The sequence below is a fragment of the Alligator mississippiensis genome, chromosome 2, assembly GCF_030867095.1.
Source record: "Alligator mississippiensis isolate rAllMis1 chromosome 2, rAllMis1, whole genome shotgun sequence".
Lineage (NCBI taxonomy): Eukaryota > Metazoa > Chordata > Crocodylia > Alligatoridae > Alligator > Alligator mississippiensis.
In genome coordinates, this window is record NC_081825.1 from 110,953,361 (window position 1) to 111,097,539 (window position 144,179).

The 144,179-nt window shown below is 41.8% G+C and overlaps 1 long non-coding RNA gene across 1 annotated transcript; it reads left to right on the forward strand.

Moving 5' to 3' along the window:
• The first annotated feature begins 46,249 nt into the window (after nucleotides 1–46,249).
• LOC132248347 (uncharacterized) lies at nucleotides 46,250–112,480 on the forward strand. The gene is made up of 2 exons (XR_009459523.1): nucleotides 46,250–46,303; nucleotides 108,991–112,480. It is a non-coding gene; the product is annotated as an uncharacterized LOC132248347 (long non-coding RNA).
• The last annotated feature ends 31,699 nt before the right edge of the window (nucleotides 112,481–144,179 follow it).

Sequence of the window (144,179 nt, forward strand, 5' to 3'; positions counted from 1 at the left end):
ATCCTTTTAGATCCTTAAAAATTAAATGGCTTAGGTACAAAACATATTAATCAATTATTTCTGTGCCATTGCAGGAACAAGGTGTTGACAGTTCCCTTGTCTTCCCTTCTGCCACTTGAACATTGTAGGTTATTCCTAAATTTTCCAGTTTTGTGCCTTCTGGGGTTTTGATGTGGTACTTTCAAGAAAGAGTTAAGCACCTCATTATTTATGAATTCAGGGGACTGGACTCAATGAGCCAGGAGACCCTTCCCAATTTTATTTTCCTATGTTCTGAGGCATGGGGTCTAGTATTAGGCTGAACTGGGTCTTCAAAATAGTAGCAGTACCTCAAATAGTGACATACAGGTGACTAACTGCTCACCTGAAGTGTCTGCAGCTAAATATAATGAATGCTATTAAAATGAAAGCTCTGGAAACAAAAATAAACATTTTAACAAATATACACAATATTTTTGTTCTATGGTTACTAATTCTAAAGGTACAGAGAAAAGAAATGTTAACAAGTAAGAAGACAACAAAAAAGACTAAGAACATATCTGACAATGTTCATAATATGCACTCAATACCTGATAGCTCAAATGTCTCACCGTATTCTTTAATCAAGAGAGCTTGATTTTACTATGGGAGATAAAATCACTGAAGGCAGTCAATATAATCTCTTTAGGATACTTAGCTAAAATAAAAGGATAAAAGATTCCTGAAAGTGGCATGTTAGACTAAATAATTAGTATATAAGGATAATAATTATTTTAATCATTCTTTCAAAGTAGTTATTTTGTGACAAGAAGTGGTAAAAATAAGTTTGGGTCCCCCTCCCACCCAGATATATTTAAATGTGTCATTTATTTTGTTTAACTCTGCGGTGTTTGACAAAGAGATTTAAAAAAATAAGTTTTAAAAGATAAATCGATAGGTTCTCTATCAGGAATTTAGGATATTTTGGGGCTCCTAAGTCACAAACAGTGCATTTACTCATTGCTTCACAGCAACCTAGTGACATGCTATTTCTCCATACAGTGTGTTATGGTGACATAGCGATCACACAGGTCTACACATGATCACCAGCTTTGTTGCCGTAGTGACATGCTCCCCTAGTATAGTATGCTACTATGATGATGAAGCAGCAAAATCCAACTGTGCGCTGTATGCACAGCATAGTAACCACACATACTTGCCTTGCTTTAGTACTACTAATGCTGTAGCAACGTTGCCATAAAGCAACATGTAGATGCACCCAAAGACTCATATAAAATGGGCCTCTCAGTGTCTGGAAAATAGCCTAAGTACCTAGGCCCAAATATCATACCTCCCTGGATAGTATCCTGACATTGGTGATATACTAGGCAGGGCAGGAGAAGTGGACTGCAACCATTCTATTATAGCTGGCCTACTGAGAAGCAAAAATTATGGAGTAAGCAAGAAAGATAGAATTTGACATTGTAACTTTTTGGTTTTGGTGCTGTCTTAGGGCATGTGTAGATGAAACAGGGGCCCTAATTTGAGGCAGTGGGTTTTTAAAAACATGGCTTCAATTTAGGGCCCTTTAAACCCCCATGTCATGCACACACCCGGACTTACCTGCCTCTCCGGTGGAGAGAGGATGGTGAGCTGCCGGTGAGCGGAGCTGTCCCTGCACTGCAGGCAGGACTGGTGCTTCCCTCTGCAGCAGTGGTGCCCCCCGCTAGGTAGCACCCACCCACAGGCACAAGGCTTAGGCAGCCCCATGGGGCACTGCAGCCAAGAAGGGAAGCACTGGGCCCCCACACAGCTCAGGCAGGCAGGCAGGCAGGCAGGCAGGCTCATGCTGGGGGAGGGGGGGGGCGGGGTGGGAATCAGGCTCACTGGTTTTTTTTTTCTTGAGTGGAGCCTGCCTTCCTGGGCTGCTGCCAGGCTGCCTGCAGGGTTTCCTACAGAGCCCCTGAGCTTCCTGGAACTGGTGCTTCACTCCGCGGTTGTAGAGCTGCAAAATAAAACTAAAAGCACCACTGAAAGGGTTAGTCCAGTTACAGTATAGATTTGTGGAACCCTTTTTTACCATTTTGCTGACGTTAGGAAGTATACAGTAGTGCCTAGTTAGAAGCATATCAATCAGGTACTGATTTCAAATGATATTGTATCAGTCTCCACTTCAAAAGATTCTGGAGCTCTTCATGGCTGAGCCACTGTCAAATGATCAAACTGAGATTGTCTCAGCATTTAATTTCTCATAGCAGATGCTACATTAATTTCCTTCAGAAATTGTCTTAAGGAGATTACTACTGACACTGTTTGTATAAGCAGTACATAAATCACTGTACATATGTGTAATGGATTCATATTCTTGGTACATGAGATCCTTTGGCTTATACCTTGTCAACTGAAGTAATCTGTCAGTCTCAGTTAACAATATATAGAGGAAAACAGTACCAGGTTAACTTTTCTGTTTACAATAAAGCTGTTTATAGCTTATTTATTAAAGTAAATGAACGTATTTCTAAACTTCATTTTCATTTAAAAATATTTTTATTCTCTTATCGCTGTATTTAAAATAAAAAGAATAGTAAAATAAGATGGAAATAAATATTGCTTTTACTGTCAAATCTGAAGTGTAACTTTTATCAACGTGTACAAAACTGATACAATCATTTAAAAATAAAGGTTTGATACAATAATTTATGGATTTTAATGGTTTGGCTGTATAACCTCTATTAACGTTAATGAAAACTACATATGCATATCAAAAGAAGAACTCTGTATATCCCTAATTATTTGACAATGTTTACCTCCAGAGATGGGTTGGGAATTGAAATAACTTTAGATAAGTGATGAAAATGTTACTATCTTTGTTTCCAAACGGAAGGTGACAGACATCAAAGAATCAGAAAGATGAAATGAAAAACATGAATAGAGTGAGAAGTTTACCAGTGTTTTTGTAGTGGATATTTATACTAGAAAAATGCATGTTTAAATTATGAAACAAACCTATAAAACATTTAAATAAAATGTAAGGCTTCAGAATCCTTGGAAAGGAAAGCAAGAAGAAAATTGTGCAGTAGGGAGATTCACAAGAATGGATAACACAGTACATGAACCCTGGACTGCTGCTTCTGTTCAATGTCAATTATTGGTATTCATCTTTACACTGGAGACTTCAACACCCTAGTGGATTAGATCCTCTTTGTGTGCTTGCCACTGACTCCTGTGGGCTATTCTGCAAGGCCAGTACTAAATCAGTTCATCAGTATAATTTTAGGAAGCATTCCAGTACAGGAAATATCTCTTAAAATGGGCTATAAATTGATGTTCTGACACTTCAGAGTTATTTAAGAATTACTGAATGGGACTTTAAACAAGAGTAGGAGTAATAAAAATGACAAAATAGAGTCCTAAACTGAGTAATAACTTTTTGCTATTCTGCATTCCTCTCTTCTCCTCAGCTGTGGTGTTTTATTCCTTTCTCTGTTTTAGCAGGTTTTCACTTGAACAGACAACAGGAAGAACTGAACATCAGTTTTCATGTTGAATTTTCAAACTTGCCTACCAGATTCCTAATTTTAAGGCCACACCTAGCTTTTTTGCCACACTGGGCCAAATAAATGTCATCACCTTTTTCTCCCTTCCCTTGATGCCCCCCAACACGGTCACCTAGCTAACTGTACCTATCAGTCATAAGCTGCTGATCAGCAGCCACCTCTAAAAAAATTACTGTTCTTTCAATTTCGCAAACCTATTACTATTCTTTCAATTCCTAGAAAACTTCCTAGTTTGTCTACCTCCCCCGCCCCCCCCACCCCCAAAAATGTGTACAGGCAGTTCTTGGATGTACAACACAATTGGTTCCTGAAAACCGTGTCTTAAGTTCAAATGTTGTAACTTGGAACTGATTTTCCCATAGGAAACAATGTTACAAATGGGGAGTTGGTTCCTGAACCACGGCCCAATACTTTATTTTCACCAAAAATAACCAGAATTTTGTCCTCAATCACTTATAGATGAATAATATAGGTACATTAATGTATTTATATTAATTATATTATATAATTAATTATATAATTAATTATATTATATTTATCTTGTAAATAGCAATCATATTCATTTGAAAGGACTTCTTTGAGGTGACTTTGCTGGACTTTTTGAAGGGTTCTTGGCTGGAGTCTTCTCAGGAGTCTTGGCTGCAGGTTTTTCTGGAGTCTTGTCTGCTTTCTTAAAGAAAGTGTCCAAGGATGTTTGGACAGATGTTCTCCTGGTAGATGGGCAATGCAGCAAACTTGTTCGATGGCCTGGCGTCATGTCAGATCATGCATTGTAAAGTTGAAACTGATGTCAGAAAGTTGAAACAGGCTGTCAATTTATAAATGTTGTAAGTGTAAAAAATTGTAACTCAAAACGTTGAGGACTGCCTGTATGTGTATGTGTATGTGTCTACTAGCCAATTGCCTGTCATGAATGATGGAGTGTTTAAGGGAGTGTTTACATTCCCCACCCCCCCATTGCTCACCCTTCAGGGCCGGCCATGTAAGCCATCCCTCCACCGCTGCCACCTCCTCCTCCAGCCTCCAGTGTGATGACTCCCTCCCCCTGCCCACCTGCCTCCACCTCCTGCCATGGAGCAGCAGGCTTCCCTCTGTCTGAGGAGGTGGTGGTGGCGGTTCCTTCCTCCCCCCACTTGCATGCCTTTGCCTCCTCCCATGGAGCAGACTGAGGCAGAGGCAGCTCCCTCCACCCCCTGCCCACCCACCTCTGCCTCCTCCCATCAAGCAGCTGGGCTTCCCTCTGCCTGAGGCGGTGGCAGCTCCCTCCCCCGCTGCCTGCCCCACACCTCCATCTCCTCCCGCAAAGCAGTGAGGCTTCCTTTCACCTGAGAATGTGGCAGCAGCAGTGGCAGCTGCTGCTTCCTCCTCCTGCCTCTGCCTCTGCCTCTTCTTTCTTCCACAGAGCAGCAGGGCTCATGTCTCCCTGCCTGAGGTGGCAGTGGCTTCCTCCCTGCCTGAGGAGGCAGAGTATCCACAGCCTATCACCACCAGCCCTCTCAGCAGCACATGCACAGTTGCCCAAAAGTGTTATAGGCAGACACACACACAGACAGATGCACTAAGCCCTTTTATATAAGAATGTGTGTGTGTGTATATATATATATTTATATATATGTATATATATGTATAATGTGTATATGGATATGTGTGTGTATGCATGTATGTATGTATGTATGATAAAATAGAAAATAAAAAGATGATACACATGTGTATATAAAAAATAAAAAACCACACAATTTTTTAAATTAAGGCTGTGCAAAATTTCAGCAACTGTTTCATTTTGGAGGTGATTGGGCCCTTTCGGCGCCTGAAACAACATATCTGAAATGAAATGGAAGGTTCTGAAACATCTCCAAAATAAAGCAAAATGTTTTGGATTGTTTTGGAGGTGCCTCCCAGGAATAATCTGGCACAGGCCCTCAGCTCTTCTTTGAAAGCCCCACTGCCTCCTAGCGCTTTAAATAAAGTCGCCAATGTGATGCTGTGGCTGGCAAAGCAATCCAAACTCTGGCATGCATCTACTGATGCATCTCTAGGAAAGCCAGGGACATCATCCTTCCACTTTATTTGGTCTTCATGAGGCCACAGCTGGAGTACTGCATCCAGTTTTGGGCCTCCTACTTCAGGAGGGTTGTGGAAAAGCTTGGGAAAGTCCAGAGGAGAGTCACTTATATGATTCAAAGCTTGGAGGGCAGGCTGTATGAGGAGAGGCTGAGGGATTTGGGACTCTTCAGTCTGCAAAAGAGAAGGCTCAGGCGTGTCTTGGTAGCAGTCTACAATTACATAAGTGGGGTACACCAGGACCTGGGAGAACAGCTGTTCACCAGAGCTCCCCAAGGGATAACAAGGTTTAATGGCCATAAACTCCAGGAAGGCCAATTTAGACTAAACATAAGAAACATTTCTTTATGGCATGAGTGTCCAGGGTCTGGAACAGACTCTCCCCAGAGGTGGTGCAAGCACCTACTCTGAAGTCTTTCAAAAAACATCTGGATATTTTTTTGCCTGGGATCTCTTGATCCCAGCTGACTTCCTGCCTATGGTGGTGGTGGGGTGGGGGGACTTGATGATCTCACAAGGTTCCTTCCAGCCCCTAATGTCTATGAAATTCATAATTATGTCTAATAATTAGGGAATAAAAGTAAACATCTATATTTCCCCCAGTCTTTCTTTATTAATCACATGAAACTAGGTCCTTTATAGGATATATTTACTCAGAATTCCTCAAAATTCTCGTGCACCCCAAGGGCGTGTTTACATCTGCATTTAAGCATGACTAAATTTAATGTGCATTAAGCTAATGCACATTAAGCAATTTTATTTTTGGCACATGTCTACACATGCAAGACTTGGCACTAAAGTTAGTGCAGTTTAGTGCCAAGTCCCTGCAGCCCTGCCTTGTGTCTCTAATGACTGGGCAGCCCCAGTACTAAAGGTAGTGCCAGGTCATGTTTACAAGTCCACTAATGCGCTTTAAATAATCACACCTAAATTTGATTATCAAATTATCCTAATTTCACCATTTTAATGTGCATTAAGGGTGTGCACATATAGACATGTGCCCATAATATGCATTAAATTAAGCTAATGTGCACTAATGCATCTCATGTAGCTGCACCCTGAGTCTCATACACTGAACACTGGACCAATGAATCTGTCAAGCAGCAAATCAGTCAAGAAATTGGAACCCTTACAAACTGTTGCTGGAGGCTGTATGATGAAGGAAGCTGCAATGATTTGAACATATCATGGGAAGGCTGGACCCCCTTGCCAATACCATAATGTAGGACACAGTAGAGGAAAAGAGCAAAATAGGCAGACCCAACAAGAGCTGGGGAGCCAATATTAAGGACTGGATGGGGCTTCAATTGGCAGAGTGCAAAAGGTAGCCAAACAAAGAGCAGAGAAGAGGAGGCTTATTACAGTATCTAAGGTGCCCCTGTGGTCACAGAAGCCTCAGGACTGACTTGACTTGACCTAAAAAAAAAAAAAAAAAAAAATCAAAGGGCTCACTTTTTTCCCTTTGTAGTCATCTCAGATATGCCTAATCCTGGTCCCTATGTAGTCCACAACAGTCTCAGCTTGAACAAAGCTTAGAAGAACAACCTCAGAAGAACAAAGCTATGGAATATTACCTTGGCTGCTGAAGGCAAAGTTTTCAAAATACAGACATCAGCTACTGGAAACCTTCAAGTCCTATGCAACAAAAGAGAAGGATTCAATATGATAAAATCTGAAGATGGAAGAGTAGTGCTGATTGACTTGCCTACAGAGGGAAAGTCCACATTCTTGACTTAGTGTCTGTGACAGCCAGCACAGCTGCCTCTTATGGGTGCCTGCAGATAAGCCTGCATGTGCCTCTTACAGCATCTTGAAGGGGTTTGAGATGCTGCAAGAGGCATGTGCAAGAATGAGAAAATGTTCCCCTCACTGCAAATTTGCAGTGCGGGGGCAAAATTAGACCCCAAAAGTCCAAAAAAACCCGCAGAAAAGAAAAGCAGGGCAGGCACAGTCTCAGACCATGCCCTGAACCATGCCTGAGGCTAGGTTCTCCACAGAGAGGCTCTGGCTGCCAGAGCATCTCTATGGTTAGCCCTCACCCTGGGGCTGAAGCACACTGCCTGTCCATGAAGGCAGGCAGCATGCCATCAGCAGACAGCTAGACCCAGGCTCCACTGAAAGTAAGGGGTCAGGGGGCTGGAGGAGGGGGGAGGGGGCCATGGGGGGGAACCCTGCCAATCTTACCCACTCCCCTAGCCCCCCGATCCCTTCCCCACCTAGACCCCTGCCCCCAACCCCCTGAGCCCCCCCATGCCTGCCCTCCACCCCAGCATCTGGGGAAAAATAAGGAACAAACAACCCACCCCCAGCACTTACTGGCAGTTTTAGCTGCCGTCAGGGTCACTGGACCCCACCCCCCACATAGCGCGGAGCAGCATGATGGCTCCAGCTCAGGCCCTGCTGGTAAGGATGGGGTTAGGTGAGGCAGCAATCCAGGGGGTTGAGGGAGCAAGCAGAGGTGGGTCACGTGGGCCCTGCAGGTTGGGGGCTGTGGCCCCTGTTGAGGGGGCTGTGGCCCCGGAGAGGGGGGGTTATAGCCCCTGTGGGGGGCAGCAAAACATCTATTCATGGTTTCATGAATTCATGAAACATGTCTTAGAATTCACTTTATTCTTATGATAGAGACACTGGTAGTCTTCCAAATTGCTTTAACACTCTAGATATATCAATAAAACATTGCCCAATTGATCACTGTCTCTCCCTCTCCCTCTCCCTTTAGTGGACTTTTGTTTTACTTGTAGAGGAACATAGATTTTGGGGTATTTTAGAGAGTGATTTGGGGATTTTTTTTACCAGGGATTATTCAGTTTTCCAATAGGGGACACCAGAATTCCTGCTAGCGAGGCCAGTGGCAGGACCCTGCCTGCTCAGAACTGGCACCTTGGACCCAGCTGGCTGTAGCTGACTTCCTGACCAGTTGGGGCCAAGAGAACATGATTGGACAGTTCAAAGCAGGCCACCACATCCAGAACATCTTCTGGGTGATAGCTTCCCAGATGGCTGGCCACAGCCCACTGGCAGCTAGCCCAGAGGGGCAGATGACTCTACTGGCTGTGCAGTCCCCATCCAGGTCTGGCAGGTTGTCACAGCCAGGCAGCAGCCCTGACTGCCAGACTGCTGCAGTGAGTAAAGGGTTCAGGGAACTTTCAGGGCTGTTTCAGCAGTCAGCTGGCACAAGAGGTAATGTCCCCAGGTACCAATTGGCTGGGCCTCAGAAGCTCCTGAGAGCAAGTAGCCCTGAGTTACTTGCCAGGGCAGCTTTTCATACTGGTAGGGCCAGGACAGGTGCTGGCCTCAGGCTCTAGCTCCCCCCGGCTACAGATCTAGGAGGAGCCAGGCAGGGTTATTTTGCTCCAAGTGGCACAATTTTCTCTACAACAAAGTGCATGTCTGAGCATGTGCACTGAAGCAAAAAGCCCTGGCTCAAATTTGCACCGCTTCTATTTGAGCTGCTGCAAGCGCACATGCTTGCATGTGTAGACACGCCCTATGAGTTCACAATGGTGGTGTGTATTCCAAGTGTTATAGAATATAAATGTGATAACATTCAGGTGCTGGATCTGCATGAAATTGTAAGGGTTATGAACCATTCCCAATATTTGGATAGATATGGAGAAGGAGATTTAAAGTTATGATGTCAGTGCTATGTCCCATGCTGATTTATCATAGTCAGGGAAACTCTCAGATAGAAGTTACCATTGTCTGAGAATCTTGTGTGATACTTTAAAAAATAATGGAATTTCTGAGCAAAGTAAAGAAATAAGGTATTTTTTATTATTTTGTCTTCAATAAGTTTGATATTTATATGTTAACACAGCATATGGAAAGGTAGGATGAAATCTTAACTCTTTTGAAGTCAGTAAGAATAGTGCTTGTTTCAAAAAGATAAATGTATGGATGATCATGCACTATTAAATACAGCAGTTAGCAGTTAGTATTCTCAAGCTCACAATATTCCTAAACTTATGAGTGTTAGTGAGTAGGGAGTATGACCAGGAGTGGACCCTTGACACATGCCCTGTTTATTATGCTCTTTCTTTCAGTCATCCACTATTTGTCACTTGTTGGAGACAAAATATTGGCCTAGGTGGACCTTTGGTCTGACTCAGTGTATCAGTTCTTCTGTTTTTATAATACTTTTTTAAATGGGCCAAAATTTTACCTGTTATGACTTGTCTTTGTAGAATTAGTTGATACAATTGGGCATATGTTATGGCATCTTGGATCTCTCCCCTTATTTACTGAAATTAAAAGTAGAAAACTGGTCTACAAAAATATGAATCTCTTCTAGTATATTTATCATGACAGGACAGTAGAATCAAGGTAAAGAAGCATCAAATGAATCCAAATAAATCTTTTCAATCCTGTCCAGATTTCCAGTTTGGGTTACAGGGATATAGATGATCAAGTTGGTGCTTGTGCTTTATTTCAGGAGAACAGATACTTTTATCAAACTCTGGTTTTCAAACACCTCTAATACTAATGTGAAGCAAGAAAGAGGAAGGAGAGTGTAACAGGAAATCTACAGCTCCTTTTACTGAGAGAGAATATGGAGGCAAATTGCACCCAGGCAATCAAGAGTGGAGCTAGCTCTAAAACAGAGGTGGGCAAAGTCAAGCCTCCAGGCTAGGTTGGGCCAATGACAGACTCCATTTCCCACCAGCCCCTGTCCACATTGCTGTGGCTAGTTTCCATGGAGACCCCAGCAGTGGCAGGGCTGTGATAGTGTGGGGCAAAAGTTTCCAGGGAGACCAGCCCCAGCAGCACTGGCAGGGTGTGTGGTTTGGCAGGAAGCTACTCCAGGGCTGGGGTATTGTGACAGTGTGGTCTAGAACCAGGGCAGAACTGAGATCCACTTCCCACCTGCCCCAGGCTGGGGTGTGCAGGCAGAAGATTCTGGTTCTGTCCTGGCTCTGGACCATGCTGTCACCACCACTAGATCCCATACCCAGCCCTGGAGCAGATCCCCACCCAGCTGGATGTCTTGGCAGTGCTGCTAGGGCTAGTCTCTATTGAAACCCTGGCCCCATGCTGTCACAGCCCTGATGCTACTGGGGTGTCCATGGAAACTGTCCACAGCCATGTGGGCAGGGGCTTCTGATTAATGGAGTCTGGCCACTGGCCAGATCCACCATTTTGCCCACCACTCCTCTAAAGGGATATGCAGCCAGAGCCCCTTAAATAAGAGGTGCCTATTGTTGTGCTGACACCATAGCAGTAGTACAATAGGAGAGTAACCAGAGGAAGCAACAAGAGACCTACTACAGTGCTAGCTCTGCTGTTGCAGGCCATACTGAAGGCTGATAAGCCAAGCAGGTGAGGGAGCATCTGCAGACTGCCCAGGAAGTCATATGACTAGAAGCAGGAAATAATCTCGTGGCATATAAACCCAGGCTAAAGCCAGACCAAACGGTCTGGCCCTGGAGTCTGAAGGGAAAGGAGCTCTGCAGGCAGAAGTCCATCATCAGCAAGCTGAGTGAGATCCTGATGAGCCTATTGAGCTACAAGTAAAGAGCTGAAGGTTGGAAGAGGATTAGAACTAATCTGGCTGCTGATAGCATCAGACAGCTAGCAGGCTTAGGGAATTAAGTTGCAGCTGGTACATTTATGTTTTGAGTTTGAGTTTAACCAGTGGTTTAGGTGGGACTAGAAAGGGGTGAGAAGAGATCCCAGTGATGCCCAAGGGACACATGGCTGTCTTAAGCCCTATCAGAGGGAAGGGGCTTGATTGTAGTGAGAGAGAGAGAAAGAGAGAGAGAAATTCCTGAGAGAGGCCAAGCAAGGTCTGGGGGCCCATAGCTCAGGAAGGGAGGATAACTGGCATCAGGGACCTATGGAGGAAGAAGGACAGAAACAGAGCTAGAAAGCCCAAATCCTAGAGAGGGGTAGAGATTGGGTCCTGGGGGCCCACAGCCAAGGAAGAGCAGAGAGGAAGAACCCAATAGGGTTGGAGCCCAAGAATCCAGGCCTGGTGCAGTGGGTCTAGGCCAAAAGGACCAGATAGAGCAGCAGTCAGAAGCCATAAAGCCTGAGGGTCCAACAAGGGAGTGGAGGCCAGAGGGTCATGGCATGCTCTAAGACACTTGGGCAGCCCCCCTTTCTAAATTTTCTTAAGAAGAAGAAGAAGGTGTGGTAGGTGATAAGAAAGGGAGGAAACCTTAGTATGGTACAGGAGTCAGGTTGCCACTGTGGGGCATGACATCCACCCCTGGGCCCCTGGCCCTATTACACAGAGGAGAAGTGAATATTATTAACATTTATTCATTAAATGATGTTAAGCAAATGGGCCACTGTTTTTGTAACCAAATTTTGCTTTTTCAATGTGTGGTTATATTACTTGTTATAATAATTTGCAATTTAATATGCTTTAAAATTGTGTATTATTAAAACATTTTTTCTTTTCAAATTTTCAGAGCATTAGGATTTCTTGCTTTTTTTTTCTTTTTTCACATTTGAATGCTCCTTCCTATCCCATTTGTAAATGACAGAAATGGAAAAAGACAAAAGGCCAGCAGACAGGAAAAAACAAAACAAACAAATGAAGTCCAGAAAAAAAACAGGGATAGGGAACAAAACTCAATACCCTGAATAATTAGTTTTTTTATATTTTATAACCCAAATATTTCTGACATTTTCATTTTGGAAAAAAGGAAAATTCTGAAGATTTATTTTAAATAAAAAGATTGGAATTTTAATTTTTTTTCAAAACATTATTTTAAAAAAATAAGTCCATTTTAACCAGAAAGAAAAACAAAACTATGTGATAAGATTTAGTTGCAACAATAAAGATGGAACATTGGGCATTTATACATGTACCTTTTTCTCTCATGATGCCACACTGGAGACCTGAGTCTGCTCTGCACACAAGCTGATGTGCACTACTCTGTGTCATCTGCAGTTGTATAAGTGGCAAAATGCATGTTAGCACAGAGAAAATGGCAACAGTGTGATTTTGAACTAAAGCAACTCTAAGGTGTTTTAGTTCAAAAGCTCAGCACAGTCATTTTCTTCATGCTGACACACATTTCACTGCTTATACAACTGTATGCGTCAAAGCACCGGGCACTTTTCAATGTGCCCGGTGCTGTGGTACTTGCAACATGTAAAAAAAACCCTTTGAAAGTATGGATTTGTTCTGTCAGTTGCAGAGAGAAGAGATTGTTCTTTTGCTATCAGGGCTATTTAAGAATCTAGTATCAAATCTTTCTTTAGGTACTTAGCTAAGATCTGAAAAAAGTTTGAGATATGACACCACTTAACATTGATGTAAAGAAAATTTACTGTTAATTGTTTTCTATGTACTGCTAGCACTTCAGTTCATATTCTTTCTCTGACATATTCATACAGGTAGTGAATAATGCTTGGAGACACTACTGAGCATTGTGAGTTTTTAGGAGTTTGGAGATGAAAAAGCAGTTGTTCATTATAACTCTCTTGTTTGAGAGAGAGAAACTAAGCCCATATTAAGACATTTTTGTTCACCTCGTGATTAAAAGTAGTAATTTATTTATAGCTTATGCTGTAATAGAATTAACAATAGAACTATATATTATCTAATAATAAAATTACATGGTTTGTGGTTCTTGATAAAAGCATACAATAAAATTGCACATTCTACTAAATATGGGACTATAGTATATTTTTTTTCAATTGAATTCTAAAAGTCTGTATGGTAAGGGGAAGAGCTCTTGCCCTATATAAATTTAAACATTGAAGATTAAGTTGACATTTTCCCAGCTGCCTCTCTGCTTACTCAGCTGACTCTGGATCATCTCTATATAGTCTTGTAAGGCTTCTTTGGCAGCCTACATGCTAGGAAAAACCTTTCACTATGGGTCTTAAACCTTAGTTGATCAGGCAAGTTTGTTTAGTATACAAGTACCATGTAAATAGTATATGATAGTGAATGATGTCAAATGGTAGAGAGAGACCTAGCAGGAAGTTGTGTTGATGCACTTCCTTTGTCTTGTCAGGAGTAGCACCGCCATTTTGAAGCACAGGGTGCTGAATACACTGACGCTGTGGACGCTTTAATTAAAATGACTCTCAGAGCTGCTCTAATTAAAGTGCCCCCCCCCCCCCCACACACCACCCTGGAGCTCTTATATAGACAGTGTCACTGCTTTCCCAGAAAAAAACACAAGTGTACAGATGGTCAAGTTTTTTTCTCTCAGAGTAAAAATGGCTGCTTCATGAGAAAAATCATTTGGAAACAATCAAGGTTAAATCACTCCTAGGAAAGTTTTTTTTTTTTTTTTTTTTTCTCCTAGCATATTGAATGTCTGTAATACCATGACTTCTCTCAGATGAGAACAGAGTCTTTCCATATCCCCTCCCTCACTCCTGCCTTACCTCCCCCAGGCAGTCTGTCATTGGAACAGCAGAGTCCAGGAAGCAGGAAAAAATTCCCTCTTCCCAATCCCTATATGCTTCAGGGAAATGCAGGCTCACCATGAGCGGTATGGGAATCGGGGATGTCCTAGACACTGCTGCCATCTGTCATCAGGCAGACTAAGGCAGTCCACAGAGTATGCTAAGATGTGTGCTGGTACCCTTCTCCCCACCCCAGCTTCACAGCATCAGTACTACAAACTCTCCATTTTTCAGGGCCTCATCATTCAAATGTCTGTACACATGACTCTGTGTATGTTTCTCTGCAAAGAGAATCAGCCTGGGAGAATTCTCACAGATTATTTGAATGTGTGTATACAACAACTGCCTATAAGTTTATTGCCTTCAGATATTGTGGGAGCCTCATTAGGTTTCCAGATTTAACAAATCTGCTACCATAATGTATTATATTACATATTTATAATTGTATGTTTTCAAGGAGTAGTCACAAGTAAAACAAAGGCATCCTTTCTAATATTTCATGATGAAAAAATGAAATTAATCACATTTTTATGTAAGTTAATGGATTTTTTGAACTGGCTACACTTTCTAGTTTTACAAGACAAATAATCTAGCTTGATTTTTCAGGGGTTATTAATTTTGAAGAAAATATTACTCATTCTTGTTTTTAGATGCAATTTAAATATAGAGTATATATTAATGCAATCCATTCATTTTAATGACACACAAAGCAGGCTTATCTTCTCTTAACATTAAAATTGTAAAGCATTATGTTCAAACTTTTTCAACCTTTTCTTCAATGTAGTGGTGTTGCAGAAATAGTGTATCAGTTTTCTCTCTGTAATCAAATATGTTTTGACATTTTTTTTTCTGATTCATTGTGCTATGTTAAACTATTTGAATTGACATTTTTTCCCAAACAGTTCATATCTTCTTCCTATTTAAGGATGCATACAGTAAGATTTCAGACAATTTGTGATTCATGTTTTGTATGTAGAACGGGGATTCATTTTCAAAATATATGACTTTGAGATTGCCAAAAATTCTAACAAGGCCTTTGCTGTGAATTTGAGCATGCCTCAAGACCAATTTAATACAAAAGGTCATTAAGTCTCACAAGTCACAATCTTCTACTGGAAAATGAACACCAATTCAAAATTTTGGCAAGAATGTGTATGGTAGGCAAGGACATTGAGATAATGCTGTACACAGAAGTACTAAGAAGCTACATGATGAGATTTTATATTTTGTGACATTTATTTAAAAATTCTCATTTTATCATTGATTAAATTGATTGAAATGGAGTAGCTCAAGATTCTAAGTAATTCTTAAAAATCTTGCTAGGTAAGTACATTTACTGTGTATTTCTTCTGTAACAGAAATGATATATTCTATGTGATCAGTAGTCATCAGAGTAATAAACTTCATAGATTTTCTTATTCACACAGAAAATATATCCTATTTGATGTTCAGATCTGTTGGGCAAGTTTAATTGCACTCATTAATTCATGCCTTTTAATTAAAAAGGTTTTCATAGAAATTCATTTTTATTTGTTATCAAAATGGAAGGACTACTGAATTAATGGAACTTAATAAAAATTCCCTGATACTTTAGTCAAACTTCCCTGGTCTTGAAGATGAAGAATTAATTTAAGTTGTGCTTGCTATAGATGCAGATAAACTTCAGAAAGAGCATATTTTGATATTCCTACCTATGAATAAATTATTTTAAAGATAACAAGTGATTTAGACTGTTATCTCAGTTGAGCATCTGGGATCATGTGCGGCATAATGAGATCCTTCAAATGTAAACTGTATACCAAGGCATTAAAATGACAGGACACAGCAAGAATTAGACTTCAATTTTTATAAGCTGGAGTCTTGAAACCACTATTCTGAATACCAGGTATGGTTCCTACATTGCAATATTTATTATTCAATATTACAGTCAATGTAGCAACACTATTATACAATTTCCTATGAAATGTGTTTAATCTGTTATTGTTACATTCTGTCAAATCTTTGAATGATAGTTTAGATGTTAATGAATCATCTTTGAAACAGGTTTATCTAATAATTGGTATTGCAAGATTAACCTCATCAAAACATACTCAAACTTTATTATATTTTAAAAACAGTTATGGGTTTTTGCTGTTTACACAGATCTCTATAAACAGCAGAAATAAGATTTTTCAGCGGTGTTTTTTGTAATTAAATTTTTACATCTGTTGTTTACCACATATATATCAAACCACACGTTTGTTGTATAGCGCTTATTTACAGATAAGTACAGTTTATTCAAGTGTGTGTGTGCATGTGCTTATGTATGTGCTTTTATATATAATTTATATCTATTATGCAAATAAATATATATAATAGATATAAATTTATTATAGACCAAAAGTAACTAAGAAATTGGGAACTAAAATTCTAAATTTATAGAAAGATAATTGTCTACAAAGAATCAATAAATAGGTGTACTACTTTAGTTGTGTTAATGCCTGTCTCGGACGGCCAGAGCTGACTCGAGGTGATTTAGAAACTACTCGGTCACTGGGCGGGCTGGTGAATGGAGAGGCAGACAACGCGTATTGATTGCAAAGAGCTTTACTTACGCTGCTTGTAGCCACGATGCAGGTGGTTCAGTCGCTTAAACAACTCCGAGAGTTGCTCCAGCTGGCAAGGCTCAGGCCAGCGAATCCATCCACAAATTAAGCTGGCAGGGAAAGGGTACGTCGAAGGATTGCACTCGATTTCAATTTGGGGAGAAGAATCAATAGTTGATCAGTCTATTGATTAGCTTAGCCGCAAGTCAAATCTCTTTGGAGGCACTCTGCAGCGTGCTCAAAATTCTCCGACTTGGGCGGAAGTCGCACGAAATTTTAAATGGCTAGCAAGCCAATTACTAGCCGCCATGTAGGAATAATTTAGAACTGGCCAATAGCGGGACACAAATTTGCATTCAAATGGTGGGAACTCTCTTGCACCGGGGTTTTCTGTTGCAGCAGAAAAACCTTTGCTGTGTAAAAGGCTCTCATGTGGCGGGAAAATTCCATCGTGCCGAGGCACCAAAATCATTGGGTTGTGACATGCCCCCTTGCCGACGGCACAACTGGAATTTTAGACACATGAGCATGTTATAAGGAATTTTTGTTTCAGGATTCACTGACCTGGCGAAGCTTAAGCAACCAACATTATATATATATATATATATATATATATATATATATATATATATACACACAAACAAACAATTTTACAGACCGGTCTTTTTAACAAACTATAAAATACAATAACTTAAACATATAACAGCAACTATTAAACATCGTTTGATTGGAGAACATCTGCTTGGGACTCCCCTCGTTTATTAGTTACCATGGGACGTCCATCTTCTCCTATAATAGACAGTGCCAATTAAAATACTTAGTAAAAATGAGAGAGAAGCAGCGCCATGGCAAGTCCTGAGCCGACGGACATTCGCTGCCTCGGTGTCTCCTTTATAGCCGTCACTCCGTTGACTCAAAGGAACCGCAGTTTGGTGCTCGATGGATCTCACAATCGAGCGGCTGTAGATTACTGCTTTCCTGAAATTAGGCCTGTAAAGAAAGGAAACAGCAACAAAACAAAACAAAAGAGACTCATAATTGAATTCACTGTAAGGATACTGGGTGAACGTCGGAACGGCAAGTCATCCAGTTGTGATGAATGATAATAGGGGGACAATTGGGCTTTCCCTCTAATTGGACAGAATAAGTATTACGATATTGTCCCGACCGTTGAACTGTTCCTTTGTGAATCTGCGGATGAGACTGATGGGGGTGCGGTATTGGGATCCACACTAACTCATCTGGCTGGAACTTAGGTTCCCGAGGTAAGGGTTTTTGGACATTAGATTCGTCCCATAACGGTTTAGCGGTGTTCAGTGAGATGAGAACATTATGATTGAATTTGGTCCAGTTTTTAAATGTCCCTTCTTCTCTGAGGCAAAGTTGTTCTTTGTATAGGCCTATGTGTCTTTCTACAAAGCCATTGGACTGCGGGTGGTACGGCAGATGGAGATGCCATGCTACATTGTGAAGATGAGCAAATTTGTCTAGGGCGTTAGAGTTAAATGGGGGTCCCCCATCAGACTGAATCTCATGAGGAGGTTGCCAGGTGGCAAATACAGCAGTTAAAGCAGAAATAACAGCAGTGGCATTGCTTTTTCGTAAAGGAAAGACTTGTAACTGCCTTGTTCCCAAGTCGACAACAACTAATCCTTTATTTGGTGGCTTAAACCCTGGGAGGGGTCCTAGCAGATCTACTTGCCAGACTTTTCCTGCTTGGAACTGTGAAGAGTTGAAAGCTCCGAGCTGATGCTTGGTTCTATGACACTTCTCTTTAGCACATATCTCACAGGCCTGAGCTACCTTTTCCCAGTTGCGCTGAACTCTGTATGAGGCCGGCTCCGTAATCGTTCAGCACCAACGTTGATGGCAAGCTCGTGGTCCTGGGTGACCCCAATTTTCGTGAAGCCACGCGAGGAACGGATTTACTTCAGGACCGAAGATAGATGTGACAGGCAAAACTACGTCGGTCCGGAGTGGGTCTTCTAAGAGCTTATCAATGACCTCATGTACTGGATCAGTATCCAGACGGTGGGACTTAGTGTGCCTAACTAACGGGAGTCGTGCAAATTTGGTTAATGTTTTCCAGATGTCTTGCCAATCATTCAAATTTTTGGTGGGAAAGGCTGTACCAGTAAGAATTTTATAAATGTACTGCGAATCGATTGTGATGATTGGAATGGGGAGCGTATTGTCATGATGTGTCAGACAATGTTCTAGCACCTTGAGAAATCCTAACAACTCACATTTTTGGGCTGAATTGTCATCTGGGTTGGCTTAAAATATTTCCCTATCATGACAAGCCTTGCAATAGTACTCATAGCCTCCGCCATGTCGGGAGCCATCCATGCCGGGGCAGAAGTTCCATACAGTGTAGAGACCTTTTCTTCGTCTTCTGGGCTGGGATTAGGCGTCGTATCTTCTAACTTCCAGCAGTGCTAGTTGTAATGGTGGGTAAGCACCAGCGTATTCCACGTTTTAGGCTCCCCCTGAAAATACAGGTCGACTTTTTCCGCATCCAGCAAGGGTAACAATGTGGCACTGGGAGCACGTAATGTCCCATGCCCCCTTGCTAATGGCTCCACCAGTTGTTCAGCTAGGAGGATTTTTCCTACAGCTCCATATCGATGTTGTGCCACTTGAAGAGTCTTATGGGCGGTGTATACTAGCTCATTGCGAGGGTTGTTTACAACAGCCCACACGTGGCTTGTGGTTGACCCAAGGGTTACGGTTAGCGACTCACCCAGATCGATGGCATGGAGCTGTGTGTTTTTAACCATGGCTAGAAGGAAAAGCAGGTTCCGCTGATGTCCTTTCGTTCAGGGCATGGATTTTCAGGATATGTCATGGATCTGTCACTGCAACTTAGTGAGGAGCGCCAAATCACTGGGTTCAACATAATGCCGGTACCAATTTAAATGACCCAAAAGCTGTTGAAAATGTCTCTTAGTAACAGGGAGGAATGTTTTTAATGGATCGATGTTAGGACCATCATGCGAGATTCCGTGGCAGATGGAACCGATGTATCGGGTGCCAAGGAACGTGATGTCATCTACAGGATGTAGGCATGACTTTTCCTCATTGATCGTCCATCCCTCACTTGAAGGTGAGCAACTAGTTGGTTGACTTATACTAGTAACTACGGAACTATCACGACCCATGATGGCAATATCATCGACATAACTCCAGATTCTTAATTCCTCCTATGGGGGAAGAGAGTGTGAGGCTTGAAAGTTCTTTAGGGTATTATTCATGGCACCAGTAGCCAGTGATGGAGCGTTGCGATATCCCTGCGGACAAACCGTCCACCTGTATGTAGTACCATCAATGCACATATTTAGTATTCCTTCTGGTTCAGTTATCGGGATGGAAAAGAACATGTTTTTTAAATCCAGTGTGACTCCAACCCACTTATTTTGTTGGAATTGTGCCATTTCGAACATGCATTGTGGCAGAGTAGAAGGATTAGGTTGTTGAAGTACTTGACATCTTTTGTTAACCTCTCTATAGTCTACAACTAGCTGGGCTTTGGTAGGCTTTCCAGGTTTTGCGACTCCCCATCCTGATGACAGGTAGGTGCTGGCAGTTACGGTTTTAATACAGCCTCGTTGCTCGAGTCACTGCAGGAGGTTAGTAAGGGACTTTTTTAGGGGACCCTTGGTTGGGATTGGTCGATATCGCCAGGTGGAGGTGTTACGAAGTGTTGGTCGGTGCCAATCCTGCTCTGGGATAATAATGGGTAAGGCTTGTAGCACTTGTTCTTTAAGGTCAAGTGCTCATCCCCGGAATTCCTAGAATGTTGATGCCCCCTAGGACAGCCTCTAGGGGGTATCGGTGGCCTTGAACCAAAAATTTAACCTTTGTTGTGACGGCGATAGCGTTAAGCCCTTGTACCTTGATAGTTTTGGTAGTCTTCTGGTGAGGTATCGTTGAGGTAATCACATTGACTTGAGCTCCAGTATCGAGAAGGAAAAATACTTGTTGTTGGTCATCTGGATCGGTAGGGTTGTAAACAGTGAGTTCGGCATAAGGACGAGGGTCAGTGGGGTCAGGTTTGAGTTGGAGAAGGCCGCCGGCAGAGCCGACGGCCATTATTCATTTTTTGGCGGGTCCTCGAATTTAAATCCCAATGCGTCGGCTAGACGATGTTGGCCCCTTTCTCCCAAAACGCGCAACTGGTACTTTGTAAGTCCAGAACGGGAGAGAAGAAAACCAAACATATTTCTTTCCTTTGGGGTTCTTGGAGGTGACCACCATGACTCTCGCCGGGGAGTAAACTCTTGATGTCTTGGTCTTGGTGTTTCAACTGGGTATGCTGAAGATCAGTCTCTTATATCATCAGAAGTTCCTTCACTTTGTTTCATGAGCGCCTGCAGTCGTGGGAGATGGCCTAAGAGATTTCCCACTGTGTGACCCGCCATTGGGTTCAAAAAGAGTCGGAGCGTGACAGCATTTGCTCCTCCGTATACCTCTACACAGGCGTCTATAGCTTTCAGGGGCGTTGGAATTGCCCCGGGGTCCGATAGGTGGCGATGAGCCCATCTCTCTTTGTGTTGGGCTGCTGTTAGCCCCATTGGATTTGTCCTCGGGCTACATGAAAGGTATGATACTCCGATTATGGCTAGGAGGAGCTGCTCCGCAGTGGCCTTCTGCAGGTGGCCCGCATGCCAGGTGTGAAATTTGTGGGTTACCTGTCCCACTACAAGCGCCGGGAGTGGGATGGGCCAGTGGGCACTGTCCATGACCACGTTCAAATCAGTAGCACGCACTCCGCTCCACGTCGCTTGTCGGGTCAGGGCACTTGCTTCTTCCCTGTCTAAAATGTCAGATCCAAACTCCACTATTAATCGTCCCAACCACATGGCCAGAGTTTCTTCTGGTTTTATTTTAGATTCTTTGCAAAGTTCCTGAATTTCTGGTTGAGTGCGTGTGCGAGAGGTAACAGTGGTATGCGTAGTAGCTTCTTCATCTGCAACACGCTTCATCACAGCTATCGGGTGAGCTGCAGCAGAGAGAGAGTTAAATTCTTCATCTGGGAGTATTGGGTATATCCCTCCTCCCATTGCCTCCTCCCTGTGGCAAGGAGGTGGGGCCATTGGGAATGACATCACCTCAAGGGGCGGGGTCGCTAGGCAGGTCCCCGCCAATTCTCCCGAAACTCCGCCCCTTTTTTCCGGGTTCTCCGGATGGCTCGCGCTTCTCTCGGCGCCATTTTCTATCAGCGGCATCATGTGGCTGGCACTATTAATAAACGCCGCTCTGGAGTTTTCTGCTGTCCGCTCCAGCGATTCCTTGCCTGCTGTATGCATTTGAACCTCTAAATTTGTGTATTCCCTTAGTAGACCCGCTACTGTATGGAACAACACATTCATCATCTTTCCCTTCTTCCATTTAGTTAAACCCCAATTTCGGCACGTGACGGCCCTTGGTCTCCAGGTCCTCCTGGAGCTGAATGAGGAGCTCATGGCCCCGCGACCCAGGCACCAAATCCAGACAGTTGAACCAGTCCGTGGGGGTGGGTTCCCCTCCTTCCCTTAAGTATCGGGTGCATTTAGCGAACTCCTGAGTGGGGGTCAGCTTTTCTGCCTTCCACGCCTTCACCCCGGCTAGGGATATGGTTGATGTTTCCTCCGGGGGTCGATAATAGACCAGGTTGCTCCCCATTATGCATCCGAACTCTCCAAGGGATAGCTTAGTTCTACACTCTTTTATGACTGCTTCTTCTTTTTTTACGGAGAAGTAGCCATCAATATTTCTTTCATCCCCTTCTACCGCCTGATGGTAAGCGATATGCGCCCATAGATCGTTTGCATTCTCTACGCGGTGAATCCCGGTTCGCCAAGGGCAGCACCCAATTAGGTTCATCTCCATCACCGTGCCCTTAGATCCCATCCTCGTCGCCATGTCTTGGATGGCCAGAGCCAACTCGAGGTGATTTAGAAACTACTCGGTCACTGGGCGGGCTGGTGAATGGAGAGGCAGACAACGCGTATTGGTTGCAAAGAGCTTTACTTACACCGCTTGTAGCCACGACGCAGGTGGTTGCTTAAACAACTCCGAGAGTTGCTCCAGCTCGCAAGGCTCAGGCCAGCGAATCCGTCCACAAATTAAGCCGGCAGGGAAAGGGTACGTCGAAGGATTGCGCTGGGCGACGGGGAGAAGAATCGATAGTTGATCAGTCTATCGATTAGCTTAGCCGCAAGTCAAATCTCTTTAGAGGCACTCTGCAGCGTGCTCAAAATTCTCCGACTTGGGCGGAAGTCGCACGAAATTTAAATGGCTAGCAAGCCAATTACTAGCCGCCATGTAGGAATAATTTAGAACTGGCCAATAACGGAACACAAATTTGTATTCAAATGGTGGGAACTCTCTTGCACCGGGGTTTTCTGTTGCAGCAGAAAAACCTTTGCTCTGCAAAAGGCTCTCATGTGGCAGGAAATTTCCATCGTGCCGAAGCACCAAAATCATTGGGTTGTGACAGTGTCCATGATAAAGACAATATTCTTGGAATCTTAGATAGTAGAAAGGTCACTTTAATTAAGGGTTTGCATGGGGATAATCTTACCCTGGCTTGAAAATGGAGAAGAAATAATTATTTGACCTCTGATCTATCATGATTCTCATGTTGATAATGTGGTAACTTATATGCCCTTGACATGTCAGGAAATTAAGTCTCTGGTTTTCTTATTTGACTGTCTCTCTCCCTTCTTCTGTCAAAACTGCATGGAAATCATTGTGAAGCCAGTGACACTGCCCTTGGGCATAGCTTTTGCACAATGCATTTCATGGAATCAGATTATAGAATGTGACAGCGTGTTGCCCTGCCTGTAGCTGCCAATTCTCAAACTGAGCACAACTTCCTACACAAAACAGATTCACATCCAGAGGTCTGGGAGGTATTTCAGAAGCATTGCCCAGCTCAGAAGTACCAGTCAGATCCACAATAAGATGCATGTGCTTTCCAAACACTGTTATCTCTTAGCAAGATTGCTGAATTTAGGATGTACAGAACAAAGGGCACATCTACACACGATGCTACATTGCCGTAGCAATGCAGTACGGTGACATAGTGCTCATGGGTGTCTACATGTGACCAACAGCTACTTCACTGTAGTGGCGTGCTCCCCCATTATAGCGCACTACTATGGCAAATTAGCTACTAAAAATAACTGTGAGCCTCACATACGGTGCAGTATGGGCGGTTACCACGCTGTGCTTTTGTACTTCCAAAAGGAAGTGTTAAAGTATAAAGCAGTAACAACATCACCATAGACACACCAAAAGACACACCAAGATGCATGTAGACACACCAAAAGATTAGCAAGATAAAGGAAGGTAAGCGTGATATGTGGATTTCTGTTTGCCTGTCTTTAGAACAAGTCACATAATGATTGTTTAATTCATTATGTCCAAAGAAAACAGAGAATATTGGGGTGTCCTTCTATTTACATTCCTATTTTATTTCTGCAGTATCCTATGATACTGAACAATAGGAAACCAATGCTTGGTTCAACTATCAGGAATTGTTTCTTCTGCTATTATTACAATTTACCGGTTGTTTTCAGATAGAAAAAGGATATGGCCATATAACTGCCAATTTTTTTTTAATGATAGCCATTGGTTGCTTTGCTGGGATCAAGTTTTTTAACTATCTTGTTATTTTGTTTACTCCTACATGAAAAAGCAGATAGGAATCTTTAAATTACATTTTTGTTATCTATTTTCATGGTACATTATTATTTACTGATCCTTCGAAAGTAGGATTATCAATTTAGAATTACTCATTTCTTTTTCTTCTTTGTTCTCTAATTTTCTGATCTCACTTTCTTCTTTTTCTATAACTCCTACCCTTAGACATTGTCATTAACCTCAGCTATGGAACTTTGCCAAAAACACTTTCCAGAGTACAACTTTGTCATTTCACTAGAAACTGTACAATTGTGTTCTGAAGCATTTTTAAGTTTAATCATCAAGATTGTCATATCTTTCATCTTTGATTGTGTAACATGTAACCATTTGATTTCTGGTTGGAATTTTCAATAATTCCCCCTTGCCACAAAGAATAAATCCTCTGACTCAGTTTTCAGTTCAGGCACTAAACACATACACCTCACTTACCCAAACTTTGTACAGTATACAGTCCATCAGAAGGGGGACTTTAAAAAAAATAAAGACAACAACAAAGAATTTATATTATGCCATTGTAATTCTCATCCTATCCATCCTAGAATTACAAGAATCATTACTATGATTACATGACAAGTAAATTAAATCACTGAAAGCTTAGATATATAAAAATCTATAAAATTAGATACATAAAATTCAAAATCCAGTGTGTTGACTTAAGAAAGGTAGCCAAAAGTATTTTTAAAGCTGGGTGAATTTGAATAATACATATACTGCTTGTCAAAATTTCTTATCTCTGCAAGTTTGTAGGCTGCAGACATTCAATGGTTCATAACATGTCTTTCTGCCACATTGGTAATCAATTGATTACTAAACTATATACAGGATCATAACATTATTTTATACCTCAAAAGTTCAGACAGCACCCATGTAGCCAGTGCAAGAAAATTTGTAAACATATTTTTTTTCATTATGACTAATGTAAATTGAGGCATTAGATATGATCTGAAGTATTAGCTAAGCTCTAGTAAATTCCTGAGCAGTTTAACAAACTCTGAAATGCCTTCCTTTTAAAAGCATATTGGGGGAAAGTAAGTGTGGGTGGGTGTGAGTTTTCTTTTCTATTATAAATGCTATCAACTCAGTTGGAATGAGGATTTCAGGTTCTACAGATTAATCCAGAATAAGAGAAAGTTGTTGCTCCATCTTCAATCATTGAATCCCAAATTGATAAAATTTGTTTCCTTCAGTAGACAAATTCTTCAGCTTCTGATAATTCTATAACATATATACACTAGCAAATTGCCCATCAAGAATAACCAGGGGATGGGGGAAACAGACAGGGAAGGAGTCCTGTGTCTGTGCCCATGCCCTATCCCCTGCTCTGAGTTCAGCCCTGCTCCACCCTCCCCTGCTACTCCAGGTCTGTCCCCACTCCATGCCCCATCCCACTCTGGGTCTGGCCCCACTCAACCTCCCTAGGGCTCCCAACCTCCCTAGTCTAGCCCTGTTCTACCCCCACTCTCTGCCACTCCATGTCTGGCCACGCTCACCCCCCGACCACTACAGGTCCAGCCCCACTCTACCCCTCTCCCCCCCAGCCACTCTGGGTGTGGCCCCACTCTACCCCCTCTGCTGCTGATCCATGTCTGGCTCTACTCTACACCCTGCCCCACTGCTCCACATCTGCCTGGCCTGAATCCTCCTCCCTCCTGACCTTCCTGCCACCTTCCCCTCCCTTCTGGCTGTTCTGGGGAGGTGTCAGGGCCAGGCGTTGGTGGGAGACACCACCACCATTATATCCCCCTTCGCCTTCAGGTCAGGAAGCATGGGGAAGCACTGCTGCTCACACAGCCAGGATGTGTTCCCCACTACCACATACTTCCCTGGCAATAGCTCAAACTTGGGCCCATGAAGCCTGGGTCATGCAGCCAATTGCCGCCCACCCTGTTGGAAGCACATGCACAATTGCCCAAAGCTGTTATGGACAGACAGACAAACAGATTAAACCTTTTATTAGAACTCAATTATCTATTATAGAATTATCAGAAGCTGAAGAATTACCTGTAATATTAGGTATGTTATGCATATCCTGGAAGATATATCACCATTAACAAAAATAACATTTTATAGGCATAGTAGTTAAAGTTATGCTGTTATCTTATAATATTATTTTTAAACTAGGTTGAGAGTTTATGAAGTTTCAAACAACCAAAATGGAGTTATATATATATACTCTTCACATTCTACACCTTCTGATAATTCTAATATCTATCTATCTATCTATCTATCTATCTATCTATCTATCTATCTATCTATCTATCTATCTATCTTGTCACAGAACACTAAAGTTCCTGCTCCTTTAAGAACAGAAACTGCCTAGGGAGAGGGCCCTAGGAGCCAGGCAGAACCCCCACAGGTGTAGGTTATTATGGCAGCAGGCTAACAAGGGAATTAGCCCGCACCTGCACCCAGTCAGCTGACCGAAAGAAGGCAGGGCCCTGGGAACATATAAACCCGAGGGCTGAAGCCAGCCAGAGTTGGTTCTCTAGCAGCAGCCATGGGAAGGAGCCTCAAGGGAAGAATTGCCCAGAGATGCTGGTGACCACCTGATATGTTGCCTATAGGCCTAATGAGGCTCCAGAAGCTCACCAGGTACCCTGAGTTACAAGGCACTTAAGGCTTGGGTGGAAGTTTGACTCTTTTGAAGGGACAGAGTGTACCCTGAACTTGTTGTATTATGGTATAACCCAGGGACTCATATTTTGCTTGTTGTTTATAAACTGGTGGACTGGACTGAGGCTCTTGGGGGAGGAGGAGGCCTCATTGGGTCTCACTATAGTGTGGAGACCCCAGCACCAGGGGGTGCAGTGGCAAAGGGGGTGAGCAGACCCCAGTTACTGGGGGCACAGTGACAAAGGGGATGAGCAGAGCCCAGTACCAGAGGGCACAGAGATAGGGCTGCAGAGAGTCTGGCGATGACAGGACACCAAGCTAGATTTCAGCCTTAGAAAGACAATGTTTGAATGCCATCTGCAAAGCTTGGGGTGTGGCAAAGGGGCAGTTTTAGAGCCACGCATCTAGCCTATCATGCTGAGGGTGTCCCATGAGGCATGCATTTTGAACAGGATGCAAAAGGGGTCCAAGAACCCACAGGATTCAGCGGGGTCCATCAGGACCGTGTCCAAATGTAAACTCAAGGGCAACCTCCCTATTTATTATAACTACCAGCAAGATGTGGCAGGAGAGGAAGAGGGTGCACACTGGGCAAGACTGGCACAGTCACAGAGCCCTAGGGGCATCACAGCCTTCCCTGGGGACCCCACGCTGTGACATACATACACACACACATCTCCCTCCTTGGAGGAGATCAGAGCACCTCCATAACAGAGGGGAACGGAGCAGGGGGGCAAGGCCAGCAGTGCTGGCCTCACTCCCCTGGGTCTGCTGCTTAGAGCCAGGGCATGGCTCCCCCCACAACAACAGCTGGCAGGGAGGGGAGGCGGTGGGGAACAAGGGAGGGAAGGGAGTGGGAAGGGGAAGGGAGATTATCAGTGGCTGTGTCCCACTGCAGCCATGACTGCCAACACTGCTGCACCTGCTGGTGCTGTGGGTGGAGATGGGGAATGGCTCAGGCCCCAGCTCCAGCCCTGGCCCTAAGTGGCAGAGCGGGGAGGGGAATGGCCCATGCCCTGGCCCAAAGCAGCAGGGTGGAGGTGGGGAGTGGCCCTGGCCTGAAGCGGTGAGGGGAGTCAGGGAGTGGCCCCGGCCCCGGCCTGAAGCCACAGAGGGAGGTGGGAAATGGCCCAGACCCCAGCCCTAGCCCAAAGTGGTGGGGGGAGATGGGGAACCGTCCATGCCCCAGTCCCACCCCAAAGTGGCAGGGGGGCAGGAGGGGAATGGCCTCGGCTCTGGACCCGGCCTGAAGTGGAGGGGGGAAGGTGGGGAGAAGCCCTGGCCCCAGCCCTAGCCCCAGCCTGACAGGGGGGCAAAGGATGGGATGCAGGCCTCCGTCCCCATCCACCCTTCCCCATTATTATTGATGGGCAGTTTGTTAGTGTAATGTATATACACATGCATACATACACACAAGGTCATATAACCTATATATGTTACATAACATTGTGTGTGTGTATAACATTATATAGATATGGATATATAATAGAATTATCAGAAACTGAAGAATTTAAAGCATGTATGTGTATATAAAAATAAATAACATTTTCAGCTAATTCCATTTTGGTTGTCTGAAACTTCATAAACTCTCAACCCAGTTTTAAAATAATATTATAACAGCATAACTTCAGCATAATTTTAACTGTTATGGATGCACTTCAGCTTCAGTTTTGCCTATAAAATGTTATTTTCATAAATTGTTATATATCTTTCAGGATATGTATAATAGAGTCTCCAAATGTTACAGGTAATTAAATGTTGCTAGTTCCATGGGATGTGTTCAAGGTGGAGTGTCATGAGAGAGAGATTAAACAGAAATTCTCCGGTGTTTTATGAACTATAATACTGATTATATCCCACAGATGTTTGTTCCTATATAGATAAATTCATTACCAGGAACAATTCATCGGTCTTAATAGTTTTTTATCATGAGTCCAAGGAATTGATGCTTTGAATTGTTGTGTTTCTTTAAAAGGTGATCTCATTGTAATATGCTGCATTAGTAAATTGTATTAAAAAGTTTAGCTGGTTTACTCATTTATGTTTCTCCTGTTTTCCTTGTCTTCACAGCGACTAATGATCTCTAAAGAAAACTAAGTCTGAAAGTAAATTTTGAAGGGGATCTTATACAGAAAACAGGAGACTATTTAATTTATCACAAGCACCTAATTATGATGAATAGTATAATACTATTACACAGAAAGAAACATGTACATTCTCAGTGTGAGTTTGTTTCTTTGATTTTAGACAGTGAATGATCATCTGGTATTTTAATTGTTAAAATGTAATCTACAAGCAGACACATTTCACTTAAATTCATACTTAGAAAAGGATGTTATGATTCAGGATACAATTAGGCAGATGATTCAGTATAAATATACACTGTCATATTCATGGTAACCTAGGAGAATATGGCCTCAGGTTTATTCTTTGCAATGTAAAAAATGCATAGCTGTTTCAGACCATCTTAAAAACAAACAAGTAAGACAGGATTAATAAATAGTAGGTTTCAAACTGAAACTTGAAACTGAACTTTAAATGAGAGTGGCAGAAAACAATAGGATAGGAGGATAATATATAGGACCGGATCCAGATCATTCTCATGGGTGCCCCAAACTAAGAGATTAAGCACCTTCCTTCACAGAAGGATCATCAAGATCAATGTGTTTGGGTGCCTAGGACCTCTACATATAGTGAGTGTTATATAAAAAACAGTTAGTCATCCCCAGAGAGTGACCCAGATCACTTATGCATTAAGCAGGGAAGAAACTAATGAGAACCAATAGGAAATTCTAGGCAGGGGAACTTAACACATTTGACTCACTGCTGCACGTTAGGTTTTTCTGCAATATCAGGATCCAAAGCACCAGGGGGTGATGCTTTCCTAATCAGGACTCCTAAATGAGAACACTGAAGGTAATTTATCTAATATGGATTTATCAAGAGAAAATGATGCCTAACCAACCTAATCTTTTTCCATAGACTGTACGCAAAGAGGGTCAGTGAATGTGATGTATTTGACTGTTGTAAGGCTTTTGTCACTATTTCCAATAATAGTCTAATGAATGAGCTAGTATGGCATCAGTGCATAACTAGATAGACTACTAGGTCCAGGTCTGGGCATTATATTTTAACAAAAATATGGACAAATTAAGGAGAGTGAAAAAAATAGGAACAAAAATGATTAGCAGTCTAGAAATCATGGCATATTAGAAAAGGTTAGAAAAAATGAGATTTTGTTTTTTATTCTAGAGAAGAGGAAAATGAAGGGGGATTTGATAGCAATAGTCAAATAGGGATTTGGCACATGTTCATTTTGTGCCATTCCAAATTTGTAGGATTTTGTTCTGTAGCATAGCTGGGATATAACAAAAGCAGGAAAACATTCATGTTCCCATACAGGTCATATGCAGATATTCAGTCTACTGGAAGAGTCAATTTTCTACGAGTAGAAAACATGAGTATACAGATGTTCAGAATTTTTCTCCCAGAACAAAAAGTTTCTCAGTCAAAGAAGAGAACAAATCTTCAAGTCTAGAAGAATGTTGAATGCAAATGAGGATGGAAGGAAAAAGTTTTAAAGGAATCAAAGCATTTTCCCTTCAGTGAGCCCGAACAAAGTTTGACTACTTTTGAGCCTTACATTTATAGCTTATTTGAACAGAAGAATACTTTGATTGCTATGTCAAATTATTTATTTCAATGAAATATATTTTTAATTCATACTCATCTTTATAGCCATTATTCTAGTAAATCATAATGAAAATTAACCCATGAGAGTAACTTGTATTAAAAACAGTGGGCACACCTAGGTGTGCAAATAATCCAGAAGCAGTTTACTTTAGAGCAAACTACTCTAAAGTAAACTTTCCTGGCCTCACAAATACACATGCAGGGACACAGGAGCAGATCTGTGCTCCTAGCAGCAGATGGCTCCTGCTCCCTGCATCAGGTCCCTGCAGCATTCACAGGGACATTGCTCCCTGCTCCTCAGGAACTGCCTGCTGCCAGGGCAGGCTCTACAACCAGAGCCTAGGCAGGGCCAAGGTCCCCTACCCCGGCAGCAGGGAGCAACTAGCCCCTGCTCCATGATTGCAGGGCCAGAAGATCTTTATCTCCAGCCCGAAGCCCTGTGGTCAGGGCAACCTAGGTTGGGGGATCCTTATCTGTCAGCCTGACCCTCGTAGTTCCAGGGCCAGTGGTGGGAGAGAAGAATCTCCCTGCTCTGGCCCTACAACCACAGAGCTGATGTTGGAAGATAAGGATCATAGAATAGGGGTTTGGAACTCCCTGCTGCTGTGGCAGGGGAACATTGACAGAGCTTGCCTCAGCAGCAGGCAGGTCTCAGGGGCAGGGAGCAATTTCCCACACCTTACTACCTAGCTGATATTTGCTCCCAGTCAGACATCTACACATGCACTACTGCACAGTAACTAATCTTGAGTAAATTTGCTACTTGCATTTTCAGGTAGCAAATTTATTGACTATTAGAGGAAATTACTTTGTAGTAAGTGTTTTCACATCTTGATAGTGATTCTTACTGTGATGACACTGCATATGTCTGAGGTCTCATTTTAGCCCTTATTTCTCAGACTGCCCAATCTTGGGACTCCTGCGGTATATTCCAGCTCTTGCCTTCCATGTCTTGATTAATTTGGATATTATTAGACGGGAGGTGTTACTTAAATTTCTTTTCTGCAGTCAGACACTGGCAATCTATATAGAGATTTATCTGGGTTATCAACTCTTTTGTATCTCTTTCAGATGACACCCCAAAATCACATCATTATTTGAATCAGAATCTTATTTGGGTTATACAGTTTTCTTTATTTTTTTTTCACCTGTAACCAGTTCACAGTCAGCAAAATCATGGTTATTTCTCACTGTTGTATGGAATTCTTAATTTTTATTTTAGGAATATCTAGCTGGATCTAGACTCAAATAACATACCATTTAGGGTAAAGGTAACTAAATAGTTCAAACGTGACCAGGATTTTTTTTTTTTTTTTTTTTGTATCTCATAGATTTCATAGACATTAGGGCTGGAAGGGACCTCAGAAGATCATCGAGTCCAGCCCCCTGCCCAAAGGGCAGGAAGTCAGCTGGGGTCATAGGATCCCAGCAAGATAAGCATCCAGTTTGCTCTTGAAGGTGTTCAATGTAGGCGCTTGAACCACCTCTGGTGGCAGGCTGTTCCAGACCTTGGGGGCTCGGACAGTAAAGAAATTCTTCCTTATGTCCAGCCTGAAATGCTCTTGTCGTAGTTTATGACCATTCGACCTAGTCATCATCCCTTGGGGCGCTCTGGTGAACAAAAGTTCCCCTAGATACTGGTGGTCACCCCTGATAAACTTATAGGTGGCCATCAGATCACTGCTGAGCCTGCGCTTTTTCAGGCTAAAGAGCCCCAGGGCTCTCAGCCTGGCATCGTAGGGTCTGCTTCCCTGACCTCTGATCATGCACGTGGCTCTTCTCTGGACTCTCTCAAGCTTCTCCACATCCTTTTTGAATTGTGGAGCCCAAAACTGGACGCAGTACTCCAGCTGCGGCCTCACTAAGGCCGAGTACAAGGGGAGAATAACGTCCCGGGATTTGCTTGACAAGCATCTATGGATGCAAGCCAGCATTTTGGTCGCTTTACTAGCTGCAGCATCACACTGAAGGCTCATGTTCATCTTGTGGTCAATGATGACCCCCAAGTCTCTTTCTTCCATAGTGCTAGCCAGCATAGCACTGCCGAGCCTATAAGGATGCTGTGGATTTTTCTTCCCAAGGTGGAGAACCTTGCATTTATCGGCGTTGAACACCATCAGATTCTCATCCGCCCACTTGCTGAGCCTGTCCAGGTCAGCCTGGATCACCCGCCTGTCTTCTGGTGTGGATGCTTTGCCCCAAAGTTTGGTGTCATCAGTGACCTTGGCCAGTCCGCTTCTGACTCCAGTGTCCACATCATTAATGAAGATGTTGAACAGTATGGGTCCAAGGACAGAGCCTTGGGGGACCCCACTGGTCACAGGACACCACGATGAGTGACTTCCATCAATTACTACCCTCTGTGTCTGACCCCGGAACCAATTTTCCAGCGAGTGGATCGTGGAGGACCCAAGGTGACAATTGTCCAGTTTCTCCAAGAGGCGATCATGGGAAACCGGATGGAAGGCTTTTTTGAAGTCAAGATATATGACATCAATCTCTTCTCCCTTGTCCAGGTGATAGGTCACCTGGTCATAGAAGGAAATGATATTGGTCAAGCAAGACCTACCCGCAACAAACCCGTGCTGGCTATCCCTTAAGATGTTGGCATCGGCCAGTCCATTAAGGATGGCCTCTTTATAAACTTTTCTAAGATCTTCCCTGGGATAGAAGTCAGGCTAATGGGCCTATAGTTAGCCGGATCCACTTTCCTCCCTTTCTTGAAGATAGGCACCACATTGGCCTTCTTCCAGTCTTCGGGCACTACACCAGAGCACCAAGAGTTTTCAAAGGTCCGTGCTAGAGGCTGGGCTATGATGCTCGCCAGCTCCTTGAGTACCCTGGGGTGAAGATTGTCAGGGCTGGCTGACTTGACTTGAAGGTATCCAGCTTCTCAAGATGTTCCTTCACGAAGTCAGCATCAATGGAGGGCAGGGGATCACCCTCACCCAGACTTCCCTGTCCCGTAGAGGGCATGGGCGTCCCATGGGACTGATGAAAGACTGACGCAAAGTACTTATTTAATAGGTTTGCTTTTTCCTGGGCGTCAGTTGTCAGTTGCCCCATCTGGTTCAACAGGGGTCCAACGTTGCCCCTGCTTTTCCTTTGACTCCCCACATATCTGAAAAAGGTCTTTTTATTGTCCTTGATGCTCAAAGCTAGTTGGAGTTCAGTTGCAGCCTTGGCTTTCCTGGTCTGCTCCCTACAGGACCGGACCAGTGCAGAATAATCCTCCTTGGGAGGTGACTCCCATCCTCTATCCTTTGTAGGCCTTTCTTTTTAGCCTCAGGAGGTCTGCTAGGTCCCTGGAGAGCCAGGGGGGCTGCTGTGCCCTCTTGCTGCCTTTCCTCTGAGATGGAATAGACTTAGTTTGTGCTTTGAGGATCGCTCCCTTGAGGAGCAACCACTCTTCTTGAACTTCCCTCTCCCCGTGGTCATGGTCCCTTAGGGCCTCACTGACAAGCTTCCTCAGCTTGTCAAATTCAGCTTTCCTGAAGTCAAGGACTTCCGTGTTGCTGACTGACTTGCCAGCTTTTCGGCGGATGGTGAAGGTGATCAGCTCGTGGTCGCTGTCACCCAGCTTCCCATCGATCACTAGGTCGCCGACTAGGTCATCCCCAGTAGCCAGTACCAGGTCGAGCAGCGCTTTGCCTCTCATTGGCCCATAGACTTCTTTAGTCAGGTAGAGGTTATCCACGCATGAGAGGAAGCTTTGCGACCGCTCAGATTTTGCTGAGCGATCCTCCCACAAGATGTCCAGTTGAAGTCACCCATGACAACCATGGTCCTGGAGCAAGCTGTCTCAGCCAGTTCCTGGGCAAACTCCTGGTCAAGCTCAGGACTTTGGGTGGGAGGTCTGTAGTAGACTCCCATCATTTTGTCCCCTGTGCCATGCTCCCCACGGATTTTAACCCAGAGGGTCTCCAGCCATCCACCCTGGTCGCCAATATCGGCTTGCAAGGACGTGTAGCTTTCCTTAACATAGAGAGCTACACCCCCGCCCCTTTTCTTTACACGATCCCTCCTGTACAGGGTATAGCCATCTATACCCATGGTCCAGTCATGGGTAGAGTCCCACCAGGTCTCCGTTATCCCTATGACATCATAATTATTTGCATTGAGCAGGAGGATGAGCTCCTCCTGCTTATTCCCCAAGCTCCTGGCATTTGTGTACAGGCAAGCAAATGCCCCCTGGGGGGCTCCTTCCTTGCCCACAGATTTTCCTACTGCTGAGGCAGGGGTGGGCTCCCTTAACTGCCTTGAACTGCTGGCTTTGCAAGGATTGCTCTGTCTTTTCCATATAATTCCCTTTATCACCAAGTGAGATCTGGTCTCACTAAATTCCTTGGGACACTGGGCTTTTTGTTTGTTTGTCTGTTTTTGGGACTTTTTTAAGGGTGAGGGAGTTACCGTCACTCAAGCTCTTCTCTCCCTAGAGCCCGATTGGCTCAGCTCAATGTCCAAACATACACACAAAAAGAAACAAAAAGCTCAAGTTTTGCTAGGACCTGAAGAATAGCCGCTGTTCCCTCCTTCTCGCAGCTTTGGCTGATGCTCCTTTTTTTGCTGTGGAACACTTTTTTTTTTTTTTTTTAAAGACAAATTTACTTCATCGGTGCTTTCCTAATGGTATACAGTTGAGTCCTCCCTTCCATCTGGGTCCAGCTCCAGGCATTCCTCACTCTCAGCAGTCCTTTCCAGTTTTTTACCTTCCCAGTTGTCTCACCGTGCACTATGCTGCCCCTCCTGGGGTTTCTCTATCTTAAAAAAGCAGCTGCTCCGGAAGCGTCCTTCTCCTGTTCTCTTCACATCTTCACTCCATTTGGTCTCTTTCCCTGTGGTAAGTATTTTATTCATGACCAGGCCCTCATCACACTTACTGTGCAGTAATTAGCTCTAATCTTGAGTAAAGCATCTCGTGTAGATGCACTCAATAGGAGCTTTGCCAGGATAGAAATATAAATCCTACAGTTAGTGAAGATGTATTTAAGATCACCATTCTTGAAATATCTGTCCAGCCTAGTCTTATACTCCCTTTCTCTTAACAGGGGAGAAATACTGTCCTGACTCCTGTCCATGCCTCTGGTCACCAGCTCTCTAGTAGCAAGTCACAGTCATAAAGATCTGAAACAACATGAAGTCTTCAGTGGAGACTGCTAAAAATGGCATAATGTTATGACATCACAACATTGCACAGATGTTATATAGGTAACCTGTATCATAGCCTTTAGTAACTACTAGGGCTGTGCGAAGCTTCGGGTGGTGATTTGATTTGGAAGAGATTTGGCCTGATTCAGTGGCTGAATCTCTGAATCCAAATAGAAACAGGGGACCAATTAAAAGGTCTGAATCAATTCAAAGTTCTCTGAATCTTTGGAAAAGATTTGGAGAGCTTTGATTCAGGCAGTCCTTGGTGACTGCAGCAGGGAGCTGCAGCTGACTCTGAGCTGGTAAGTAGGGGCTGGGGGAGGGAGGAAGGGACCATGGGGGGACCCCTGCCAGCTCCCAGACCTCCCTGCTCCCCCAGCACCCCGACTCCTGCCCACTCCCCCAGTCCTCCCATGGGTGCCCCACCTGCCCCAGCTCTTTAAAGAAAAGCCCCAGTGCTCACCGGGTGCTGCTGGGTGGAGGAAGTGATTCTCTACTGCCTCACAGTCTGTGGGAGGCTCTGCATGACCCCCTGACCCCCCCCCGACTCCCCCAGAATCCCCATGGCTGCCCCACCTGATGTAGCTCCAGCCCTTTAAGAAAAAAAACAGACAAAAGCCCTGGGACTAAGTGTTCCTGCAGCAGCCTCAGTGTTTTGGGGGCTCATGGAAAAGCCCCCCCACATGGCATGGGGCAGTGGGGATTGCTCCCCCGCTAGTAGAAATGGTGAGTCTGGCATTTTTTTGGCTTGGTTTTTGTTCTTAAAGGGCCAGAGCTGCGGTGGGCAGGGCAGTCATGGGGGAACACTGGGGCAGCAGTGGGGGGCAGTGGGGATCGCTCCTCCACCTGGCAGCACCTGCTAAGTGAGGGCTTTTTTTTTTTTAACAAATGCCAGGAGCTGGGGTGGGCGGGGCAACCATTGCCAGGTTGGGGGAGATGGGCCTGGTTGATTTGGAGATTCAGAGATTTGGCAGCAGCAAATTGAATTACTGTCCCCTGAATCAGCTGAATCCAAAGCGAATACTAGCCACTTCACACAGGCCTAGTAAGTATGACTAATAAAACTCCAGGAAACAAATACTCATGACCCTTTGGGCAAAAGAGGGGATTAGAGGTACAACAGCATAACAGGTGAGGCATGTGGGGTACCAACCTCAGGCTCTGATTTAGGAAAGGCACCAGGAATAACCCACAATGCACAAGGCACACCCTCAGTCTGCTACACTTGGGTGTCCATCTCCCCTCCCCCCCCGTCATCCCCCCACACACATACTACATAACTTAAGAGCATTTCTGCCCAGGGTGCTGAAGTTGTTATTTGCACCTCCCATTAGCTGTGTAATGACAGGATAAGTGCGTGGCTACAAAGGAGCTGTAGCAAAGTTTATTAAATAGAGGTGGCAGGGGGGTGAGAGGAATATTGTTTCCTTTTTAACAGAAAAACACAATGTCTTTTCTTCTTTTCTGATTTTCCTTTGTCCAGCACAACAGGTTTCTTCTGGAGCAGAGTGAAAAGGTGAGTAAGTTCCAGAGAGATACATTATCTGCTTCCTTTGATTATTGCCCTAGGTAAATAGTCTCTCCCTTTCCATTCCTCTGAATCACTGAGTCCATATGTTACACAATGCCTGAGGTTCCTGATGCCGAGGAGAAAAATGTGTCTTCTTGATAGTACCAGAATTTTATCAGGTCTATCAGATTGCACTGGCCCCAGCCTACTCTGATAAGAGGCATAATTTTTAAACTGCCCTTGGGTGGAGCTGAGGCCTACTTACTAACTGAACAGCATGACAATGGTTTTGTATCAAATTAAACTCCAAACATTCTGCCTTATGTGAAGCATGTGATGATTCAGTAGTTCTTCTGGCAGAGCTCCCTTATTAATACCTTGCAATATAATCCTAGGGAATTTTGGTGGTGCATTCTTTAAACCAACACTGTCACAGAGATGGTTTTCACTATAGCTTTTATTGGATTTTATTTCATTCTTATCTGAATACATAGGTCCTAATTTTGGCCTCCTTTATTGCAAAGAAAAAGATAGTGACAAGGAGAAAAAGATTAAAGGGAAGAAAAAGATGGTAGTAAATAAAAGGGAAAAAAAAAGTCAGTAAAAAGCTGACAGAAAGAAATAGAGAAGTTAGAGGAAAGCAGATGGAAAGAGACAGAGGAAATGATAGGTAAGGTGTTTTTGTACTTTGGGAACAATCTCTCCTCAATTACACCCTTAATATCAGTTGAGGAGGATAGATAGAAATAGAGCCTGGAAAAAAAATCCACCTCAAACTCCCAGCTTTTTTGGAAAGCCAATGATGCCACTTACAATAATGAACGTTTATATAGAGTGTTTTTCATACGTTACTCTGATAGCACTTAAAAGGGTAGCAAGTTTCATTATCCCCTTTTTACTGGTGGGGAAACTGAGGCCCTTGAGGTGAAGAGACTCTATGAATACATAGAGTTTCACTGACATAATAAAGAATAAAGCGGATGGTTCTTTATTCCCTGACCTATCTGCTAAGAAACAGTTCTCTAACAGAAATCAGTGAGAAAGTAATACTGAAGTGCTGCAAAAAATGTTGGTCTTAGACTTGAAATGTAACAGTTGTAACAGAAAGAAGGAAGTGTGACCGATCGAGGTCTCAGACAAGGACCATCTTCTTGCTCTGAGTTAATACAGCATCTAAGAAAATGGGTCCTGTGCCATGAAGAGGTGTCTCAGGTGCTGTGATAATGATCGTATGTTCTGAGGCCTCTTCCGGCTATGCATCTTTAGGTCCAAAATGTAATACTTCTAAGGGTTTAAGTCAGAGTTTTAAAGGTATTTGAAAGTAGTTGTATATTTAATAGATTTCTTTAAAAACCAGTGGCTATTGTAAGAGAGTAAGTAGGTTGTTTAGAGATTCCTGGTCCTCTGCCAAAGTATTCAGCATCCATTAGAATTTTAAGTGATATTTTTTATATGTCTTTGGCAAATGATAGGCTATAGTAATGGTTGCTTCTGGTCCAATAGGGCTTTAAAATGAAAGTAATTGATTTGTTTTAATAATAATAAAAAGTGACTGATTTCTTTAACTTCTTAAGTACACTGGCTGTACAACAGAGTCATTCATGTTGCCTAGTGGATGCATATTGCATGACCTAATGAGTCAGTGAGGAATAAGTATACAGAAGGGCAGACATACTGTCTGCAGCTTTATACCAGGAAAAGGAGGATTGCCAAGAATTAAGGGACATCGTCTGAGAACTTATCACTCTGGTGTCATGTAATGCATCTATGCCATGCCAAAAAGCAGGCAAATTATGTCATAAAGATTTGTACAGATTGCTATTGCTTTTCCCCTTTGGGCTGCCATTGATTCTTGAAACTAAAAATAAACTAAAAAGTTAAGAAGGCATTCATTTAGAGAACAATATGCATCTTGATTTATTTTAAATTGCAGTTAGAAACTGAAGTATAATAAAATCAGATTGCCTACTAATTTCTGACAGGACATTTATAGAGCTCATAATCATTGCCAATGAAGAATTCAGGTGGTGCTTGGGTGCTAACCTGTAACAAGTTCTATAGCATGTTTAGAAAGAAAAAAAAAAAACCAAGGAAGTAGAGGCCTAGGAGACCTGTTCTGTTTGTGAACTCTAGTGAGTTTTGGGGCAGGCTCTGTGTGTTTGATGTCAATGTATGTCTTTCCATTGATTTCAGTGTATTTTATTATGATGTGTTAGGCTGCAACTTCACTAATTTAGCCACAGGGAAAAGACACTATTCATGCCTCTCATATACCAAGTGTGTCCTGTGGGATTGCAAGGCTTCCAACATACAATCAGTTATTCTCTCAGTAGACCCTCTGCAACCTAATTCTTGAACTCTGTCCTTCTTATTCCCTTGGCAACCCTTGTGGAGAATACAAATTACCAAGGGAGAATATTAGTCTGCAAAGACTTCTGATTCCTTCTTTGACTTGTACTCCATCCCCCAATGGAAACTCTCTAATTTAATGAATTTCTTATTGTTTCTCTTTTAAAAAATAAAACTATGTTTTCATAATGCTGAGAGGAAGGCAAATAATAATCCTCAGCCACCAGTCATTTAGCCCAAAATTGGGGGGCCGGGGGGGGGGGGGGGATCTATATTAAAACCCTAAATGGAGATCCATATGATCCACAACATTCTGATAACTTGAGTTTATATAAATATGCTACGAAGCAGAGCAGAAATTCCAATAAAAATTCTTCCCTCCACTTGTGCCTGGCCAATAAGAGGCAAGAAACTGCTTTTTCTCCCTAAGGAAAATCTGTGTACACTTTGAAGCACAAGAATTGGCCACCGCATGTGCAGGTTAGAACAATCTAAGTGCTTTGGTGTGCAAGCATTCATAGGGTTTGGGTTAACCTGACAATGCCATGCCCAAACAAAAGTTAGTTTTCATCTGGCATGAATACTAACTTTAGATCAACAAGAGGTAACACAGCATAGTGAATGTTTGCATGCATTCACAGAACAGCCCCATGGCTGGGAAATCCCTGCTGCTCTCCACAGCCCTGGGGCTGTGATATTTTTACCACCCTAACTGGACATCCTTAACTTTACTTTGTGGCTGGCCATTACAAAGCCCACCTTTGTAATGGTCAGCCATCCCAGCAGACCTTCCAACCCCACACCCGTAAACACGCTGCTCCCCTCAAACTTACCAACCCTGCCCCAGACCTGTTAGATTCCCCCCACAGACTTTTCAACCTTATCCTGGACTTGCCACGTCCTCATCTCCAAATTACTTGCCTCCACCTGCCTGCACCTCCTCACATCAGGTGGCAAGCACTTGCACATCCCACTCCCAACTCAAGTTTATTCAGCTTAAATTAAGCTGCTCAAACCTGAGCTGGATCTCTCAAATGCTAGTTCATGTCCATAAGTTTCCCCTCCCCATTCCAGAAATTGCACTTTATATTGTCCCATTCACTTTCGACCTTCCTCTTGGTCCAACCAACTTGCCCCTTGCTGAGAAAAGTGTTTGGATCAAGCCCATCATGAGTTTCTTTTAGAATCTACCTTGGGTTTCTTTTGCAAGTCGAACATCTTGAAGACTAACAAATTATATCCAAGTTTTGGAAGAATATTTTTATTTTGTATTGTCACCCATTTTGGCATAAGTTTATTTAAAAAGATAATCTTCCCATGTAATGACCTTTTCAGTCCCCAGTCTATTCTTCCACATTTTCTTCAGCACATTATATTTAACCTTGGGGCCAATAGAAGCATCTTTTTAATGCTCACTCATTTCCAGTAAATTTGAAACTCGCTCTAAACTAGAACCAACCACTAACAAAGAAGCATACATAATACATGAAGTGCCACTGAAGTCAGTGGAAAAGCTCCCAAAGGATTTTGGAACAGGCTTTCTGCTTGCTTTTTCTTTCTTCTGTCTGAAAATACTGAAATCACATTACTGAACGTAAGCAAATGGAAAAAAAAAAAGTTAAAGGTCTGCCTAAGCCTAGATGACTATCAGGCTTGCATGGCTAAGGCACATGAGTTTTCTGGCTAAAAGCACAAAGGAGTGATATAGCTAGTATTGTACCTGGCTGCTTTTGACTCCCCAGTTGAATAATCATGCACTTATTTACAAATAGTTTGTCAGATAGCAGTCTTTAACATGAGTCTGGAGCAAGCCTCATTTTTTTTTTTTTTCATCAGTTTTATAGCAACACACCTGAGTTACTCTTCTACCACCACTGCCTTCTGTAGTGTCACTGTAGCTAGTATATATTCTTATACTTTATAGCTGTTTTTAAAATACAAATATTTTAAGTCAGAAGAGACTGTTTTGATAATCTATACATATAAGCTATAAAACATCACCAACTAATTCTTGTACAAAATCAAACTGTATTTGGGATATAATATATCTTTTACAGTGATACTTCAATTTAAAATTTAAAAAGCCTTATGAGTAATGAAGAATTTACCACACTTTAAAAAAAATTTACATCTGTCCTCAAAGTTAAAAACCCATGCTTTATTCTCAATTACAAAAATGCGAAGTTCATCTTCAAGCCACTGGATCTCTGCTAGATCAAAGAGCCCTCTAGCTTCTTTAAGTCTGAATGTGTATTTTATAAAAATAAAAATAAAAACCATTGATGTTTGTTTGTATAAAATAATTGAGTGTATGTTTTGGACAGTTAACAATTATTCTCCATGGATTATTAAGAGAGCTTGAGATTTACACATTTTTAATCTCTGTTACTGTTGAAATGAATGGAAGTAAAGCCATTCAGTTTTCAGTTTGGGATCATGCATGGTTGGTTAGTACATCATGTGTTTGGTCACCAAACACCTGAATGCTGCCACTTTCAAGCCCAAGAATTCTATTTAAACAGTAAACAATATAAAGAGTAAAAATCTGCAAGGTACAAGGTAAAATACTCTTTCACTTCATGCAACAGCATTAGATCAGCTGTTAGATCTTTCTAGAAATCCAGCCTAAACCAATCCCTGAAACTGTTAGGTAATTGCAACACAATGATTCATCCTTCATTAAAACTTTATTTACTATTAATCTATCCTTTTAGGGGATGTTGGTATATAGCAATGGTGCTCAACTTTGTGGCCCCATTGACTGGATGAGTGGCATGGGGCTAGTTTGGGCACTAGATCTGGCTGTGGAGTGTCCCTACCTGCTGGCCCAACCCTGAACACTGGATATGGCAGTGGAGTGCCCCTGTGTAATCTGATGCATGGGGCCATGTCATTTGGCCCATGGGATTCCCCATGGGTCTGGAAATTTAGTGGTAGCTGAGTGATGCAACATTAACTACTGCATCTCTGGAAGCCATGGTCTGATGAGATGACCCTAGGGGCCAGGTTTGGGACGTAGACTGAAGGGTGAGCATCACTGATACATGGGGATGTGATATCCATGGTAGTTAACATGAAGTTTTCTGGGAAATGTCAATGGAGACCTCATCGCAAGGGCAACTCTGGCTGCTGCAGCAGTCTCTGCCATGTACAGTCAGTGGCTCACTCTGCCCACCAGTTTCCACCTAAGTTATTAAAGGAGAGCCCAGCCAGCTAGCACCCTGCAGGGCCCAAAATGGGGAGGTGGGGGTGGGATCAGACACACACATAGAGCCCAGCCCACCCCCCACCTCCAGCTGCTGGTCAGCACAAGTCCACCTGGCACTGTGGCAGAAGCCTATTTTTACTTCCACTTTATAAAAAAAAAAAAAAATAATAATAATAATTAACAATGGAAATATTTTTTGTCAGTCAGTAAGTGTGAGGTAAAATAGTTTATTGATTAAAAACTGGAATCCAGCCAAACCTACATATAGTAATAGGTGACTGAATGTAGCTAGAAACCCTCGGTAATGGAGGGAGATGCCAGAACCAATGGGGTTGCCAGGTTAATGGATGTTGGATAATAAGCAAAAGGTACTTGGCCTGGTTTCTCAAGGATTTGAATCATAAATCCTCTCCTGGGCTTTGGAGGTAGTGTTTTTTAAGACATTTCCTAGTTCTCTGTGGTCTTTGGTTAGGGGTATGTAAAACTCCATAATGGAAAGTTGTCTCTTTGCTTCCTGTATCTATGTTGTTCTGTACATGATTTCAGTGATATCCTCCTTATCAGCTGGTCATATCAAGAGTGTTTTTAAGGCAAGTATGTTCCACAGGACTGAGTTTGTAATGTAAGCTTTGTTGGATTTTGGCAATCTCAGTGGGTGCATCGACATGTGCATTAATGCGCTGTAGTTACAACGCATTAAATTTAGTACCTGTAATAAGTGTGGCAGAAAACCTTTGGTGCCTGCCACTGTAAGGGGTGCAAGCCAGCCCTGATGAGGTGGTCATGTTACTGCAGGAGGGCCTTGTGATTGAAGGAGGAGGCTGAGCAGCCTCCATTTTAACTCAGGCCCTCAGGGCTGAGCCAGCAGTCTGCTACTGACAGCCACAAGATCACCACCTGGCTGAGCTGCTGCTCAGAACATCCCTGAAGGTAAGGGCAGGAGCTATGGATGGGGATGACAGGAGGCTCCTGGTCCTGGGGAATGACTGAAAACTACACCCTGCTGGGGTAGGATGGTCTGGTGGGCCCACCCATGGCAGGGTGGTCCCTTGGAAATGCCAAGCCAATTGCTTCCCCAGTGAAAGGTAAGGGAAGCCTTAAAGCCCCAGCACCCACATTTTGGTGGGATACCCAGATGTAGGGACAGGCACAGAGGCCAGGTACGTCTGTGGACACCTGAACCCCACTTTGATTTATGACTCTGGAGGCCCCAGTGAGGGGCAGAAGTATGGATAGAGGCCCACACAGAGTAGGGTGCATGGTGGCAGCCTGAAGGGCTGTGTGTGAAAGGGTGTACAGTCAGGTCTGTCAAGATGGGCCTGAAAGGCTGCACCAGGGGTGTGCTGAGTAGGGTTGCAGGGGTGACTTGAAGGGCTGAATATGGGCCAACCCCCACAAGAGCGTGAACATAAGATAGTGGCTCAGAGAGGGGCTAGTGGCTGAGTTCATCTCAGTGTGAGGCATAAGGTCAGTGGCTGCATACAGTAGGGTCTACATGAGAGCAGCCTGAAGGGCTATGTGCAGGCTGTCTGGAGTGTGAGTTGGAAAGCCTAAAGGGCCATGGAGAGTGGGGCCCATGGGGGACCCAAAACGTGTGCACAGTAGGGTGGGTTGAGAATGGTCCAGTGAGGGGCAGTATGAATGAGGTCCAGAAGTGGGAAGTGTGTTTGAGGCCCTGGGAAGGACAAAGTGTCAGGGTAGAGTGCCAGAGGCCCAGCAAGGGGCAGAGTTTGGCCTGGCCTTGGGCAGGAGCAGTTACCAACTTTGGATGCCATTTGAGGGTATAGGTGTAATTGGAGCTGTGTATAATGCCCCAGGCATCAGGGCACATAATGTTAACGCACAGTGCCCCAGCATTCCAGGATGCTCTGCACCTCCCCCGCCCCCACAAGCTCCCCTCGCAGAGTGAGTAGGCTAGCTTTGGCCCAAGCTGGCTGCTCCAGTCAAGCAGGGAGGTGTGATCTAGCACTACCCAGATTCTAGCCTGGGCCACTGCAGGCATGTGGCTGCATTTCCAGAATCAAAGGTGAATGTCTCTTCACTTGCTTATTGATCCAATCTACACATCTTTGACTAACCTGTGAAGACTGAATTGATTCAGCCTCAAGCTTAGACTGTCATTAACATCCCACTCACTCCAATTCTAGCACATTTTAATAAAATAAAATAAAATAAAATAAAATAAAATGATAAGGAAGGTTCCTGAGAAGCTCAGAGCAACCCTGGGTGCATGTCCACATCTGCACTCAGACTTTCTGCCTCAGAAATTTCTAAACCTAGAGTTGGGAAGGGCAAGGAAACAGAGGGTTACCCAGTCTACTATTAGTTATTTATATCTGCTTTTCGACCAAATATCAGACCATCTCCACATGTAAATGTACAGGACTTACTCTGTAGAGCAGGGGTGGGCAATTATTTTGGGTGAGGGCCACTTACTTAGTTTTGGCAAGCTATCAAGGGCCTCATGATAGGCAGTCAGGGGCAGATAAATATTAATTTTCTAAATTTTTTTATGGCCCCGTGGGCTGTATAAAATGGCCTGGCAGGCTCCATCTGGCCCCTGGGCTGCATTTTGTCCACCCCTGCTGTAGAGTAGTCCAGGAATTTGGAGGGGGGCACCCAATTGTATTCAGTATGCTGAACCCATTAGTAATAGAAATTATACTGAAGTAGCCAAGATAGAGCCAAGCAAACAGTTAAATATTTTTTAAGTTAAATTAAATTAAAGATATCTATATATATATCTATATATATATATATATAGATATATATATATATTTTTTTTTTTACTTTTTCACATAAAAGTATGGAAATCCAGTCACAGTGTTCTGTGTTTTGACCTGTTTCAGTGCTTTCCTTCCCTTATTTTTAAATCAAATGTATAAGCTGAAAAATATCATAAACTAAAAATATGCTAGTACATGTTTTAGTACATACTCTATCTTTCCGCAGGGGTTTTCACATAATCAAGGTAGAAGTATAACTGCTGACCCAACTATTTAGCTCAAGAGTGTATGTGGGGGGCGGGGGGGAGGGGGTTGCAGTAGAAACAGGGGTTTCATAATTTGAATAAGGTATTTTATGAAAACAATGTAAAATAAACTCTGTGCCTCAAGGGAATAGAAAATCAGTCTTACTGTATAACATATTTTATTTGGTCTGCCATGGTTTTCCTTGCAGAACAAAACATCACTGTCTTCTGGCTAAATGGAAAACAGCTGGATCATAAAAAAAATCAAATGAATCTATTTGGCAACCACTAATAATCTACACATATTTATGAAACTTTTATTTTTTCCTGATATATACTGTCTGGAAGAACAGCCTGAGGCTTCCTCTGATCTCTCAGAAAGAATTAGATTTCAGTGCCTCTCTGTAAAGTTATATTACTTAGGTATAACAGGTAAATTTTTATTCAGTTCTTTGAATGTTTTTTATTGAGATGTTTAAATGATTTTGCATTAGAAGAGCTCCACTTACCAGTATCTAATGCTGTTATTTGCATTTCAGGAATGCTCCAACCCCCACAGCCCCCAGACCAACAAAGATTAGTAAATAGGTAAGTAAATGAGGAACATTCTATGGCATAATATAAAAACTGCATCTAGTTTGAATAGGTTAATTATAATTTTAAATTGTGATATGTAGGTATGGAGGGGGAGAAAGTATCAACGTCCATATAATAGAATTTATGATTATTTGGAATTCCTAAATTAATAACAGAATTTAATCTTGATCATTTGAATTTTCCTATGCCTTTGGGACGAAGCTTGCTTGTCAGTAGAGCTGGTAAAATTGTGTGTTACTAATGATATGAATTACCAACTGAATGGTTCTGGGGTCCACAGCAATAGACAGGAATTCTGGAAGCCAGTTTTATTGGATGGAAAATTGTCCGCATCTCTCTTGTACTTGTGCCTGGGAGAAACTATAAGTCTTTAATCTGCAATCTGTCCCTAAACTCCCCAAGGAGCTTTGTGACTAACACACACTCAATTAGCGAATGCCTTGAAAAATATGATTTCTTTGTCTAATAGTGATATTTTTGTACTATACAGTACCCATTAAAGGCTCAAATTTTCAAGGTTCTATCTGCTATTCAGACAACTGATTCTTTAAGGTGCTCAGCAGTCATATTTACAATGAAGGACAACAAGAGTTGTTGAATTTTCAGCTTTTTGAAAATTTGGCCTTTTACAAACACTGCCTATTCCTTTTTACTACTGTCAACTTCATATCCATATCTTCATATTTCTTCCATCTAAGCTGATCATTGCAAGCTCCCACTTTTCCATTTTAGTTTATGACAGCTTTAAGTCATCTGTAATTTATCCAAGATTTGGGATAAGGTTTGGTATTTTCTAATACCAAATGTAAATTAATACATCCAGTGTATTCCTTGCATCTATTATGATTACAGCTATTCTCTCCAGACTTTAAATATGTTAGGTATATCTACCACGCAGCATGTTCAACTCTTCTCTTATACCTTCCCATTAGTTTGTAAAATATAATATCAGATTTTAAAGCTATTAATAATGATGATTTCCATGGCTTTTCACTTCTGTGTTTCCCTTCCTATTTAATTTATCTTTGGATTTTATTCTGGTCTCCATTGCCATAGTAGCTGAGCAGCTTCTAAATAATTAATAGCAATAGTCTCTAGTAGATTTCATGAAGTCTTTGTAATATCTCCCTTTCGAGGTCAAGACTTTGTTTGTGGTAAGGGATAGGAATTTCTTGAGGATTGAAACTAAACGGTATTCTAAATATGACTGTCATGAACCTTACTATGTTTTGGGGATTCATGGCGTGTCATGTTTTTGTACTGATATGGCATGTGTGGTCTTGTTGGTAAGTCCATGTTATGTTGCATCCATTTATGTCACTTTTATTGCTGTGTAGATTGTTATGCAGTCTATGTATACATTTATAGTTTTTATTGGTTTCAGTCAAGGGACTGGGGTGGGTATGCATACGTAAAGGTAGTTGCCACTCGCAGGCACAGGCAGAAGGAAACATTATGGGTGGGCACCCCCAAGTATTGTCTGCCTGCAAGGGAGAAAGGATTGTTAGTTGTAGGAGGAATGTCCTTGTTGCATTAAAGCTCTTTTGAGATTTGTGAGATGACGATCACGGGTATTCTCCTCAGTGCAAATTTGGTGGTACTGCAGAACTTGGCTGTAAATTACATCTTTTTTTGGTGTGTTTAGGTTGATTTCTGGTTCTGTATAGTTATGTATGTTGGCCCATGGGTTTCTTGTATATGGTGGTTTGTATTTTACCATTTTGGATATTGATCACGGTGTTGAAAAAAGGGAGAAAATAACTCCATAACAGAGAAGCAACTGAGATAAATGACCCTTTAACTGGAGGGGCTCCAGGGTACTCAGAGACAAGACCTTTGTAAAGGACTCTGGTGACTCATGAACAATTAGAATAATGTTGGGGAGGGGGAAAGAGTGGCTTTGGAGGCTTTTTAGAGTGTAGCTAGAATCCTGATCTTTGAATCACAGGCTTTGTAGGTTTAAGGTCTGCAGTGGTCAGGGTAGGCAAAATCAGCAGGACAGCTGCATTCTGGAAACACTGGCAGGACTCTTGGGAGGGCCAGGATGTAGCCAGATGAGAGGATAAGCATCTGTACTTTTTTTGAAGGGGTTTTTTTTTTTTTTTTGTCTATGATCTACTATGCTTAGTTTATTCCTTTTTGCTACATAATATATACTTTTGTTGTTTTGTCTCTCTACTTATTTCCAGTTGAAAGAATGATTTCTAGGTGAGTTATATTCCAAGTTATCCTTTTCTACAAAAAGGGAGACCTAAATTTCTTTCACAACATAACAGGGAGCCCTCCTGGGGTCAGCAGCTGGAAGGTGCAGCAGCTGTAAGGGCAATGAAACAGGCTTCTTAAGGCAAGAAATTATCCCAAGGCAACCTTATCTGTTCCTTGGGCTACGTGACATACCAGGGGGGAGAAACTCAGGGTTCTGGGGGTCCCCCACAAATGGGGACAGTAACCATCACTTATGGTGGGAGGTTTTCTTTAAAATGGCAAACTTACATTAGTTTGTAAAGGTGGTCAGACTCTGGATTTACCTCATCACTTTTGGGAGACTGCTGCATGAAGAATACTCTGCTCCCATTTCTCAAATGCTTCCTTTTATGATCTACATTCCCCCCAAATCACATAGATCTTGTTCAGGGATTGAAATTCAGTCTTTGATGTAGCTGGGCCTTAATCCATTAACTGCTCTGAATATTAGGATTGAAGCTGATATTGAAGGTTACTGAAAGCCATGGAAAAAATTGAGCACAGGTGTGAACAAGTATTTGTAACTGACTGCCAGGGAGAAGGTATGTAGCCACACTATGCACTGGCCAAAGCCTATGCAGAGTCTTGACATTCATCTTTATATACAGTAAATCTCAGTGATTGAGTCTGAGTGCGACAAGTGATCATTGCAGCCAGATCCTCATCAGGGCAGAAAGGAAGAGTTTTCTAGCAAGATGGAGGTGAAAGAAGGCTGTCTACCCCCAGTGAAAGTGCAAGCAATGACTCTGGAAAACTTTTTGAAGCATTTCTGTTTTCTAATAAGTGTAATTTTGGTCTCACTTAAATTCAGCTTGAACCAGTTGCTCTTCATTCAAGAGTTAACTTTCTAGAAGTGTTTTAGAAGTGACTGTAGTTGCATTAATTGAGAATTGAGGTATAAATGTGAAGTGTCATCAAAGCTATATATAGCGACGCATCATTGGAACGTAAGGGAGTGTTGGCAGCTATGCCAATGACATATCAGCACCTCTCCCACTGATATCAAGAAAAGAAATTGAGATAATATGATCACTTCAGGGATAGTGTTTTGGATAGAAGAAACAGTTACCTATTGACCACACTTTGTGGTCTTATGCAGAGGCAAGATCTGAGTCACAAAGTGCTGATCTGCGTACTATATACTATTACCTGTGTTAAAAGTACATTGTTCTCTATTGTACCAAAGGCTGCAGACAGGTCCAGCATTATGAAAATGGAATAATTCCCTGTTTCTGTGGTCTTCAAGGGGACATTTTTAGTGTACTAGAGCCATCTCTGTACTGTCCTAGTGCAAACCCTGATTGTGAAGTATCTAAGTAGTCTACTAAAACAATATTTTGTTGGAATTTATTGGTTCCTACGTCCTCTGTTATTTTTCCTGGGAATGTGAAGCTGGAAATGAGATCAGTTCCTAATACCTTTATTTGTAAAGGTTATATTTTGCCATTCATAGAAATTTATAATTCTACAAATCTTCTTTACAGTTAACTGAAGTTTTTTATGTGGCTACATTTTGGCATGTAGGCTTTAATAGATTTTTTTTTAACAAAACCTGTGTTTTTCCAGGAAAAAAAATGAATTTTTCAGATGGAAACTCAAATTTGATCTCCAACACTATTATTTATTATACCACTTTTTTCAGTGTACAGACATGACCACTCCTACTAATGCACTTACATTGATGCAGTTCGGCTGAATTTTTCATTAATTTTTCTGTATGCCATGGCTTAAACTGGAAGGGGAAAAATGGGGAAATTGCTGCTTTGTGTATGCATCAAATAGCTGATTCCATATTTACAGCCTTATTAACCTGACAGGGAGGAGTGGAATAGCCAGCATATCAAGTACAGAATTGAAAATGTCAAAATCGTAGAGCATAGTACCATAATTACCAAAGTACATCAGGTATTATTAGAATTTTGATAGTTCCCTCTTATGACAAGTATGGTAATGAGGACAGAAAATGTACAAAATTAATTTATTTTCATGACAAAAATAGTAATGAGGTGAGATGGTTGCATACAGTTCACAATCTCCAAGTTGTCATTTCCTTTTGAATTGGACCAGTAATCTTTGTGGCTTAATTAAATAAGTTATTAGAACTCCTCCTTTTCCAGAGAGGAACAGATATTATGGAGATGCCACAGAAGTTCCACAGTGAAATTCACTTTGAGATTTTGTACTTAAGGGAGCTTAAATGTTTTGCTATTAAGCCTTCATATTACTAGTATCTTACTATTAAATATTTACATTCCAGAAGCTCATGAATTTCCCTTTAGCAGATCTCTCAACAACAATCACTCTTGCCCCGCCCCAGCCCACAATGTATTTTTTTACTTGGGTTCCATGCCTCACCCTCTTCTCTATGAGTTTTCTGCTTTTTTTCCTTCTCTATTTCAATAAAAGAATGATTCTCATACTTTATTTAGCCTACCCTAATTTTCATAAATTGAGTAGCAGGGCAAATAATTTACATTTTATTTTGATATTAATAAAATTTTCATATTAATTGTGTTTATATCACTTGCATCTTAGTTTAATATGGACTGGGAAGATGGTAAGCGTCTGACTTAAGTACCTTATTACATTCTGATAAAACATTTGATGTTTTCTAAAATCAATATATTCCAAAATAATTTAATTAAAACTGGTTATTAACACTTATTTTTTACCTGTTATCACACCCTTTCAGTTATGCGGGGACTTGTGGTGAACTTGCCTCAAATTTAAATTCTCCAGATGCTCTTCTCCTGATGGTGGCTTGTTTGCAACCTTAGAACTCTAATGGTCTTAAGGTAGAAATCAGTAGTCTTTTTGATCTTTAGCAAATGTTCTACTAGGTTGGAGGATTCCAGTCTGATTTCAACTCAGGAATCCTCTATAAATCAGCTAACATTGCTTTTTTGTGTTTTCTGGAAGTTTTCCCATGTCATGTTCTCACTTTCTTTTCTCTGGCTTCTCCCATCTATTTCCTGTCCTCCTTTTCTTCAGGTGCAAGAGTAACCCTCTCAAAGCCTGTGCACATAGGAGAATCCTCTGTCTCTCTAAGCTGAAGTTTTGGACCCAACTTCTCTGTAGCTGGATCCTAGCTGCAGCATCCTTTTTCTGAAGTTTCATCATCGTTCTTGGGCTTTAGCTAACTTCACCAACTCTAATCAGACCAACCTTTCCCCCAGGGGCCTTTGACAGGCCAAACTATTCTTAATCTGCCAGGTTTCTTATTTCTTCTAGGAGTAGCCTACACATTCCCCTTTCAAGCCATCTTTCTACTGTTTTTGTTTGTTTGTTTTTAATTCAACATCTAAAGCTAATAAAATAGAACCTTAAAGGGATGAGTTGCCATTTTACACTGATAAATGGAGATTAGACAAGAATGCCAGGATTAGAGTAGCCAATTGAAAATAAAGGAGAGGTTTAGGGAAAAAAAAAAAAAAAAAAAAAAAAGATGTTGCCAGTTCACTAGACTATAAGCAATACTTTAAAAAAACCCAACAAATTAACAAATGCAATGAGTAACTAAGGCCCCCTCTACACATGGGTATCATGCAACCAAGTGGTTAATTGCATAATTACCTTGAGACTAGCTACATATGCAAAATAGCTATCACATAATAAAAAGCTCCAACCAGCTATTTAGTTAGACCTCAAAATGTGTACTAACTTTATCACTTGTTGCTATCAAGCTTTAATTTGCACACATAGAAGGGTCTCCCTGATGGGGCTCCAAGTCACAGAAGTGCACCATGCCCAGCATGACCCCTGGGACCCTTGGGAACCAAGGGCCCCGTCAGATGTGGGACTCTTGGTCTTGGTTGTGCATGGCCTCCACAACTGGGAACTTCCTCAGAAAAGGGGGCTCCCATGTATGGGAGCCTGCTTCTTGCTGATGCAAGGGGAACCCAGGATCAGGCTCTCCATACACCAGCTATAAGGCACAATTGGATTTAATGCATGATCCCACAATTGCACCTTCTGCCATGCATGTGTGGCATGGCAGGAAGTGCCATTATGTGAATCATGCATTAGATCCAAGCGATCCTTTATCTGCATGTATAGAAGGGGCCTAATGGAGGTTTTTAGAAGGGCAATATTTTATATTAGGGATTTTAAGTTATACCTTGCCCTCTGCAGAACACATAACCTTGAATAATTCAGGTTATTGAACAAGAAAAGATAGAGAAATAATGATAATGTAAAAAAGATAAGTGTTTGTTAAAAGCTGTCTACATTTGTGATTTTTTGCTTTCATGTAGCTAAACTGATGTTGACTACAGTGATTTAGATGCATTCCAGTGATGTAAAAATGTGGGGTGTTTCATAGTCCCAAACAAGAGTCTCTGACATTAAAAAAAGATCTGCATGAACAGAAGAGAATAATCCTGTCTTTTGACCCAGGTAACTGGATGCTATTACTCTATCAAATATTGCACCAAATGTGGACTTTAATTCTCACATACCACTTAATATCTGCTATAGCTCTACAGTAATTTGTAAAAACATAAACATTAGATATGGGATGTGGCCCTCTTTTAACTCTTGAGTTTTGGGGCTTCAGCTTTTGTTTTTTAATTTCCCACACTTTACAATGATTATATACATGATTATATACATGAATACAAGCCAAAGTGTGAGAATAAATCAGAATTAATGAAAAAATATAGAGATTCAATTTAGCTATTAATTTTCTGTTTTCCCTGCAGAAATTGTTTCTGCCAATATTTTATTATGACAGAGATGAATGGGAGAAAGAGTTGAGGTCTAATCTAAGCAGATGGTTGTCAAAAACTACAAGCAGTCAAAAACTGCAATTGAGAATACAGAAGAAAAGCAGAAGTAGGAAGAGTTTGTCTCCTTGTTTCATTTTTATCTTAAATAGTAAATAAACAATATAAGACGAACTAATGTAAATGGTTAAAATAAAATACAAATAGAAAAAAATGAAGAAATTATTTTAAATACTTTGCTGACATTCACTTCTCAGATGCTTACCATTAGACTGTTAATGGTCAATGAATGCTTATATGGCTGAAAACAATAGAAATTGACATCTGTATTATATTTATGAATTGATCATCTCATTCATGAGATATTACAAAGGTGATTCATTTTGGCAGGAGTAAAAAAAATGTACTTCATTACTGATAGATCAAATATCAGACTGTTTTGTGCCAATGCTCTGGATGAAAATATTCAACTCTTGCTAAGTGGCAGTTTAGTAAACTCAAAAGGCAGAAATAATTGTTATAAATTTTGGGCAGGGAGGGGGTTGTTAATATATCTTAAATTTTAGTCAAAGTTTTATCTTTATCCATTGTTATGGTAGTGTTAGAATAAGGCAAGGGCTTATTTGGGATGATGAAGAATGTCTTGCATTCAAAAGCTTGTCTAACTTTATTCCACCTATTAAGTTCATCCCACTAAAGATATCATCCCAAATAAATCCTTGCCTCTTACATCTTTATCCATTGACCTTTTTCTTAGTTTACAGTCACTTTACAATGATGTATATAGAAAAATCATATCTCAGAATGTGGCTTTTCCCTTTAAAAAAAAAGTTTCTACATACAAAAACATCTAGGTAATTACTGACTTCTTAAAAGTTACAAACCAAATATATAACCATGCCTGTTTCATAGTGTCTGAGGACTATATCCTAGGTAACCTCTAAGGCACTTCCAGTTAGATTTCATTATGCCAAAAATTGAGACATCTTGCCCCAGGAGGGCAAACCTAATTGATAGTAAAGCCCCTGAGCCTCCTATGATTGGGGAAACCTAGGTGCAGCGCAAGGTGACCAGAATCATCTTTCTCAAAAGACCAATAACCAGTAGGAATGTTTGACCTAGAGGTGGATCCAAATTCCTGCTCATCTTATGATGCTAGGCATTTGATATAAGACTTCAAGGGAGGCTTATGCATTATGTCAGGATCTAGGTTTCTCAGATAGGAGACGCCTACCTGAACCATTGTGAAGGTATAAACAGTTTTGTGTCCAATAACTTACCAGTAAGAGCAGCAGGAACCCAGGACTTTGACGACCTGAATTCTAAGCTGTACTCAGCCTGAAAATACTAACACCCACATCTCTCATCTCTATGGGATGGGCTGAAGTGGGAGCATCCATCCATCCTACTGAGGGTGACATAATAGGTAGCCAGTAGTGCAAGGTTCATAGGTTCAGATGTAGAGCAGACAAGACTCTGCACCTTAGTGAGAGATACTTCCTTGAGAAAGTAAGAAGGAATCCTGGCCCCTATTGTGAGGAATATTTCTGCTTTTTAAGCAGTCAGTTTCTAGTGTAAAGGGTATACAAATGTGCACATAAAGATGAAGGAGAGGGGTGGGATCATTTTGTTCCTGCCTTCTTTCTTACATTCTTTCCCTACAGCATCCTCTACATGCCACTGTAGAGATTAAATACTGAATTAGATGGACTTTTAGTGTAACCAGCATGGCCATTCCTAAATTCTAGTCCTGGCAGTATCCACAGGATCCATAATTTATAGTCTGTGACATCATGCTCTGTCTAAGAAATCAGAGACTTAAGCAGAACTTAGTCACTTCCTAGCACTGACTGGCACAAAGCAGGCTTAGATAGTAGTTAGTTGTCTAGGTGACTAGTCCAGACTGTTTTTGAGCCTGAGTCTAGTTATCTTTTCAGGCCAAAATGGAAATGCCTAATTAGTCCAGAAGACTAAATGGTTTAGTGACCACTGAGCTTGTCAATTAGGTTTGTTCTGATCAATTTAGGCACTAAATTCAATCTAAAACCCAGGTCAGTTAGGATCTGGACCTGAATGTCTCTCAGTCTTTACATATTTGCTTTCATTGGCAGACAACACTTCAATAAGCACAGATAGAATCTTATTATATAATGGAGGAAAAATACAATTGGGCCTACTTTCAGTGACACAAGGTGGCAAGTTGGAGCTCTCACTTAATGGACATAGGGTTTCTCAACTTCCAGAATTCACAGATTTAAGTTTTTTTACTAAGTGATCTTAAACATAAGCAGATTCTTTTGTGCTTTTGTCAAGCACGTTTTAAGTATTTCATTACATATATGAGTGTATAGTACATTTTAATTAATGTAGCTATATTAATCACATTATAACATTAAATGATATATTCAGTCTGGATTTATTTAATGATAGAAAAAAATCATTTAGAATAGTTAAGCTACACACGCATAGAAAACACTATGTTCTTATACTTAGAATGTAGTAACGAATTATGTGATTTTGATTTGAAAACAGTGTGTGAAAATGCTGCGTCTAACCTAATGAAGTATTCTAGCCTCTCTTTTCTCAGATTGCTCTATCTAGAATAATTACGGAATTTTCTGACTCTTACCTGCCACGTCTTGATTAGTATATGATGTTATTAGTTGGTAGGTGTTATTTGTTATCTACCACAGTAAAAATCTGGCTATGTATAGGGGGAAGAGGATCTTCTTGAGTTATTCCTTTTTTGGTAATTCTTGTGTAGGATAACTAATGCTGACCATCAAGTTGAAATCACAGTCTTACTTTGTTTAGATTTAACAATTTTCTTTATTTATCCATACTCAAGCTTATATCCATAGTCAACTTGCTGTTTGCAAGACTGTTATTACTTCTTTACATCAATTAAGTATTAATATGAACTTAAACAGAATCCAGCTCAGATATGATTTTAATTTAACAGCTCCACTGCTTATATAACACTCTTATTCAGTCTGGTTCATATCATACAGGGCTTTATTTATTTATTTAGTCTCTGGGCGTGGTCCCTTTTCCCGAGAACTTGCAGCATATTCTACCAGTCTCATTTGTCTATCCCTTTTATCTAGAGCCTAATTGGCTGACAACAAAGTCCAACAATAAACAACAACAAAACTCCCTGGTCCCAGTATCATCAATGAGAGCAGGGTTCTTCCACCCCTTTCTTTCTCCTGCGGACTATTACCTTTCCAGGATTTCTTGCCAGCAATTCTCAGTTTAATTAACTCCACTTGACTTTTTCACTCTCCTCGAGCCTGGTCCTCCAGGAGTTTTTTTCTCCACACCTTTTTCCCAAGCTTTTTCTTCCTTGCCCTCTTCTGGCATCTGTTTTTCCTGGGCTCCATCCCTCTCTGCTCCAGGTCGCTGAATCCTCATGGAACAGGTGCTCCTGTTCTCCCTTCCCTGTCTTCTTCGGACCCTTTTTCTGTGGTAAGTGTTTTATTTATTACCCCTGTTTCTTCATATACTGATTAAAACATATTTATGCATTTAATGTCAGGACAACTTGTATCTGAATTTTGAAAGTACAACACTGTTTTATCTCATGTGTTTTGCTGCTTTTCAATTTAGCTTCTAGTTTAAATTACTAGCAGGAATTTGGATATTTCTATATTTAAATGAAACTTCAAAACATCATGAATCAGGAGTGAAAATTGGGGTGTGTATAGAAGTGCTCTGTGCATGTTTTACAGCGCTGTAATTTAGAACACTTCTTATAGCACTATAAACTTACAGCAGTCTTAAATATGACAGAAGTGCAGTGTTTGGGCATTGGGGTGGTGAGCCTTCTTGCACTTTTCAGGTTAGGAGGCAAGGGCCACTCCTTAGCCTCCTGGGGTTTCTCCACTGGTCAGAAATATGACCACCATACAAAAGTTATTTAACATGCTGTAGGTTGCTAAAGTACTATAAAATACAGGACTTCAAATTTAATATATCATTTAACAGGGGTTAATTTAATGTGCCGTAAAGCCATGCCCTTCTGTTAAGTCATAGCAATAAAGTGCTTTAAATGATAAAAGTAAGCTCTGATTCTGTGATGTAACTGTCATGAGGGAGACAGACAAGTATGTATCAGTTCTACAGCTCAATTTTAATACGGTAATTCATATGTCCTTATACTGTTCTTTTTCCCTCTGGAAACCTTTTAAAAAAATGAAGTTGAAGGAATCTCAGAATAACCTCTTCTCAAGATGGTTTGTTAGTTCCCTAATGTAACCTACATTATGTTTCCTTTCCTGCTTTATTTTCATTCCTAACAATGCTCACTTGGCCTAATTTGGTTGAATTCTCTCCCTGATAAGCTACATGAAGCATACTGTCTTGGTTTTTTTAAAATTCAGATGAAAAAACTTCTAAAAAAAGTCTGTTGTAATATAGTGTGCTTTCTATTACTTTTTCATTTGCTGTATTTTTTTTATAAAAAAAAAACCAAGAGAAACAAAATGTAATACCCCCATTTTTAGTCAAAGCTGAAGGAATGTTCCCTTCACTTGCAGCTTTTACTAGTTACGTCTCCTGTTTGCCCATCAAGAAACTATACATGCCATTCAGCAATTCTTGGTAAAGTATCCTGAAATATCAAAAAGACATGAAGTAACCAAAAAGAGCAGCAACAGCAACCCCCATCCCTCTCAAACAAATATGTTGTATCCAAATAGGAACAGTTTCCCACATCTCATTTTTTATTTTCATGGGGCAAAGTATAGAAACATGGTCTCAGCACTAATGAAAAAAAAAAAATCCTGCTTCTCCAAACTATACTATTTCCTTGTACTTTGTAAAAGAAAATGAAACATGCTGTGGGATGGAGGTAGAAGGAGTTATTTTGGAAATGAGATTAGAGAGACTTATGGGGCTGAAGGAGAAAAGGTGAATGTTATAAACTGTCTCCCATCTTATAAAAAGTACTGAATAATAAGCTACAAGTTAGCTTTTAGGCATTTCTGTTATTTTCTAGTGTAAAAGCTAAATTGGAAGACACACACACACACACACACACATATTGAAGAAATGGCTCTTGGGTGAAGAAGTCTTGCTGAAAAGGCACTTATGTTTGAAGTACGAGGTCAAAAAGGAATAACAAACAAACAAAAAAGCAAAAATATTCAAAGTAACAGAGAAAAGTACTTAGGAGCTTGCATTTATTATTTTTTCCCCAATTGCAAGGATTTCTTTTTCATAGGGGAAAGCTATAACATAAATATTCTGCATGTTTTGCATGGTTGCACTAGCCAAGATATGGAAATAAGTTTAGAAGTATCTTTTCTTTTAAGATCTGTTTCTTAGGAGTCATTTAATTGTCCATCAGACACTCACAAATACAAAGTGAATCTGAACTGAACAGTGTTAGCCGAGAAGGGAAAGCATGACCACGTGTTTTAACTGACCTTCCCTTTCCTGTTATATTCCACCTATGGGGCATGCCCCACATGCAAAGACTTGCATTTCTAGAGGCACAAAATAGCACACATTTGTGCCACTGCTTTGTGCCTCAGGATATGCCCCTGCGTGCATAGGCAGATTATTGCATGGGCCAGCTGAGCCTGGCCTTGGCGCAGGCAAAACTGGCAGTCGACGAGGCAAAGTCAGGTGTGCACGATGCAGTGGACCATGGCTGCCAGGTGCATTTGCCATGCACCACTGCAGCTGGACTGAGTCATGGAGGGACAAGGGCTTGGTCTGTGCCACATGTACTTGGCAGGCAGCAGCTTTGCACCCCTGGTACCATCTCCAGTGTGGACCTGATGGCAGGAGTGGCTGCAGCTCCTGCCCTGGTCCTGGGGGGCAGCACATCCTGATCTGGCTGCTGCTCATGCTGCACCCGCCAGGAATGGAACCCGTGGCTGTGGGGCAGGGCGTGGGTCAGGGGGGTGGGCTGCAGGGAGCGGAGCCCAAGGCTCAGGGTCCCAATGAATCTTAATCTGCCCCTGCTTGCATTGGCACACACCAAATTGTCCTGGGTGGGGTAGGAGGGTCTGGGGCCAGCACTATGCTGGCCCCAGAAGTATTGCCTGGGATCCTGGGGGCTTCTTGGCAGCAGCAGCACTGATTGGACTGCTTGGAGGATGGTTGGCAGCCATAGCATAGCTCTGGATGGCTAGGCTCTGTTTTTTGTAAGTACATGCTGCTGCTGTGTGTGCCACTTTTTGTGGTGTTTTTTTTATTTTATTTTTTTTTGTTTTGTTTTTGTTTTTGATACTGGGACAATCGCTGCAAATTTGCCTTAAAGCGCACAGTTGCATGTTTGCCACATGCAGTTTGCAGCACCACAAACAGGTGTGAGGCACTGCAAACTGCACATGCACGCTTATCTGGACATGCCCATGAGCACCCATGGCTAAGAGCCATTCACCCTTTTCAGATCTTGCCTTGTCACATATATGTAAAATAGTTCTAATTTATTTTAAATGAAATGCGAAATTATTCTAATTGGAATATGCCATGGCTATTGATATATATCTCAGATGGCTGAAGGTACTAGTGTTCAGAAATGGGCCTCACAATGAACCTGAGGTATTTATCAGTAGGCTATCAGTACAAATCTTGTCATGATTTAATGCTATAATCATACTTCTTGCATCTTTTTATGGATTGCTGTCACCCCCTGTTTTCTAAGTGCGTTCAAGAGGGCATCCCTTTTAGAGAAAGACCATTATATATTAATATAATAGTACCCTCACCCCATGAAACCTTAATATGCTTCCTGGTTGGTTGTCATAAATTTTATAGACACTAAGATATATCTGTAATTGGTGTAGATTGATGTGGCTTCACTGATTTCAGTAGAGCGGTGTTTTCGATGTAGACATCAGCTTAAAATTCCACGATATTAAACTCTTTACAATTTATATTTCAAATATAAATGAGAAACAGCTAGGGATCATAATAGTACTTGCAAAATGATCTTATATAAATAAATAATAAAAAGGATCCCAAGAAGCTCTCCGTTTAGTGGTCTATCCTTCTTAAGAGGCTCAATTAATTAACATTTCAATAAGATTAGCTACTGAAAGAATTAAGGAGAAAAAAAAAAGTTAAGGGATAATGTTTATGGTATGTCTGCTTCAGGCAAAGCCATTTGTAAATTAAAGACTCTTTAGCAGTCAAAAAATGGTTATTTTTTCAACATTTCATTTCAGCTTTGAAAAAATATTATGGCCTCATCTCCATTTATGACCTATATGTCCGTCAGGATGCTCATGCTGCATCATTTTGGAGACTTAGGATATAAATGGAGTTAAATCACTCAGTTGTGTTTTTTCCTTTTTTTTTTTAAATCGTTAAGGGCATGTACAAGTTTAGTGCATTAGACCAATGTACAGAAGGAACATATGTATTTACAGAAACATCTGACAGATGGGAAGTGCCTGAGGGACCTGAGGTCAGAGGATAGCTTATTCTTCATACACTACCAATGAAGAGAAATAAATAACTAAAACTTTAGTCTCTAGAAATCAGCAGTTTGTATTATACTTGCTGTTGAGTGTGTATACCGTGCAAGCAACTGTGCAATAATTAAGATCAAACCAAATAATAGATACATGTAATGACTTTAAAGGGAAATTCGGATCAATTTAGCAGGATTTTTTAGATTTAATAGTCCACTGATTTTTATAGAAAACCAAATAGGTAATTGTACCTAGAATATACAATTGGAAGAATAAACATATGAGTGGAAAATTAAAAAATAAATAAATAAACACAACTTACAAGAAGAGAGTAATAAGATTTTTTTTAGAAGTGGTGGGATTCTCTTTGGATGATTTTCTTAGGTGATTTTCTGTCTCTTATAGATGTCTATGTGATATATGAAATAGGAAAGTAAAAAAAATGTTCTGTGGAGAATGATTTTAGTTAAGTGGATTTAAAAAAAGAGGGATCATCTGTGTGAGAAATAGGAATTCAGATCAGAGCCCAAAATGATCCTGAAAGTTTATTTCCCTTATCACATTAAAAGTCACATAGTTGTAAAATTATTTAAATTAGAAAATGTAGAGGCAATCAAAGAAAAAAGTAAAAATACTGTGTGCCATAATGCTTGTTTCTTTAGGATTCAGTGGAGGAGCATTGAAGACAATTGCTAGATAACTGCTACTTCTCAGGTAGAAGTAGCTGGCATATTTTAAGGAATTGTGAGATTTTCTCATTTCCCTACCTTTGTGTAGGATGCTCCTGTTTTTTTTTTCCCCTCCATCCCTCTCTTTTTGCCATATATTATGTGTAGACAGAAGGGGTTTGTAACAGCATGGTCTGTTCTTTTAAGAAACAGGGCTTACTATCTCTCTTCTGGCTAGCAGGTGATTGGGATGAGTTCCAGCTGGAAGATTTTAAGAGAGTGTCCAAGACGTTGACAAATAATGAAGGGATGAAATTGTGCTGTGAATAACCGGTGACAGAGGTACCAAGCATGTTTCTTCCCTCCCCTGGCAGGCACAAGGAGTGTGGCATATTTATGCCTAAAAAACACTGCCTTCAGAGGAAGTGAAGAAAACCAATATTTTTTACCCTGGGTGATGAATTGAAAATAAGCCTACATCTACATTTGGATCCATGCTCTTGGGTTTGTCCTACCTTTTACTGCTGATATTGCATGGTAGACACGATGCAAGGTCTGGGTGACTCCTTCCTATTTGGTGGAATACTATTGGTACAGTTTGGTGCCCTGGCAAGTTCCCATTAGGAGTTTTCTGTTTTGGTCTTGCCCTTTCCATCTTCAGACTAGTGGATGGATCTCTGATGATGCTGGAGGCTTATCTAATTGCCAGTTTTATCTTCAGAAAGAGATTTCTCCGGCAAGGAAAGTTTGGAAAAATTGATGTGTAGATTTTTTTCATGTTTTATCTACTAGCCAGGAAATCTGATGCATGTTGGTGGGGAAGGGGAGATTAAAAAGTTGCAACTTTAAGAGGTTCCAATGTAACTGCTAGGTTAGAGAGGTTCCTATAGTTTAGAGGGCTGATTGAATATTTTTTGGTGAAGGAGAGTGCCTCTATGGGTAGAACTACTTGTACATCCTGTACAACTCTGGACTGACTCCAATGCTATTTCCTGCCCAGGGCAGGGGTTTGAAATCTAAGATCTACTGAGGTCCTTTCCAACCCCAAAATCTATGAATTTATGAAACTCTTCCTGTCTCTCTTCATTGTGGTGTATTGGGGTCAGTCCAGACTTGTAAAGGGTGTGCAAGTTGTTCTACCCAAAGACTTTGGCTTCAAGTCAAGGTCCCTTGTCAGTCTTCTATGCACACAGGTAGGCCTGTAGTCTGCTCAGGTACCTGATGTCAGCAGAGGCTCACACTGGAATGAACCTACCAAGTACTTTGGTGTGGCTTACCTAAATTGGTATTATTTTAGTGAAGTTGTGGCCTCTGCGTTTAAAATATTTGTTCTTCATTATTTCTATGTCTTCACTCTAGGCATGAAGGAAGGAGCTTTGCAACACAGAGTATGCTAGTTCACATTCTCTGTGTTCTAAGAGTATCTGTATAGGTAGCTAGTGCTAAATGCACGTGTTCTGTATATTCATACTCTAGTTTACTTCATGATAACATTCCTGAGAATACAGAGCAGGCTTACTGTCAGTACTGAATGCTGCAGAGGAAATGGGACTATAACCCAATCGTTATCACTTTGGTCTGTGAAGCTGAGGCTCTGCAAATATGTGGTTTGTTCTTAACCTGGTTTAAAGTTTTGATATATTAGGCTCTGGTCCCTTTCTGGGTCTCAAGACTTCATGCCTCTGGCATCTCTTAATAATATGCATCTCCCTTTCAGCAGGCTTTCACGTGAGAACAATTTAGTCTTGATAGCCATATATTTAAAACACGGGCCTTCTTATTTACACCTGCAGTGTATAAACAAATAATTGCTGGTTCAATTTAAATAATTTAAAATGTGTAAATATAGGATTGACTTAAAAATGAGGTACCTGTCTCTCTGATATGAGGTACACTCAAGAATAATGAAAGCCATAAATCATCCATGACTCATGTAAATCTCATGATTGCACATGTGATTTAGGTGGCTATGAGCACACTTTCAGTGAATTTTACATAGGTAATTGCAGCAATTATGCATGCATTGCACTTAAAGTTGATACATAAATTTTAATGTTTATTTGAACATACAACTCTTTGTGCATGCTTATATACTCCACACACAATTTTCTAAAATTAACACAAGAAAAGGGACAGATTCCTTCCTGCGACTGGCACATCTCTATCTTCAATACACACACCAATACAAAATGAAAATCTGGCCTAAAGTTTACAGGATGTAATGAGTTTTAAAGTGGTCAGGAAAAAAAGAGATATACTAATGCTTTTTAAATGTCTCTTTCCCCCCCCTACCCCGCCCCTTCCCCCCCCCCCCAACAGCTCTGGGTTGGTCTTACCCTACCAGTAACCAGTTACCTTAGCAATAACCCCCATCTACTATATGTAGTCAAGCATACTACTGCACAATTCAATGAAAAAAATCCCTACTGACCTCAGACTGTAGGATTAAGCCTATGAATAATATTTATCAGCATACATATTATTCATAGCTTAATTCTACAGTCTGAGGCCAGTAGGGATTTCATTGAATTGTGCAGTAGGCTTAGTGGTATGCTAGGTTGGAAATGCCTGGGCCTTTGAACTATTCCTTTATTCTACCTAAGACCTGGATATATACATGAAATGTTTGCTTTGATAAAAGGTGTGAGGTTTTTTTGTTTAGTTCTTGTTTTTTAGGATTGGAACTCCAATAGGTTCAAGGCATATTTATGTAAGATCTTCATTCTTGTTTAAATAAAAAAAAAAAAAAAAAGTGGAGTGCGTGGAAAGAGGGCAGATTCAAGTGTAGGGATTATAAATGGGTGCAATCTTGCTGACCTAGACAATCCATTACTAGTTTGATTTATAATAGGATGAGATAGATACTTAACAAACTATTTAATAAAAAAGGCAGCTTCAAGCTAAATCTCCAACTACTACAGTGAAATGTAAGCACTATAAAACTGCACACAGGCCCTATTTTTACATCAAAGTCAAAATCCTTCTGCTTTGTTGCAAGTCTTGTAATAAGATGATGGCTTATCTTTATTTGAAGAAAGTATTTACTATAAATTGTCTTTTAATTGTTGGGTATTACATTTTTTGATAAAGTAACCTCTAGGTTTTTAAACTTTTTTTTTTTTTGGAATTTAAAGTATGCTTTTAATGGCAAACAGTTACATGGTAACAGAAGCTGTAGATAATATATTGCTTATTTCAAGTGAAAACCACCCTGGAGGTACTTTTTGTCTTTGAAAGGGAGGAGAGAAGGGGGGAACCCAACAATTAAATGATGCATTCACTTTCCTAGACTGATTAGAAGCAATTCAAGTGCCTCAAGTGATGTAAGGTTTTAAATCTACTGATTAAATTTGCATCTCTTAATTTAGAAATGATCTTCCATGTGGAGTACAACGAAAATAGCAGAATCTTTCACCACTTAAGTATTGATTTTTAATATGTCAAATGCACTAATTAAAATTGATATTTTTATAGTTTGCATTTTAAATATTAATATATGCTTGATTTTTTTATTTCATTTTTTTTAACCACCTACTTCTACATTACCTTACATGATTATGCAGGTCATCACATGCATCATCAGTAGAACTGGAAAAAAGTGAATATAAACTATTTGATCTTTTAATACAGAAGGCTGGAGTATATTAAAAATAGAATTGGTCCTGTACAATTACTTTTAGTTTATACTGCATGGAATTATTCCTAAAGGCTAGTCTCCAAACTTAGGCTCACTGGAGGTCAATGGGTGCATCTACATGTTCAATTAATGCAATTGAGTAAACTCTAGCACAATTTGAGCTAGAGTAAATTAATTCAGACATCACCTTCTACATGTGCGTTTCAGTGCAGTAATTTACTCCACTATTGGATATTGTTTGTGTCTGATGGGACTATCTGACAGTGCAGTAAATTAGCCTAATTGCCATGCATGTGTAGCATGGGGTGCATCCATGTCCTATGCAGCTCAGAGATGGCCTGTGGAGATATGACTCTGGCTGCTAAGAAGTTAACAGTCCTGCCCTACATCATGGGAGATTCATGAGCAGATTGATTAGAGCTAGCTGTGTTAGTTTTCTGTGTCTAAGGGGGTTCTAGTATAATGGGGATATCTCGAGGTACTTATAAGTGGGATCAGGAGGAAAACATCTAAGCTTTGATGTCTACTCGGTCTGTATCAATGTGTCAGCAATGTCTTATGCTGCCTCACATATTTCTCCCATGTGAGGTGGATAGTGACTGTCCGGAGTTCTTGTCAAAGGTTTGGTGATTGTAATAATTCTTAAAAATGTTAAATTCAGTATCCCTTGTCATTTAAACTTAAACTCTTCCATATGAATCACTCGGTATACAGTAGCACTGTTTTTCTCTCTCTATTCACACCATCATCATCTATATTAGGGAGAGAGAGATTTAAACTGTCCTGGGTTTTGCAGAAAGTTAACAAAACCTCTGTGTTCAGAGTGGCAAAAAGCCATGAATTCTAAACTCACTTCTTCAGCTAAGTGCTGTTTATATAGTAGTACATTTCAGTGTCTTTATTGTTGAGCAATGCCTCATTGCTTCTTACCCTAAGTAGTATTGGTGAAAGACTGATAAAAGAGTATAAGTCGGTGCTATGACAGACCCCTATTCTCATCCCTTCAGGCATACTGCCTCACAGAAAAAAATATGCCAAATGTATGTACTTGGATACGGCACATGCAACTTCTTTTATAATCATTAATCTTCACTTCTTATGCAGTAATAGAATGCAACGACACAGGGCAAATAATATAATGTGTACTAGACATACTGTATTAGAGGAAGTGGAGCAAAATGATGATAAACCAATGTTTAAAAAAAAAATTCCAATCTGATTTTTATAAGGGGGTATAATATTTTTTTTATGAAGAACAGATTTCTAAAAGTGAAGAAGGATAGTTGGTTTATTCACTACTGAATAAATATAAAATAAAAGAGTGGATGGTGACTATTCATTTATTGCAAACATCCTCTTAAAGTCATTGCTAGTCACAGGTTCTGACTCTCAGCAGAGGACTGACATCTAACTATATAATGGGTTAGTGAGCAAAAAATAACTTCGGGAAAAATACTATTTATTTATAAAAGACATAAATGGAGATTACTAGAAAATTAAATATATGCTTTGCCACATTGTTCATTGAGTAAATTGTGGTGCTGGTGGCAGAAATGGACATGTTTCTCAGTGAAAAAAGGAGAACTCTTGTCAAAATAAATAAGGAAGTAAAATGCTTAAAAGGTGAGAAATGTATAGGAAATGGATGCGATGGTAGAATTTGAAAGAAATGGTAGAATTTGAGAGGTGGGGAAGACAGAGAGAGAGCAATTGGTTCTCTGAGATAAGATTGCCTAAGTTAGTTTTAGTTGTTTTTAATTCAAAGGTTAACTGCATGTAAAAGAACATAATGAAACAGATTTTTCTTCTTTGAATTGAAAATGGTCACAGTTTATCCCAAAATGTACTTTTTTTTTTTTCCTCTGGTCTTCATATCTGTCAGCATTATTATTTATTATTTTTTAACTGGAACAAACAAATGTGATTAAGAGTGGTGTTGAGAATTCTAACTCCCTTTCCCTCATTGAAGGAAACTACTTCATAGTAATTTTAAGGGTGTGGAGTTTTGGGTTTTTTTTATTATTTGTGGGGGGTATTTTTTTCGTGAGTCCCATTGTCTATGAAATTTGTGTTTGCATACACCTAGTCTTGTATGAGTACAAAAGTAAAGACATTTTTTTTGTGGATGGTAATGTTATCTGTAATCAACGTGTATTTTAGCAGCTAAGTACAGTCTGCTAAGCTTAATTTTAGAATAGCATGTGGTACAAAAAGCAAAAAAGAATGAATCAGTGGGTGAGTCTAAACGTGTGCATTTACTACGCAGTAACAAAAGTAACCACGTGTAGATGCAGAACCTCTACAGGTGCATGCCTGCACTGAGCAGTAAATATGAGAATTTATGCTGACTTGAGCATAAATTTGATATGTGCATCAAGCAGATATCAAATTTACGCCCAATTACTTACTGCACAGTAATGCACATGTAGATGCCATACTGTGCAGTAACACTGTGCGTGTGTGTGTGCGCGCGCGTGTGTGTGTGTGTAAACTGATTTGAGATAAACTTTAATCCCAAGTCAGTCCACAAAGAGCATTACTGTGCTTTAATGCCTGAATGTATAGATATCGGCCTATTCCCACTTAGAGCAGTGATTTACTGTGCAGTAAATTTAAGATGGCATAAAAGCACTTGTAGACACAACCAGTAAGTTTTAAATGGTATGAAGAGGGAACACTGACAACTTTTTTTTATTTTTATTCCTGAGACCTTGTTACTATTTCATGAAAATATATTCATTGAAATGCCTGATATTTTGATGACGTTCCCATCAGAATCTGCACAGTTGTCACAGTTTAAGACCCAAATTCTTCATTTGGATCTATTATTATGGATCCTTCAGCCTGAATGGAGTTGTACTGATGTTAGCTGAACTGTATTTAATGCACTTGAACATAAGTTTTCATACTATTAGATTCTGTTTTGAAGCTAGGAACTAAGAAAGAATGAAAATCTTAACTTTTAACTAGACTGCTATGCCCTCACACAATCAATACATGAGTTTCATTGATGTAAGTAAGGACAAAATTCAACTACTTGGAGACTCCAGCGATAAATGGTATACACTGCATGTAATAGCCATAGATTTCATAGATTTCATAGATATAGGGCTGGAAGGGACCTCGGAAGATCATCGAGTCCAGCCCCCTGCCCAAAGGGCAGGAAGTCAGCTGGGGTCACAAGATCCCAGCAAGATAAGCATCCAGTTTGCTCTTGAAGGTGTTCAATGTAGGCGCTTGAACCACCTCTGGTGGCAAGCTGTTCCAGACCTTGGGGGGCTCGGACAGTAAAGAAATTCTTCCTTATACTTAAGAAAAGGAATAAAGGGCTTGATTGCCACTTTCTTTTTCCATGATCCAGTAGATTCACCCTAACTATGACCTTTATAGTTTCAACTGATCAAATATGGTATGCATAAGGTCCTCCCATCTTTTTGATATTAAGAACTTCAGTATCCAGGGATATCAGTGAGCTTCAATATACATGAAATTGTATACAGGTTCCTGTTAGTAAAACAGATTCACTTCACATGATGCATCTACCATATTTATTTGAATATAAGACAACCCATGAATAAACCTGCTGACACTTCCAGGAGTGCTGCTGGACCCCCCCCCCCCCCCCACCCCCCAACCCGGTCACTGACTGGCTGCTGGGGGCGGGGGGCAAGTGTCCTCCCTGACCCGGAGGTACCTGTTGCCCATACTACAGCCTCTTCCACACCTTCCTTGCTGTCAGGCCCTGCTGTCCCTGAGAACATGGAAGTGAAGGGGGAAAATTTGAAAACACTGCCCTTGAAATAAACATGTATGTAGCAGTTCACATTTAGGCAAATTAATAGAGGTACCTACCCATACACTTTGTTCATCCAGAATAGATGCATTTTTACCTTTAAAAAAAAAAAAAACTACTACAAGTTTTAGCACAGGTACTCCATAACTAACTTTTAAGCAGAACTTTTGTACCTAGTTGTATACAATACAAATGACCACCTCTACACAAGACACTGACTGCACAGCTGTTACTGCACAGTACACAAATACTAAATGACTGTGCAGAAAATGGAGTAACTAAGCGGCATGAGATCCTGGATTTCTCTGTTTAAAAATAGCACATTTTCTGATTTAACCCCCCCCCAAATCTGTGTTTTTCTGTGATTAAAATGAAATGCCACTAATATATGTATGGGGATGTGTATATGTGTATATATTTATGTGTGTGTGTGTGTATATATGGGCTGTGTGAAATTTCACCGGGTGTTTAATTTCAAAGCTGTTTCAAAGCATTTCTAGCTTGAAACAGTGAATTCAAAACAAAAGCCTTCAAAACTAAACAAGGGCACTCAAACGGTTTTCAAAGTTTCAGAATGTTTTGAGTTTTGACAGCAGCCTCTTGTCATCCTGTACAGATCCAGGGGCCTGGGACAGGTGGCAGCACCAATCTTCCTGATGCTGGGTGTGTGCCCAGTGCCGTCCAAGGCTGCAGGAGAAGCCTCCTGTTATTTGGCAGGCAGATCAGGGGCCCATACCCCTGGGAGGGATGCAGGGCTCTGCTAGACTCCTCGTGGGAGTGTGGGGGGCCTGATTTGCCTGCTGGATTACAGGAAGTTGCTCCTGCTGCCTGGGACCGGCGCTGGGGACTGGGACTGGGGCTGGGGCAAGAGCTGCCCAGATGGGGCCGAACAGGCACAGGAGCGGGGAGGGCAGTGGCTCCCACTGCTGTGCATTACTTGTCTGGTGGCTCAATTGGCAGTTCCTGCTGCTGCTCCCACTGTTGGTCCAGGAGGGCATGGCAGGGTGTGCGTCCTTGGATCTGTGCAGGATTGGGTGGCTGGGTGTTGGAAGTCACTGGATATAGGTGTGTGACCTTGTATCCAGTTGACATTCACCGGTCTTCTCCAGGGTGCTGTGACCCTCAGTTGTTCTGGATGGGGCTCTTACTCTCTCTCTCTATTCCTGCCTGCCATGACTTTGATGTTTTTGAAGTTGTTAATGAAAGGGAGGGGTGGTGACTTCCCCACCCCAACCATGACTGACCACTGGTTCATGCCCCTGACATCCACATCGGTGAAAAATGGAGAGAACAACAGAAGGACCAAAAAAAAAGATTTTTTTTATTGGGCATGTCGAAGTCCCTCTCCTGTAGCTGGGACCTGGATGACCCCTTTGCTTTGCCTGTTGCCTCACAGGAGTTTGACTCTCAGTGCCTACTGGAAAAAGGGGAGGGTTTTTTCTTCTTCACTGATTGCTGCCATGCCTGGTTTAATTGGCTATCCATGGCAGCTAATCAGTGCATACAAAAAAAAAAGTAAGCTGAGGGAGAGTGTCAGTTTCCCTCTCCCTCTCCCTCTCCCTCGCCCTCTCTCTTCCCCCCCCACCGCCCCGGACTTTAACTGCCTTCTCTCTGGTGCCTGACTCATGACGACACCAGTGAATGGAGTTTTCTTTTCCACTCTTCTCTCTTTTTTCTTTAATCGCTGCCACGCCCGGCTTAATTGGTGGTCTGCAGTGGTTAATCAGCATGTACAACGAAGAACAGAGCAAGCTGCAAGTGAGCATCCATTCCTTCTCCCTCTCTCCTTTTTTTTTTTTTTTTTTTCTTGTCTTTAGTGAAGGTTCCTCTGAGCCTCCAAGACCTGATCTGTCTCTTACCCTGCTCCTGGGGATGTCTATTGGGCTGGGTATCCCAATGATCCTACCTACCCACCATCTTCCATCTTCACCTCCCTGTTCATCCCTTGTTCTGTGCTCAGCCCCGGATATTGCCCTGGCCATGGATTCCCACCAATCTGCCTCACCTGACGAGGTGATAAGGCAGATCTGGGGTGAACCAGGAGCTCCTGCAGTAGTGTGGAGGTGTTATTCTGGCCAGAACTATGCCCGTGGCTGAAGGAACACCCCAGGTGAGTATCCTCCTGTCCTTCACAGTGGGGTCAGGGCAGCACCAGGCTGTACTCCGGGTGGGCAGCAGGGGCTACGGCAAATTTTCAGGTGGCTGAAGCCCCACCATAGCTCCCACTTTCCTGCCTGCCCTGCTCTGATCCAGGGGCACACCCCCCCATGCCCTCAAAGCTGCGGGTCATCTGGGGGGCAGCTCCTGCCACTGCGTGCTTGTCTGGAGGCAGTGCAGTGGCTCCACCCAATGCCTGTCCTACCCCGGCTGGGCAAGCAACAGGATGGCATACGGGGGTGGGGAATGTATCGGCCATTGTAAAGGAACCAATCCCCCATTTGTAACACTGTTCCTATGGGAAAATTGGTTCTGACTTACAACATGTCGACTGAAGACAGTTTTCAGGAACCGATTGCGTTGTAAGTCTAAGGATTACCTGTGTGTGTGTGTGTATGTCACTATTTTATTGACACATTTGCAATTTTAATGCTACTTGGAAGCCTACCAGTGCCTCAATTGCTATAATAAAATGAATTCTGAATACCTATAAATTTTAGCATCTGGTTTTGGGCTTTTTTATCATGGAAAATCAGAGTTCCCCATGCCCCCTTCACTCACCAGGATGCAGGTTCAGCTACAGTTGTCCCTTCCACACTGCTTTGTGGCATTCAGCAGCCCTGATATGCCCGTGACCTTCCCATGCCATTGCCCCTCACCCCTGACCCACAGCCCCCTAGTCCTGTTGTGCCCCTTACTCCCCACCCACAGCCCCCACAGCCTGTAGGTGCTCCTCACTCCCCACCCACAGCCCCCTGGGCCTCACTCCCTACCCACGGCCTTCCACCCCCTCTCGAGCTGCCAGGGCAAGAGGCCAGGTACCTGGATTCACAGCCCCCTGCCCCCCACAACAGAACCCAAACCCTAGCTGCCACCTGTGTAAGGGGGAGGCTGCTGTGGTGGAGCAGAGTCTGGTTCCCCCTCCCTCACTGGTGGCATGGCCAGAGTGAAGCTTGTTGGGGGACAGGTGCAGGCTGCCCTCTGTGGGCTTGGGGCTCCCCACCCTGCTGCCCTCCCCCCACCACCTCTGTGGCATAGCAGGTGGGACCCAGTGCAGCAAGGCAGAATGGGGCTGGATGGGGAGGCTTGTGCCACTGCTGGCAGCTCCATGGCGAGGTATCCCCTACCTGCCCAGCAACAGTGAGGGGCATAACTCTGTGCCACCACCCCTGATGCTATTAGGCAGGCAGGAGGCACCATGCCATGGTAACATGGAGCTTCCAGCAGTGGCATGAGCCTTTCTGCCTCATCCCACTCTTCCCTGCTGTGCTGGGTCCTATATTGTAGGCCGTGGAGGCCCAAGGGGGGAGGACATCAGGGCAGGGAGCCCAAGCCTACAGCGGGCAGCCCACCCCCACCCCGCACAAATCTGGGGGGCACGAGGCCTGCATACCCATCCAGGAATGTTCCTCTGGCAGTGGCAGGGAACCAGTCCCTGCCCCCCGCCCCCCTGACCCCAGATGAACTGCCCATGGCCCCATCCCAGATGAACTGTGGCCCTGCATTCTGGCCCCAGGCCCCAAACCCTCCATACTGCCTGGGCTGGGCAGCAGCCCCAACCCCAGCCCTGCCCAGCTCTTTCGCTCATTCCCCCCTCCCTCACTATGGGGGTTTCAATTCCCTTCCCCACCCTGTCAGACTTACTTTCAGGAGCTGCTCTCCAGGCTGCCTGGGAGCCATGTGTATGTGTACATGCACACATGTACATGGTGTCCTCTACTGACTGCCCTCTTCCCACTCCTCCAACCCTTTGCAGACTGGAACTCTGCCAGCCTGCCAGGGAAAACACACCTTTTCCTGATTTTTTCTTCTTTAAAGGAGAGAATTCAGGTTTTTCTCCTTAAAGTGAGAACATCCAGGTTTAACCACGTTTTTCCATAGCAAATGGAAATCCTGGATCTCTGCTGAGCAGTAGCAGTGCTGAAAGGTTTTAAGGTGACACTGACTATGCAGTAGCTTATTACTACTGCACAGTAGCACCACGTCACACTTCATGCCACGTGATGCTGCTGCACAGGAGTAACGAGCTACTGCACAGTCAGCATCTCGTATAGATGCAGGCACTATGCATAATATTAGTCCAAAGCCCAAAGGTTCATGTTTTACCAAGTAGTTCATTAGTCTGGGCTGCAGCAGACCAACAGTATTTCAAACTACAAGTAATGTCTCTACTTCAGATACCCTCACAAAGGATGCATGGGCTAATTAGCTCTCTACTTGTGACTGGAACCAAGTGTTCTTGTCATGAGTCCTGGGGTCCTCCAAATATGTATATGCAGATGAAGGGCAGAGCAACCTGATGGAGGGCAGGGACACACTAAACATGTTACAGGCTGAGAGAGGGGGTGAGAGAGATTCTGGGTGAAATATTTGGGGCTTCATTTGGTGATGTTTTCTAGACATTTAAGACTGATGAAGAAACACAAATAATTGGAAATGGGAAAGCAAGGTTCAGCACTCAATGGGCACAATATGGGCCATGTGTTTCACAGCCATGCTCAGTGTTGGCTGCATTTAATCAACTTCAAAATTAGTTTCTATTACTGAGCACATGCTGCTTCTGGCAACAGTTTAATGATACATAAAGTATTTAATGAGGTTTCCTCATGTGTGAATATAAGATAAGGGGCTTTTTTTCCTCATGCTGCTTGGACGGGGGTGGGGGGGGACCTCGTCTTGTGTTTGAGTAAATATGGTGCTTAATTTTAAAGAAAAATGAATTGGCTTAGTGCAATAGGATTTTGAAACAAGCCTCAAATTCCTGTATTTAACACTTACTAAATAAGGCATCTAACATTCATAAAAACATGAATAGAACAAAAAGGTATTAATTTATAATATCATACTGAGAGTTGCACTGAGAGTAAGTATCGTTAAGTGGAACAGGAATGTCTTTACAAGTGATCCTGACTTGAAAATAGCAGTTTGTTATGCGGATGCTTTTGTGATTGTGTGATTAAAGAAACATGTTTTAAAACGCTAATGGCTATATTTGCATTCTTTTCTAGTACATCAAAAACAAACTAAAAAAAATGCCACTTTTTTTCTAATGTTTAGGAAAACAAAGCCAAACACATTTCTGCTAAGGTGGCTAAACCTGAGCATTTTTCCTAGAGTTCAATTACATATTTTGATCAGACAGAAGTCTGTAAGACAATCGGAGATATAGTGTGTGTGTATGTCTGCAAGATGCACAATATTTATCCAAGATATATAATGGTCAAAGCAGAGACCTGGAAGTCAGGACTTACTAATTGTATTCCCATATCCATCATTATTAACCTGTGTGACTTTAGGCAAGTCTATTTCTCCATTTGCAAAATTTACTTGTAATTAACTAATGCAAAATGCATAGAGATTCTCCAGGGAAAGGCGCTAAGCCCAATGAAAAAGCTAAGTCCAATACCTTAGAAGAGCTGTAGGGAAGGTCAACAAGGATGATCAGGGATATGGAGCAGCTACTGTACTAGGAGAGTTGAAAATGTGAGGAGCCTTCATTTTGGAAAGAACAGGATTAGTGGGGTGTAACAGAGTGGCCTCCTCATCAGGTTTTCACCAACCATCCTGCTCCTGGAGTAATCGCCCACTTCATTCTCCTGCCATGTCTTGATGGAAAAATATGAAAGTTGTTACTAAAGCGGGAGGCTACCCATTACCCTGCTGACAAGGGCCTAATACCCACTCTGGCCTCCCCTCCATGGGTCCCATCCCTTGCAGATGTTGCTCTGGCATTACTTCTCCGGCCTATGGCTGGAGAAAACTGGGTGCACAGTTGTAGCTCTTTTCTACATACCCAAAGAGCCACTCACATACCACCCTTCTATCACTGGAGTCCCATTTATTCTACGGGCTCTCACCCAGCCTCTTTCATACTGCTCTTTCTCAGGGTCACACTCATCCTGCCTGGCCTCACCCAGCTTCAAGCTTAGCTCTACTTGCCTCAGTCAGCCCTGACACAGTCTGTTGGGTGTCTCCCACCACCCTCCCCTAAGCAGTGACTGAGCAATTCTATGACTGTAGGCCTATTTTGCTCCCGGCCCCTCACCAGGCCACTATGCCCCCATTGGGCCTCCTCACTCACCCCCACTGATGGGGCCACTCTAATCATTGCCCCTACCACTCAGGGCCTTTCTCGTGCCCCCAGGCTTCCCCTGCCACCTGGGCTCTGCCTCAAGTCTCTCCTCTGGCCTGAACTCTGCCTCAGGGATTCTTAGGAAGCCCTCGGCTCCCCCTGCTCATTAGAACACCACCGGGGATGTGGGTCTGGGATTATAAAGCACCCCAACCCACCTTTCACCAGGGTGGTAACTGGCCTGGCACCCCTTAGCCCCTGCCCTTACCTCCTGACTGTGGCTGGAGCAGCCTCTCAGCCTGATGTTCTCTCCTTCCTCCTGTAGCAAACTGTAGTCTAGCTAGTCTGGGTCCAAAATAGCTGCCTTCATCAGGCTGCTGCCTGTTTTCTGCCCTTAAAGTGGCAGGCACCAAAGGTACACTGCCACAGGGAGGATATGATAGATGTCTATAAAGACATCAAGAATGTGGCTAAAGGAAATAGGTAATTGTTGTTTACCAAGTCCCAGAATACTAGAACTGTGGGTACCCACTAAAATTAGAGACAGGTGTAAAATTAAAAAAAAAAAAGACATACTTTTTTATGCAGCATATCATTAACTTGTGGAACTTGCTGCCACAAGGGGTTGTAGAGATAGATAACCAGCTTCAAAAAAGGATTGGAAAAATTCATGGAGGATCAATTCATTAACAGCTATTAATAGTCAGAAATGTATCCTCTGAAGTCCCTAAACCAATGATGTCAGATGCCAGGTGGGGTATGTCAGGGGATGCATCACACAAGATAAACCTTGTTCATATCCTGTCCTTCTAAAGCCTACCACCACTGTCAGAGACAAGATACTGTGCTAGATGGACCACTGGTCTGACCCAGTACGGTATCTCTTAATGTATTATTATGTCAATATTTATTATATTACTGAAATATTTTCTTCTTATTTTAAGAGTCCTTAGTAAATACATTAGCAGAACAATATGAATCTTGCTTTGTTTTCTAGGTGGGAAGATGTCCAGTTCATTTTCCTGTGTTAGGATATTATGTTTCCATAGCAAATTGCTCTGGAGTCCATCTTTCTACTGACTTGCTTATTTATTACACAAAGGATAACAGTGAGGCAAGATGGCTGAACTGCTTCAGATAAAATAGGATATTAACTAAGACAGCTGCAAGCCTATTCCAGAAAAGCAGCCTACTATAGCTTTGTTTTGGTGAAGAGTGAAAACTCTTCAAAAACATGGTGGGTGCAGCTGCCTGAGTTGTTTACTACAGAGTTGCCTAATTAGCTCTGTAGTAAAATGTCAGTGTCTGAACGTGCAGTGCTATTAGGATGGAGTAAACTAATTAATTCCACAGTAGGATAGTACTGCCAGACACAACTACTATCCTACAGCAGGATTATTTACTCTGTCACAATGTGCAAGCAGACACTGAGGGGTCTGGCTAGGGAATGAGGGTGCTACAGGGCAGGGGATGTTTGCTGGCTGGCCCTGCACTGAATTATCTTCATGCCCTAGGCAGCCCCTCCACAGCACGCTGAGCCAGGGTGGAGCAGGCCCAGGCTGGCGGGCTGACCCCTGGAGCCCCCTACCAGATAAGGCTGCTTTGTGCTGGCTGAACGCACTGTAGTCACAGGCACTTGTGCAAATGGTTCACCCAGGAGCAATAAATTCCAGTGTGAATTGTGTTGGAGTTTATTCAGGCATGTTAATTACACATGTAGACATGCCCAGTTTCTACAAATAAAATCTTTTTTCATATGGAGCAAGTGTAGTGCCCATCAAAGGAAATATCAGCAATACGGACATATCCATGGGCATAACTGGGCCACTAGTATATATTCAAGAGAACTTAGTTCCCATTTAGGCACCAACTGAAGTGATCAGATTTTCATTTGTTCTAAGTACATACTACCTCCCATAAATCTCAGTGGGAGCTGCTGAGTGCTAAGCTTTTGTATTCTTTACCTCTGCCACTGATTGATAATTGCAATAGTCTGATTATGAGGCTGATTATATGCATGCTCTTTAAGAAATGGAAATGCTCAGTTAATGTTTTCTTTTTAGAAACATTCTTAGTCCCAGCTACAACTGGAAGCTGCAGAGTTGGAGTATTGCAAAACAACAAGGATTTTCATGATGATTTTGTTGGGATGGGAAAAAGATAATACTGAAATCTTGTAAGGAAGCTTGTTATCCATATACTTCCTTCCAAACTGGGGCAAAAATATATTTCAGATAAGCATCCAAATCTTTACTTGCTTATCCAAATTAAACTTTAAAAAAATTAATTATTTATAAGAAATACTTATTTCCCTTAATGGCTATTTCTAATCTTTAATTATAGGATATCACAGCTATTTTCTTTCACTTTTTAATATTTTGATTTTTATTTCAAGATCAAATGTACTTTAACTTGTTAGTAACAGTATCTTCAGGATGCTATCCATGAACAGCAAGAACAAAAAGTACAAGGAAAATATCTGTGTTGTGTTAGTGTGTTAGACAGAAGGCAGGGTAGGTTTGCACCTTATAGACTAACTAAATCAGGGATATATAGCATGAGCTCTTATAAGCAGATCAATTATGCTTTCTGCCTGATTTCAGACTAATATGACTAAGTACTCTGTCTGCTCAAAGGTAGTGTGTTGACATTGTTAGGCATTGTGCCTGAAAGTTAGGTGAGAGAGTTTGGACTCTCTCAACACATTACATTTCAGACATGTTAACTGTACTTAGAAGGCTATCAATTGTTGAAGCAGTAAAATACGTGCTAAATTCCATCACTGTGTAACAAAATTAGGACATTTCTGACAAAGAGTACCTGCAGATTAGGTCATCTAAAATGTATTGAGCTAACATTTAACTGTTCCACAGTGGTAATACTCAGGAGACTCCAGTGCAGTGCCAAGGCTGGGACCAATAAACAGGGTAGATTAATCTACTGCACAGTAAAGTGTTACTATCTATACAAGCACACCTTTTACTGCACAGTAAAATAGTCTACTCTGTAGTTAACTACTACCTGTAAATATCTTGATTCCAAGCTCCTGCCCTGTCCCCAGAGCAGTCAACTCAGCAGCTTGAAATTAGAAATAACTTGAAATTTAGAAAATAATTAAATCATTTTGTCTAGATGTTGGCAACATTTTTGGGCAGAGTGCCCCCAAAAACAATGTCTACTTGTAAGATGTTGTCATGCCAGGTGCAGATGGCAGGGGAGCTCCATTCCCTTCCCTTCCCCAATTATTTCTGGCTTTTCTTTCTCTCCCTCCCTATTCCCTATAGACGAGCATAAGTGAGCTCAGACTTAGGATAAGCTTTAACATTTTTATTTTGGTAGCAAGTTTTGGTTTTGGAGATCCACTGTTTTATATTGTATTATTATTAGGTTTGTACTGATTCTTACTGTTGTATATTGTATTATTATCATTTTCATATTGATTTTTATTGTTTCATATGGATATTGTATGGTTTAGGTCTGTGTTTGTAAGTTAACCAAAGTCATGTCAAGTTTCCATTTTATATGTCAAGCCTCCATCTTGTGTCCTCTGCCTGGGCATCCCATATTGCAACTGTATGAGTCACGTACTCCTCCCATGTAAATTGGTTCCCAGATGAATAAGAATGATTGGGAATGATTGAAATTCAATGGTAGCAGGCCTCTACTGAATGGTCTGTAATGATTGGGCCATCACCTCACATTGATTCATCCAAGAACCACGGAACTCATCCAGGAACAGAGACAAGACCAGAATTTGAAAGACAAAAGACCCTACAGAACCAGCAACTCTACCATTGTACCCCACCATTAAAGACATCCGAAACTGCACATCCCTGCATAGAGCACACATGCTCAGTACGCCAGGGTCTGACCCTTGCCTGGGAATGCCTCCTGTTACTAGGGTCACACAAGGTCTGCCCCTATAAAAAGGGGCAATGAAGACAGACCCAGTGGGACGTCCTCTCCATCTGGACCAGCACCATGCCACACCACCTATCCACCCAGAGGCCATGCCGGCAACCCCCCTCTGGACAACACCTATTGGACAAGGACCTTTTTCCAGCCTGGATTGGTAGCTATCACCCCCTCTTCAACCAAGGACTTGGACTCTGCTTCTCTTCCCCACCTGGATTCCAACCCTTCCACTGAGTTTCTTTCTCTTGCTGCCATTGTGTGTGTGTGTGTGTGTGTGTGTGTGTGTGTGTGTGTGAACCAATAACTTCATGGGGCTTTGTAGTGTGTTGTCTGTGTAATAAAACTGTTATTTGGACCCCTTGGTTGGGTTTTGCTTTACTATGGATTGGCCCTGATGCAATCTCTGCTCCTCGCCCCTCTAACTTCTGTCTCATTTCTCCCTCTCCTGCTTCTGTCTCACTGCCATCTTTCAGTCTCTCCTGCCACTTTTCCTGTGATTTTTCTGCTCTCCCCCTGCTCCTACTGCCTTTTCCCTGTGACTTTCTGCTGCCTCTTTCTGCTTTCCTGCTGTTCTGACACCTTTTAGTGTCTCCTGCTGCTTTTCCTGTGATTTTCTGCTGTCCGTCTCTCTGTTTTCAAGCTTCCCCCACATCTTCTGTTGTCCTCCCCCACACCAGCTTCCCAGCTCCTCATGGCTGTCCTGCAGTTTTCTCCAGCAGCTGGAGCCTTTCTCCAGCTCCTAGCACCTACTGCTGCTCCCTGCAGCTCCTCTAGCTGCCTCAGAGCCACCCTCTGGCTCCCCACACCCAGAGCCCCTCTTTAACACCCACACTTTCCCTTAGTCCCATTTTCCCTCTCCCCACCTACCTTTCAGCTCCCCTGTAGCTCTGGCTCCAGTCCCAGCCTCTGTGCTGGCATCGCTTCCCTGTTCTGTAGGCTTTAGGTGTTGTCTTTTAATCAATTAAGATCAATGAACCTAAAATTACCCTCAAGCCTCAGTTCTTCAGCCCAGGCCCCTCTAGTCTACCGGTTCTAATCCTGGTCCCAGTGACTTTCACTCCCAGCAACTTTCACTCCCTACACTGCTACTTTCTTACCTTAACCTTACTCCAGGTACCCCAAGCACACACATACACACTGTACCATCCAAGTTAGGAACTTACCTGTGTGTAGGTGTAGGTGGGTTGTATGTGTGTGAACTGGGGTGTGTGTGTGTGTGTGTGTGTGTGTGTATGTAATGGCATTGTGTGCATGATATACAAATTAGTGATCTGTGTCTAACTTTTGGGGTGTATAGTGTATGGGCTTGAATTGGTGATAGGTATGCATGTGCCTAGGCTGGTTTGGATGTGTATGTGCCTGAGCTTGTAGTGTGTATGTGTATGCACCTAATTGATTTGTGTGTTTGTATATGTGCAATTGTGTCACAGCACAATATTGTCTAACAGCACAATATTGAGATCCTGAGAGTTGGCCTGACCCCACAAGGCAACAGGTTCATTGCCAGTGGTGGGTGTACATGTACCTCTGGGCATACAGCTGGGAAGGGGCCAGGGCTGTGCTGCTACAAGAAGGATCGGGCCCCTCATTGTTCCCCTGCCATTTGCCCTGAGGACTGTCATGCCAAGCAAAATGTCTTCAGGTGCCATGCCCCATGGGCAGGATCCAGAATACAGAGCTTTATTACCTGGCATTCAGGGCTGCCCTGACACCATAAATTTGTTGGCAGGAAGAGTGGTGGCTGCCATGGCTCCAAGGGCTACAGCTATTGGTCCTGTCACTAACAAATTCCAGCCTCAAAAGATGCACCAATTGGCCCTGCACTCTGGATAAAGCCCATGGATCAGTACTCCCACTCCAGTTCTGGCCCAAGGGATTGGATGAGTTGGTCATCACTGATGTAGATCCAATCCTGGATCATTGCTTTATGCCTTGATCCTATATTGTTTAATGAAGCCAGGATAAAACTATGGTTGATTGGTGAGCGAGACTAGAAGTATTTAGGAATGTTAAGAGTGAGAGTCACGTGCATCCTTGAAATACTTGTTGTGGTTACTAAGAAGCCACTCACTTTTTTTAAAATTGCATGGTAGTAGTTTTAACTGAGACTCTTAGCAGATCAGCATTATGGACTTATTGCCAATAACAGACTAGAAATGTTATTTGAACAGGAATCATTGTGTAAACTAAAGTAATATCTTCCTTATCATGGAAGCAAGTAAAAAGGACAAACAGGAACATAAGAAATAAAGAACAGTACAACAACACTATAGAAGGATAAAGGTGGGATGCCAAAAAGAGAGAGTATATAACTGAATGTCCCACAGAATTAGAAAAGCAAAGTAAGTAACATAAAAGATTATAGCTTTGAGACCTACTTTAGCAAATATTTGTATAGAACAATTTTAAACATAATAGGTGTTGGCAAAGTGGAGCCTTGGTGAGGTTGGCAAGGTGATGGAAATGCATTAGGTTTTTAAAATAAGAACAGAAATGAAGGTGAGCTTTAGTAGGGAAAAAAAGAGAGAAAACTTCTCTGTTCTCTTCTGTTCAGATCTGTAGATCTTAAGAAGGGCCAACCATGAATGCCATCCAAAGGTACAGCTTGACTATGTTCAAGCTATCATGGAGGTATCCCAAGGCAAAGTTACTTTGAATATTCACCATGTGTCATACATGGATATTCTCCCAAATTAGGTTTGTTGTTGGTGTATCTGGGCTCAAAGGCCAGGTGCAGACATAAGGAATCAGAATTCTTGGTAGAGGTGATATCTTTTATTAGACCAGCTATATATTTGCAAAAAAATATTCTTTATTTGCAAGCTTTTGGGCACATGTGCCCTTCTTCAGGCATAGGAGAGTGCAAAGATTGTAACATTTCTCCTAGGTGGAAATGAAAATTCATATTTCACAGGAGAACTGAAAGATGTTGTAAGAGCCCCTGGTTGGAAAAGTTCATTTTGTGCAAATTATGCACAGACATTACACTTTTACTGGTATAAGTGATTAGAAACTGGCCTGTACCCATATCAGAAAAGAAGTTTAGCACACACAGACAGGTTTAAAAATGGCAGAACCCAGTCTAAGATTTGCCCCTGCCCACAAAGGGCAAATGTGTGTTTTGTTCTCTACCAATCTAAGCTATATTACTTACAGAAAACCACGTATCTTAGATCAGTTCTGCCTTGGGCTTTCTGAATGTCTGTACCTAGCCTAATTACAGCTACTGCAAAGCTGTGTTCAATTGTATTGTCCTCATAACTATACATGCTACAGTATTTGATATAAATGTAATTTTAGTGTATATTTGTATTTCAGCTAAGGTTGTTGGTAGTGCTGTGATTAAGTTGAAATTCCCACAGCTGTTCACACTTGGAAGAGTCAGTAGCTCTGAGAATTAGCATTTTACTTGGTTTGTGTTTTGATCCTCTATGTGGATATGTCTCTGGCCTTGGTCTGGCCAAATTATATCTTTACATTTTAAAAGAAACCTAAAGCTTAGCTAGTCAGACTGTCACACAGGAGAGTCAGCATATCAGAATCACAAATTTGTAAGTAAAAAAAAAAAAAAAAAAAAAGGGATGCAATAATGTAGTCTGGTAAATATGCACCTGTGTCAGAAGCAGGGACAAGAAGTGACAGACATAGTGTGAGTTCACTAGGAATGACATATGTTAACAGGACTGGCAAAAATACTTAAGCCTGCCTAAAGGGCATTTTTTTTTTGTCTTTAGTCTTCCCCAGTACAAGGGGGTGGCTGAGTCCCCCAACTAAAAAGGCTGGGTAAACAAAGCTGAGAGGGGAATAAAGGAGGTCCTGATGAGCTGGGTCAGAACCTGAAACAGCATTCAGCCCCTGGAGCTGACTAGAGGCTGAATCTTTGGCTTTAAGGCAGGAATGTGCAACATACAGGATGCAGGCTATATACAGCCTGCCAGTTGATTGTATATAGCCTGTAGCTGCCCTTGCAGTGCTCTGCATGGGGCCAAGCCCTGCCCGCTCCTACCTGGGACAGCCTGCACTGCATTCCCATCCACACCTGCCCCACACCTGCCAATAACATGTCTCTGGATCTGCCCAGCATGCGCGGTTTCCTGGTGGATCTCTCTTCCATTCACTTGACTGCCCACAGGTAGGTGCTCATTGCACCAGATAGGCAGAGTGAGTGGAAAGAGGCTGGAAGTTGGAGCTGGAGCCACAGCTTCCATGCCTTACCTGCTGCCTGGAGCAGTATAGCAGGGGCATGAGGACACAATGGAGGATGGGGGAGCCAAGCAATTCCTGGGTGGCTGCAGCAGCAGGATCTGTCATGCTGGGAAGCTGTACAAGCTGGCCAAGGCCAGAGCAGTGCCATAGATGGGCACAGAGTGGGTGCGCGTGCAAATGTGATGTGGGCTGCCACAGGCAGTAGTAGGTGGGGCTCAGCCCCATGTGAAGTGCTGTGAGAGCAGCTGTGGGTTGGGTTGGGGGTGGGAACAGACCACACCTGTACCTACACCTGTACTGCAACACCCAGGCAAGCTCTGATGCATGTACTACCCCTCCTACCCCTTGGCTGGCTCCCAGAATCTAGCACATGGACAGAGCCCCCCCACCCCCCAACACCTCCCCTTCCACAGCCCTCCCCACACACTGACTCCATATCCCTCACCCCCACCATACATACCTACCAATCCCCTACACACACAATATACGGGAGAAATACTTTTTTTTGAGCTATTATGCAAATACCTCTATACAGACTACTCAAAACACATAAACCAGAACAAAATTCTTTTTTGAAACAGAATTAAAAGTAGATGTTTGATTTTTAGTATAGGATTTGTTTTTCATCTATAATCTGTTAAAATTATATCTTCTGAAAGATGTTATATGTGCAGCCCTCAAATGGCTCACCAAAACTCATAAAATGGCCCCGCCAGCCAAATTAATTGCCCATCCCTGATCTGAGGGGTAGGGTAAGAACAGGTCAATGCTCTGCTATTTTCTTTTCCTTGTTAATCTCTCTCTTTATCTCAACATATGGTCACTGGTTTCTTATGCTTGTTCTGTCTTTATAATAAATCATGTTGTTGTTTGTCTCCTTACTGGCTACCTATAGAACGAGTGACTTCTAAGCAGTTGATATTCCAGACTGACCCTCTCCCTGGAGGTGGGGACTTATAATTTCTTCTTTCATAACTCAGAAATGGAGGGTAATTGAGGCCAGCAGAGATCTCTTACTGCAGCTGTAGAGACCAACTACAAGAGCAGAGGATTTGAAGTGCTGAGGTTAGGGAAGTATGTTGAGGCAATCTTGATTGGCTCCTTGGGGTGAGTGGAAGAGTAGTGGGGAGTACCTTAGGACTCTGCAGTTCCCCCATGGACAGATTTGTGACACAGGCATTCTAATGAGATAAGAACTAGATTTTCTTTTTTTCCTTTTTTTTTTTATTATTCAGGTTTGTTTCCCACTACGACAAACCAACTGATTTCTCTTGATAATTTCTTAAACAGATTATATTCTTAGGCTAGAAGTTAGATTTAAATGATGAAAGTTTTCACTAAAAGGATTTCAAAGCCAATATAATTTATTTTTACAAACCACACTAATGCCTCCATGATATATATGCAGCAGTGTCCACAAGGAGACGCTGGTAAGACCATGCCTGAGATCCTCAAAGATAAGTGCTTAAATATCCTTGGGGATTTGGGCCCATATGCTTCAGCATGATGTGTGGTCTGACTCCACACTTAGAATAACAGGACCACATTTAAACAGTATGGTTTTAGGCATGTGTGAAAGCCCCAGGCAAATCTCCAGGTGCTCAGATACTACAGTGATGGAAGCTATATAATCACTTGCACAGACAGACAGATGAAAGACTTTTTAGAACAAGGTATCTATGTGTCCTCTATGATACATTATTGCTTTCTAACAGCTTACTGTTATTGTATTTTTAAACCTGAAGCATATGAATAATGCAAATAAGAAAATGTTGCACAGCTATGTTGATTCTGTAACACTTTATATGCTCATTAGCTAATGCACATTATAATTGAACTCTTACATGTGACAACCACATGAATGCCAAATGAATACATTATGATTAATGCTATTACAATGAATACTAAATGATTTTTTAATGACTGAACACTTAACATTTTACTGTTGATTCAATGGCATGCAGAGTTTTAAATTCTTTTAGAATCTGATTTAAAACAATGATAAGAACAGATGCTTGTGTTTCCACGCAGAATATGTTCTGTTGATAAAAGATCACTGGCCCACCAGATGCTAGGAGAAATTTGTTTTATAACAGGGTAGGACAAGGGAAAAGAAGCTTAGGAGCTTCCAGTGTCCAACAAAGAATGAAAAGTTGTAATATATTCATGACTTTAACTTGATATTTCCTCTCCCTATTCCCAGTGAAGAAAGGTTGTGCTTGCTACATGAGGATCAGAGAGGTGCCTACAAAGAAAGGTGCCTGACATTTACTTAGAGGTGCACTGAAATAATCAGTCCATATTGTATCAGAACCGATCAAAGGAAAATTGACATTATCAGCAATCAGGTTTTTTTGGCCTGTGTAGCTGACAATATCACTGATAAATGCCATGTGCATGTGCACAGCCACCACGTGCACATAGCTAGGAATGCAGCCTGGCATCTTGGAAGCAGCATGAGGATGGTAAGTCTGTGGAAGGGGCTGGGGGAGGAAACAGGCATGGTGGGACAGTTTGAGGTGAGGGAGGGAGTGGGGCTGAGGCATGGGTAGGCACTTCCCAGCCAAGGTGGGGCTGGGTATGGGACTGAGCCACAGGCAGCTCATCCAGAGGGATAAGGGCTCCCCACCTCTGCACTCAACCCTGGGGGTGGGTGTGGGGGGCATGTGCCCCCCCATATTTGTGTGCAGGGCAAGGGCAGGCTGCCCACTGGGGGCCCAGGGCTGGGGGCTGCTCCGGCTTTTTCCCAGCACAGGGGCTGGGCCACGGCTGCACGTGGGGTGGGCAGTGGTGGTGCTGGGAGTGGGGAGCACTGGCCAGGGAGTGGGGCCACCAGCAAAAGTGGCCACGCCACTTCCAGAAATGGCTGCAGGAGTTTTGGAAGCAGTGCAGATGCTTTTATGGTGAGTGAGATCGACCACACCCACAGCGGCCCCCTCGGCCAGAAGGATTGGCCGCCAGGGAATCTCCCCCCTCAGCCAGTGGGATTGGCTGCCAGAGGGACCCCCCGGTCACTGACTGGTGTCCCCTCTGACTCAAGAGCCACCAGACACCCATGAAGGAACATGAATAAGAAAAAAGGAAAGATGGAAGAAGCAAGGCATAAAGGTTGCCATTACGTTCAGTAGAGCATCCGATTCACGCTATGTCCTATATTTTATTCAGTCTCCCTAAAATTCTGGAATCATTGTTAATGAATATTTACTTAGAACCATAAACTTAAGAAAAACAATAGGATTAGTCATACAAATAACAACCAGCATGTTGACTTCATAATACTCCTGTATCTTGCCAGAGGAATTTGTATTGTTACGAAGAAAAAAATAGTCAAACTTAAGGAACAATGGTAATTGCAATATCTGTGTAAGGGAAGGTAATGTTTAACCAGAACAGCATAGAAAGACAGCTCTACGAGTACTGTGTTTTGAGAAGAAGGAAAAGGAAGGCTTTGCTTTTTTGGGGTCCATCACCCTTATCCTAAACACACTGGGTGCATCTACACGAGACACTAACTGTACAGTAGCTGAATAATACTGTGCATTATTGCATCACAGCACAGACAGTGCTAATACATTACTGAGCAATATTATTAAGCTACTGCACAGTAGTGTCACTAAAAAGGCATTCACCGGTGCTACTGCTGCATTAACTCTGGTTACTGTGCATTTATTTTATATTATTATACAAGTACTAAATATATGTGCAGTAAAGCAGTAGTGTTTTATGTAGATGTGCCCACCATTGGCAGCATGACTAGCTGGGAAGTGACTTAACACATCCTGCTACCATTGGCAGGGCTGTGTAAAGGACTGGGGAAAAGAAGCCTTGATTGATTTGGGTTTGGGGTTTTTTTGTTTGTTTCATTTTGAAGATTCTGTGGGTATGACTAACTGCCTGTTTTTTGGGGATCAAACAGGAGTATTTTTTTCTTGGAGCAAGATAAATAAGGTTTCTGGTACATTATTTGTACATGTTCATTGCATCACATTGGGGTTACTAAAGAGTTAATTCAGAATTTTAAAGTGCAGTTTTATAAATGAGCTTGTAACATTGTCATAACTTGGTTCCCAGTGAGCAAGATGGACGGGAAAATCAAAGGGGTTGTTGCCCAGAGATAAGAGACATGGGAAAGAAGTGATAGGTGCTATTAGTTTGCAGCCATAAAGGAAGACCTTACATTTTGACAGATTCCCCCATGAAGGGAAAGAGAAGACTGACTGAATCCTATGGTTGAAGGGGACCAACCCTAAATAATGATTATGCTGCTTGCAAATCATTAGTGTTCCATGGGACCCAAATACATTTATTAGGTAGGAGGGAAGGAGCAGGTTATCACTTCTTTAAAGTTAAAAATCGATAAAGGTGTAGCTTTCTGTTTTAACATCTATTTCTGTGCTTGCATTTCTTTTTCTTGCATGTCCTGACTATTTGCATCATTCTTTACCATTCTAATAACTGATTTTATAAAATACAGAATGCCTTCAGCTCTATGCAGAGGCTATGAGAATTGGAAGTTCTCAATATCTTATATGATAGGGGTAATAAAGATTTCACATTAAAGTAGCACCCTTGTTGTGTTATCAAATGACAGTTGTGATTTTCAGAATACTTGGAATAGTCAGAGGAGATATTAAAATGATCTCTTGAATAACAGAAAATCTGTCTAATTTCCATCAAATTATATATTACTTGCCCTTCTTCTCAGCAATGGTTCCATGCTACAGGGAGAAGACAATATAGCTTTTGTAAATTTTTAGAATAATGATATTTTAATTGATTATGTTAATTAATTCATTTTGCTCCAAGAAAATTTATCTTGCTCAACATTTCTGATGAAATAGTAGTTTAACCTTACTTTTAGAACATGCATCAAGAAAATTCTGTAATTTCCCTCTGTAATAAACTGTTTGACATAATCACAAACATAGGTGCTAATTTGTTAATTTGCAGGGCTATCACAGATCAGATCATTTCTCACAGTTTACAAAACAAGTTTAGGAGAATAAGGCAACTTTTGAGTGATGTCATATATTGGCTCTACAATCTGAAAAACTAGAAGTGCTCTTGGTAGACCTGCTCAAGCTGAAAACAACTATTTTAGGGAGGCTAGCAGTCTAAGCATGAGTTTAGACAATGTGGATAGGTAAAAGGAATGCTACCATGACACATAGCAAGGAACATGTAGCAAGTAGCAGCAAGTAGATGCCAGTTGAGATTGGGTGTCTTGTTACATTTTACCCCTAGGCTGGGTAGGTGTGCAGAGCCACCAGAAGTGGGAAAACCAAGCTCCATGCTCCTGCTGTCCCAATTGCCCCACTAATGGCTCCATACCCTGGCTTCCCCTACCAGCGCAGAACTGAAGACACCAGGTTTGACGTGGCACAAGCATGGAGCTGCAGGGTGAGAGAGCTGGTGGGAGTGCTGGGATTGCCACAGAAGAGCGAGGGAGCCATGGTGTCCCCTTGTCTGAGGCAAGAAGGTTGCACTGTGCAGACACTCCCATGGGCTTTCCCCTCTGCCTCTGGAATACTGGAGCTGGGTCCTTCCTCATCAGGGCAGACATGGAAGTGGAGCACTGGGGAAGCCATCACCCTGCACTGGGGTCAGGACCCTAGGCTCCCTGCCACAATAGATAAGGCTGGCAGTACCAGGATCTTAGGGTTTCCTACTGGGCACACTGCTCACTGTGGCAACGCACTGGCAGTGTGTGAGTGAATCCATTTTTAGGGGGCTTTCCCTTACCATGTCTCTGCAGCACTTGTGCAGGGGAGTCACCCTTGGCTGGGGGACAGCAATCCCAAGCAGGCAGATGGTGGCCCCACTTACTCTAACCCCCACGTCCCTCACAGAGGTGTCCTGGCTCCTAGCTATGCTCCTTCTCACCAGCCCACTATTTGCAAACGAAAGCTGTGCAGGTATTAACCCTTAACATGCAGTTGCTCAGAGCACATTCTAATCTTAATACTGCATATCAGTATTCTGGGAGATCATTTTGATGTGGACAGTCCTGGATTATATGAAATTCCCAAGGATGAGTGCAGAACCCTTGGTTTATCCATTGGCAATTTATAGTTATTCACCTATTGAGATATTTCTTGGCATAATATTTGTGCATATTTATATATCGTTACAGTCAAGTGCAGATTTTAATTACTTAGCCACTTTTAGTTTATATTACTGTCTATTTTCCCCCTTTAAATTAATTGATACTTCACCTGGATGTTTAAACCTATTTTCAAAGGCTTGAGTATCTTCTACCTGGTCTACTGGGTAATCTTTCTTATAGTTCCATTTCCTTCCTGTAAAGATGGGGTCAAACCCAATTTCACTTATTAGGTGCCTAATTTAAAAAATGTTAACCTGACTACTTTGTAAGATACCTCAGCCTTAAGACTAACTCACAATAAACAACAAGTAGAAAAAAGACTCATCCACCATTTGCATGAATTGTTTTTCTGGGATACATGTAGGATGGGATAAGATTTCATACAGGTGTATCTAATTCAGGGGTATACAATTATTTGGGCCTACAGGACATGTAGGGAGTTTTGCTGAGCTGTCACGGGCCAAGTCAGCACCCTTTGCTGGCATAACTCACCAAAAATCCCTATGTGGGATGGGGCTGCAGGTGAGTGGGAAGCAGTGTTTGGGAACAGGATGTGTAGGTGAGGCCAGGCTCATGGGACAGTCTCAGTGCAGTGGCAGGGCCTGGGGCAGAACTATGATCTGCTGCCTGCACACCTCTGCAATGAGTGCCGGTTTCATGGGCAGGGGTATGTGGGGAGCAGATGGAAGCTCTGCCCCAGCCCTGTGCTGTCACCACCCCAAGATCCTGGTCTCAGCCCCAGACAGAGCTCCCCACCTGCCTGCAGCCCTGTTCTGTCCATCTGTTTGCGTGGGTCCCAGTCGGTCTCTGTGGAGATCCTGGGGTCATGGGATGGGAACAGTGTAGGGCTAGGAAAGAGATGTGATGCAGTTCATGCATGCCCACAGAACCAGGACTTTGCCTTGGCCCCACTCTGCCACTGCCCCACGATCCCCAGGTCTCCATGAAAACCAACTGAGACCTGCATGAGCAGGGAGCTCAGCCAGGTGGTTATGATGGGGCTGTGGGTGGGCTGGGAGCTGCATTTAGGGCCAGGGCTGGTATTTTGGGGTGATGATAGTATGGAGATAGGGCTGAGGCAGAGCTGCAATCTGGTCCCTGCACACCCCTGCCCATGGAATCTGTGCCCATTACCAGGGGCATGCAGGCAGTAGATCACAGCTCTGTCCCATCACCACCCCAATATCCCAGGGTCTCCCTAGCTACACTTGCCTGTCTCATCACTGGACATCACTTCCTGCTGGCCTGTGACCCCATCCCAGCCACCCAGCTGAGTGCCCTGACCATGCAGATCCTACACCCAGCATTGGATGCGGGGTGGATGGGCCAGGGTGCCCATGCAGTGAGGCCGGATCCAGCAGCAGCAGCCAGAAGGAGCTACCACTGCTGCCACTGGGGCTGTCAGGAAATGGAGTCTGGCCACCACTCTGCCTGATCCTTGCTGCATGCTTGGGGTGGTGGGACTGGCCACACATGCCATGGCCCAGACTGTCCCTGCCCAGGCTGCCCCATGATCAGGCAGGACTGAGGGACACAATACAGGCTGGACAAAGTCCTTCGGCAGGTCAGATCTTGTATTTTGCCCACCCCGATCTAATCGGTGAAATAGGATCTGATGTTACCTCCTATACCTTTGAGCTAGTTTTTTTTTATGGTACACTTTTAATTGCTTCCCATTGCTTCCCTAGTATAAGCAGCAAACTGATGAGCTAACAAACACCCAAAACGTTAGATTTTTTTCCTTCTGACTCATTTTTATGGTTTTATATTTTAGGAAAGCACCCAATACACCGTGATAAAAGCATAGATATAGAATCTGTCAACTCTGATTTCCAGGAAAGTTCTAAACAGTTTCTCAATGAAACATCGTTTTTTGGATTTTATTCTAATAGCATTTATTAAAAGACTGTACATGTTAATATTCAGTAATGTTAAGGTCCTCATTTATTTATCAAACACACACACACAGATTTACCTAATAGCAGAAGTGCTAATGAATGTTATAGTTAAGGATGCACAAGAGTTTTTATTTTAATGTACTGTGATCATAAGTTTCTGAAATGCTCACCTCTGGACTGAACTTTTACATGTTTAGTCTAGCTTGGAGGTGACCTTTTTTCTGTTAATTATTATGTGGGGAAGGGGAGAATGTGTATTATGAGTATGGAAAAAGTAGAAAAATCACACTCTTTTCATTTTAAAAAATGATTACTACTCTTCTGAAGAGTGATGATGTGACTGAATGAGGTCAGAGGAAGAAAGCTACATGTTGGCCTAAAATGTATTTTTCTATGTTTATATATATATATATATATATATATATATATATATATATATATATATATATGTGTGTGTGTGTGTGTGTGTGTGTGTGTGTGTAATACTGAAACTTAAAGAAACCCTCTATACATTATAACACATAATTTATATCACCATGACAAAGTTTTTAACCTTTAAAAGCTGTACTCCAGAATGAGCAGACCTTACCTTTTTTGTATCCCAGATAAAGGAGTAGATGGGTTATAATTTATGCCCACACCCCCACTTTCTTTGTGCTGCTTCCACAAATGCACCATCCACTAGTGCAAGCACTTTCCACAAATCCACCATATTCCCATTTTTTTTTTTAATGGAGGTGGTAAGAAATGCGAGAGGATGAAGAGTGAGGAGAGATCTAGCTCTGCTCTCCAACGTACTTAGTGGTGGGATTATACTGCATATCCTGCAGGTACAGACATGCTGTAGTTTATTCTCTTCCCAGAACAATGGAAAAACTAGAAAGGATATTATAACTTTCCAAGTTGCAATCTACCTCCCAGGCTGCTGCAGAGGCATGCGATTATGTGATCTCCTTACGAAGGGCTAGATAGCAAATTGACAAATCTAGCCCTAAGCTTCTAATGACTGGCCAAAGATAACCTCACTGCATATGAAGTAATGGTTAAACTAGTTAAATTTTTGTTCTGTCATTTGGTCTTGCAACAAGCTCACCGCTTTTCACCTTGGGAAGCTTCCTAATATCTTTAAATATTACCTAAGTCAAGCAGGAATACTACAATCACTATATGGTTTTATATAAAAGCATAGCTATATGCTTCTCAGGGTCTAAAGCTGATAAACATTTAAAAAAATATTTTTGGTATTTTTTTCTTTTTCCCTCTCATATTACAAATATATAAGACTCTTTTATTTCTTCTTAATGTGCTACACAAAAATCTAGCTGAGCAAACAGACACAATGTCCTTGGACAAGTGAAAGGAATATAGGCTAAATTTCAGATAGCGTAACAGTAACTTAACTGCTCTCTATCGGCCTGATCTTTTATTCCTTATTCAAGTGAATATTCCTTTTTCATTTAATAGGACTATGTGCAATTGTGCCTAAGGACTGTTCACATGAATAAGAGTTACAGGATCAAGCCTGTATCTTTTATGACATGATGTTATGTTGCCAGTAGGCCCCATCAACATACATAAGAAATGGAAAATCCTCATGCATACCAAACATTGAATTTTCACAGTAAATCAACAGTACCCGATAAATTCTGCTCTCAATTAACCCTAAGCCTATGAAGTCTCATGGATATTATTCAGCACATGCATTTCTATCATTTTCAAAAAATGGGAATGAATTCAGTTTTCAATAGCTTTAGAATTTCACCAGTATTTTATAATGGCTTAGTGCAATAATACGAAACAAAGTTATAATAATGTAATATTGAACATCATATGCTATTATTTAAGCTTAGAACAAAACAGAATAAAACATAAAAAAAAAATCTCTGGATTCTTAGTTCACCTCTGTACTTTATTTGATTTCTTAGAAAAGCACCATCTGAAAACTGAGAGTAATGCAATGACAACAAGACTAACTTTTGGACCTTATACAGTCTGATGAAACATAGGGCCAGAAAGCCACCAATATGCACCACACAGGTATTCTATGAAGAAGAAGAAGTTCTGTATCCATAATACATCCTCCCCATTGCCCTCATACACCCAGGGTACATCTCCACGTTGCTGGAAGTCGTAAAGCATGGTGCAGTGAGTGCGGTTACTGTGCCGTGTATGCAGCACATGGGTAAATTTGCCAGTATGTTTCTGTAGCAGTGCACTATACCCAGGGAGCATGCCACTACAGCGATGTAGGCTTACGTGGTCGCTAGGTCACTGTAGCGCACCATATGGCAGTGTAGCACATCACTATGTCACTGTAGGGCAATGTGTAAATGCACCCACAGTTAGTTACTTGGACATTTGTTGTTACTAGTAATTTTAATATTTTTTAAAACAGATTCTGTTTGTAAACAGTAATAAAGATGCATATAAATTCTCCATATTCAGAGGTACAGTCAGTTTAAGCAAATTCATAATGTCTAATCAAATAATGACAGAAGAATTTTGTTTCTACAGCTCCATAAATTATATAAAACTAACTGAAACCCTCAAAACATTTGTGATTAATTTTTTATAGCAAAAGTATTTCTTTAAATATAGAATTTTTAGTTATCCTTTGACTGAATACTTTAATGAAATCAAAACTTGTCACCCTCGAAAAGGCTACATAAATCTGTCCATTTGTAAACACAGGCTTAGGAATATAGAGAGATATTTTGCCAAAAGTCTGACCATGTGACTTGTTTATAGTTATAGAATAAGATGGCCCTTGTACATGTGAGGAAATTGCCCCTTTTAGTGATTTAAATGTCCTTTTTAATGATTTAATTGCATAACAGTATATACATTTGGCAGCATGTTACAATGAAATTTCATAACAGTGTACATGTTTGGTGGCATATTTCTGTTAAAATGACTTTTTTGTAGAAAACTAAATTACATCCTATGCATTGTAGTTTGCTATGTAACAAATTACAGCAATATTCTTCATGTATACAAGGGTCATATTCAGAGAAGAAGGTAGAGATGGTGCACAGGGCGCTGAAAGCCCAGGTGTGCTTGGGGAAGCTTGGGCTTGTTGGGCTTCAGGTGTACCATGTGCTGTCCCTAGTGCCTTCTTTGGCTACCAGCACATCCAGCTTCCCTTCTGCCAACTTCCCAGGGAAGCCAGCCTATTCCCAGGTGGTCCCAGGCAGCAGGAAGGTAGTGAGGGTAGTGAACAGGGCACTAGAAGCCCACCAAACCTGAGCTTCACTGAGCACACCCAGGCTTCCAGTGCCCCATGCACCATTGGATCTGGTGGGTCCTGTCTGCGAGCTGGGGCTGCACCTGCCAGGGTGACCCCATGGGGCATCCCCTCCACAGAGGGAAGCACCAACCCTCCCTCCCAGCAACTCAAGGGCTGTGTAAACCATTGGCAGCTTGTGCAGGCAGGATCCATGGAGGAGGGAAGCACTGGGGCCCCCTGCAGCTTAAGGCCTGCCTGCAGCTTGCTTCCTGGCCACGGGAGAGGTTGGGCCAGCTCCGGGGGGAAAAAAGGATCAGACCCCTCACCATTTATTTTTTTTCTTTGGTGGAGCCTTGCTTGCTCCACAGAGGGGGGGCCCTGCTGCTCCTTTCTGGCTCTGACTTGTCGGCATATCTGTTTGAAATGCCTCAGGAGCTATAATAATAACACACTTATTCTGTCTGTCCAGAGCACTCTGATTGGTTGTTTCAGTAAGCATTGTGATTGGCTTCTGAGGCAACCAATCAGAGTGCTCTGGACAGACAGAATAAGCCTATTATTATTATAGATATCATTTTGCATCCAAACAGATGATCAGCTTCACTCAAAAGTCTATGAATTTGAAAAAATTAAGCTTTTTTTAATCAATTTGGCATGATTTTTAAGTTGTTTGATTTGTTTTTTATTGTTTTAATTTCAAATTGCTATACTATACAAGAGTAGAAGCATCAGAAGGGCATACACTGTGATGGCAAAGAGACCTGATGTTTTAGTTCCGCTGATTTTGCACGTCTTTTCATAGTATTAGGGAGGCTACTATCTTTACCACTTAGCCACTGAAACACACAACAGGGATGTCAAGCTTCACTGCTCCAGTGAGGGAACTAGAAGGTTGTACTCCTTTATGCTTGTGTCTGGAAGAAGGACCATGGCATTATTTCCTCTCTGGCATTGCCTGGGTCATTAGTTAGATTTATTATAAAGAACACAAATCCCTGTACCCCCTGCTGTGAGGCTGGTCTCCAGTTCACAATGTCAGTCTTTGCTAACTGTTTAATGGTGTGACAGAATTCTTAGAAACAGTTTTCCTGAGCTGATGCACTACTTTGAGAAATGGTGTAAAAGCATATGGCAGCCTCATCAAATTAGAATGACTGCAGTTATAGGAGGAAAAGCATTTGGGAAGAGAATGACACAAAAAGGACCATGCATTATAAAATATCTTTACTTTGAACCCTCTTGATACTTCCTCAGTAGAAAATGGTAAGAACACTTGATGAGTTCACGTGCAAACAACATAATGTGGTAATTCTTGATATCTGTCTTATTAATGTGTTCCGGTGCTAATCATATTTAGGAGACCTGGATATTTTACATGTAGAAGAGAAATATAGATTAACACACACTACTGTCTAAAACGCATATTGATTTTTTTTCATAACAATGACAATGGAACTCTGGCAGTTATGTACTGAGGAATCAAAGAAGGCAAAACATAGTGAACTTGTGAAAAATATACAAAAGTGGCTCCTTGTAGTTATTTTTCTCACTTGGAATTTTTAGATAAATTATATCTAAAGTATGATTGCCAATAAGTTTGACAAGGATAATTGCAGCACTGTTTCCAAATACATTGTTCATGAAATCTGTATGCAGTCTACAACATAGATACAATTGAAGAGTAAAATTGGAAACCAACTTCTTCTAGGTAGACTCTTAAAATAAAATTCACAGACATCGATTTTTATCAAGACAGAAAAAATTATTCTTTTTTTATGATTTATGGTTTTCCTTGCATACATTGTAGGCCGTGAAGTATAGGACAAGTTAAAAACAAAAAACAAAACCTATCCCATCTTAAGAATTCCTGAAACATCAGAAATATTGTCAAGGAAAATAAAGCCCTATCTAGTTTAAAACGTTCATCTGCTAACTTTTTTGTAACCTGTTTTCTCAGCCATTTTACAAGGCACACTGCGCTTATACATCTGAGTTTAAAAAAAAAAAATCAATAGCTACTGTAAACAAAAGCAACAGGAAGTCTGTCTGCTGTGGAACTGGTAATAAGCACCTAAGATTTACTAACTGAGAGCCACCACAGATAATGAGTTTCTCCAATAAGCCACATATTACATCCTCATGGAATAGAAGTATCAGTAGGAAGGGGATACTAACACACTAACTAATTTAAGGAGTCCAGTTTTGCACCTGCCTCCTTGTTCCCTTGAACCTAAACCCTAGATTGACTCAGTAGGCTGCTCTCTAGAATGGTTGCTTCAAACGTATCGCCAGCTTGGCCTGATTTCCTCCCCATGCTGTGACTGTTGAGCAGTGTCACAGACTGTAAAGCATGTGGGAGAAGACTACCCGGTACACTGTTTGGTGTGTGATTGCAAACATCCTACATCCCTTGCTGCACATCTGGATATAGACCTCTGACTTGTATGTATGATAGGGAGGGAGAATGCAAATAAGAGGAATGTGGCATTTTTCATTACATTCATTAATACATGTTTTCATTAATCAGCCACCTCTACCAATAGCCTTTGTTTCCATATGATATATAGATTCAGCCTAAAATACTAATGTAGTGATGAATTACATCATTAAAAAGATAATACTGCAGTTTTATTTACAATAGCATTATTTTGTTATTTGCTTAATATTACTTTATGCAGGTATTTGATTCTCTTTCCTCTCTTTTCACAGATTACTGGTACAGTAACACATGCATTAGGTATACAGCCTTATATGCAGTTACCAAGTAGGCTGTAGGATATATAACCTTTAATCAGAGCAACAGCAAAACAGGGGGTGAGATTGCAAATGAACTCACAATACCAACAGGCACAGCAGAACAAGTTCAGGAAAAAGCAATGTCTGATCAAGTACAATTTCATTCTTTGCTCAATTTTCTTGCCACTGTTTAAAGTCAGGTACTGAGCATTTTTTTTTTTTTTTAACACAAAACTTTTTTTTTCCTGTTTGTGTTTTCCCCTCATTGTTCTTATCTTTTAAGATACCACAGATATCAAATTATATTTATTGATAATACCTATGACTATCTCTGAATTTCTGGGTTTTAATCAATGCTTTGTAATTTAATGTGCTTTTAAATATGTACATGGGGCAGATCCTGACAACAGTAAAGCTGATTTGTGCTGTTGAAGAGTAGGGAAAAAGGACAACTATATCCTATAAAATATTACTGATATAAGTATAATATCAGTTTTGGCCTCTGCAAAGACATCAAAGATAAGATGACCTCTACCTGACTCAAGAAGTCTATGGGCCAACGAGAGGCAAAGCACTGCTCGACCTGGTGCTGGCTACTGGGGAGGACCTAGTCAGCGACCTAGTGATCGATGGGAAGCTGGGTGACAGCAACCATGAGCTGATCACCTTCACCATCCGCCGAAAAGCTGGCAAGTCAGTCAGCAACACGCAAGTCCTTGACTTCAGGAAAGCCGACTTTGACAAGCTCAGGAGGCTTGTCAGTGAGGCCCTAAGGGACTGTGACCACAGGGAGAGGGGAGTTCAAGAAGAGTGGTTGCTCCTCAAGGGAGCGATCCTCAATGCACAAACTAAGTCTATTCCATCTCGGAGGAAAGGCAGCAAGAGGGCACAGCAGCCTCCCTGGCTCTCCAGGGACCTAGCAGACCTCCTGAGGCTAAAAAGAAAGGCCTACAAAGGATGGAGGATGGGAGTCACCTCCAAGGAGGATTATTCTGCACTGGTCCGGTCCTGTAGGGAGCAGACCAGGAAAGCCAAGGCTGCAACTGAACTCCAGCTAGCTTTGAGCATCAAGGACAATAAAAAGTCCTTTTTCAGATATGTGGGGAGCCGGAGGAAAAGCAGGGGCAACGTTGGACCCCTGCTGAACCAGATGGGGCAACTGACAAATGACACCCAGGAAAAAGCCAACCTATTAAATAGGTACTTTGCGTTGGTCTTTCATCAGCCCCATGGGACGCCCGTGCCTGCTACAGGGCCGGGAAGTCCGGGTGAGGGTGATCCCCTGCCCTCCATTAATGCTGACTTTGTGAAAGAACATCTTGAGAAGCTGGATACCTTCAAGTCAGCCGGCCTTGACAATCTTCACCCCAGGGTACTCAAGGAGCTGGCGAGCATCATAGCCCAGCCTCTAGCGCGGATCTTTGAAAACTCTTGGCGCTCTGGTGTAGTGCCCGAAGACTGGAAGAAGGCCAACGTGGTGCCTATCTTCAAGAAAGGGAGGAAAGTGGATCCGGCTAACTATAGGCCCATCAGCCTGACTTCTATCCCGGGGAAGATCTTAGAAAAGTTTATTAAGGAGGCCATCCTTAATGGACTGGCCGACGCCAACATCTTAAGGGATAGCCAGCACGGGTTTGTTGCGGGTAGGTCTTGCTTGACCAATCTCATTTCCTTCTACGACCAGGTGACCTATCACCTGGACAAGGGAGAAGAGATTGATGTCATATATCTTGACTTCAAAAAAGCCTTCGATCTGGTGTCCCATGATCGTCTCTTGGAGAAACTGGCCAATTGTCGCCTTGGGTCCCCCACGATCCACTGGCTGGAAAATTGGCTCCGGGGTCGGACCCAGAGGGTAGTAATTGATGGAAGTCACTCATCGTGGTGTCCTGTGACCAGTGGGGTCCCCCAAGGCTCTGTCCTTGGACCCATACTGTTCAACATCTTCATTAATGATGATCACTGGAGTCAGAAGCGGACTGGCCAAGTTTGCTGATGACACCAAACTTTGGGGCAAAGCAGCCACACCACAAGACAGGCGGATGATCCAGGCTGACCTGGACAGGCTCAGCAAGTGGGCGGATGAGAATCTGATGGTGTTCAACGCTGATAAATGCAAGGTTCTCCACCTTGGGGAAAAAAAACCCGCAGCATCGTTATAGGCTCGGCAGTGCTATGTTGGTTAGCACTATGGAAGAAAGAGACTTGGGGGTCATCATTGACCACAAGATGAACATGAGCCTGCAATGCGATGCTGCGGCTAGTAAAGCGACCAAAACGCTGGCTTGCATCCATAGATGCTTCTCAAGCAAATCCCGGGACGTCATTCTCCCCCTGTACTCGGCCTTAGTGAGGCAACAGCTGGAGTACTGCGTCCAGTTTTGGGCTCCACAATTCAAAAAGGATGTGGAGAAGCTTGAGAGAGTCCAGAGGAGAGCCACGCGCATGATCAGAGGTCAGGGAAGCAGACCCTACGATGACAGGCTGAGAGCCCTGGGGCTCTCTAGCCTGGAAAAGCGCAGGCTCAGGGGTGATCTGATGGCCACCTACAAGTTTATCAGGGGTGACCACCAGTATCTGGGGGAACGTTTGTTCACCAGAGCGCCCCAAGGGATGACGAGGACGAATGGTCACAAACTACTACAAGATCGTTTCAGGCTGGACATAAGGAAGAATTTCTTTACTGTCTGAGCCCCCAAGGTCTGGAACAGCCTGCCACCGGAGGTTGTTCAAGCGCCTTCATTGAACACCTTCAAGATGAAACTGGATGCTTATCTTGCTGGGATCCAATGACCCCAGCTGACGTCCTGCCCTTTGGGCGGGGGGCTGGACTCGATGATCTTCCGAGGTCCCTTCCAGCCCTAATGTCTATGAATTCTATGAAATCTATGAAGAGTGAGAGGGAGAGAATTAGATCCAGTCTGAGACAGAGATATTTTCCTTGGCAGGAATTATTAGGACTTTTGTTTCTACAAATAATGTCACCCAATCTGGGAGTAGTATGCCAGCTGACTATTCACCCAAAATAAATATCCAATTTCAGATATCAAGTGCATTAATTTAAAAAGTCCATGGAAATGTATGGAGCCAAATATTTAAAATTAATAAACATGGCAATCATACATAACAAACATAGTGCCCAAATTCACAATCCCTTCATAAGCAGAAAAAGAGTGCACATGTCTTAGAAAAAAATGATATTCAAATATTTGTGCAGGCATTTATAGTATTTACAGTACTATATTTCTTTTTGGGAATCAGAATGTTGGGTTTTGTTTCTGGCCTAAGAAAACTTAAAAAAATTGTCTGTTTCCTTATATGAAATGGCTATATTTTTGTGGATAAAGAAAATACATGTTTTATGTGTGTGTGCACATGCACATGCGTGTTTTTAAAACCTATCATTATTTAAGGTATATTTTATGTTCAATTGGTAAATTTTTGTGCCAGTTTTGATATGACAAGTTGGGGCTTCTAAAGTTAAACTTGTGTGTACAGAGCCAAAAGGCAGCAGCGTGTATTGTATTCATCTTCCAAATGGCAGTAGCTTGTATTATATTTACTCAAAGGGTCTGAGGGGTGGAAAGAGAAGTTAACCTTTATGAAATGCAGAAGAATTAGCATAGATACTGTGATATCAGTTCCAGTAGAAAAAAAATACAGCTGCTCAAATAGCAGTGTGAAATATCACTTTGTATTAAGTGTGTGAGCACTCTAGCAGTAGAGACAGTAGGGTAAAGGACACGAGTTATTCATGGGAAGACTGGACAGTAGAGAGAAAAGAATAATATGCCTCATGACAACATGAGGAAGGCAAGAAAAAGCAATCAAGTTGTGGTGATGGGTAATTTCAGTTTCCCAATATAAGCTGGAAAACTTTTGAAAAGCATGACACAATGGAAAAAAAAAATAAAATTATGGATGAAATAAAGAATTATTGACCTGCTGTGTCAGAAATCCTAATAGGACTTATCCTATCCAATCTCAGAGAAAACGTACAGTTAGTAGATTAGAAACCGCAGAGCTAGTGGTTCAAGTGACCCTATGATTAAATTCAATATAACTTAGAACACTACAGCAAATGCCATATCAAATCACAATATGAATTCTCAGAGGTCTACTTTAATGGTATATGGAAAAGAACTGTGAAAAAATGGTCTAGGAAATAATAAGAAAAAATGCCTTTGTTTGGGAAGAAATTTGTTAGCACTTTAAGGTAAGGATATAGCATGTGGGCATGGAAGAGGAATATGTAAACTTCAAATATGACTATGCAGACTATACTTCTCCCTTTGGTATTTGGTTCAAAAGTCTAAGGAAGATCAGTTCTGGTTTATTATTTTCCCATATAAATGAGTACAGTATAAACCTCGTCAGTTTCTGATACCTTAAATATTTTTGTACAAAGAGTTATATCAGAAAAAAATTAAGATGAGGGATAGGTAGAGCTTCCAAAGACGTATGAAAAGGAATTTGTGATTCTTGCATGAGTGTGAAGGCAAGAGGTGTCTGCTACAATCATCACCAGGGGAATAGTTAATAGTAGTGATGTTTAAATTGTTTTCCATCTGAAGTGAATGGAACAATACAAACCCTACTTAAGCTATCTAATTAAGCTATTACATCAAACAGTCTTCAGAATCTAGGTGCAAAATTATTTAATTGATTTACATTCATTTGTATTTTCATAGTTCTCATCACTACCATACTCGTAACATATTTCTGTTAAGGAATTAATTCATGTCCTTGTGGTGGTAGTGATATTTTCATCAGCCTGGTTTTTCGTGCAGCAAGTTAAAGGGTGTTTTTGATGGCTCAAGTGTTATGGTTGGTAGCCATGCATAGGGGTTGTTTCCAGAGTTTTTAAGAATAGGTTAGACCAAGGGCTGGCAACCTATAGCCTGTGGGCTATATCCAGCTTGCAGAGCCATTGGACCCAGGTTATGGATGGGAGAATTTGGCAGCATTAAGTGCTGTTTGGTGGGGGTGGGATGGGGAAGGAGAGGGACTTTGGTGATTGGTGCTGTCCAGTGGAATGAGCTGGTTCATTCCAACCCACAAACTGAAAAGATTGTCAACTTCTAGGTTGTTTTAGATTGGGAAGATCCTTCCTGGAGTAATGGTTAAGACTAGATGACCTTCTGGGGCACATCCACACATGCAAGCACCTGCACTTGCAGCAGCTCAAATAAAAGGGGTGCAAGTTTGAGACAAGGCTTTTTGCTTCATCACACGTGGTCAGACATGAACTTTGTTGTGGAGCAAATTGTGACACTTGGGGCAAAATAACTCTGCCTGGCTCCTTCTGGATCTGCAGCCAGGGGGAGCTAGAGCCCTGGGCCAGCACCTGTGCTGTCTCCAGCACTATAAAAAGCTGCCCTGTTCTGGCCCCAGCAGTACAAAAAGCTGCCCTGGCAAGTAGCTCAGGGCTACTCGCTCTCAGGAGCTTCTGGGGCCTGGCCAATTAGTACCAGGGGATAGTACCCCTAGTGCTGGACTGCTGAAGTGGCTCTGAGACCTCCCCGTACCCTTTACCCACTGCAGCAGTCTGGCAGTGGGGGCTGCTGCCTGGCTTTTGTGCACCTGCCAGACCTGCATGGGGACTACACAGCCAGTAGAGAAGGGGTGGGAAAAATACGGCCCACGGACCAGATCCAGCCCATGAGGCCATTCTATCTGGCCCACGGGGCCCCTAAAAAATTTAGAAAATTAATATTTCTCTGCCCTGGGTTCAGAAATGACAGGAACCAAGGGCAGTAGGACCCAAGGGAAGCCTGGCAGGCTCCCACAACAGCAAGGCCTGTCCTGCCCTGTCACGCCTCCCCAGCCGGGGCTTCTGGCCTGGGACCACGCAGCTGCCCTGTCCCAGAACCGCAGATAAGGAAGAAAGTGGAGGTGGGGGGTAGGACAGGGAAGGAGCCTAGGAAGTGAAAGAGTCCAGGGAAAAGCTGAGCAGGGTGGTGGTGGTGGGGGAAAGCAGCCCCTCCCCCACCCTGTGCCTGGTGCCCAGCCACAGGGCAGGTGAGGGGCCAATTTTTCACCCCCTGTGCTCAGCTTTTCCCCAGGCTCCTTCCCTACTCTTTCCTGGCATGGAGGAAGGCGGCTCTTCCCCATCCCGTGGCTGGCACTCCCTGCTGCAGCCATTCACAGCCCATGCAGGGCTTTCTGGAGCAGGCATAGGCAGCCCCAGGCAGGCTGCGAGTGGCTGCAACATGGGGCATCAGCCATGGGGGGGCAAGGGGCCGCTTCCCCCCAACATTCAGCACCACCTTGTAACCCAGCCCCACTACCAGTCTGGGCCCCGCGCAGCTCTGGGCTTGCCCGCCAGGGCTGCACATGGCAAGAGCAGCTGCAGCGCCCCCCCCCCCTTGCCAGACCAGACAGTGTTTGCCACTGCTGCCCATGGACCACCCAGTGCACAAGCTCCGGGTGAGCAGCAGCAGCCAACACTGCCCGGTGTGGCATGTGGGGGGGCCACAGCTGCTGCCACCACACACAGCCCCAGTGGGTGAGCCCAAAGCCAGCTTTGAGCCCACACTGGCAGCAGGGGTGGGTTACAAGCTGGTGCTGAGCTTGGACAAAAGCAGCCCCTCACTCACCCCGTGGCTGGCACCCTGTGCTGTAGCTGCTTGTAGTCCATGTGGGGCTGCCTGTTCCTGCTCAGGACAGCCCCTCATGAGCTGCAAGTGAATGCAGCAGGGAGTGCTGGCCATGGGGCGGGCAAAGGGCCGCTTTTCCCCGTGCAGAGCACCAGCTTCTTCCCTGCCAGTGAGCAGGGGGTCAGGGCTGTGTGTTGCCCCTCACCTGTACCGCAAGGCTGGGGGGCACTGGGAGTGAGTGGGAGGGGAGCCAGTGGGAGCACAGGGCCCGCACAAGTGTCCCAGGGCCAGTGCCAGTGGGGCCCAGAGCAGGGTGGCAGGAACATGGGGTCCCAGCTGGCAGGAGCTCTATGGAGCTGGGCCAATACTCCCCTCTCCCTGCTGGTGCAGCCCAGTCCTGCTCCACAGACCCCTGCCAGCCTGTGCCTTGCTTTGGGCCCCACCAGTGCTGGCCCGGGGACATGGGAGCAATGTCTCAATGTCTTGGGTCCAAAGACATTGGGACATTGGTCCCAAGATGGTGACCAGGGGGCGAGGCACCTGTCAAGGGGTGGGGCACCTGTCAAGGGGTGGGCTACCCATGAGGCCCTTTACAGCCTGACAAACTGCGTAAGTGGCCCTCCACCCAAAATAATTGCCTGCTGTGGTGGCGAGAAGCCCCCACAGGCACCAAGGGGGCTGGGGGGAACCCCAAGAGCCCCCATGGGGAACAAATAGGGCCCCCACACCCCAGGAAACTTACCTCCTGGAGCACAGCCAGAGCCAGAGCTGCACAAGCTGGCATTATGCCGGCTCTTTAAAAAGCTGCTCCCGAGGCTGGGGAGTGACGGGCTAATTGCGGTGGCTGGGGACGCCACTGCGGGAAGTTTAAAAACCCCTCTGGAAGCCAGCAGGGGAGAAGAGGGATGGAGCAAGCCAGCAGGGAGACTGCCTGGCAGGTGCTGAATCCAAAGGCTGGCAGGAGCATTGCAGCGGGGGCTGCACCCACTCCCGGAGCAGGGGGGAGCAGCGTCCTGCACTGGGCTGGGGAAGATCACTCCCCAGATGCCTGAAATTAAAAGATTAGAGGGGCGTCTCTCTCTCACTTGAAAAGAGGAGGACACCAGACAATGGGAGTCCAGCCCTCTGGCACCAGGGACTGAGGATCCAGCTGACTTAACGTCCAGGCAGTTGACTGGTGTTGAAGCTAATGCCTGACCCCTTAGAAAAGGGGCTTACAGGGAATGGCAGAACAATGAAACCAACACCCAAGCAGTTGGCAAGTTGACAGGGTGTAGGAGAGGTGGAGCACCAACGAACATTGCAGCACAAACGTGAGTACCCCTGTCACCAGGTCACCCGAGAAGAGGAATACCAATGAACCCATTAACCTCCTTTTACCCATTAATCCTTTTACCCATTAACAACAAGTCATGGCAGGCGAGTTGAGGGGGCACTCCAGTAAAGGGGGATGGTGCGGTACTCACCACGTGCACTGGAGATGTCATACCTGCCCCTGCAGTAGAGGCATCTGCCCCACTAGGCCAGCTGCCAGTGGGCTGTGGCTGCAGGGCTGGCCTTTGTGTGTCACTACTGTCATGTGTGCCCCTGCCCAGCCATCTGGGCAGCTATCACCCAGAAGATATTCCCAGTGTGGTTCTAGGGTCCTGCCACTGACCGCTCTAGCAGGAATTCTGGTGTTCCCTATTGGAAAACTGAAAAATCCCTGATAAAAAAAATCCCAAAGTCACTCTGTAAAATACTCCAAAATTCATGTTCCTCTACAATTAAAACAAAAGACCTCTATACATATAAAGAGAGAGTGAAAGACAGATAGACAGCGATCAGTTGGGTGGGTTTTATTGATATATCTACAGTGTTAAAACAATTTGGAAGACTACTGCTGTCTCTATCATAACAATAAAGTGAATTCTAAATACATGTTTCATGAATTCCTTAATATATATTTTGCTGGCTCCCACAGGGGCTACCACTCCCACCCCACAGGGGCCATGCCCCCCCCACAGGGGTTACAGCCCCCCACAGGGGCTATGACCCCCCCCAACAGGGCCCACACACCCCCCTGCAGGGATCACATGCCCCACCCCTGGTTGTTCCCCCTGCCTGGTCAATTCCTGCCCTGCCCGGCCCCTGCTGGCTCCTGCAGCCCTCCCCACCCCGATGGCTGCCCCACCCAGCGCCACCCCTCTCACTCCCCCAGACCCCCCCCAATGGCTTCCCCACCCAGACCCATCCTCTACTTGCACCCCCAGGTCCCCATGACTGCCCCCACCCATACCCAGTCTCCAGCACTTAAAAAAAAAGAAAAAAAGAAAAAAAAAAAAGCCTCTACTTACCCTAGGAGCAGGGGCTGGGGGAGCTGGGGGAGGTCTGGAGCCTCCTGGCAGAGACTCCCCCCCCTCCCCCCCAAGGCAACACAGGGCAGCGAGGGGTAGCAGGGCCCCGGCTGGGATGGCTGGGGCTGTCACCCTGCCCCACACTCTGTGGGTCCCAGTGACCCAGATGGAAGGTAGAACTGCTGGTAAGTGCCAGGGTTTGTTTGTTTGGGTTTTTTGAGGGAGGGGTTCTCCTGTGATGCTGGGGTTGGGGAGCAGGGCTCAGGGGACTCAGGGCACTGGGAGGGGTGGGGCTGGGCAGGAAAGGGATTGGGGAGGCTTGGGGGGCTCATGGGGGTGGTGCTGGGCAGGGAATGGATCAGGGGAGGCTTGGGGGGCTTACAGGGGATGTGGCCTGGCAGGGAAGGAATTGGGGGCGGGGGGGCTCAGGGGGCAGCACAGGGAACATTTGCAGCATGGGGAAAATTTTCTCATTCCTGCACTTGCCTCTTGCAGTGTCTCAAAGAGATGCTGCAAGAAGCACATGCTGGCTCATCTGGACACGACCCGAGGTTCTTTCCAGCCCTACTTTCCTCAGATTCTAAGATTCTGGAATAAACGTTGTGACTAGTGGTGGATTTGGTGGCAAATTGTATAGCTAATTGGCAGCAATTCACAACAAATTCACAGCATATTGTTAGCAGAATATGTGGGGGCTGATTATAGCACTAATTAGTGAAGCAAATTTATTGCATCATGGTCTGATATTAGTATATAACTGTGTGAAAAAAAATATTTCATAAGTGTTTGAGCATTTGTGCTCATTGTGAAATAGTGAAGTGATTTACGTAGAGTTAGGTAAATCATTTAGGAAAGTATTTGCCACCCATCAAATAAAAATTATGATGTAAATATAGTATTTGCAACCTTTTAAATATCACATATATTTGAGTAATGTTTTGTTCATAAAATATCTGGAGCAAGAATATGTGTCATGGATACTCATGCAAAAATGCATATTTACATTAAAAATATTTGCACTGCTATCCTGATATCACTTTAAGTTGGAGAACTACAAGTTAGGGACCAGAGTCAATATTATGTGATTTACATGATCAATCACACAACATGATGAGCAAATTATGAATGGCAAATTTACTGAGGATTAGTCATGGAGTCAGATCTTCAGCTAATATAAACGTAGGACAGATTCCATTCCACTCAATGGAATGTTGATTTACATAGGCTGAGGATCTGACCTCTATCTAAAAGCTAAAAAGAAATCCAAGAACTGAAATATTTTTTTGACAAAACATTACTAAGCTAATTTTCAATAATGATGAAAAGTATAAAAATAATATCTGCATATAACATAAGCAACATTATTTTTAAAAATGCATATTGTGTGTCGATCACCTAATTCTAGATGTGTCTAAATGGTAAGAAGCATGCTTAGAGCAATTAATTTGGACTTTCATACAAATATGAATTAAATGTAGATTTGGGAGAAAAATAATTCAAAAGGACTTTGGTGTGTTATGTTATTTTGATTTGACAAATGAAAGATTAAACACAGAATGTGAGTATAAAATAACTCACTTTGACTATAAAGAACAAAAAGTACTACAAATCAGATCTAAAAATAACAGAAATCTCTTGAAAAGGACTTGGCAGTAATAGCAGGCCTTGAAATTACAATGAAACAAAAGCTAATAAAAATGTCAAGATATATACACTGAAAAAAACAGTAGGTTGAAAAGATATTCAACACTTTAGACCTCACATATGTTTGTTCATATTATTTTTCCCCATTTTCTATGATTAAATGAGAGATGCAATGAAGAACCTGAATCTGAACTCTAGAGAAAAATTAGTGGGAGAAAAAGGGAGTGCTTAAAATCTATAAAATGCAGGCAAAATCTTCTTAACCTGTTGCCACTTCAATATATTATTAAGTGAAAAAGAAAAGGCAAAACTAGCAATTACTTATTCTGAAGTGGGAACAAGCAAGCTGCAAAATAACTAAGTGCAAAAAATATCATTGGCCTAGAGCAAAGCCATTTTTTTTTACATAATTAGCTGGTGATAATGCCTGTAATTTAAACAAATTCAGCATTTTTCCAGGTGCCAATTTTAACTGAAAAATAACATATTCTGTCACGCAGAGCTGATAGGATAATACATTCATTAATGTTTGTGGAGCATTCAGATTCCATACTGGTGAGAGCTGCTTACATGCCAAGATGCTGCAGAGCCTCATTCAGCTTATTTCTCAGTGGTGTGTAAACAAAGACACACAGGTTAGCAGCAGCGGCTGACTTTTAGTCCCTGGGAGCTGACCTCCACCAATTTCGAGTCCTACTGTGCTAGGTACTGTACAAGCATAGAGCACAAGATAGTTCCTTATTCAATTAATTTATAATATTAGGACAAGCAAACATATTACAGTGAGTTGAAAGGAAGCAAGGATTAATAATACTTCAAACCTTCTGCGGTAGCTTCTCATTTGCACGTGAAAGCCAAAAAGGAGTAGCTTAGGTGTCTTTCACTGCAAGCTAGTCTACCATGAATCAGCTTTCATTTCCCCAGCTATATAATCCTGATGAACACCAGTGATTTTAGCCTGCTGCCTGCAAAACAGTCATCATGTTGATGTGCCTCATAGGTATTATAGTAGAAATTAATCTTAAGAAGGTATATCTGTGTTGAACTCCTCAAGTGAGGTTTTCTTTTTCCGTTCTTTTCCTTTCATATCTAATATCATCAACATCAAATGTCCTTCATGATCTTATCTTAAAAGCATCTGCTTGCTCAATAATTCACTTGATAACCTTTTCTGGCACGTTGAATGTCATAGTAGAAGAACAAATGTCAAAGTAGAAATGGTCAGTCATTGCCTAAATTGCATTACTGCATATTATTTATATGACCGTTACCCTTTATTTATTTTAGGTTTTGATCTCTCCAGAGCAAGGAAAGCATCTTCTGATCATACCTGTTTTTAAACTACAGAGATTGTGGGGTGGAGAAGGGGTGGGGGAAACGGGATTTAGTTCTACTGCATGAAGTGTTTTAAGATTTCCAACACAAGCCTGTTTTGCATCATGAAGAAATCAAGAATTGTTAGTTTTTCATGAAAGAGAAGCACCAGAAGTAGAGCCAGAACACCTTGGAAGTTCGAGCACAAACTTGGAATGTCAGAGATTCGGATTGAAGTCCATGTCCTATCCAATTCATAGTTTCATAGTTGTTAGGGGCTGGAGGGGACCTTACAGATCATTGGGTTTAGCCCCCCTGCATTTGGGCAGGAAAGACTGCTGGGCTCAGATGACCACAGCAAGGTAGGCATCAAGATGCTTTTTGAAGATTGCCAGGGGGGTGATTGTACCACCTCTGGGGGGAAACAGGATTCAAATGAGACCCCAAGTGCAACAGTTTCTCAGCTGCTGTTTCACATAGTTTATGTTCATATTTAGCATCTGTCCTACACGTAAGACTACGTTAAAAAAAAAATAACAACAACAGTGTATTTTCCAAATAAGGCATGATGTTATTTAAAAATAAGGACCACAAACTGGAATCTAATGAAGTTAGCCAAGCAACCTGTCCTCTACTGATGCAAGATGTTTCTCATTCAGACTGTATTCAAAATCTGTACCTATATTCTCTATCTCATGAGTGCCCTAATCATTGGGATATGGACTATTCAGGGGTAGGGTTTTTTGCCATTTGATCAAAAATTGCATCCTAGATGTCAGACACCTTTTCTGATAAAAGCTAACTTTGGATTCATATGTTTCCTCAATGTTTGAGTACTGCAGAAAAATCATTATTCAACATTTTTTTTCCAAATGAAAAATCCTTCTTCAAATATACTGTTTCTGTTTCATCCAGAAATAACTGCTAAAAATAGTCAAATAGAAAACAATAAAAATAATAAATAATTAAAAAGTAATTATACAGTTTTTAGAAAAAAACAAAAAACAAATAGAAGAGACTGCCATAGGAACAAATGCTAGCCTCAAATTACACAAGTGAGCCAGAACCAAGCTTTTATGAAAGAGGGGCACTGTGGAGGATATACTGGAGAGGGAGAAAGATGATAAGAAGGAAATAAAGGACTGAAAGTGAGGGAGAAAAGGTAAATCATAAAATCAGCATGTCTGAGGAGAATAGAAAGAAAGAAAATAAACTGTCTTGAGCAAGGAATTCAAGTAGGAAAGAACACTAGGAAGTCTGAAAAAGGATAGAACAGGGTAAAGGATGAAAGGAAGAGAAAAAATGATGGAAGAGATGAAACACAGATTATTTAATTTAGAAGGACTGAGGGTGGCAAGATGTAGGAACAGGTTGTTGGGGTAAAAAAAATAGAAAAATGTTTTGACTGAAGACTAAATGGAAAGAAACAAGATCATTTTCTTTCCAAGGAGTTTCAAGTTATTTGTGAACATGTGAGATGATGAGGAATTTGTGCATAGAATCTAGATAAAATATCAATTTTAAATTAACCACTATAAAACACAAGCTTTTGGAAAAAATGTAGGGGAATGAATATAATTAAATTATAGTTAAAGTTAAGTAATACAATGGTTGTTCAGAGTAGCACTAACTTAAAACTCTGGATAAAGAGAAGTACTTCGTGGACTTGTGGTTTACAGGTTTTCCTGGTGTTAAACTTTTTTGGCTGGAATGTTCAAGGGAGCATTAAGATGCTTAAATGTCATTGGCATTCATCAATAGCTGACAGCATAATTCTCCAAGCTCTTTTGAAAATTATCACACTGTTAATACATAAATGACTATGAGGAAGTAAAAAGATGTTTCTGCCTGAGCTATCAGTTTTGGAATTCCAGCAAGTACATGCAAGGACTATTTGACTGCTTTATGACAGTGCATTTGTGCCATAGTTTGCAGGCATAACAGGTTGAGAGGTTCTCTTCTTGTTCAATTTGCAGCTTAACATCTAGAATGACTAAAGGACAACACATTTTGAGTATTACATATGCAGTTCACACTAAACATATGTAATGCCATATGGTTATTGGACAGTGATCAACATTTTTATTAAGGAAACTACTAGGACTAATATTAGTTGTGAATTGGTGTATGCATTATATTGTGTCATCAAAAGAGGAAAGAAACAAAGTAAGATGAAACAACAAAATAAAAAACAACAAACTGAGCCTAAAAAAAGTCAAAACATCTCTATTAAATTTATGTCTGTACAATAGTTTGTAATGGCTGTAATGAAGCTCATACAGGTTATACAATTAATAGTGTAGTAGCATGCATATTGCTGTTTTCTATATATACTCGTAGTCGTTAGAAAGAAATCTATGCTCTTACTATATGTATAACATGAGATTTCTGCATTGCAGTGATTCTTAAAGCTTTGAAAGCACAAATGTATGTCTCCATTTATAGCAAAACCCCCAGTTTTTCTTTTTTTTAATTTTAAAATGCATTAAAGCATTTCTGACTTCCCCAAGCATTTCTGACTTTTTCTCTCACTCTCTATTCCATATAGATAAGTATAAGTGAGCTAAGACATAGGATAAGCTTCAGCATTTTATTTTGGTAGCAAGTTGTGTTTGGTTTGTTTTTTCTCCTTCTTTATATTGTATAATTATTATGTTTATATTGATTTTTACTGTTCTATATTACAGTTTTACTGATACTATATGATTTAGGCCTACATATGTAAGTTAGCATGAGTCATGCCAAGTTTCCATTTTGTTTGTCAAGTCTCCATCTTGTCCCCATGCTCTGTGGTCTGAATCTATGACTCATACCTACCCCTCCTACGTAACTTGGTTCCTGAATGAATGGGGATGAATGAGGGTGCTTGAGAGACAATGGCAGTAGGTCTAAAAATAGCTCCCTCTGAATGACTGAACCTTCAACACCAATACCTGGATGAACAACCCAGCCATTGGAACCATTCTCAGCATTCAAGAAACAAAAGATGAGGCAACCCACCATTGTGCCAAGGCTGCACATGCTCAGTAAGAACACCTGGAGCCCTCTGGAACAGGACTGACCTTGCCTGGACAGGCCCTTCTCATAGGAGATCAGAGGTAGTCTGCCCCATAAAAGGGATAGTGAAGACTGACTCTTTGGGACTCCCTCTCCATCTGGACCAGCACAATGCCACACCACCTATCCACCCAGAGGCCCTGCCGGCAAACCCCCTCTGGACAATACCTGCTGGACAAGGACCCCTTTCCAGCCTGGATAGGTAGCTATCACCCCCACCCGCTCTTCAACCAAGGACTTGGACTCTGTTTCTCTTCCCTACCTGGACTCCAACACTTCCACTGAGTCTCTTTCTTCTACTGCCATTGTGAGTGTGAGTGTGTGTGTGTGTGTGTGTGAACCAATAACCTCATGGGGCTGTGTAGTGTGTTGTTTGTTTAATAAACCTGTTATTTGGAAACCGTGAGTTGGGTTTTTGCCTGTTTTCTGACTGTTTCCTCCTTGCCACCATGAACCTGCACCCCAAGCTCCTAGCTGTCTGCCTCTGTTTCCAGCCTCAAGCTCCCAGCTTTCTGCCTCAGTTTCTTTCCTGGCTGTCTCCTCCTTGCCACAAAGCTTTTTCCTTTGCACCAGTGACCTCGAGTAACCCTGGGGCCACTTGATCTTAAGTAATACCAAGCCTCAGTTCCTCAGCCCAGCTTCTCTCTAGTCTACCAGTTCTAATCCCAGTTCTAACAACTTTCACTTCTTACACTTTCTCTCTCACCTTAACCTTCCCCCAGGTATCTGAAGTCCCCCAAACATGCACATATATACTGTACCATCCAAGTTAGGCACTCACTTGTGTATGTGTAAGTGGGCGGTATGTGTGTGAACTGGTGAATATGTATATATATTCGTGTGCGTGATATACAAATTACTGATCCATGTATGTGTAAAGAGTGTATGGGTATTGACAACTGATTGTTGTCTAATTTTTGGTGTGTAGTGTGTATGTGCTTGAATTGGTGATAGGTATGCATTTACGTAGGCTGGTTTGGATGTGTATGTGCCTGAACTGGTAGTGTGTGTGTGTATGCACCTAATTGATTTGTGTGTTTGTATATGTGCAATTGTGTCACACCCTCCTGTTCAACAGTGCAATATTGAGATCCTGAGAGTTGGCCTGACCCCACAGGGCAACACATTCAAAACAAGTCTAAATGTCTGCCCTCCCTGCCCTTGTTTGGGTTGAAGAGTTTAAGGTGGCCAGCAGTAATGCTAAACAGGTTGTTTAGACTGATCCATACTAACTCAAATGAGACTTTGGATTTCGGTAGATAACTGATATTTGTTTGCTTGTTTGATTTGTTTGAGGGGTGGGGGAGACTCCTATATTAGATGATAATATAAAATATATCCAGGGTTCCTTTTCACATTTTCAATTATTATGATATATAAGGTACCCATCGCACTGAATGTTGAATCAAAATCTTCTGATGAGAGGCTTTTAAATATGCAATTGCTAAACACCAGAATATTTCCCAGTTTTGCCAAGTCTGCAGATTTATGTGGAATATGGTCAGAGGAGTGCACAATTGTTGTGATCAGAGTACAGCTTTTATACTAGAGCCCAATGTAAAAATATTAAACCATGCTATCCCCAATCATGAAACAGACATTTTGCAGGTTGTATTGAAAACTTGATTTTGAGGCTGGATTAACACAAAGTTATTTAGAACAGGCACTTTTGTAACTGCGATATTCTGGGATAATTCACAGTATTTAGTGATCTAGAAATGTCCGCCTCTAAAAAAAAACCCCACATCTCAAAAGCAGCATCTATATGCTGAGCTGTCATGACAACTGTAGATTGTACTGGTTGGTTAATCACCTTCCAAAGGTATTTTTTTATTAAATCCCTGATTCACCATTTGTCTCAATGGCTTTGTTTCTTCATTTTATGTTGTGCATATTTAAAAAGACTGCACTTCTGATTTCTGAAAACGTTGACTAAATCCACAAAGGACTTTTCTCCTATGTAAATGATAGAAGAATTGGATCAAGAACTCAATTATTAAAAGCAAAATAAAATAAAGAAAATGTAGTTTCATTATTTTTTTGCAGCAGACATAAATACCTCTGTTGCATTGATTAAGCATTCCCAAATGCCCTCTCTGAGCATGAACGAATTCCTTTATAAAGCATGGGATTAATATTGGCAGAAAGTGATCTTGATTAGGGATGAGCTAAAATCATAGTTTTTGTTTTGTTGAAAATTCCAGGATTTCAACATGTTTCCATCCCAATCAGGCTGCAATTGAAGAAGTATTGACATTTTTCACTTAATGAGAAGCTTTGAGAAAAAAAAAACAACAGGTCAATTCTGAAATGGTGAAACATTTTACTTAAAGTCCAACTTGAAATGTCTTTATCTATGGGAGCTGTAATTTAGAAGTCTCCCCCACCCCTCAAACCCAGGTTGGACTATAATTTCTATAATGTACCTATACCCTTGTATGGAGCTGTAGAATGCCTCTTCCTCTACAGATTCACAAGGACACTGAGCCTGGAGTTTCTACTATTGTGTGATACTACTAAGGGAGTGAGGGTAGAAGAGTTGTCAGTAATTGACCATCCAGCGATCAATTAACAAACTGCCATTTGAGGAGAGAAGCATCACACTGGAATAAATATAGACAACTGGTTGCAAGATGAGTTATTTCCATTAGTGGGGAAATCATTCCAATATGAAGATAAGAGATAGATAGTTGATTACATGATTTATTTTAGCTTTTCAGATGGACTGGGTGGCGTGCTAGAAATAAGTGACAAGTGTGCTGTAGGCTTTTCCTTTGAGTTCTGCAGAGGCAGAAGAAGTAGCCACCACACAAGAAAGACAGAAACCAAACTAGAGCCAGCAGTCCAGTCCAGGCCAATGTAGTTGCCACAGTGTCTAGAATAATTCTGACTAGCAAGACTTAGTAACTCATAGTTTGGAGCTTATATAATATCTATACTTCAAAGTTCAAAGAAGATTGTACCATATTCTGGATTATACTTGTTCTTATGAGCTGGATACTTTGTACTCTTCTAGAATCCTCTTTTGGGATTTCTTTCTGAGTTCATGTACTGGACATTATATTTGTCTCAGTGCAGAATAATGAATTAAAAAATGTCCAATATATTTTACTACAATAACAGATATAATAGAAAGTGGATAACAAGCAATAAATGAAAACCTTGCAAAGAAGACATTAAAAAACCACAACACATATATACATTATATCAGAATTGCTCTCAGAGAGCACAGAATAAAGAAGAATCCATTTTCTCTGGAGCCCCTAGATAGATCCAATTCACTTATATTATATTTCTTCTCAGAAGGTACTCAGAGCAGGGCACAGATAGGTGTTCAGAGCAAAACTCTTTCTGGCGGAGAGAAAAGTCATCCAAATTCCCCTTAACCTCCTCCACTTCCTGGGACAATAGACAAATTTGCCATCCCTTTCCCAACGAGAGCCACAGCTCACCCAGATCTGAACAGGCTGCATTTTCAAAAGGACAGTTCATTTCAGTAAACCAGTCCTGATCCTCCTGTCACAGAACATTCCTTTCCTGTCCCAAATGCCATGCACTCCAACCTCTTTGCTAGGATAGTATTTACCCCCCTGGGCCTAAGTGGCACATAGGACATGGCTGCCAGCCACCACTATTTCCCCACCAAGCATTCTCAAAAGGTTCTCATTGACCTTCCCAAGATGAATGCATTTTGAAAAGTTCCCTCCTGCAGTACAAGGGAGTTACAATAACTCTAATATATTGCACTTAATTATATAGCTCTGATATAGCTATATACTTTACTAAAGTATTTGCTACTGTGCCACACTTGGGAATCACTGGTCATGATGTGGTCAAGATAAGCATTAGAAGAACTCTAAAATGAGTAATGAGGTGTCTTAAGGTAGAAATGACGCCAACTAATGTTAGGCTACAGGCTGTGAATACCATCAAGGATCAGTCCTGGGAGCAATCTGCATCAATACATCATTAATAATCTCAGCCCAAAAGTAGGAGTGTGCTTACGAGTATTGGCCAGAATTATCAGTACTTATGATGATCAAAATAACATACAGGAAGACATGGATGATCTTGAAAACCAAAGTAATAGAAGCACCATCAAATTCAAAACTATAAAATATCAGGCTATGAATCTAATAGAGGAAAAAAATCCTTTATAAATTGGGATCCTATCAGCTGGAAATGAGAGACAAAGATATAGGCTTGGGAGTGTAAACTGATCACAGGTTAACTATGAACCATCAACTTGATATGCCCATAAAAAAAACCAAAAAACCCCCCCAGATATGATTCTATAATGGTTTGAGAAAAGTTATTTCCCATACAAAGGAAAGTGTTAATGCTTTCATCAGGAATAAACCTGTACATTTATCTTCACTCATGTTCAAGAAGGATGAATAACTACAAGGATGATCAGGAAGAGGAAAAACATATTTTATGAGTGAAAGATGGCTTGTTTAGCCTACTAAAACAAAAGCTAAGGAGCAGAGTCATAATATAATGCCTTCCCTGCTGAGGCTTCTATGGGCATATGCTTCTCTTTTTTTTCACATCCCGCTTCTTCTCCCCTCCTTACCCAGTGCTGATGCCTCGCTCCCCACTTTGTTACACTACTGCACAGGTATGTATTATTTCTGCAGAGATGAAAACACTTGAAAGGGCAAAGAGCTATTTAAAGTAAACATTGGCATAAGGGCAAAAGGTATGAATTGGCAATAAATAAATTTAGGCCAGAAATCAAAAGAATCTTCCTGTTCATTAGAAGGAGAAAATTCTGGAATAGGATTCCTTCCAAAAGCAATAATGGGGCATGCTTAAGACTCTGCTTCTGCCCCCACCTCCCTGAAAAAAAATCCTCAGGAACCTTAGTTAAGAGATCCTTTTTATGAATGTAATTCTGTAACATAATTGCTTATGATAGGAGAGGACTAAATTTCATGACCCATGTTACAATGGGTCCTATAGTTCAATTTATAGTCCTATAGTTTAAAGCATGGGTGGGCCAACCCATGTTATGCATGTGTAGCAGAGTACCTTCGGTGTCTGCCACTTTAAGGTTTTAGAAGCTGGGAGCAGGCCAGCCAGCAGGTGTGTTCTAGCCTTAATGAGGCTAGCACATGACCCTAGGAGGGCCCTGGGATTGGAGCAGAGGCAGAGCATCCTCCATTTTAACCCAGGCCTTCAGAGGGAGAACAGCAGTCTGTTGCTAGTGTCTTGAGAGACAACACTGGCTGTGTGGCTGCTCTGGAACAACTTGGAGGTAATGCTAGGAGCTATGGGGTGGTTTGGAAGCTCCTGGTCCTGGGTATGATGGTAAACTACACTCTGCTGGGGATGGGTGGCCTGGTGGGACTGCCTATGGCAAGACATTCCCCCCAGAAATGCCAGGCCAGTTACCACACCAGTGAAAGGCAAGTAGGGGTGCCTGAAACCCCAGCTCCCACCTGTGTGTGGGTTATTAACACAAGAGGGGAGTAGGGCTAGGATAGCCCAGTGAGGGACCACTGAGCCCCACAGGGTGAAAGACTCCATGTAGAAGACCTCAGTGGCCCCAGGGAGGAATAGGGGGTGTGGAGAGATGAGGAACCCCAGTGAGGGGGAAGAATTGCTTGGGGTTCAGGGATGGGGCTGGAGCCCTGGAGTACATTAAGGCCAAGTGTATGCTGCCAGACTGGAGGCTGGATGATAGGCCATGAAATATCTGTGAGGCATGGGACATGTAAGGGGTGGTCGGAGTGTGTACAGAGGCCCTTGTCAGTAGGGCCTGCTAATGGGCAGCCTCCCACCTTAGGAACATCTCTCATATTTCTTAGCATCAAGGCATGGCAGGAAAGCTAGGTGGGTGGTTAGCCCAGAGGCATGCAGGCAGCTGACATTGAGACCCATCCCTGAGATGGCCCCCTGTCACAGCATGCCACAAATAGAGTGGGCACTGTGTATGTTATGTGAGTCCCAGATGCTCAGTAAAGGCAGATGCCATAATGGAGGTAGGGAGAATCAACCCTCTGTCTATTCGGAGTGGAGTAGGTGTGGATCACTGTTGTGAGAAAAAGTGTTAGATGTCTACCAAGAGCCAGGTTAATCTCTCCCTTGCTTTGCAGCCACCAACAACAGTGTTGGTTATGGGATCAGGGAAAGTTTAACCTGGCTCTTGATAGTGACCCCTCTTTTTCAGTAGTCTTGCTTTTTCTCTGCTCCATACAGCCAAAGGCTAGTGACACCCTGCTTCCATTCTGGTGCTCCAAGGAACAAACTACATCATGTACCACTTATGATACACGAGGGTGGGGGTCAAGGCTTAACTTGTGGCATGCCTGCCAAAAAGTTTGGCCACCACGGGACTATGGTAACTTGAAACCATTTTTTTTTTTTCTGACAGACAACTGATGAAGTAAGCAATATCAAAACTTTGACCTCCTAGAACCTGTATTTCCCACTGAGAAGTCAGTACAATGGAAAATTCCCAAGCAACTCTAGTCTTAATTCAATGCTATGGATGAGATTCGATGCTAAGGTAAACCTTGAATTGTTTCACATAGAGCCCCAATAAAGGCTGCAGACTGAAACAGTAGCATGCTTTTTGCATTCTGTGGCCTTTGCTTCTCACTCTCCAGCCTTACTTGTTTTCTGGACTGGAACAACTACCTACAACAGACAAGGATTGCCAAAATAATGTGCTACTGCACTCTACTTTTAACCTTACAGTACTCTTTACTTTTGCTTGGAAAAAAGGTAGTTAGATCTAAATTACTTACCAATAGAAGCACAATAAAATCTACATTTATTTACTTTATCCTGAAAAATACCAAATATTCATTTTTATAGAAAATCAAGAATCACTTGTATTAGCAGTGGATCCTACAACCCTCAACCCCTTCCCCCCCCCCCCCATTACACTGAAAGAGAAGCAAAGTGCAGGGCGTCTTTAAAAAAAAAAAAAAAGTCTTAACCATACATAAGGAGCATAACAATGCTTTGGAGTTTTTCTAGAGCTGCTGGGAAATGCTTGAAATGTTTTTTCAAAAAAATGAATAAGTGTTAATTAAAAGAGAAACTAAAGAAGGTGCCATTGTTGGGTACAAATGTCCAACTCAGGATCCTTAAAATTCTGGTTTATTAGGTGGATTGAAGCACTGTAATGAAGTTAAATCATAAAACTTGGGGCTGGTCCCCCCCCCCCCCCACACACACACTCACACATGCACACATATACAGTAGCAAGCTACAACAGTCAGGTATACCTATCCCACAGGTGCTGGAGTCCGCCATCGAGGCTTCTTTCAGCATGGCGTTATCTTCCAGAAGGGGGTCACTGGCTGGTCCTTCTGACTGGACAGGTCGGGTGCTGGTCAAGTTGGAGATCAAGAGGGCGCCACTGAGGGTCACTTTTCACTGCTTTTTATCTGTCCTTGGCAGACTTTGGTGACTCCCCAGTTTTCAGGTTTGCCCAATCCAGGGGTCGTTGACCCTCATGGGACTTCTCCCTCGGTGGCTACTGGATGGCATTTGTCAGCCCCAGGGGTTGTCTGCATGTACGTGCAGGTTTGGGAGTTCATTGATGAATTTTGAATAGGGCTCTGGGAGTGATCGATTTGGAGATATTCAGCCCAAATTTGGTCCCTGGCATTGATTAACTCAGGCCAGGGCTTCTAGCCCTTGATCAGTGACGTTTAGAGATTTTCTGGTTGTTACATTGTCTTCTATTGAGTTCTTCCGTTGGTTGATCTGCAGTTTCCTAGGTGTTAACTGCTGCCTGCTACCATGTTACACATTCAATCACTGATTCACTCACTCTTTCAGGGGCCAGCCTGATGCAGAGAAGGGCAGTTTGATTCCTGCCCTAGTTAACATTGTTACAATGTATAACTTATTTATGAAACTAAACACGTTTAGTTGAAAGGTGAGGAGTATAAAATATAAGCTACAAATGCCATGACACACAAATAGATAAAAATACCAAAATACAAGGGGAGATACAAAATGCACACATACATATTTCAAAACACAATTCCTTATCTTAAAGTGAAAGAAAGAGGAAGGAAGAAAAGGTAGAAGAAGAAAAACATATCCAAGGAGGAGAGAGCAACTGCAGGCAAGAGGAAAAGGGGCTTTCTGCTACACCATCAATATTGTTTTTCTTTTGAAAAACTTGTAAGGTCTTATTTATCATATAGAACAATCTCCCCCCCCCCCTCAAAGATTATTTATTAAATGCCTTATTTTCCTAAGTTTCTTACAAATGCATCTATCTTTAAGCATGAGTGTTTCTACTGATGTCAGATAGGCTGATGTTTAATTTTTATTACTGAATCAAGACTAAAAGTAGGGAAATCTAATGGTTAAGGCTGCTTCAGCAATGGTATCTTTACTGCATAGTAATCTTTTCAGATACAAGTTTTACCTTTTTTATTTACATATGATATAAAGTACTCTATGTGCTAGACTAACCTTAGCTATATTAACTGTTTTCTTTTTGGTACTTGATTTTAGAACTGTGCATTTGACTAATCTTGCATTCATGTTAGTTGTTGCACTTAATATTCTATTTGTGTTTTCCATTCTGTTTATTCTAATATATGTACCTCCACCAACATTACTACTAATGACTTTCTCTCCTTTTCATCAATAAAACAAATATGGTCCAGAGTGACGATGAGATCGTCTGCTACAAACCAATTCTCCACTTATAAGACAATACAATAGAGAAAGTAAATTTATTTCAAACATGCAGCTATGGCATTACCTTGAAATGTAGAGTAAAAAAATATTTTCTTATTCCTTCTATTTTAGATTTTTTTAAAGAGTCTATACTGTAGAAAAGCCTATTGCCATGACAGGTTAATTCCTCTATAACAGCTATTTCAATAATGCATGAAAAAGAGGGTATACAAGTATTTTGATAGGCAGAATGAAATACTGCCATATAGACATGAAGTTATCCTCCAGCAGTTGATATCATGACCATCTTTGTCCACTCCATTCTCTATCTCTACAACAAAACAAAAGAATTACTTAGAAGAGGGTTATTTGGGGGTGGGGGGGTTGTCCTCATTGGAGGAACTTTGACAAACTAAGAATACAACTTTTAGACAGCAATAAAAATTTGTCTCAGACAACAGGATGTACATGGGTGGGGCTATGACTATGCACCTGGGCCCACCCATCTAACTCCCAGAGGGTCTTTTGTCTCTTGCTCAGGAGAACATGTGCAACCAGGAGCCCAAGCATCAAAGCAGACTGCTCCTCAACAATAAATACATTTATTGGGGCAAAGGCCTACCAAGAAGAGGTTCTCTGCCACCTCCAAAGGGTTAAACAGCCCCTCTGTCCCTAGTCCAGCCGAAACTACCCTGAGTGCATCAAAACTGATTTTTCTCTTCTTTCTCCACTCTCCTGAGCTACAAACCTCCTCCACTTCAGACTGTTTCTGGCTGGGGCTGACACCTTCCTTATCCAACCTATTCTTTTATTGTCATGCTTATCTCCTTCAACCTTCCTAAAACCTCCTGGGTGTCAGTGGCAAACCTCACCTCTGACTGTTAACAAAATTATTCAGCTCTGTGTTGATGTCTTGTCCCACACACAGGCTTATTGTTACTTTAACCTATTCTTTCCCGTTGGCTTTATGGATAAATTGAAGCATTCAACATTGTAACAACACACTTCTAAAACAGAAGTATTACAATAACATCTATAGTTTGTTATACATATGTTTCTGGATATTTATCTAGGTGCCTGTAGTACTTGCCCTCATCAATGTGGTTTGGCAATACTTTTTTGGTACTTAAATGTAAAAATGAAATGTCAGATGAAACTGAGTTTACTTTTGAAAACTAAGCTAATTCTTTCAAGGAAATAAAAAATATTTTCCCTGCTAACTTTTTTTTTTTGTGAACACCACATGAATCTAGTCTGTCTAGATTTTTAATTTTGCTAAACATTGCTCAAGGAGAAAAACATTATTCGGAATGAGCAGAAAATAACATAATCTGGCTTGTGATGATTAACTGCCATAGCTGAGAGTAGAAACCATTGTGTATGTTTTTTCTTCTGTGTAAAAATATCCAGAGTGTTCATTAGTATAAGAAATGCCCAGTTTCTACAGAGCCAGTAAAAGCACATTAGTTCATTATTTGTTAATTAAAATGCATGAGAAAGTGTGTGCTCTGGTGATTAGAATAATGGACTCTGAGTTCTAACTCCTATGACACACACTTCCACCTGCTGCATAGAGCACTAAGTAGCAGACTAAAAAAGACCCATGCTGGGCTTGTATTGATGCTAAGGGTGACTCTCTTCTGGTTGTTTTCTCATTTCTGCATAGCCAGGTTTCTCGCTATTCCTTCCTTTTCTTCCAGCTGTACCTAAGTGTCACTTCTTCTCTCTTTCTGCCATTTCTTTCTTTTGTCAGTACCTGCTTATGCCTGTCTGATTCAGTTAATCTATAAGGTGCACCCATAATTTGCCTTCTACTTAGCAGTTGCTGACCAATGATCCTTTCCTGTGGGGAATTGATCAATTTGATAGCAAAGTTGTAAAACTGATTTGGCTTCACAGACTAGATCCAGACTGTGGGGCTTCTCCCAGGCCTATGGCAGTAGGGTGAGACTTTCCATTCAACTAAGTGTAGAAACAGTAAATCAGCAGTATAATGTTTCCTTAGGAAAAGTATGTCATACATCTAGTAGTTTTTCTTTCTAGAAGTTGATGCTTACAGCAGTAAACTTCTATTCTGCGATCTAAAACCCTCTGATGAAGTCATATCTATTGGATATATAAAGTGCTAAACCATCTAGAATCTGTCCATGGGGACATGGTTACTGGAGAGGACCAAAGACACTGGCACCTCCAAGGGCAATAGCTTCTGTTCTCAGTTATTGCTGTGAATCATCATAGGACCTTGTTACATATTAATTTTGGACAGTTCCTGCAGCTCTTGATTCCTGTATTATCCATACATTAACATCTTTAAGTAGTTTAAAGCACTCGTTATGTGGCTCAGTCCTGGGCAGGATTATCTCTTTATCCACATAATGCAGCTACTGTTCCATTAAGGTGCCCGCACCCCACAGATGTTCATCTTAAATTGAAGCTGTTGCTGTGAAGTAGCACTAACCTAATCAACATTTTGTGTGACTCACAGTAAAACTTGTAACAAAGTCCATAGGCTATTATGATGCATGCTAGTCCTGTTGAGTGGCACCTTTCACTATGAGCAGTTCCATAAATCTTGCTAATCAGCTACATATAGCTCTCTGAAGATGCTCTTTTATTTAAAAAAAATAAAAAGAAGAAGTTGGAGGAAACAGAAAACTGAATCTACTAAGACCTTGAAATACAGAAATTGACAGATATTTTGTTAACTTGAAATACAAGAACAAAGGCATAATTTCACACATTATTGTAATGAAGACAAAGGCATAATAAAATATTTCCGATTCATAAATTGACTGTTTATGGTATAACTATGGAATTAGAGCCCATAAATAAAGTGTTGCTATGTTCACATGATTTAATATTTTTTTAAAAACATTTCTAATACAACCATTGGAATAAAAAAAATCCTTTCTTGTGACTAAAATAATGTTTGCATGTATAAACTAACAAACAGAATAGACAGGGAATGTGTCTTGTGCCTCCAAGTTATTCAATTCTAGATCCTGCTAGAATTCTGTTGTTTAACTTTCTTTTTGTGCAGTCTTAAATTCTTGACCTCACTTCTTCAAAAGGAATTATCCCTTGTCAAAACATTTCTAAGTTAAGGAGGATATATATTTTTTTAAAAGAGTATAGGAAAAATGGTATAATGCTGCAATGCCTTTTAGAAGAATGAGGAAACTTATTTGCAGTTCAAAGTATGAAAACACACACAAATAAATGGGTAACAGTGCAATTGATCTAAAGGACAATTCTGCAAGCTAAGCACCTAATATGAACACTCAAGCTAGTTGCATTCCCACTTATCCCACTCAAGGGAGGCAACTCGTAAAAGTAAGAATCAACATAAAATATGAAAATGCTTATGTTACAAAGTTTAAATTGATTCTAAGTGTGTTACATATCATCCCCTGAGTGAGCTAAGCAGGTGTAATTCCACTTCATTTTCCTGATCATATCTATAAATACATGAAAAGTCCTGTTCGTTAGAAAAGGGTTGACCATTTAAATGGTGAAGTTCCACAACAAAAATCTAAAGCTAACTGAGGGCAATGTTGCAAATATGAGTGTCCATGCGCTCAAGCAACATAACATATGTTAAGTGCCATTGTGTTGTAGCAAAGTTATGACTGTTCAAAAACAAGTATTCCCAGATAGTATTAAATAACATGTTCAGCTGTCACTGCTCCACAGGGATAATACAGAAATGGGCAGGGCATGGACACCAAACATAGGTGCTGCATGTCTTCACGGACAGACATATATTAATGGTTACTACAATCTCAGATTAAAAATATGCTAGGTGTCCCATGTGACAAGGCCGTGAGGAACTGATCTTGCAGTGTGGAGAATGTGGGCTGATCTCCCCCCCCCCCCCCCCCATCAAATACAGTTGGAATGACATAAGCATTTAATAATATTACTAATGAAGTCACTTCATTTATGCTCCTGGTAGAAATATCCAGCACTACTTTAAAGCTATTCAGTCTTTCTCTTGATTTACTGGAATTTTGGCCATGCACGGTGTCTGCACTGCAGGTGATATCTTAAGTATAATCAAGTTTTTCTCTTCCAGGGTATGTCAACACTGTAAAATGTAGGCCTGGGGGACAAAAAGCAGTATGGCTGTGCCAGTGCAGTGAATACATAGAAATATAGTAAAAAGGTGACTGCAGTTTGTTATGATGTTAAGTGAGAAGTATCACAGCTGCTCTACAGAAGAAGTCCAGTACTACTTCTTTAACAAATTGGCATGAGTTAATCCTTGAAAGTAATTTTTGAAGGAGCTCTCAGTCTCACTCTCACTAGTGTCAATCTGGCATCAAGATTTGGGCACACCCTATGTTTTGTTTATGCTTCCTTTTGCCTGATGTAAGGGTTCTGGTAAGAGGTACTATTATATGTACTAGATGTGGAAGTCTCCTTGTGATCCCACGATACAGCAAGGTCTTCAGCTGAAGCTCGTGACTAACTACAGCTTTATCCTTTGCATCCCACTAAAAAAAAACCCAACAACAATAACAGTGAAACAGGATTTTCATGTTAACTAAAAATGTTGATTTGATTTCAGTCAAATGATGATTGAAAACTTTGTATTTTAATTTCCAAAGGAATGAAAGATCTTTGCAGCTGCTCAGTGATATTGATGTTCTTGATATTTCACACTTAGCAGCAGTGAAATAGCTGTTCAGTGAAACCAACATTGCTCACTACAGAGAGCTTCTTTTGCCCCTAGCATACCTCCCAGGGGTGTTTGCTCTATGGCTGGGGACCAGCAGTTTCCACAGCTTTTTTCTTATCTTGCATCCAGCCTGCTCTCTTTGTTATGTCCCCCCAAAACATATGCCCCTTGCACCACTTTTTCTATTACTCCTTCATCCTTCCTCTCCTATCTTTACTACATATTTTTGAGTGGTGGTCTATTTCATTCTGTTGGGTAAACTGGGGCAAACCAATGAGTTCTGATGGACAGTCCCTTAGTACTGCATTTTCAATTACTTTATTTTTACTTTGCTGCTCTATTCCTTTGGAAAAAAGGAACTACATACAAAGACTAAAGATAACAAAAACTTTCTATACTTTGTAGAGCATTCTGAATCCTGGATCTTTTGATTTCAGATTATTTAGCTATTAAAATATTCGGAGGATAAACTTTCGCATTAAAGTGTCTTGGCACAATGACAGCAAAATAAATATGGATCATAATAGTGCAGCTCAAAAAATTAAGGCAATAGGACAAGCTTGTGTGTGACAGCCAAGCCCTAAAATGGCAAATAATCTAATAAATGGCATGCCACAACCCTTCACTCTCCCCATTATAACAGCATGTAGTTACTTTTCACTGAACCATTAAACTCTCAAGAATAAAGATATCAAGGCATTGTGGAAAAGGGCTTTAGAATTTCTATACAGATAACATATGCGAAAGTACACTATACCCATCAAACTCTGTCTTGCCTGTTGCTCTTGAGTACTCATGGGAAGCATTTACAGTAGGTTATGAGGGCGTTTGTATTTCTGAACTAGTAAGGAAAATGGTGTCCAGTTATTAAAGATTTCCTCCAGCATTCAATATGAATCTGACAGCAGTGTCAAGAGGAAGCAGAATGGTGAGAGCTTGTTATAGTGTAACATTTGATAGGTTCAGTGGAGCTATGCAACAAAAAAGGGCTTAAAAAAAAGAGGCTTCTTATGAAGAACTGGCTGGAATTCAAGCCACAGGATGCAATAATGTGTTATATATTTTTGTTGTGACACAAAATGTTCAGAGTTGAGAAGCAATTAATTGTTTAGCATTATAAAATGAGAATGGGTTTGTGTTTATGAGTAACTTTCACTTAGAGAGAGGGAAATCAAGAGTAAAATGATTTTACCCTTTTGCCAACAGAAGACAACCCTGGCTTGTGCCTATCTTGTGTGCCAGGTTGCAGCACCTTTTCTGCCTCCTGCACTCCATATCCATGGCCCCACCAAGTCCTGGGACCTCTTAGTCAATCTCCTCCTGGCTCTGGCCAGACTGTCTATCTATCCAACCAAGAATAGTCCATCTATCTGGCCAGAATGTACATCTATCAGATTGGCTCAGGGAAAACCTGAGCAAGTGTGGGACTGTCTTGCTCTACTTCATTCATGTCTCTGGGTAGAGGTTCACTGATCAACCTACACAAGTTCCCTCAACTCATTCAGAGAGCAGTGGGCACTTGCTGGTGTGCTATGCTTGGTGTCCCCTTCCAGCATCTTGGTTATTTACCTATGACTTCACTCCTTTTCCTGCTTTCTCTTTATTTGCCCCCCATATTTAGATGATGTGGCCCCAGCAGTCTCCCTTATTAAGGGAGGTATATATATAGCTTTCCTTGATGGGCCCAAGCCCACGGTCCAATCAACACATCAAATACTCCTGTCTTACACAGTGACAGAAAGTGGATATTGAGTGAGAGGGTGAACAGGGCCTGTCCAAAATTTTCCACTTCCTGCTCCTCACCCACTATTGCTTCCAGAAACCAGGAATTTGGGAAGTTCTGATCCAGAGGTTGTACCCCAGTCTACCATTTTCAATAGCTATCCAATTTCCCTTTAAACAATCAGCTTCAAGAATATCTTGTTGCAACAAGTTCCACAAGTTATTACCCTCTGAATAACTTCCTTTTGTTTATTTTCAACCTCCTACCAAGAATTTCCCCCTAGTTCTATGTTCCCTAGTTCGAGCCTTGTCTGAAGGGCATGACCAAGGGTTCCAGGAAGCTTTGAAAAGAGCCAGAGATAGTTTCATTTTATCCAACTAACACAAATGGAAATAAAAAGCATCAGAGGAAAATTAACACGGGCAAACAGCAGATGCAGGTAAATCACAAACAGGCTAAAGTCGGCATCAGTATGCTAGCACATAAGGCAAAGAGGATTCCTTTACATGGTGAATTAAATAGACTGTGGCTGCTTGCAGATGTTAAAAAACAAAAAACCAAAAATGTCTTTTACTGAAGAAGCAACCTGTTACTTTGACCCAGCTCTGCAGCCTATATATAGAGAGGGTGCTTCAGCAGGGTATTTTGGCACTTTTAGCTAATGTTGACTCAATCAGCTATTAGATAAGTTGTAAAAAAGCCCCACTAAAGTACCCAATCTATACAGACATCAAGTGAGCCAGGTCCAGCTAATGCACTGCCTCTTCTGGACATGCACTGGGCTTGGCGTGGGAGTGCACAGAATTTAAAGTAAAATTTTTTCTTATCATTATTATTCTTTTTTTAACTTCTGCAAATGGCCTGTGTGTCTAATTTGGCTACCTGAACTTGCAAATTGAGATTGCTACTGTGCAAGAATGGACATCAATTGCAAACCTTAATAAAAAGTCAGACAGACTGAAGGAATTCACTAAAGAAGGCCAAATCATGATGTATCAGGACAGTACAAAACTAAGCTGTCAGCAGATACCTACAAGGAGAATAGTGGTACAATCTCTCCCCAATAATTTGGTCAACACTGGAAACCAGTGACTTGGGAACTAATGTAAGTCTAATGTCAATAAGTTCTAAATTGGGAGGAGTGTTTTCCTATAGTTTTGGGATGTAAAATGCCTTACAATAGGAAGTCTCTGATAGTCAAAATCAATGATTAACAGCATATTGTCATTGCCAAAATCCCCTTCCCCCTAATGTGTATGCACACAAATTCATAGTTGGAACTAGCCGTGACGCTTCATGGAGGCTCTGGTTATCTGGTTGTATTATATAGAGACTCCAGTTATATAGTACTGATCATTTAGAAGGCTCCTGATATATGAGCTATTTTATTCAAAATCAGCTTAGGTACCTCCACATAGAACTGTATTGCAGCCATAGACTTGTCCTCAGCTACAGACTTCATCAAACTCCTTGGCACTGACTGTTTACTGAATAACATAGTGCTCATGAGTCATTAAACATAATCTGTGATGAGATGGGGGCACCTTAAATACAACCAATTTTTATTAATTTTCATATCTTTAACAATTTTCTTAAATTGAGAATTGTGAGGAACTTGGCTATTACTGCTATGGGAGACATAGATCTTGAATCTCTTGACATGTATGTATTTAAATTCTTAACTATAATATTATATTCATGTAGTTGCACTGAATCTATAATTGATTTAAAGGTATTAATATTAAATATAACATATACTCCTGAGTGTAAAAAATCATAAAGCAATAGCGCTGCAGATTGGAAAAATCATCTTCACCTTCTCAGTGTGTATATTAGCCTTTTGCATACATTTCTGATAGTGCATCTTGCTTAATCACTATAGGAAAGTAATTCAGTGATATTCTTTGAATCAGTGAATCATAAATGAGAGCTGAATCAGATACTGAAACCATTCTATTATAAATATTAAAATTAATTTCATTCACCCTATACTCCTTGAAATATATTTTTCACAGCTCCAACCACAAAATATCAATGTCCATAATCAATATTACGGATCCTGACATAAGGTTTTGTAAATATATTAGGCAAAAACATGATTATTTAGGTGATGGAAACTATATCAGATAATTAAGCACGCTGATATTTATACAAATAATTGATTTGGAACAGCCTGAATTATCACTCTAAACAATGCTTATTTAAAAGCAATCTTCACAGGTCTGTAAGGAAGTCTGAAATCTCTGTAAATTATATAGACCAAGCTTGTTTAAAAGGACGCTAATGTCACTGTATCCAACATCCTTGGAAAAAAACCCTAACAATCTTGATATTGCCATCTTGAATCTCCAGCTGGGGGGGCGGGGGGAATGCATTAACTCCAGTATTAAAAAGAAAAATCCCAAATAGGCCAATGTGCTGTTGCGACAGACTACTGAAATGAGTGCTGAGGTCTGTTCCCAGTTCTATCACGGATGTGGTGTTTGATTTTAGGCAAATTGTTTCATCTCTGTAAGGCCTTTGTTTCCCCCTTCTTCCTCTATCTGACTTTTCTATTAAATTGCAAGATCGTCAGGGCAGGAATTCTCTCTTTTATGTGCTTGTACATTGACTAACACCACAGGGGTCTGATCTTAGTTAGGGATATAGGTAGTACTGTGATACACATAATAATCTTTAATTCAGTTTCTATTCAAAGCACAAGCTATCCAGAAACAAATATATCTCAAAATATTTTGAAAAATATCACCTACACCAATAATGCACATACCACCAGTGTATTGTATAAACACAGCATACATCTGACACTAGCGTAGTAAATCTACAGTGCCATAAACAGACTATAATTTATGCAGAAATCTTCAATGCTAATGCACCTTTTATGCAAAACAATTATTCCTTTTTAAAATTGTTTGCTATGCAGATACCGTTAATGGAAATACATTCCATACTGAAAACTGTTCACACTTTGGTTTAAAAAAATGCTTCTCTAATACCAATCTCTTTAATGGAAATGTATTATAAACACAAAAGTGTTTATTATATCCTATAAAAATGTTTTTTTGTTTTTTTACTTCAGGGTTCTTTAATGGAAATGTATTATATATACAACAATCTGTTTATTATTTTCTACAAGAGTACATTTAAAATATTCTATATAAAACAATATTTTTTGTTCAGAATTTATATGGAATATTTTATCCACAAATCCTAAAGAGTACCACTTTAGAAAGAAATCTTTATTATAGTGCTTTATGCACAATAGTACTGTATGTCCTAATACTTTATAACAAAAAATTCAGGGGGATAATAAAACTGATACCAACTAGATCAGAAGGCAATAATAGTCAAATTTACAACCTCTGGGGGTTGGGGAGTAGGAGTTAGGGAGTGGGGTAGGGGGAATTCTCTTGCATATATTTGTGTATATGTATGCACAATCTCTGTAATAATTTTCCCTTTGAGGCAGTATATTTTACTACTATTGCTCTTATAGGCAGGCAGTGTTTGTATTTATACAAATTCATGTAAAAAGATCAAGAAAAAGATCTCCTGCTGGAGGAATTCCTGTATGTTCATTCAAAGACACATTCCACACAGAGAATAATAATGTTTTTAGGAGAAAGTGAGTACATCCTTAGCCTCTGTTCCCTCAGAGAGGCTCTCCCAAAATCAATGTAGTTGTCTTTAGGGTCAACACTGTTGCAGCTGTTTTCAAGTCTAATCTGATATGTGTCTAACAGAATCAGAATCAGAATGGTGTGAGCAGTAATCCCTATTCTGTACATGTAGTGCATACCAGTGTTTGAACATTTTTAGTGATTTGGCTATTATTTGTCATTTTCCATTTTGTCTTTGCTTATTTTCTATGCAAGGAAAAGGTGGTTCCTGCAGCATTGTTTTATTTTGTTAGGGTTTTGTTTTTAAAAGTACAAGTTATTCATCTGTGTTTATATTAAAGACAACAAAGTCAAAGAAGTGCACCTTGCATTTAGGAATGTAATGAGGAAAGGTTTGTATAGGAATTAATTCTATAGTCTTAGGCCAACCCCAGGAAAATTCAGCCACTTATACAGATTACTTTCATACATATGATACATACATGCATTTAATAGATTTCATATACATTAGGGCTAGAAGGGACCTTGCAAATTCATTGGGTCCAGCCCCCTGACCAAGGGGCAAGAAGTCAGCTATTGATTGGGCCACAGGCGTGGTGTTGTCAACAGTAGCTCCCATCAGGGAGTTGATACATATCTTATATCCAAATTCTTGTAAGAGAAAGCTATGCCCACTCTTCCCCCACCATCATGTTGCCCAGCACTGCAATGTTAGAGGGACTAACTAGATAGCTAAAAGGATATCTATTTCCACCTTGGCTGCACAGACATTCAGGGAGGTTAGGGGGAAGTTAGAATACATCAAAAATGGCTACCTGATTTAACTTAGTTTGGCCAGGTACAGACCTTAGACTAGTTAGGTGGATCTATGTGTGAACCATACAGATGTTCAAGACACTTAGATTGGTCTAAAAGTGAATGACCCTAAGTTAAGTGTGCCTCTGAAGTAGTCTAACTTAGCTAGGGTCTCGTGTTACCAGTGCTAGGGCTGGAAAAGCCCACCTGTTGGCTCCAGGTCCAGGGCTGTACTTTTCCCACCCCTTCCCTGATGCTGGGCTATTTTTAGCTCCCCAGTCCCTCCTCAGGTGGACAACCCTCCCCACCATGAAACAGCCAACCTCCCATCACACACATCAACCCCCGCAATCCCATAAGCCACTCCTAGTGCTGGTTTTATCAGTGTTCATCAATGCTGGGATGTAAGTCAGGGTAGAGGGAGTGGCAGGAGGGATTGTGGGGTAGGTTCATTAGAGGGGTAGTCTGTCTGGGTGTGTGGGGGATCAGAAGGGTAAAAATAGCCTTCGGGTTCTGGGGTTGGGGGAGAAAGGCCCCCCTGCCATCTCCAAAGCCCTGTGTGAACCTCCCTGTTCCCAGCAATCCCTTCCAGACCCCTGCAAATCTCCCAAGGACTTACCACCTGATCCTCTGATCCTCCCTGTGGACTTCACTTGCACCCCCAATCCTTCTGTGTATTCTTCTTTCTCCCCCGATTCCCCCATAAGTCCTTTCCAATCCATGCTTTGGAGCCTGCTTGTCACCCTGATCCCTTCAGCCTCTCCCCAGTAGCCCCACCCATCCTGATTTACCTTCAATTAGGTGGCTATTTTAACGCGATCTAATCTTCTTGAATGTCTGTATACAGCCCCTGTGTAGTTAAATAATGATAGGATCAGTCTGTAATAATATTAGGCAACATGACAGCTGTTAGTAGTTTGGATTTATCTTGCAGCTTCAGTTATTTTTCAGGAGGTGGAATGGTGGAAGAATCACAGTACAGTTTAAAATATGTTCTTTTCCTTTTTCAGGTTGATTTGAAAAAAGAGACATTTTGCAGTCCAGGGAAGTTTGATTTTTTTTAAAGAATTAAAATACCGTTGTCAATTTTCCTCCTAAAAATCCCTATTAGTTGCATATATTCTTTAATAAATTGTTTTTTAAATGTCAAGCATGTAGAATAGTCTATTTGAAACAGCACTTTGCTTCCTTAAAGATGGAAGCATGTTGCCTCACCTTTGTTTAATAGCACTAAGGTTTAGAGCCTGATTTTCAGATATGTTGGGCATGTCTCCATGTGCATTTATGCTGGCTTAAATTTACTGTGTAATAAATTACTGTACAGTAGGTGGGATAGGCTGGCATTTAGACAGTCAGATGACCTGGGACTAAATTTAGTCCCAGGTCAGAGCAGCCTACCATGTGCCCCTATGGCCACTGTGGGGGAGCTGCAGCCTCTGGCCAGATGGCTGCCAGCCCTTGAGACTAACTTTAGTTCTGAGTTGAACCCAGAGCCAGTTGCCAGCCCTTGGGACTAAATTTAGTCCCAAATTGAAGCTAAGAGAGGAACACAGCCAGGAGCCCTAAGGCTGGGCTTGGGCCAACCCCTTAGTGGCTAGACAGACCCATCAGGAAGACCCCTGGTTTACTGCACAGTAATGTATCTACACATGCATTACTGCGCAGTAAATAGTTTGGAGATAAATTTGATACCTGCATGATGCATGAAATTTGATACCTGCATCAAGTAATTCTGGTTGCTGCACAGTAAATGTGCACATGTAGACACACCTGCTGTATCATTAGAATTCCCATTGGCTTTCCTTGTAGCTGTGGCTCCTCAGTACTTGAGATGGTCGGTCCATTAGCACCTATTTCTTTGAATCAACATCACATCAAATAAAGAAATATGACACCTTAATATATTATAAATCATTTTGAACAGTAACTAAGTAAAGAAGTGTATTATTTCCTAATGAAGAATAGTGAAGAGTGATACAGCCACTATATTGTAATCAACACTACTGTGTCAGAATAATTTTAGTGCTTATAATTTTTTTTGTTAAAAAACCAAAAAACCCAAAAAACCCTAGGTGACTAGACACAATGAAAAGAGATTCATTAAAAGCATCTGGTGAAACAGAATTCTATTTGGAAATGTTAACACATTTTCAGGACAGCTCTCTCTTGATGGTTAATGTCATCTTAAAGCTAATTAGTCTGAAGCCAAGTTCAAATTTTACATTGTAGAAGATCTATCTTATTTTTAATCGAGTGCCATCTCTTCATGTGGTTACCATTTTCCAATCTCCAACAAAAAAAAAAAAGAAAACTTCATGCATTTTATTGCTTATATGTTGTAGATGATAGTAATGTAATAATTGCATATAATAACACTAGCACAAAAAAAAAAACAATCTGGTTTATAATGGAGAATGTGTCAAGCTAACACTCAAACTTATACATTAAGAAAATTTTCAGAATGTTGCTCTGTTTGTCTGTGTGCAAATATGCCTACACAGACACTTATTAATGCATTCCTTTACTTCATTTTCACCTGTTCATGTAAATCTGTGGGCAGAAATTTTATACAAATACTTGTATTTGACATAAATCTGTACACAACACAGATATTGAACCCACAAACTGAATATAAAAGAAGTTTACAAATGCATATTCTAAAATATGGGAATGCAACTTATTGTAAGCCAAAAAAAAAATAGGTCAGAATGAGATTTTAGACATTGTTGCACAGGAGTGTAGGTTACATTTGAAATGCATTACATGTATGTACAGGAAGCACCATTTTATCCTTGCATAGACGACTTAGAACATGGATCCATGCAGACAGGAATAAAAAGAGTTACAATTCCTGCCTATAATTATTCCCTGAACAGCAGGATAAAGAAGTAAGAAAGGTGAGGGGTGGGGAAGGTGGCTGAAATAGGGTGAGCTATAACTCTGCCCAGGAACCTTTTCATACCAGCTGAACTGGAAGGCTTATTAACTTTCTGCAAACAGTCATTTCCTGGAGAAAGGTGGAACATGGGAGGAACTTTTGTCCTGGGTGCATTTGAGAGAAATTCCTGCCCAAGATTGTTTCTGCGGTCCATACAGAATATATATATAAACTGTTTCAGGTCAAGTTCACATAATGCACTGAAAGTAAACAAAAACACGCTTTCGAAAGACCAAGTATTACAAGAGCCTCTCTTTAGTTTAAATCTTGGTGACTCAATATTTAAACAAAACAAAACAAAATAAAAACCCTACCCAGTGTATCAGAAGTTACCAAAGAACGAGAGTGATACAAATGTTGTGTTTTATATACAGTATTGATGACTACATCTAGGTAAATACAGTCAGTAAATTAATGTTATCCTAAGTAATGTTTGATAAATAAATGTATATATCAATATATTCAGGTATCCCATATTAAAAAGGTCAGTTAAACTGTTTTAAGCTGCACTGAAAATGGCATTTTGATGACAAATATAGTTTCTGTATATTCAAAAGTCTGTCTTTCTTCAATATCCTTCAGAAGTTACTGTGCATGGTACATCCCCATATTTTTTGTTGGAAAATAATACCTTCCCTGAACTCGCAGTTGTTTGGTTGAATAAATTCAACTAAACATGTCACAGTACATACAGAAAGTCTAGCTACTAGATTGTATTTTTGTTGCATAGTGCTGGGATAGAGCACAGCCTTACAAAATAGTTAAATGTGTATAAGCTTAAACATGTGTCTACACCATCTGATTAGAAGTTAATATCTTAGGAGATCTATCATTATTAATATTAAATGCTTATCCCTGCTAAAATCATACATTTTGTTTATCCTGCATTTAATAGCAAGCATGAATCAGAAACTCTTGAATTTTATTAAAATTCTGTTATAGCTCGTTTGTAACTGAGGACAATGAGGTACTTGCAGAATACAAAATGGTATAATTAGGGAAAGATAAAGTGTTTCTACCTACCTGCTCTATATTGCTAGCTGAAATGGAAAATAAGATCGAACAAAGAGCTTTGCAGGACTGCCTTAGTCTTGCTTTAGACTAAATTTCTTTTGCTGTCTGATTTGACATCCTATTTAATTGACTAAGGGCCTAATCTTGAATTATTTTATTGAGACTTCTCTCAGACAAAATTATTTTTGACATCCACGGATCTATTGGTTATGGACTAAAGATCACATCCTCATAGGTACAAGGGTTTCTAACTCACAGGTCAGTAGGCACATAGGCCGTGTCCAGACATAAAGGAGCACGCACTTGCAGCAGCACAAATTTCCATAGAGCATGTCTCTGTGCATGCACTTTGTTGTGAGACAAATCGCCCTGCAACAAGCAAACTGCCCTTGCCCAACTCCTCTCAGCTCAGCCAGTGAAAGTTGGAGGCTGGAGTCAGCACCGGTGTTGGCCCTAACAGTCTTACCTGGCAGCCTGGAGTAACAGGGGCACAGGTTGGGTAGCACAGAGGCCAGGCTGGCAGCAAGAGCATTGCTCTGGATGGCCTGGCCTCAATGTATACCAGTGCACACGTGTTGTGTGTGTGTTGTACTGTTTTTTCTTACTGGATTTTTTTTTTGTTTGTTTGGTTTTTTTTTTTGCTACCCAGAAATTCCAGTAGCAAATTTAGGCCTTGCACTACAAATTTGCAGTTCTGGACATGTTTTAACATTCACCAAAGAGGTCAGCAGTGCCACAAACTGTACTTCCCTGCATACCTGGATGCTGCCTTAAGTGCTAAGCACAGACATTCAAAAAGCCGAAAGTGGAAGTTATACACTTTGCTTCATGCGCCCTAGGTTATTTTGGGAGTGAACAGAAAACAAGTTTGCTCTTTGATGAGGAGGGCACACAGGCTGCCTGCACTAGCCAGGGCCTAACTGTTCTTTCACCACTGTTGGCTGCTCATCTCCTTCCCAAACTGTGCTGCCCAGTGCAGTAGTCTGGGATCTGACTTTCCTATGAAGACTGAGGCAAAAAAGGCATTGAGTACTTCAACCTTTTCTGCAACCTCTGTCACAAGGTTGCCTCCCCCATTCAGTAAGGGACCCAAACTTTCCCTGATCCTCCTCTTGCTACCAACATGGTTGTAGAAATCTTTCTAGTTACCCTTCACATCCCTTGCTAGCTACAACTCCAACTGTGCTTTGGCCTTCCTGACTTCATCCCTGCATGCCCAAGCAATGCTATTATATTCTTTCCTAGTGATTTGTTCAGATATCCACTTCTTATAAGCTTTCTTTTTGTGATTTAGTTTACTGAAGAGTTCTCTGTTAAGCCAAGCTGGTCTTCTGCCATACTTGCTAGTTGTCCTAAGCATCAGGATTTGTTTGTTCCTGCACTCTCAGTAAGACTTCTTTAAAGTACAGACAACAATCTTGGACTCCTCTCTGCCTCAGTCTGGCTTCCCAGGGGATCCTGACCAGGATTTTCCTGAGTGAGTCAAAGTCTGCTTTGCCGAAGTTCAGGGTCCTTACTCTGCTACTCTCTATCCATCCTTTTTTCAGGATCCTGAACTCAATTATCTTGTGCTCACTGCTGCCCAAGTTGCCATTCACTACTACATTCCTGGTATATGATCATCAGGTCAAGATAAGCTTGGACCCTAGTTGGCTGCTCCAGCACTTTTTCCAGGAAGTTTTTCCCAGCACTCTCCAAAAACTTCCTGGCCCCATTGCACTCAGGCAGGCAGGCTCTGGAGGCAGTGGGGCTGGAGGGGGAAGGGGAAGATCAGGCTCTCCGCTTTACTTGGGTGGAGCCTGCCTTCCCGAGCTGATGCCAGGCTGCCTGCAGGGCTTTCAGCAGAGGCATGGAGCTTCACGGAGCCTACCGCTTCACTCTGTGGCTGTAGGGGCAGCAAACTAAAACTCTTCAGAGGAGTTTTAGTTTGCTGCACCCTGAGTCATTTAAGGTGTGTTATGCTGCTGAATTTCCTAGAGAGGCTGGGATTGATGTACAATATGCCGCTGAGGCGTGCAAACACTGACACCATTAAAGCAGTGCAAAAAGCATTTAACCCACTATAAAGTATTGTGTACACACACCCCTCATTTCATCTACATATGGCCAAAGACTGTCAAAACTAATTTCAAAGCAAGAACAGTTTAGTTGAATAGATAATTTAATCTAAAAGAACAAGACAGGGAGCCAAGCCCTGAGTATGCATATGGAGTTAACACAAGCCACTGCTTTATCTGGTATTTATCTTAAGCTAGACTTGCTTCAACTCCAGATCTGAAGAGTGGGAGTGGTACAGAGGTTAGTATCTAAGGGCCTTTGTACAGGCCACAAAATTGGCCTTGAAAGCAGCTTAAATGCACCTTTGCAATGCCTTAATGGTTTTGCTGTTTGCACATTTGGCAGCATGTTCCACTTTAAATGACTTTGGTACATAGCAAGCTAAAACACCTCCCAGGTGTTTTAGTTTGCTACCTAACAAAGTGCAACGGTGTACAGGGCCCTAGAAGCTGATGTGCTCGGGGTCTGGTGGGCCCTGCGCAGCTCAGGAGCTGTGGGACCTGGTGGGAGCCGTTGTAGGCAGGCTTCACTGAAGAAGGAAAAAAAAAAAAAGCAGTGAACCTAATCTTCCCCCGTCCTCCCTGGAGCCTTCAGCTCGCTTGCCCCACCGAAGAGGCAAGTAAGGATCAGGCCTCCACCCTTATGTACACGCCATAGGGGTTTAGTTCAGTTTAATTCTCCCTAAATTGAAGCAGTGTTTTTAAACATCATTTCAGTTTAGGTAGAAATAATCAAATTAAACCCCTATGGCATGTACAAGCAGTCTAAGAAAATAGGCTGTTACCTATGGAAGCTTATCTCTCTGATCCAGTTATTCTCAAAGGTGCCTCCCTTTCCTGCCATCTATGAGACCAAAAGAAGGGCACCTTGTGCCTGAAAGTTTTTCAAACATTTTCCCAAATATACAGTTGGACCAATAACAGATATTACCAAAAGAAAAACAAATGCAGCCTCTCTCTCCCTTTTTTATTTTCTGGAAGAAATAACTTATAATAATAAAACTTTTTTCATACTTTTTGAATATGTGTAGTCTTTAGAATTGTTTTTGACCTTGGGAAATTCCTTTTAATGGTGATATTTCTTGCAATTCCTCCCCCCCCCATAAGTAGTAATGAGAACATAGACAGTGTAGACTTTGGGGGGAAAAAACCCATGTGCTCATATACATTCCAGGGGCTGTTAAGGATAGTAAAGTTCTGGAGCAAAATACTGATTGGGTGCATCTACGCAAACCATTTATTGTGAGTTATTAGCTTTGCAGTAAATGTCTTGGCATCTACCCGTGCTGGGCTTTTAGGCTGCAGGACACTAATAAACTCTGCAGCAGTGCATGCGTAACACTGACGCAGCTGAATGAGGCACGAGGGTGCTTCAGTGCTGCCTGCTGGCTAGCCCCACACCTAAGTACCTTCATGCTCCAGCCAGTCCCGCCACAGCATGTTGAGCCAAATTGAAGCAGCCCTGGGCTGGCAAGCTGACATCCTGGGCAACCTGCCAGCTGAGACTGCTTTGACTGGACTCAGTGTGCTGCTGTCCTGGGTGCATGTTCAAATGGTGCACCCAGGAACAATTAACTCTGAAGCATTAAGCAGAGTTTATTGCTCCACATTATTTGCACATACAGACACTCCCACTGAAAGCCATTCACTGAACTTCAGTAATAAGTCTGGTGTTCTCTGTACACTTTTGACGAACTTTTGTCTGAATCAGATTGTTTCTAGACAGCTTTCTGTATGCTAACAATTAGGGGGTTTTGCTGCTTAGAGAAAAAGCAGTTATTCTGATACTTTAAAGATGTTTTTTCTTCATCATCAGCATGGGTTTCTATGAGCTGTTTCTTGCTCCCCTGTAATTATGGTATGTTATAAATGTCTATATATGCAATAAAAGAAAAAAACATTTTAGCAACTTTAAATGTGCTGTGTTATTCCACTTTCCCTCAAAAAGCACCTCTACAACTTTTTATGGTCCAACTGTCAACGGGTACAAAACTTTAATTTCCAGGCACACCGCAGAGTTTACTCTGGCAGAGAAGAGAAGGAAACCAGGTGTATGCCACCTGCAACCATATTTTTTTAGTTAGTTTGGAATAAAGATCTTTCAGGGTTAGCCAAGACTACTATTGGATCACTAGGTGAAGAATTTGAAACCATATATATAAATTTTTTCTTTGCTGGAAATGTTTGCCTATAACGAATCCTCAGCCTTCTCCTATAGATTTCTGCTGTTCTTTGTTTATGACTACTACTTTTGCACCGTTAGAAACACTGGGCATTTTTTACATGTGCTGCAGGACATGGCGCTGAGCACTTTAATTAGTGAGCCATGCTAATTACATTGCCCACATGTTATGCTTATCGGTGTCCTTGCGTGTTCCCACGCTGAAGAAATGACAGAGGGGTGCTTTGAACTGAAACTTATGAAACGTGTTTTATTTCAAAGCACACCTCCACCATTTTTTTGCATGTGGAGATGCACTGGGACACTGAAACAAGTGCTGTGGAAGGCTGCTGGAGCGTGACTATTTTCATGCTCTAGCAGACTGGATCAATTGAGTCTGCTTCCATGTGCTGGCTCTGCACGTGTGTATAGGAGCCCACTGAGCCTGAGAAGTCAAATTTCTACAGAAAAGAGGATAATTTGAAACCTCAAGTATTTATGGTAGAGGAGATGGCTGGTATATGAAGTCAAGGTGTTATCTTCCTTTGGTTTGTTGGTTGTTGAAAATAGTCTGTATATTGTTTGATTACTGAATAACTTAGTTTTCAGTTTCCCCAATAAAATGTACCCCTGGTTTCTTTTCTAATTATTTTGTATTTAATTATACAGTAGTAAATCTAGACTTTTAAATTCACTTCTGAGAGTCTGGCCACAAAACCATAAAGAGCCATTTCAAAGGGAGAACATTTCAAATATACAGCATTTGTTACATTATAATTGTTGTGTATGGATAATCAACAATAAAAATGTAGCAAAATTACTCCAACTTGTAAATTTTAATCCATTTTATGGGCACATTTTATGAGTGGGCCTATGTTTTAATGTAGAACATGCAAATCTGTAATATCAAATATGGTAAACTATGTAGTTTTCAAGATGAGGTAATATACAGCATAACCAATACACTGAACAAGTTTATTTCTTCAGTGGGAAAAAAAATGATGCAGCCTGGTCAAGAAAAAAAAATGTATATGATGGATTTCACTAACGTATGTGTTTATGATATATACATTGCACATGCACACACATGCATATGCACGCACACATGCATATGCGCACACACTGCTATAATGCTAAACATTTGTGAGTGTGAACCCAATGGGTAGAAGATCAAGAGGGTAAATAACTCTCCATCTCTGTTTTGGTGAACAGAAGGAATAACAGGAATGATAGTCAGAACTACTTTATTGGCATAAGCTTTCTATCCAGAATTTTTTCAGTGTCATTTAGGTGTCACTAAGCACATAGAAATTCAGAATTGGTTGAATAGTGAAACTGAAATGACTGCAGGGTGGATAGGAGTACTTCAAAAGGAATGTGCTTTGGTAGTAAGGGACCCCAGTGTGTGACTAGTATATCTCTGCCAAGAAATTTGAAGTGTTGGGGGGATTGTTTGTTACCTGAAGCCTCAGAGTGAACAACAGTCTGTGGGGGGGATACTTGGTGGTAGCACCACACAGACTTAAATGATTGAGCTCTGCCCACTTGATAGAATTTACAACTGATTTGGTTGATTTGGCACAAGACTCATTTTTTTAATGGTTCCCATAAGCATATTTGCCCAATGTGGGCCACATGTTTTATAGTCATGCTTAGTGTTGGCTGCGTTTAATCAACTTCATAATTGTTTTCCATTGCTGAGCACATGCTGCTTTTTTGCAGCAGTTAAATGATAGACAATTTAGTGAGATTTCCTTGGATATTAGTGAGATTTAGTGAAACTAGTGTATTTAGTGAGATTTCCCTGAATAAGATTATAAAATGATGGGCTTTTTTCCCCATACCAACTGGGGAGGTGGGTGGAGGGAGGGGAGGGACCTCATCTCTGAATTTAGTAAATACAGTAGTTGTAAGGCTCTAGAGAGCGCCCTGAAGTATCTTAGGCAGAAGGTAAAGCATATATGCATCTTAAAGACTAAGCAAATCTACCTGACTTCAGACTAACAAGGCTAACTATCTCTCTGAATTATCTTAACCATTAACACCAAACACTTAGTAGGAAGCAATATAATAATGGTACTTTGTCTATGTGATGTCCATATTAGTGGCTAGGTAAAGTGTTAGGGTGTTTGTAGATGACACTTCAAAGTAGGTTTAAAGTAGGTTAAATTCCTTTTGCACTGCTTTAATGGCATTGTTGTTTGTACATTCAGTGGCATATTGCACATTTAATTCCAGCCCCTGTAGCACATTCGGTGGCATAATGACTTTGGGACACAGCAAATGACTTTGGAGTGCTGAAAGTAAAATATATCCAGGGAGTTTTAGTTTCTAAACCCTACAGCCATGGAGGGAAGCACCAAGCTCTGTGCTGCTCAGGGGCTGTGCAGGCAGCTGCTAGAGGCAGCCTAGCAGCAGCCTGGGAAGGCAGGTTTCACAGGAGGAGTGCAGGGAAAAGCAGCAAACCTGATCTCCCCCACCCCCATCATAGACTGCCTGTCTGCTTGAGCTGTGCAGGGGCCCAGTGCTTCCCTCTGTGGCTGCGATGCCTCTCCTCAGTCCCCAGAAATATCATGGAATAGGTCCAGAAATAATTAATTTCTAAGGACTTAGATGAGAAAAAGGTGATTAGGAACAGTTGGCATGGATTCACCAAGAGCAAGTTATACTTTCCCAACCTGATTGCCTTCTGTGACAAGATGACTGGCTCTGTGAATGCAGGGAAAGCATTGGACAGACATAATATACCCTGACTTCAGCAAAGGCATTTGATACGTTCTCCCACAGCATTCTTGCAAGCAAACTGGGGAAGTATGGGTTGGATAAATGGACTGTAAGGTGGATAGAAAACTGACTGGCTTGCCAGGTTAAATGGGGAGTAATCAATGGTTCAATATCTAGTGGACAGCGACTATCAAGTGGAGTGCCCCAGGGGTTGGTCCTGGGGCAGGTTTTGTTCAATATTTTCATTAAAAAACTGGAAGATGGGATGGATTTCTCCCTCAGTAAGTTTGTGGATGCACCAAAATGGGGGGGGGGGGGGGAGTGCAGTAGATACTGGAGAGTAGGGACAGGATTCAGAGTGATCTAGACAAATTGGAGGATTGGGCCAAAAGGAATCTCATAAGGTTCAATGAGGACAAGCGCAAAGAAGAATCTCATGCACTGCTACAACCTGGGGATTGACTGGCTAACCAGCAGTTGTGTAGAAAAGTACCTGAGGGGTTACAGTGGACAATAAGATGGATATGAGCAGGGATCCAGGTTTTTTGGCTCCTATGGGGAAAAAGGAGGATTTTTTCTTTTAACCAAGAAACATGCAGATTTTTCATTTTAATGGAGAAATGTGGATTTTCTATTTTTGCAGAGAACTCTCTGTAGGCTGGCAGAATTCCACCCTGCAAGGGGCTAGTGGGAGTGGGAGAAGGGTGGTCAGGCAGGGGACTCCATGTGCATGTACATGCTTACACATGCACATGGCCAGCAGGCATCCTGGAGGGCAGCTCCCACAGGTAAGACTAGTGGTGGGGGAGGGGATTGAGGCCCCCATAGGTATGGAGGGAGGGGGGAACTGAGGGAGGGCGGGAGTTGGGCAGGACTGGGAGCACTACACAGATAGAGCAGTGCTTGGGGTTTGGAGGCTGGAGTCTGGAATGCATGGTCACAGGCTCCTAATGGGGAGTAGGATGAGGCCATGGGAGGCTTGTCCAAGGGGTGGGGCTGGCTCCCTGATGATGTGCATGCTCCCAAGGGGGAAGGGGAGCATGTGCCCCCCCAGATCTGTGTGTGAGGCAGGAGTGAGGTCGGGTTGCATGCTGTGGGCTTGGGTTCCTCACCCTTCTGCCCTCAGCAAGTTTAACTGAACAGATAATCTAATGTAAAAGAACAAGACAGGGAGCCAAGCCCTGAGTATGCATATAAAGTTAACACAAGACACTGCTTCATCTGGTATTTATCTTAAGATTGACTTGATTCTACTCAAGATCTAAAGACAGGGGGTGGTGTCACAACCCAAGGGTGTGATTTTTGTTTGTGTGTGCTTCGGCACTGCTGAATTATTTCCCGCCATTTGTAGCTTTCTTTGCAGGGTGCATTTCTTCGTTGCAACACAGAAATGCACGTTGCAAGGAGTTCCCGCCATTTGTATTTAAATTTGTGCCCCACTATTGGTCAGTTCTAAATTATTCCTACGTGGCGGCTAGCGATTGGCTTGCTAGCCGCATAAGAGGCTTGAGTGGTTTCCGCCCAAGTTGGAGGACTCCACGAACATCAGGAGGAGGAGACTTCACGTCTCGTGAAGTTCTCTAAGCGCTGCAGAGCCTATTGGACCCAGCGTGTATATCAAGAAGGCTACAGGGGTCTGATCAGCCTCTCGCCTCTCCCCGTTGCCGAATGATCCCTCGACATACCCTTCCCCGCATGCAAAAGTTCCACGGAGCCTAGCAAACTTTGTGTGAG